This window comes from Neoarius graeffei, chromosome 21 (assembly GCF_027579695.1).
Source record: "Neoarius graeffei isolate fNeoGra1 chromosome 21, fNeoGra1.pri, whole genome shotgun sequence".
Lineage (NCBI taxonomy): Eukaryota > Metazoa > Chordata > Actinopteri > Siluriformes > Ariidae > Neoarius > Neoarius graeffei.
This window is the reverse complement of record NC_083589.1, coordinates 36,538,790-36,682,968: the sequence shown is the minus strand read 5'-3', so window position 1 is coordinate 36,682,968 and position 144,179 is coordinate 36,538,790. Positions and strand designations below refer to the sequence as shown.

Sequence of the window (144,179 nt, the reverse complement as noted above, 5' to 3'; positions counted from 1 at the left end):
TGTCTGTCATTCATTTGTTATACCAGATAGTTGATGTGGATTATTCAGGCTTATTCGCTGACGTTATGGTAAATCGTGAAATCATTACACAAACGTGGTTGACATGAAGATTTACAAACATGATCATAAGCATTTAAAATCCATGTCGCGGGTGTGGTTGCTTGCTGTCACCTTTCCTTGGCTCAGTTGAATATTCGAAAGGGCTCTGCATCTATGCATTACGTTCACGTTCCAGTTCAGTCATGATGCATGGAATTCTTGCAGAGGTTACTAGAATCAGAGAAAATGGCAAGGGCTGTCCTTCCTTCCCATGGAAGCAAAAACAATACAGAGACACAAGCGAAGCAAACTTGCCATGTTGTAGCCATTAGCCGTGCTGATCGCAGCAGGGCTTCCTTGCAGAAAGTTCGGGTTTCTTAGCTGAATTACTGCATTAATATCCGACCAATGTCACAAACGTAGCCTATTTATGTAAAAAAGAGCTTTCTTGTGAGCCATCCCCTGTCCTACTCCATTCATGCTCACGACACACTAGCTACTTCTGATGAAAGCCATGCAGCTCACTGAAACTAACTCTGACTATGACATTTTGATAAGCACAATAAGTTAATCTGGGAGAAGTTGACAGTCTTTCAACTATTTGTGTGGCACATATTAGAATTTTTAGCCAGTCCTTGCAAGTTTGTAAGCCTGTTGTGCATGACAACGTTTACATCACTGTTATAAACACTGTCTACAAGATAACTACCATTAACGTAAGCTAGCTACCAAATTTGCTTGTCGACCCGCTTGGTATTTATGAGTGTGTACATTCTCACTTACCAGTGTCTTGTTTTTTTCTGTCTTCCTCTTCCCTTTTCTTCTTTCTCTTCTGGCTCCCTGAGGGGTAATTTTGCTTCATATTTGATTGTTTTTTTGCCGTGGAGCTCTGCAACCACTTGACTGGACGGAGATGGGCATTGAGGGGTTGACAACAGACTGTCATTACACTTTTCGGCCAAAGCATGTAGGGAGGCGCTGTTGTGCATTAGGGGGCCCCCCTTGGAACTAGGGTATTTCAACAAGTGTCATTAGGTGCTGCCGTGCTCAAAAAGTTGTCATTGCTATTGAATACATAACCAGTCGTTCGGCAGCGGGGGCCCTTCGAGGGCTGGGGCCCTAGGCAATTGCCAAGTCTGTCTACCTTGTTGCAACGGGTCTGTCTGTAACCTTGGGCTTGCTAGTTAGGGATCTAAATCTACATCCAGATTTATGTAAAGCTGCTTTGTGGCAATGTTCTTTGTTTAATGCGCTGTACAAATAAAATCGAATGGATCTGCCTTGCTAAAATCCAAGTGCCATTCGTGTAGAAATCTACAGCATTTAGAATAAAGCACCAAAACTATCAAAACAGTCACCTAGATGGTATTAACATATACAGTGGGGTCCAAAAGTCTGAGGCCACTCGTGAAAATCATTTTGTTTTGCAGTTCTAAATTAATACAGTTTTTCATTACGAGTAATATTACTGACGACAACTTGATGAAAAGTAGAATCTTTGAAATATGTACATGAATTTCAGTTTCTTAGTATTTGCAATGTCCCCTTTTTTTCTTTAATGACCGTGTGCACCAGAGGTGGACAGTAACGAAGTACATTTATTTGAGTACTGTACTTAAGTACACTTTTTGAGTATCTGTACTTTTTATATTTTTTGGAAACTTATGACTTTAACTTCACTACATTTGAAAGGCAAATATCGTACTTTTTACTCCACTACATTTCTATCAAGGTCCTCGTTACTCGTTACTATGAAGCAGCTTTGAAAGTGGATGTTTTTTTTTTTTCTTTTCTAAAACGTGATTGTTTTTTTGCAGGTGATACTGAGACAGCCGATCAGTAATCACTAGGGTCACGTCATGTCCACAGACTGTATAAAATCAAGATCAGTGATTTTCTCAGCAGCGTTATTTGAACACGTTCAGCTGATGGCAGAATGGAAAGAGGCGGTTCTTCCCAGGAATGCACACACCTACCTGTACAACTATACCTAGAACCCATGTTTCAGTTTTCTGAAAGGAATAAAGAGTTGTTTCATTTTAAATGTTTGCTTTGTTTGTCTAAAACAAACCACATCACGGCCTACAAAAACTCACCGTCCAACCTGTAGAAGCATACGGAGGTATGTAAACGTTTTATTCCAAGAGAAAGCTTGCAGTGAAGTTGTCTGTGCGTTTAGAGCTAGCGATAACATTACAATGGCTATGCAGTCTGGTTAGTCAAATGACTTTCTATGGATTTTCCCGCCAAGGTGCCATCACCTTGTCCACGGCTAACGTTAACACATAGCTAGTTAACTTGGATGCTGTTAGTTAGCATGTAAAAATGGAGTTACGCTAACATGAATATCGTTAACTTATCTGAAATCCTTTCAGAAATAGGTTTTAGCATAATCTTGCCAAATAAACAGAATGTAGAAATCTTTCTTTTCTAGTAGCGTTAGCTACCCAATATGATTTCGAGTTTGAAAAGAGTTTGCTAGCATGTCAGGTGCAGTTTCACTGATGAGCTAACTTAATGTTAAACCACCATGATGGCACAGCATGTGTTCATTTTGTGAATTCACATTTCTGTCCTTGGTAGCGGCGTTAGGTTTTGTAAGCGTTGAGGCAATAATACAACAATGTGTTGACAGAAAATGTACTTTTAATACTTAAGTATTTGTAAAAGTAAGTACTTCAGTATTTAAGTAAAAATTTGACTGGACAACTTTCACTTGTATCAGAGTAACATTTTACCAGTGGGATCTGTACTTTCACTTAAGTAATGAAGTTGGGTACTTTGTCCACCTCTGGTGTGCACTCAATTGAACCTTATGATCCATTTTAGATCAAATCCATCCACATGTCATCTGAAAACATGCTTAAATAGAAGTGATTAAGCATGAGGACGTTCTGACCTTTTGTACAAAGCAACTGACATAGTCAATATAAAAAATATAGTGGTTAGCACTGTCACCTCACAGCAAGAAGGTCCGGGTTCGAGCCCCGTGGCCGGTGAGGGCCTTTCTGTGCGGAGTTTGCATGTTCTCCCCGTGTCCACGTGGGTTTCCTCCAGGTGTTCCGGTTTCCCCCACAGTCCAAAGACATACAGGTTAGGCTAACTGCTGGCTCTAAATTGACTGTAGGTGTGAATGGTTATTTGTCTCTATGTGTCAGCCCTGCGATAACCTGGCAACTTGTCCAGGGTGTACCCCACCTTTCACCTGTAGTCAGCTGGGATAGGCTCCAGCTTGCCTGCGACCCTGTAGAACAGGATAACCCCGATTCCAAAAAAGTTGGGACAAAGTACAAATTGTAAATAAAAACGGAATGCAGTAAATTACAAATGTCAAAAACTGATATTGTATTCACAATAGAACATAGACAACATATCAAATGTCGAAAGTGAGACATTTTGAAATTTCATGCCAAATATTGGCTCATTTGAAATTTCATGACAGCAACACATCTCAAAAGTCGGGACAGGGGCAATAAGAGGCTGGAAAAGTTAAAGGTACAAAAAAGAAACAGCTGGAGGACCAAATTGCAACTCATTAGGTCAATTGGCAATAGGTCATTAACATGACTGGGTATAAAAAGAGCATCTTGGAGTGGCAGCAGCTCTCAGAAGTAAAGATGGGAAGAGGATCACCAATCCCCCTAATTCTGCGCTGACAAATAGTGGAGCAATATCAGAAAGGAGTTCAACAGTGTAAAATTGCAAAGAGTTTGAACATATCATCATCTACAGTGCATAATATCATCAAAAGATTCAGAGAATCTGGAAGAATCTCTGTGTGTAAGGGTCAAGACTGGAAAACCATACTGGGTGCCCATGATCTTCGGGCCCTTAGACGGCACTGCATCACATACAGGCATGCTTCTGTATTGGAATTCACAAAATGGGCTCAGGAATATTTCCAGAGAACATTATCTGTGAACACAATTCACCGTGCCATCCGCCGTTGCCAGCTAAAACTCTATAGTTCAAAGAAGAAGCCGTATCTAAACATGATCCAGAAGCGCAGACATCTTCTCTGGGCCAAGGCTCATTTAAAATGGACTGTGGCAAAGTGGAAAACTGTTCTGTGGTCAAACGAATCAAAATTTGAAGTTCTTTATGGAAATCAGGGACGCCGTGTCTCATCTCATCTCATTATCTCTAGCCGCTTTATCCTTCTACATGGTCGCAGGCAAGCTGGAGCCTATCCCAGCTGACTACGGGCAAAAGGCGGGGTACACCCTGGACAAGTCACCAGGTCATCACAGGGCTGACACATAGACACAGACAACCATTCACACTCACATTCATACCTACGGTCAATTTAGAGCCACCAGTTAACCTAACCTGCATGTCTTTGGACTGTGGGGGAAACCGGAGCACCCGGAGGAAACCCACGCGGACACGGGGAGAACATGCAAACTCCACACAGAAAGGCCCTCACCAGCCCCGGGGCTCGAACCCAGGACCTTCTTGCTGTGAGGCGACAGCGCTAACCACTACACCACCATGCCGCCCTGGGACGCTGTGTCATTCGGACTAAAGAGGAGAAGGACGACTCAAGTTGTTATCAGCGCTCAGCACAGAAGCCTGCATCTCTGATGGTATGGGGTTGCATTAGTGCGTGTGGCATGGGCAGCTTACACATCTGGAAAGACACCATCAATGCTGAAAGGTATATCCAGGTTCTAGAGCAACATATGCTCCCATCCAGACGACGTCTCTTTCAGGGAAGACCTTGCATTTTCCAACATGACAATGCCAAACCACATACTGCATCAATTACAGCATCATGGCTGCGTAGAAGAAGGGTCCGGGTACTGAACTGGCCAGCCTGCAGTCCAGATCTTTCACCCATAGAAAACATTTGGCGCATCATAAAATGGAAGATATGACAAAAAAGACCTAAGACAGTTGAGCAACTAGAATCCTACATTAGACAAGAATGGGTTAACATTCCTATCCCTAAACTTGAGCAACTTGTCTCCTCAGTCCCCAGACGTTTACAGACTGTTGTAAAGAGAAAAGGGGATGTCTCACAGTGGGAAACATGGCCATGTCCCAACTTTTTTGAGATGTGTTGTTGTCATGAAATTTAAAATCACCTAATTTTTCTCTTTAAATGATACATTTTCTCAGTTTGAACATTTGATATGTCATCCATGTTCTATTCTGAATAAAATATGGAATTTTGAAACTTCCACATCATTGCATTCCGTTTTTATTTACAATTTGTACTTTGTCCCAACTTTTTTGGAATCGGGGTTTTGTGTGTGTGTGTGTGTATATATATATAATGTGCATGCAGTGCCTAAAAGCAGAGCTCCCGATGAGTGAGTGTATGGTCAAAATATTTACAAGGGCAAGTGCACAAAATCAACCTGAATAGAATAATAATATTCAAGCATATGAATCATCAAATTGTGAAGTGTAGCATATTTTGTGTCAGTATATTGCTGCATTGTCTTGTGACAATGATACCAATGATGAGAGATGCATCACCGTTACGAGTACATACCGTACAGTGGTGCTTGAAAGTTTGTGAACCCTTTAGAATTTTCTATATTTCTGCATAAATATGACCTAAAACAACAACAGATTTTCACACAAGTCCTAAAAGTAGATAAAGAGAACCCAGTTAAACAAATGAGACAAAAATATTATACTTGGTCATTTATTTATTGAAGAAAATGATCCAATATTATGTATCTGTGAGTGGCAAAAGTATGTGAACCTGTGTGAGCAGACACGAACTGTTCAAGGAACATTACAAGCATCGATGGAAGCTAAATGAGTATGTATAACAATAACGAGGACATACTATAAATATTAATAACTGTATTGTAATTTAATTATTCCGAAACCAGAAAAATCTGTATTTGATGAGTGAGGACAGCAGCTTTGTTTAGCTATCGGAGTGGAAATTAGCAGCTGTCTAAGCATACCACTGCACTCGGTTGCGCATGATGTTCCCTTTTCAACTTAAACATCTGTTGATTAGAACCAAATAGTCCCTCTTCTTGTACATTTAGACAAAACCTCATTAAAACCACATAGGCGTCAGCCATGTGCACCCGTGCAGTAGGCATGGTGGGTAAACAGAGCTCGTGCTCATTAGTGATTGACAATGAGATGGGCTAACATCAACAATGTTGAAAAGAGGAGGATTTATTCCCTCCGAGAGCAGAATACAGTTAATGAAAGTGATGAGCTATTGACAGAATGTTAAAACAGAAAAAAAGATTCTTCAGTGTGGGCGTGGTCGAGGCAGACAAGGCAACGAAGGGTGAAGGAGTAGAGATTTGGTCTGGCTAGCCATCTATCAATCTTGCTGTTGATAAAGAGAGAACAAAAAAAAGACTATTACTGTAATGCCCTGGCAGCTACATTGTATTTTATAGCCATTGTTAATTCCCATATTTAAAATCGCAGGGTGTTTCTTTTCCTCAGAGAAGACTGGAATACTAATGGCTGTTTGGTCCAGGCCAGTAGCCAGCTGTGAACAGAAAGGTGGTGAACTTTCCTCTGCAGGACACATAAGACAAGTACACATACATCAAAAGACATGAGTCTCACAGGAATGTGAAGTGTATGAGAGGACATCAAGCAGAAACATGAGAGCCGCTGCCAAGCAGTTCCCAGAGAAGCTGATGCACATAAGGGAATTAAACTGACAGGCTCCCAGGGAGAATACGCTTTTTCACTGTGTAGACGTTTACAACTGCTCATGGGGGAAACACAAAGGCAAGGCTGTGTCATTCAGAAATGCTAATCACACAGCTCCGGGTCTCAATGCAGAAAGGCAGTTAAAAGCACCCAAACTGTCAGTGGGTAATGGTGCACCTCGCTGGGCTACACAATACTGGCTAGCTAACTTGTATATTCATCCATCCATTATCTGTAGCCGCTTATCCTGTTCTACAAGGTTGCAGGCAAGCTGGAGCCTATCCCAGCTGACTACAGGCGAAAGGCGGGGTACACCCTGGACAAGTCGCCAGGTCATCGCAGGGCTGACACATGGAGACACACAACCATTCACACTCACATTCACACCTACGGTCAATTTAGAGTCACCAGTTAACCTAACCTGCATGTCTTTGGACTGTGGGGGAAACCGGAGCACCCGGTTTCTCCACACAGAAAGGCCCTCACCGGCCCCTGGGCTCAAACCAGGACCTTCTTGCTGTGAGGCGACAGTGCTAACCACTACACCACTGTGCCGCCCCTTGTATATTCACTTAGATCATTTTCTTTCTTCATCATTGTTATTAGCAAATACAATTCAACATCACTGAGTGGGTGTGTCTTCAAGATCATCAGTGTCTTTGAATTCATTATAAAGGCATTTGAGTAGGAGGTCATTTATTACCTCGCCTGAGACGGGGTCCAACAGGGTACGAGGTATTGTTTTCGGTGGGGTCACTTTCTTTCTTTCTTTCTTTCTTTCTTTCTTTGTTTTTTTATTAATGATGTTACGGGAAAATGGCTGGACCAATCTTCATGAATCTTTCAGGATAGATGGGCATTGGTCTCAAATAGAACCTCCAACATTTTGGGGGTCATCCGGTCAAGGTTTTTGTGGCTACTGCTTGATGTAGAGGTGGTTGCCAGTATGTCATCATGCTGTAAGAATGTAAGAGTGTAACAATTGTGCAGTACGGTGTGTTCTGATTGGCTGAGAGCAGTACGGTGTGTTCTGACTGGCTGAGAGCAGCAGAGAATTAGAATCAAAACCATGTTTATTGGCCAAGTATGTTCTCACACAAGGTCAAAATCATTTTTTCGCGATATCTTCCTTCATATTCATCATTAGTGCTACCAGGTGAGGTTTGGTTTGCCTGGCAACACTTGTATTCATACTGTATATGTGCATGCATTTTCAATGGTTTTGTCAGCCAGATTTTTTTTACGTCTTATAATTAACAATAACTGTTTTAGTATAAATACACGGCGGCACGGTGGTGTAGTGGTTAGCGCTGTCGCCTCACAGCAAGAAGGTCCTGGGTTCGAGCCCCGGGGGCCGGCGAGGGCCTTTCTGTGTGGAGTTTGCATGTTCTCCCCGTGTCCACGTGGGTTTCCTCCGGGTGCTCCGGTTTCCCCCACAGTCCAAAGACATGCAGGTTAGGTTAACTGGTGACTCTAAATTGAGCGTAGGTGTGAGTGTGAATGGTTGTCTGTGTCTATGTGTCAGCCCTGTGATGACCTGGCGACTTGTCCAGGGTGTACCCCGCCTTTCGCCCGTAGTCAGCTGGGATAGGCTCCAGCTTGCCTGCGACCCTGTAGAAGGATAAAGCGGCTACAGATAATGAGATGAGATGAGTATAAATACACAGGTGGTTATTAAAAAAAATTGCATTAAAATAATTTATTTCAAACTTCAAAACCAGCATGCAAATGTGATAAAGGCGTGGCGCAGACTCGTGTCACTTATCTATGCCGAGTTGCATAAAATACTTTGTTTTGAAATAGATAAAATAAATCACAATTCCACCTTACCTTTGAATAGCTTTAGACTAAACTTCGTAGCATCTTTTGTGATTTTAGGAACAAAATTTTCTTTCATAATGTGCAATTCTTCCTTGCTTATGGTGACAAAGCGATTGGCCACCATTTTGCAGAGTCGCTTGAGGTGGTTATCGAGAAATAATCCGAATTTCTCGACCAATCAGTGTGTGATTTTTTTTTTCTATCATTACCTGTGTATTTATACTAAAGGACAGATAGTTCAAACTATTTCAGCTTTTCCTAAAAAGTGTACCCTACATTTTAGTGAAAAATAAGTTTTAGAGAATTATTTGTGATTTTTTTTTTTTGAAACACAGTGTAACAGCACCACTAGCGGTCGTACAACAAAACACACAGAATGATATGAACTGAAGCTGTGGGCTAACTGTAACAAGCCCACTGCTGTTGGCAGAGATTCTCTCTACTCTAAGTTCATGCAGCCAATCATGACCGTCATGTCATGTGCGCGCCCCCACCCCCCCAAATTTTGAGCTCCAATGGACTTGTATTTTAACCCTTTTTGGTGACATTCCTGTAATACGTCACCAATAGGAATGTTCCGGACTCAGTCGCAGGTGTAATGAATGTGACGAAGTGGATTATTTACTGTATCATTATTTTTCCATTAAAATATGTTTGTAGGAGAAGCTGAGAGTTGATAGACTGAGCACATGTTGTCTAATCAAAGTACAAATTGCGTAAAAGGACGGGTGACAAAACCATAAGTTTAGTGTTTTATTGGTTTAAACGAAAGGGTTACAGCTTTTCTGTGTACTGTGTTTGTTATTCATATGAAACAGTTCAGATTCAACTGCCAAAAGATATATAAAAACTTTTAAATTATGTATTAGTGATATATATTATTCACTGTTATCCCCCCCACACACTGCATGCAGTATCTATGCCAAGGAGGACTGAAGCTGTTCTTGCAGCTCATGGTGGCCCAACACTTTAACACACTTTGATATTACTATTTTTTCTTTAATTTGTATATTTTAATAATATTTATGTAACTTTTTATGTCATTTTAATGTCAATCTGGATTAACATTAAAAGCTTATTAACAGCTTCTTGGCCCAACTGCTTCATGGGGAAGCCATGGCCTAGTGGTTAGAGAAGCAGCTTTGTGACCAGGAGGTTGCTGGTTCAATTCCCTGGACCAGCAGGAATGGCTGAAGTACCCTTGAGCAAGGCACCTAACTGCTACCCAGGCTGCTCTGGCTATGTTGTACATCACTCTGGAGAAGAGCATCTGCTAAATGCCAGTAATGTAATAGAACTCCTGGGACTATTTCATTGACTCTCATGGAAACCTTTACAGCATGTAATCAAGCACTGACTTCTGGTTTAAAACCAGAAATAAATGCAAAATGATAATTATATATTTGTGCAACTGCGAAGAAATTTATACTGGAAAGAGTCTAAATACGCTAGTCACTTCAGACTTGTGTGAAATTAAATGTTTCATGTTAATTAGACTGCTCCACTTGTTTTATAGCCAAGAAATATATTTCCATCCTGGTAGAGTCTGTTTAAGAAAATCTTATGTAATTGTAACATAAATATCTTGCAAATATTCCTCATGAAGACATGTGAGACTAAGATACTGCAGATAATTCTAGAAAATAGTTTTATTAAAAGTGGTGAGGCAAAATTCTGAGAACTGATCATGTGTAGAAATCGGGCATGAGGAACATTTAAAGATATTTATATGTCCTGGTCTCAGAGATTTTCATCAAGAGACCATAATAATAATAATAATAATAATAATAAGTTGGCTATGCTGCTACAGTATATTTATTGTTCACTTCAGCTGAAAATTCATCACTACGCTATAGTGGATCAGTGGATAAAGTAAGACTTTCAGAGCAAAAATGGCACGTAATAAGCTCCTTTGTATGAGGAACGTGTTAAAGATGAGCTGGACTTTGAGAATATATTACCATGCAATTAACATGAGGGTCAGGACATTGGGGAATGTTCTCCGGCATAATTGAGATTTGGAATGACTGGTATTAATTGTGTCCAGATCCTGCTCCAACAGGCTGCCTGTGAGTGGTCCAAAAGGACTGGAAGACAGACAGGTAGACATGTCCATCACACTGTATGAGGTCCACAGGAGAGTGCTGGTCTGGCATTACATCACAATAACCTCTGTGCTTTATTCCACACCATATGAAACTTCGATGACATGCTTGTTATCAAATAATCATGATAAAAAGTTAATTGACCAAATAGACGGAGTCACTCAGACTCAGAAACCTGTTGTCTGATTGGTATGGTGGTGTGCGCGCTGCCCTGATATATATTCTGTGCACAGTAGAGTTATGACTCTGGGTCGTGTCCCTGTGCTAGTGTGCTGCTTCTAACATAAAATATGAGCTCTTCATGAAGTGTCAGATGTCTGATGTGACCTGTTAATGTTGTAGCCAGGTCACCTCAACTCATACTATGACGTGACTCATCACTCAACATTTTGTCGGCAGTCTGGATTCCTGGAGATATTAGGCACTGGAGTCCACTTTCTTTTCCTTCCTTCACCACAGCGGTTTGTACTTACATCTACTGTCTCTGTACTTTCTTTCACGATGCTTCCTTCTCTCTCTCTCACTCACTCACTCACTCACTTGCTCTCTTGCTTTTTCGATCTCGCCATGCTGGCCACTGACACACACTCCTGAACATTTACAAACCACCCTGTCAGAAGCAGCAGAGGAGGGAGGTCTGCCAATGTCACTGTCTACCAGAGCGACTAAAAATACCCTCTCTTCATCACAGACCGTCTGATTGGGCTCATCAAACAGCCCAACATCTGTTCCTCCCCAGAGAATCAGACGAACAGTGCCTGCGTAAAGAATGGCGCAGTGAGACAGTGGACTTTCAGCACAACTCCACAGGGATCCATTAACTCCGTCACACACTGTTGCTGCCTTGATTTCCAAACTATCCATCTTTTGAGTTTGGTGCTTCTTCAGGGCCAGATCAAGAGGCAAACATGGCATAACACAGTCTCTAAACAAATGGATTATTTTGGCTTTCTACTCTAGCACACTGGATTTGAGATTGTGGCTACAGCATGAAAACACAGAACCTCAGCTTTAATTCCAGGGTATTAGTATTACAGTATATACTCTATATGGTATGTAAGAATCGCAAAACTTTTTTATAAAGTTCATATCAGGAACAAAGGCAAGTCATTATCTGTTCAGTTCTTGGCTCTCTGTGTTGTTGCTTCACTAGTTTATACCCCGATGAGTAATGGGTAATGAATTAATGCTGGCATATATTTTATCATCTCATCTGGCCCACTGATGACAGAGATGAACTCTTTTTTTTGTATCTGAATGCCAGAACGCAGCCACAACCCAAGTGTGAAGACATCACGTCCCAGAGCAGAGCTTCGAGCTGGGCCACTTTGAGCCAAAAATTGAAACGCCATCAAGTGCTGGTCACATTTGTCACTTTTGGTCCAGATTCCAATTGCCATTGAAGACGCATTTGTTGACTTGAAATTCTGCCACTTTTGGCCCACAATACTCTCACCACAATGTTCCGGGTTCGACTCTCACAGCCGACGGGGTCCTTTCCGTGTGGAGTTTGCATGTCCTCCCCGTGTCTGTGTGGGTTTCCTCCGGGTGCTCTGGTTTCCTCCCATAGTCCAAAGACATGCAGATGAGGTAAAATACCCAGCCACTGAGGTTACACAAGCCAGTGTATACTTGGTGCTGGTCGAAAGAAGAAGAATAAAACTCTCATCATAATGTTCCTTGAACCTAAAGCTGTACAGCCTTTCAGATTTTTCATAAAATTAATTTTCCCTGACACGCAATTATTTTTGTTTAGTGAACCGAAAGCTGGGGCCGGCATGGTGGTGTGGTGGTTAGCGCTGTCGCCTCACAGCAAGAAGGTCCGGGTTCGAGCCCCGTGGCTGGCGAGGGCCTTTCTGTGTGGAGTTTGCATGTTCTCCCCGTGTCCACGTGGGTTTCCTCCGGGTGCTCCGGTTTCCCCCACAGTCCAAAGACATGCAGGTTAGGTTAACTGGTGACTCTAAATTGACCGTAGGTGTGAATGTGAGTGTGAATGGTTGTCTGTGTCTATGTGTCAGCCCTGTGATGACCTGGCGACTTGTCCAGGGTGTACCCCGCCTTTCGCCCATAGTCAGCTGGGATAGGCTCCAGCTTGCCTGCGACCCTGTAGAACAGGATAAAGCGACTACAGGTAATGAGATGAGATGAGAACCGAAAGCTACTGAATTCGAATCACAGACTAACATTTTTATTTTATTTTATTTTTTTATGGAACAATTAATGAATTTAGGGCCACGTGGCCTTAAATTCGCTGCTATTTTTTCCTGCTTCACCATGACTCAAAACAAGATATTACATCATGCATCACATGGTGGGCTTTCCTCATTCGTGTAAGGCATTGTGGGATACAAATTTGAAACAGGAGAGAAAAATGGAGGACGTGAGTGTGCGAATGAAACGTGAAAGACCGACTACAATAACGGAAAGCAAGAAGAAAAGACGTTGCGAAGGAAAGGAAACGCAGGACCAAACTAATAAATACTGCGGTCAGCGAGCACCTTGGTGTGATCAGCTGTTCGTTTAGTGACAGAATGATGTAACTGTCAGTGCACGGTCAAGGTAAACCTGCACATGCGCACACGGACTTCCTCCGTCTGCTTGACTGCGCAAAGCGAGTGATTTCATGCACATTATTTGCTCGGGAATCCCTTCAAATTAAATAACTTCCCAGCCACAGAATGGCCTGATGTTTTTTGAAGATATTACAGAAATAAACATATATCACAATGACTAAATTTCAGAGGGAACTAAATTTCACCGATTTTATGAAATCAAAAGGCCGTCTAGCTTGAAAAAAAGTCTAGAAATGATTGTGTGTCATTTTATCTGCAGGCTCTTGCTAGTGCATAATAATGAGTGAATTCGCAAATAAAACATTCATCTATATAATAAGCAGCAAAGTTTGTTTGTTTGCTTTTATCCCCCAGGTCACCAGACTACTGAACTCCAAATCCAAACTCTAAATGTCTATTTATAACTTGAACATTTCCTAATTCCCCAGGTCACTTTATCCTATTGTCAGGGGCGGATCTAGAAAAATATTTATGGGGTGGCAAGAGGGGGGCAGGAATTTTTGAGGGGTGGCAACGTATTACAGACGTATATATACTGAATTTAATCACAGTTATCACAGTTTGATGACAAATAGTATGTACACACTACAAAAGGGCACGGGCTGCCATTTACAAACTCATACAGACAAACTTAACTTCATGCTTTTATTGTTCACGAAGAACACACATTCTCAGATGAGGTCTATACCGTTTCTGGACAGTTTTATACTGTATATGCAAAAGAACAGACACTAAAAAACAGCAACAATAACAACACTGCTTCAAGTTCAGCATGATTTAAACCATTTACACCAGTGTCACATTTTATAGTTTTTTTTCTCACGCTTTGTAAAGGCTCACCAGTGAGCATAACATGAACTTGTCATGCCTACAACAGCTGAATGCAGTGATTTCCATGTTGCTCAGCAAAACGCTTCACAAGTTTATCAAGATCTAATGCTTTTGTGCGCTTTGATTCAATGCTGAGTACAGCCAAACTTGATAGTCTCTTTTCTGTCATAGTCGACCGCAAATAAGTCTTTGTAAGTAATTTTACAATGTTTTCCTTGATAGACGTTGAATCAATATTAACTTTTGTGGCCGACTTTACACAAAACTAATGTCAGACCTAGCTAACATTACATGTATAGTTAGCTAAATAACCTTCTCCAACCTGATTTTTATCCTCTCAAAATCAGCATCGCAACTATGCTAGCACTGTTCATTCATTATAATTTCATTTCTTGATAGATAGTTAATCAGCTTTTACCTCTTTCCTCCCGTGTCTCCTTTCCTCGCGACTCCTGGCTCCCTCGCTTCGCGCCTCTCAATTTTCCAAAACAACCAATCTCTAGCGTTATCTCGTGCTGCATTCGCCGCAGTCGGACATTTGAAATTCGCGCACGTAAATGTCAAATTGGCCGTAATTTTTCTTTGAATTCGTCGCTGCCAACTGGGGTGGCAGCAGGGTTGGCAAGGCTTTCTTTTAGGGTGGCATTTGCCACCCTATGCCACCCCGGTAGATCTGCCCATGCCTATTGTACTTTATAATATTTTGCTGCTGCATAATTTAATTTAATGCACTTCATATTTAATTCTGTGCTGAGCCAAATTGCAATGGAATTTCGTTCAGTGTACACTTGTTGCATACTGAATGAGAGTAAAGGTTGTCCAAGTTTGTTTGTTTGTTTGTTTGTCTTGAGCTAACGTCACCATTTCTTGACGGATTTTCACCAAATTTGGCGAGTAGGTCTGGGGATGACCCGGAATTTTGCAGATATAAACAAAATTCATGTACGGGCCCCAGGGAGGTCTCGGGGGGGGCATAACATCCATCCACCCCCTCCCTTAATGCTTTTCACATTACATTTATTAACACAAACCCTCGACAGAGCTTCACTAAACTTGACATGTAGGTACAGGAGATGGCCACAATTTGGCAGAACTCAGAAATTCCATATTTGGGCCCCAGGGGATCCCCGGTGGGCCTTTGGGTGGTGGATGTTTGGATTTTTGTTTGTCTTGGGTTAACATCACCATTTCTCGACGGATCTTCAACAAATTTGACATGGCAGTCTGGGGGCAACCCAGAATTTTCCAAGACCCAGGCAATGCCAGGTAACCTGCTAGTGTGGATATAAGGAGTGAAAATGAATCAATCAGAAACAGAACCAAAATCTGAGTTGAGTTCAGATGAAGTCAGCTTTGGTAAATGACAAGAACGTGATCTGGCAGACCATGAAAGAGCATGGTATTTTAAAAAAAACAGAGAGAGAGAGAGAGAGAGCAGTAATTTCAAGTGCAAAGTTTTGTCAAACTGAGTAGGAAAACTATCGATATAGATGTGTCCGTCTTCTCATCTTATCTTCTTAATACATGGAATAGAGTTTGCTGAAAAAAAATTGCAGGAATATCCTGTGAAGTTTTTTGGATAGATAGATGATCTAAAGAATTAATAAATGACGTGCTGTTCATATCGTCTTATTTGTGAATGGATCAGCCTGCCTCTTCACCTGCAGCAGGACACTGACCTCAAGCACACAGCAGCTCCACAGTGAGGGAGTTTTTCAGAGACATGGCCTGTTATGAACTATTCTGATATTGTAAAGTCAAAATGGTGATATTTGATTTTTTTTTCCCCAAGCAATTTCATCTTGACATTCACACACCATTAATGCAATGGGAGAAAGCGAGACAATTGTAGTGATCATACTTTCAGGTAGGAAGTAATTTCTGCCTCTTTTATTTCTAGATAATAGACGACAGATCCTTCATTAAGGAAGAGAGATTTTTTTTAAGCAGGAGCCCTCTGTGCAGTAATTGGAATTAGTCCCCTCTCTCTCTCTCTCACTTTCTAAATAGTGTAGTCGATGGAGATTAAAGACTTTCACATATTTTATCATGTTTACCATGTCACACTCTGATGTTTGTCTCATGGTAAGATCTCAAAGGTAGCTAGAGTTCAGTTTAAAGCGTTAAATTGAAATGTTTGAGGGTGCAGTGAGGGAGAAAACTGAATCCTCACTGATGTATTCTCCAAGGGACTCCTACACACTATTGCATTATATCTTCCGTGTCATGTCTTTGACCTTGAAGTCCACATTGCCAGTCGTGCTTTACTGAGATCTCAGGGAGCTCAGATATGTCATCATCTGCTCACTGTCCAACGCCGAGATCTTTCCTTGTGAGCTATGGATTTGTCCCTGAGCTGATGATATCATCTGTGTTCAGTAAAGTTGTGAGAGAACTTCTGCACCTAGGTAGGACTCAATAATCGAGCAAAATAAAGAAGCAATCATTTGTGATGTGGTTGTTCTAGGGAAGGAAGGACGATGCTTACGTATCATGCAAATGTCTCCGTTGTTAAATAACATAAAGCTTTTGCATGCCTGGAGTAAGCAACGCTGTGCACTGGAGATAAAGTGGCAAAGTAAGCCTTCATAATGCACAATAACACCAAACCAGTTTGAAATTGGAAGTCGTTTAAACTGTAGCTCTAGTCTAAATAAAAGCCTGATTATATATTCCATAGAGCCTTTTAAAATGCTGCTGCTGTTGCGTTGCATAATAAAACAATGCAGCACTTTCTGAAGGGTCAGTCTTGCCTTGGTGAGCCTTTATTTAAACCTCCAAGTTGTGCGTTCTCGCTTGGCAACAGTGACACCTGGTGGTGGTGTTAGGAAGTGCAGTCTGAGATGTTATTCCAGCTATGACGTGTGTGTTTCCAATTAGTGCTCTTACTGTACAGTGACCAAAAGGGTGCTGATATACACTGAGTTCAGTACTGTGAAACAGTCTTAGACACAGTATTTTTAGTACAAGTGTTATCCATATTTATTTTATGAATTCTGCAGTATTGAATCAGTACGACAGCATTTCAGATTTTCAAACATTACTGTTCTAAAAATGATTTGTATTTGAAAAATGTTTATTTGTCAGTAAAAAAAAAAGTAGTGTATTACACAAGAGGCACTTTTTAGACAGAATATATCATGAAGGCTGCTGGGTTTTGATGCAAAAACTAAGACATCATAAAGTCTCCCGAAGAACTGTGTCTGGTTCTGTAAGATCTCATCTCATCTCATTCTCTCTAGCCGCTTTATCCTGTTCTACAGGGTCGCAGGCAAGCTGGAGCCTATCCCAGCTGACTACAGGCGAAAGGCGGGGTACACCCTGCACAAGTCGCCAGGTCATCACAGGGCTGACACATAGACACAGACAACCATTCACACTCACATTCACACCTACGCTCAATTTAGAGTCACCAGTTAACCTAACCTGCATGTCTTTGGACTGTGGGGGAAACCGGAGCACCCGGAGGAAACCCACGTGGACACGGGGAGAACATGCAAACTCCACACAGAAAGGCCCTCGCCAGCCACGGGGCTCGAACCCAGGACCTTCTTGCTGTGAGGCGATAGCGCTAACCACTACACCACCGTGCCACCCGGTTCTGTAAGATACTCAGTAAAACTTACAGCTCATTTCCTTATAAACCTGCACTTAATTGTACCTGAGACTACAATTAAAGTGTCGTCAGATCAAATATTGCCTTTCTTTATAATGTAATCGATGGAAATTAGACTTTCATATATTTTTATGTTTACCACATCACACTCTGATGTTTGTCTCATGGTAAGATCTCAAAGTTGGATTAATATGCAAAATATATATATACTATAATGTATAAAGATATACATTATAGTATTTTTCTTTTAAGTTATTATTATTATTTTTTACTTTGCAGCATTTCTTTGCATGTGCCCAACCTCAGACTTTTGTACTGTACAAACACAACAAACTGTAATTATGGTTGAATGCTAAACTTTGCACACCCTTAGCACAAAGCGAAGAAGAAAAAGAAATATATAAAGAACAAGATGTTTAGACTGATTTCCTGTGTACACGTTGCAGTTATTTACAATCTTTGTGTTCTTAATACTGCTCCTGCATTTCCAGTTCATTCAGTACCCTCATAATGGCTGTATTTTATAGTCAGTCTCTGCAAGAGCTCTCGAAGATCAACATCAACTTGCAAAGCCCCCTCTAGTAAGCTGGAGAAAGTCTTCAATTCGTATGCTTCATCCTGCATACACAAGTAGAAAGGTAAGAAAATACCTATTCTATATGTAACCTGATATACATTATATTATAAAGAAATAATAGTTAGAGAAACCATCAGGGCGGCACGGTGGTGTAGTGGTTAGCGCTGTCGCCTCACAGCAAGAAGGTCCTGGGTTCGAGCCCAGTAGCCAATGAGGGCCTTTCTGTGCGGAGTTTGCATGTTCTCCCCGTGTCCGCGTGGGTTTCCTCCGGGTGCTCCGGTTTCCCCCACAGTCCAAAGACATGCAGGTTAGGTTAACTGGTGACTCTAAATTGACCGTAGGTGTGAATGTGAGTGTGAATGGTTGTCTGTGTCTATGTGTCAGCCCTGTGATGACCTGGCGACTTGTCCAGGGTGTACCCCGCCTCTCACCCATAGTTAGCTGGGATAGGCTCCAGCTTGCCTGCGACCCTGTAGAACAGGATAAGTGGCTACGGGTAATGGATGGATGGAAACCGTCTGGACATGCTGCTGTCTGAGTGCACTAATAAATGTAAACGATGCTGCTGGAAACATGAGGGTTGTACTGTTTTAAAATGGAAATGCATCAAAACCTATTGAAGTCCTCCCAAGGGTTTTTGCACATGTGCATTCCATGTGCACAGCTATAAATTCATGCTTCCTCATATATTTTAATGCTGGTGGCACTTCCTGATAAGGTCACAGTAATAAAGTAAATAAAATCGCACAAATTCCTTGCCATATTGTTTTATGAAGCTCTATAAAAGCTGGACAGCTTGATTTTAAAAAGGTACGAAAGAAGATGACTCATACACTGTCAGAAATAGGGGTACAGTAGGAGTTCATTTCTGTCCCCCAAGGTACAATCTACACTAATGTACCCCCTAGGGCTCATTATTAGACTAAAAGGTCTAATGTACAAAGGGTCAAAAAGGTACGTACATGTTCCCAAGCAGTATATAAAGGGTAAAAATCAGTACTTTAGAAGGTACTGCCTCAGTTACAAGCCATTATACCACTAAAGGTGCAATAATGTGCTTTATTTTCTAAGAGTGTCGATGAATAAAGTGTTTCATGAGACTTGAAGTATACTTGAGGCGTAATGCTGACTAAGGGCAATGAGAGGCTTTGAATAAGTAGGATAGGGCCTAAATAGCATCAACGTAGACACAAGTATTATTATTATTATTATGTTAAAGATGTGTGAATGAAAACCTTTCCAAACACTCTCAAAGTAGCCACCGTTTACCTTGATGACGCTTTTCACACTATTGGCATTATCTTAACCAGCTTCATGAGGGAGTCACCTGGAATGTGTTTCAATTAACAGGTGCCTCGTCAAAAGTTCTCATCTCATTATCTCTAGCCGCTTTATCCTGTTCTACAGGGTCGCAGGCAAGCTGGAGCCTATCCCAGCTGACTACGGGTGAAAGGCGGGGTACACCCTGGACAAGTCGCCAGGTCATCACAGGGCTGACACATAGACACAGACAACCATTCACACTCACATTCACACCTACGCTCAATTTAGAGTCACCAGTTAACCTAACCTGCATGTCTTTGGACTGTGGGGGAAACCGGAGCACCCGGAGGAAACCCACGCGGACACGGGGAGAACATGCAAACTCCACACAGAAAGGCCCTCGCCGGCCACGGGGCTCGAACCCGGACCTTCTTGCTGTGAGGCGACAGCGCTAACCACTACACCACCGTGCCGCCCTCGTCAAAAGTTAATTAGTGCAATTTCTTATCTTTCTTAATGTGTTTGGGATCAAACAGTAAATAATAAAAAATACAGTAAATAGCCCTATTCCACAACTGTAATAATCCATATTATGTCAAGAAGCGCTCAAGTAAAGAGAAACAACATCCATCATTACTTTAAGACATGAAGTGACTTTTAATTAATAAAAATGAAGAAAAACCACTGAATTAGGTGTGTCCAAACTTTTGATTGGTACTGTATATATTCAGCACCTTTTAGGTATCAATGCCCGCCAAATCTATAAAACATGTTGGTGATTAAATTGTTGAACAGTTGTTCATTCATTATTAGAAGTAGGCCTATATCTGTTATAGCTACTTCCAACTCTCAAAAACTCGAAATAAAATCAGCCAGATAGTGCATGTGACTTCCCACACAGACGCAGGACCCTGGCGCTATGAACAGCAATGTTTGTTTTGTATTTATTTATTTATTTTTGGTTAATTATACAGTATGCCTGGCTCGCTGTTGTGTGGCAGGATCCACCTACGTTTAACTGTAACACTTTGGAGGTTATAGTCTTAGCAGATAAAATGTGAAACAGTGAGACGTTTTTTTTTTTTTTTTTAATTTTCTTTTTCCAAACAGAAACTGTTTGTGGGTGTAAGGGTGTGTGAGGGATCCGTCTTCCACATCCTGACACGGTAACGCCACACTCTTTACTGGCTTCTTTTACATCTATAATTCCCTTTATAGTCTGGCTCTTTCCCATCTTTGTGACCTTTTCCATTCTACTAAGGCCATCATAGATCCTCTTAGATCTTCATCTTAAGCCTTGTTTGCTATCCGTCCATCTAATCCCGGTAGTCTCGGAGATCAAGCCTTTTCTTTGATAGCACCATGACTCAGACATTCATTTCCTCTAACGATTTGACAGTCCCACACACTATCTTTGGAAATCATTTAATCTGTTTTATCAGGACTTGGTTACTGTGTCATGCCTTGCTTAGTTCTCATCAATTACAAAAATGTTTTTTGGGTGATTTAATTTTGAAAATGATTTTAACATTCTTAATGATGGATAATTTGTGCTCTTAAGACTAAAAGTGTCTCTGAGGATTTTACGCAGCGTAACAATATAATCATCAGAATCCTGGAAACACTGTGTGCGCAAGATGAATACACACTCCAGCATACTTTAAGAAGGACCCAGAGGAAACCCACATGAACACAAACCCAAGTGTAACTCCACACACAGTAACCCAAGCTTAATTTATTTATTTTCACACACCCTGTAGGCCAATTGGCCTGTCATTTGCCAGCCTCTTAAGAGGCTGTCTGTGTCTGTCGTGAGCACACTTCATCTACCACTGGCTTCCTAGGCCTCTCACAGCTTCACCAGACAAACAACCATCCTCCCTCTCTCTCTCTCACACACACACACACACACACACACACACACACACACACACACACACACACACACGCGAACCTTCTTACTGTGAGGTGCTAACCACTACACCACTGTGCCACCCCAGCTTAATATTATGGTATAATACAGTGTCTTGCAAAAGTATTCATCCCCCTTGGTGTTTGTCCTGTTTTGTCGCATTACAAGCTGGAATTAAAATGGATTTTTGGAGGGTTAGCACCATTTGATTTACACAACATGCCTACCACTTTAAAGGTGCAAATTGTTGTTTTATTGTGACACAAACAATAATTAAGATGAAAAAAACCCCAGAAATCTGGAGTGTACATAAGTATTCACCCCCTTTCACATCTCGTCTCGTCTTCTTCCGCTTTATCCGGGACCGGGTCGCGGAGGCAGCAGTCTAAGCAGGGAAGCCCAAACTTCCCTTTCCCCAGACACCTCGGCCAGCTCCTCGGGAAGAACACCGAGGCGTTCCCAGGCCAGCCGAGAGACATAGTCCCTCCAGCGTGTCCTTGAACTGCCACCTTATTGTGGTGGAGGGGTTTGTGTGCTTGAATGATCCTAGGAGCTATGTTGTCGGGGGCATTATGCCCCTGTCAGGGTTTCCCAAAGCAGACAGGTCCTAGGTGACAGGCCAGACTAAGAGCAGTTCACCAAAACCCCTATGGAGAGAAATCCGAGGACCGTGACGTCGCCCGGGATGACGCAGCCGGGGCCCCACCCTGGAGCCAGGCCCGGGGTTGGGGCTCGTATGCGAGCGCTTGGTGGCCGGGCCTTTGCCCATGGGGCCCGGCCGGGCTCAGCCCGAAGAGCTGACGTGGGCCCGACCTCCTGTGGGTTCACCACCCACAGAGGTAGCAGTAGGGGACTGGTGCAATGTGGATTGGGTGGCCCCTTTCACATGAAACCTCTAAATAAGAGCTGGTCCAACCAATTCACTTCATAAGTCACATAATTAGTTGATTAAGATCCACCTGTGTGCAATCAAAGTGTCACATGATCTGTTATATATGATGTCTGTATAAATCAACCTGTTCTGGAAGGACCCTGACCCTACAACACTACTAAGCAAGCAACATGAAAGCCAAGCAGCACTCCAAACAGGTCAGAGACAAACTTGTGGAGAAGTATAGATCAGGGTTGGGTTATAAAAAATATCCCAAACTTTGAATATCGCATGGCGCACCATTAAATCCATTATAGCAAAATGGAAAGAATATGGCACCACTACAAACCTGACAAGAGAAGGCCGCCCACCAAAACTTACAGACCGGGCAAGGAGGGCATTAATCAGAGATGCAACAAAGACACCAAAGATAACACTGAAGGAGCTGCAAAGATCCACAGTGGAGATGGGAGTATCTGTCCATAGGACCACTTTAAGCCGTACACACCACAGAGCAGGGCTTTATGGAAGAGTGGCCAGAAAAAGCCATTGCTTAAAGAAAAAAAAAAAGAAAACACTTTTGGAGTTTGTCCAACAGCATGTGACAGACTCCCCAAAACACATGGAAGAACTTTTTGGCCATCATTAGAAATGCCATGTGTGGTGCAAAACCATCACCCTGAGAACACCATTCCTACAGTGAAGCATGGTGGTGGCAGCATCATGCTGTGGGGATGTTTTTCATCTGCAGAGACAGGAAAGCTGGTCAGGACTGAAGGAAAGATGGATGGCACTAAATACAGGGCAATTCTGGAGGAAAACCCGTTTAAGTCAGCCAGAGTTTTGAGACTGGGACGAAGGTTTGTGTTCCAGCAGGACAATGACCCTAAACATACTGCTAAAGCTACACTGGAGTGGTTGAAAGGGAAAAATTTAAATGTCTTGGAATGGCCTAATCAAAGCCCAGACCTCAATCCAACTGAGAATCTGTGGCATAACTTGAAGATTGCTGTACACCAACACAACCCCTCTAACTTGAAGGAATTGGAGCAGTTTTGCCTTGAGGAATGGGCAAAAATCCCAGTGGCTAGATGTGCTAAGCTAATAGAGACATACCCCAAGAGACTTGCAGCTGTAATTGCAGCAAAATGTGGCTCTATAAAGTATTGACATGGGGGGGGGTGAATACCTATGCACACTCCAGATTTGTTTTTTTCATCTTAATTATTGTTTGTGTCACAATAAAACAACAATTTGCACCTTTAAAGTGGTAGGCATATTGTGTAAATCAAATGGTACTAACCCCCCAAATCCATTTTAATTCCAGCTTGTAATGCGACAGAACAGGACAAACACCAAGGAGGATGAATACTTTTGCAAGACACTGTAATAGCTTTGATTTGCTTACTTTTTTCTTGGTCACGGCATCATAAATAATCGCTGAAATAATATTTAATAGTGTTAATCTTTATAAATGGTCTTATTATTCTGAAGTAATAGAAAATAGTCAAACAAACAAATAAATAAACACCTACTATTACTAATAATAATAATAATAATAATAATAATACAACTAGAAAAGCACTCGGAGAGTGCAGACCTCCGCCAAGAATCCTTTAAAAAAAATTCCGGGATCCAGAAGGTGATCCGGATCACCGGCAAAATTTAATGGATTGTTACTTGTGCCCAGTCACACCTCTGGAAAAAATTTCAGAGCAATCCGTTCATAACTTTTTTCTGTAATGTTGCTAACAGACAAACCAACGCTACTGAAAGCATAACCTCCTTGGTGGAGGTAATAATAAGAAAACTCTTCTAGGAGCAAGTGTCAGACTTTTGTCAGTTGATTTTACAGTGTCTGAGGGACATCTAGTGTCTGAGAAATGAACACAGCTGCACCAGAGAATTTAAACTCAATGGCAAATGCTGGAAAATGTTTATTTTAATATTTTAGATAATCTACAGATCAATTCAGTTTCCGTTCTGATTACTGCGACTGCTACACAATATTGTTCTTAAGAAACCGCTGATACTCTTATGTAGATAATGTGCGAATGTGACATTTCTGTTGTTTTCTTTGTTTTTGTGTTATTTTTGTTTTGTTTTACTTGAAATGATTCTAATCTAGTCACCATACAGAGTGACAGTCACTAATTTATGACTATCTTGGGAGGACCTCTAGTGGCAGCAGCTGGGAGGGCATGAATGCACAGTAAAGTGTTATTGTAAGTTTGACATGGAAAGATGAATGAAACATTTCAGACTGTTTATTAGACATTATTTAATAGCTAAATTCAGATCCAAACCTTATCCTAATCATCATCACATGGAAAAGCTGGATAATTCAGTGTAGCTGGAGTGTCTGGGGGGAAAAGAAAAAAAAAAATATATATATATATATATATATATATATATATATATATATATATATATATATATATATATATATATATCCAGGACAGGAGTCTGAGTGCAGACTGGTGTAATAACTAGTGCACGATAGCCAGCTAGTTACTGTGACTTACCATGAAATCCAAAAATAAGTCTTGGAAAAGCCATACAATCTGCCAACTCTTTTCAGGGTAAAGTAGCTAAAGCATTGCATTACATTACATTAATGGCGTTTAGCAGATACTCTTATCCAGAGCGATGTACAACATACCCAGAGCAGCCCAGGGAACAGTTGGAGGTTAGGTGCCTTGCTCAAGGGCAATCAGTCAAATCCTTCCCATGCCATGTGGCACATAGAGCAGCACCGATCTCTGTTTCCGTAGCCCTCGGCCTCTCACATAGCTAGGGTTACAGTGGGGGGGCTAGTCCTCTGGTAACAGCGAGAGTTTGACTCTCCCACTTGCATCTGTATTGCAGCGTGCCTTGCCAGATGGCAGTAGGTACCATTTTTATGATGTTCTTTGGTATGACCCGACTGAGAGTAGAACTCACGATCTCCCAATCGAGAGGCGGACACGCTAACCACTAGGCCAACTCGCAGTACTTTGCTCAAGGGCACTTCTTCCAAAAAAAAAAAAAACACACCAATATTATTACAAAGGATTGTAGCTTAAAACACCAATATTACATTTTAAGTTGACTGCTCATCAGCTGGGGGTGGCACAGTGGTGTAATGGTTAGCACTGTCGCCTCACAGCAAGAAGATTCTGTGTTTGAGCCCAGTAGCTAGTGGGGGCCTTTTTGTGTAGAGTTTGCATGTTCTCCCCGTGTCTGCATGGGTTTCCTCCGGGTGCTCCGGTTTCCCCCACAGTCCAAAGACATGCAGGTTAGGCTAATTGGTGGCTCTAAATTGACCGTAGGTGTGAATGTGAGTGTGAATGGTTGTTTGTCTCGGGTGTACCCCAGCTCTCGCTCATAGTCAGCTGGGATAGGCTCCAGCTTGCCTGCCACCCTGCACAAGATAAGCGCTTACGGATAATGGATGGATACTTATCAGATTTTCATGGGTGAGATATGTTTTAACACTTAAGTGTTAAGATTTAACACTTAAATCCATCAGCAGCTTCATACCGTACATCACACCAGGAAAACTATGACCGTGAGAGAGGATTCAGGTCTATTTTAAAAACAAGAAAACTGAAAAATTGATTCAGATTGCTGCACTGGTATGGCAAGCTTCTCATATGCCTATAGACATTCAGTAACATATAGGCAGTGATTTTATGGTTTAAAAAAAAAACTTTAACAGGGGTCACATAGTTGTTGTTTTTTTTTGGGGGGGGGGGGGGAATTTGGGCTTACTCTTGGAGCAAAAACACAACTGAGACATTTAAGGTGACTTGCAGTAAGTAGCACTGGCCAAATAGTGTAATTTCATGTTCATATACAATAGTGGAATATGTTGCATATACACAGATTCATAAAATTGATTCGATCTTTTACTATACAAATTCATTTCCATGGCAAGACATCCAATCAGATGGACAGAATGAGGTAAAAAATTATAATCATAATAAAAAAGGTCAATTGCTGCTGTTCATCTCATCTCATTATCTCTAGCCGCTTTATCCTTTTACAGGGTCGCAGGCAAGCTGGAGCCTATCCCAGCTGACTATGGGCGAAAGGCGGGGTACACCCTGGACAAGTCGCCAGGTCATCACAGGGCTGACACAGACACAGACAACCATTCACACTCACATTCACGGTCAATTTAGAGTCACCAGTTAACCTAACCTGCATGTCTTTGGACTGTGGGGGAAACCCACGCGGACACGGGGAGAACATGCAAACTCCACACAGAAAGGCCCTCGCCGGCCCCGGGGCTCGAACCCAGGACCTTCTTGCTGTGAGGCGACAGCGCTAACCACTACACCACCGTGCCGCCCCTGCTGCTGTTCAGTTTATTGAAAAACAAAAAAACAGATACATCTACCCCAATCAAGTATAAGGCCCTAATTTTCATTTTTCTTCTTTCTCTTGTCCTTTTTGGATTTATTTTGTACTACTACTTCTGTCTGCTCTTCCTGTTGTTCTCTCCACTTCCTCTTCTTTCTCTTTTTATCCAAAACCTCGGCATCTGTGAGGTCACCTGCTTTATCATCTTCGTTAGCTGAATCTGTAGGTGAGTGAGTAGGCGTTTCTTTGTTTTTCCTTTTCTTCTTTCTCTTTGTAGAAAGGGCCACTAGATCTCCAGCTGTGTCTTGTTTTGCTGCTGGGACACAGCACTCCTCCACTGAGGAATGGAGCAAGCATGCTCAAAAAGTCGCTAGAAGTCACTAGGTGATGTCACAGACTAATTTTCATGCTAGGTATTCATCATGATTAGTGGCATATCCAATTGTAAATAAGGGTATGTGAAGAATGAAGATGTTCACTTAGAATATCATAGAAAAGAGTTTTATCAGAATAGAAAATACGGTTATAGATTATCGTTTATTTCTTAAATATTTTTTTTTCTTATAGAAAGAAGTCTTTGTTCGTGGTCCATGAACAAAACTTGTGCATTTACAGGATACTAAATTTCCTATCAAGAATGCAAACAAAAAGAGGCAGTGATGGTGAATAGCTGTGAAGGAAAACATTTACTAGTTTTTAGTACTTATAAAATGTTTTTTTCAGTTTGTCAGATTCAATGCCCAAACTAATGATCACATCATCAGTTTTTCTTTGGCTAATCAGACACAAAGTACGCCACCACTCTTACCAGAGCGGTTGAGGGTTAGGTGCCTTGCTCAAAGGCACTTAAGCAAATCCTGTTAGTCTAGTGAATTGAACCAGCAACCTTTTGGTCCCAAAGCTGTTTCTCTAACCATTAGGCCATGGCTTCCCTGGAAAATGTGTAATATCTCCAAAATGAGAGTTTAAAACAAAGAGGTGAGAAAGTGGTACAAACAGTGATCACTGATTGTCTGTGAAGATTCTCAGTCATCCAGGTCATAGTAAACTGTGGGTGGTAAAAAGAGCAACTGGACTTGCTTGAAGATTCTTGAAGACGTTTCACCTCTCATCCGAAAGGCTTCTTCAGTTCTGTCTGACTAATAGGGAGTATCAGGTATTTATCCTCTCATGGATGAAAAGCAATCCTAAGGTGTCATTGAGTCATCCTGTTGGTGTGGGTCACTGGGGGCTGGGTGTGAACGGCCTAGAGGGTCATTGGGGTGATCAATGGATTGTTGCATTCAGTTGTCTGGGAAGTGTGCCAAGGACTGCATTGTAGGTGGCTGGATTCAGGTGAATCCGATACAATTGTTTAGGCCTGGCGTCCACACAGCACCGGCATTTTGGGTGCCCCAAAACGCAATCTTTTGAGAACGGGTTCCAGAGTGGAAAGATCTGGCAACGTTGCCGTTGCGAAGTCGTCTGGATGAGTAGAACGGATTTGTTTACGATGACGTCAGAACCACATGACTGTGAGTGCTTCACGCCGGGTAGAAGTGTAACGAACTCGATGCGAGTTGTCAACAAATCCTATAACTTGGTTCATGAAACGCGCTTACAAAATATTTTCACTGTGAATATTTATTGTGTAATGGTGCAAAGTGAGAGAGAGAGAGAGAGAGAGAGAATAGCCCTTAGGGCAGAGTCAATCCCGCCAGCAAAAATAGGGAAAAAAAGGAGCGATCTCACCTCTTCAGATGTTGGTTTAAGTCCTACAATACATTCCTCAAAAAGGGCGTAGAAGAACAAATTAATCCATCAACGTGTAGCATTCAATTTATTCCAGACCATTAAAGACGCCGCCTTCCGCATAGAATCATGCGTCATCCTCGCCGCCATATTGGATGGGTCAAAGCGGAGAATAAAGATGCCTCATTCATGTGCTGCGTTTAACTGTACCAACAGGTTTACCGTCCAAACAAGATCACATGGGATTACCTTTCACAGGTGAGACTGGAAAAATACTTTTCATTGTATTTGGTCATTATAATGTAATTTTACGAACAGATTTTTCTGAGTTTGTAGCTAATATGAAGTCTCGCGCATAATAGTTTATGCGCATGCGTCCTTACTTCTTCTATTGTTCTGGTGTCTCCGAAGGGACCGTCTTACAGCGCCCCTAGAGGTGTGGCATGTGTATTGCATCGTTTTCAGCAAGCGTTGCGTTGCCATATGGACCTGATATTTTACTGATCGTTGCCCATTTGGACGCGATATTTTTTTAAATAACATCTCATTGCCGTTGTCGTGTGGATGTAGCCTTAGACCCCCACCTCTGTTCAGTGATGGCCATTCCAGGTCAACAAAAATGGCTTCTTTAACTCCTCGCTCATACCAACGATCCTCTCTGGCTAAAATGCGTACGTTGCAATCCTGAAATGAGTGTCCTTTGTTGTTAAGATGAAGATAGACAGCGGAGTCCTGACCTGAGGAACTGGCTCTCCTGTGTTGAGCCATGCGCCTGTGAAGCGGTTGTTTTGTTTCCCCAATATACGAGTCCGTGCATTCCTCACTGCACTGAATTGCATACACTATGTTGTCCTGTTTATGTCTGGCTATTCTGTCTGGTGGACCAGTTTCTGCTTCAGGGTGTTACTGGGTCTGAAATGTACCGGAATGTTGTGTTTGTAGAAGATCCTCCTGAGTTTCTCAGATAGACCAGAAATGTAGGGAATGACAACGTTCTTGCGTTTGTTCCTGTTATCCTCCTTGTCCGTTATGTTCCTTTTTCTGCTCTTGAAAAAAGCCCAGTTGGGATACCCGCAGTCCTGAAGTGCTTTCTTGATGTGATTCTGCTCCTTCTCCTTCAAGACTCCTTACTGGATAGAATGAACCTCACCACAGACCAGATTTGCACCCTGCTTGACCTCTGCCTGACTACCACTTATTTCCAGTTTAATGAACGTTTCTACAAACAGAAGCATGGATGCGCCATAGGCTCACCGGTGTCCCCTATAGTGTCCAATCTATACATGGAGGAAGTGGAACCTAAAGCTTTGACCACTTTTTCAGGAGTTGCTCCCAGCCACTGGTTTAGATATGTGGATGACACTTGGGTTAAAATCAAAACCCATGAGGTGGAAGCCTTCTCTAAACACATCAATGCAGTGGATATCAACATCAATTTCACTCGGGAGGACATCAGTGGAAATAATCTAGCCTTCTTGGATTGTGATGTACACATTAGACAAGACAGAAGCCTTAGCATCGAGGTCTACTGGAAACCCACACACACAGACCAGTACCTACTCTTCGACTCACATCACCCACTGGAACACAAATTGGGGGTTATTAGGACCTTGCAACACAGGGCTCAGAACATTCCTACAACGGTAGAGGGAAAGGGGAAGGAGCAGAATCACATCAAGGAAGCACTTCAGAACTGCGGGTACATTTCAGACCCAGTAACACCCTGAAGCAGAAACTGGTCCACCCTAAGGACAGAATAGCCAGACACAAACAGGACAACGTACTGTATGCAATTCAGTGCAGTGAGGAATGCACGGACTCGTATATTGGGGAAACAAAACAACTGCTTCACAGGCGCATGGCTCAACACAGGAGAGCCAGTTCCTCAGGCCAGGACTCTGCTGTCTACCTTCATCTTAACAACAAAGGACACTCATTTCAGGATTGCAATGTACGCATTTTAGCCAGATAGGATCGTTGGTATGAGCGAGAATGAATTTGAATTTATTAAATTTATAGAGTGCATAATTTATAAAAATATTCTTATGCGCTTTACAAGATATAAAAGGATTTAAAAAAAACCCTAAAATCCGATTTACATGTAAATAATATTCTTTAAATTAAAAAGTCTTTAATTTAGATTTAAAAATGTTCACGTCACCTGAATTCCTTATATCAAGGGGAAGGCTATTCCACACTTTTGGGCCAGCAACCGCAAAAGATCTATCACCAAATATTTTACACTTGGTTCGAGGAACAATGAGATGTTGTTGTCTATCACTCCGCAGTTCATAGCAGTTAGCTTGCTTCCTTTCCAAAATTCCACATAGGTAGGATGGAGCAGAGCCTTGAAGAGCTTTGAAAACAATCAGTGCGATCTTGAACTTGATCCGTGAAACCACAGGGAGCCAGTGGAGTTGGAAGAGCGCTGGGGTTATGTGGGCGTACCGTGGGAGAAGACAAGTCACTCATGCTGCAGCATTTAGGACATGCTGTAAGCGGTTAAGTTGGTATTGAGAGATGCCGTAGAGCAGAGAATTGCAGTAGTTGAGATGAAACATCACGAAAGCATAAACAAGGGTCTTGGTGGCATCTTGGGAAAGAAACTTCCTTATCTGCCTTATCTTATAAAGCCCGAAAAAGGCTTTACTGCAGACTTTACCAATGTGCAAGTCCATGGACATGTGCGAGTCAAACCACACCCCGAGGTTGCATACAGAAGAGACTGGCTTAATCTTGGAGGCACCGACATGCACAAAGTCAATGTTAACTTTCTCGAGTTGTTGACGGGAACCAATAATAAGAAACTCAGTTTTACCATCGTTGAGCATCAACATGTTATGGCTCATCCAAGCGTGAACGTCAGCAATACATTCCTCCATGGCCCGGATGGCTTGATCTTGGGCAAGTGACGACGTGGGACGAAACGAAAAATAAAGCTGAGTGTCGTCTGCATATCCTTGAATGGAAGGCAGGTGATTTTTCACAACATGAAACAACCGAGAAGCATACATAATAAATAACAAAGGACCCAAACGGTTTCCCTGAGGAACTCCACTAAGGAGAGAAAAGTCCCTAGACTGATCCTTATTGATGGTCACACGTTGCTTCCTCCCGCTAAGAAATGATTTGATCCAAGAAAGGGCAAAGTCATTAATACCAAAGTCACTCTCTAGCAGATCAGACAAGAGCCTGTGGTTGACAGTGTCAAACGCTGCACTTGGATCTAACAAAACGAGTAAAGTGACTTCCTGCCTGTCCATGCTGAGAAATATATCGTTCTGCACTTTGAGCAAAGCTGTTTCAGTGGAGTGGTGCTCATGGTAAGATGACTGGTTACTAGGCAGGGGCGCATATTTGAAGCAATGGTCAAGAACCTGAGGGATTACAACCTTCTCAGCAATCTTAGATACAAAGGGTAGATTGCTGACCGGCCGGAAGTTACTATGTACAAGTTCGAGACCAAGCTTCTTTAGCAATGTGTAGGTGCAATTAGTAAATAAGTGATCAATCTCATTAAATCAGTCTCATTAAATAATACCTTTAATTTTGATGCTTAATAATAAATTATCAAACAGCTAAATTATGGTATATTCCAAATTATTATGATCACTTACCATATTACACAACCTATATGCACCTTGGAATCCTTTGAGATTGAGTCACTTCAAAAATATCGGAACAGCAAATAAACACGCACAGTTTCAATAATAATGGAATTTATTATGACAAAGATAAAAATGAAAAATAACATTTGAAATCTTCAGCAAACAGTGAGGTATGTATATATATGTGTGTGTGTGTGTGTGTGTGTGTGTGTTTGTGTGTGTACTGTATATTGAAAGGAAATTAAACATGAAACATGTAGTGTATGTGTATTAAAAGGAAATTAAACAAACATGAAACATGTAGTGTGTGTGTAAAGCCTTCTGGCCTACAACGAAGGAGTTAGCTTTGAATGCTGGCTAGGTGTGTGTATGTGTGGGGGAGTTGACCACGTGTTTCTAAGTAAAATAAGGGAGTTAGCTTTGGTTGCTAAGACAAAAGAATTAGCTTTGGTTGCTAAGACAAAAGAATTAGCTTTGTGTTGCTAGCTAAGGCAAAGGAAGGCTAGCTAGCATGTGTTTGTGTGTGAGAGGCCTGGTGACCACGTGTTTCTAAGTAAAACAAGAGAGTTAGCTTTGGTTGCTAGCTAAGGTGTGTTATGAGGCCTATGGCCTAGCAAAAAAAAGGCTAGCGTGGGATGCTAACTGAGGTGTGTTTGACCACGTGGTGAGGCCTTACAGTCTTAGAGACAATACAGTTAGCTCTGTATGCTAATGAGACAGAAGAATTAGCCGTAGCAGCTAACCCACTAGCTTTATAACATTACCAAATTCACTGAAATCTTGATGAGGTCAAAATATGTGTAAATAATGAAATTAAAGTGTTAGAAAGAAAAAGGGGGCATGCAAAACCTATCTATTAAACAATTGAGAGATCAAAAATAGAACAATGATAGAAACACACAATCAGTGTGCACACTTAAACAGTTCCTGAGTTTAAATTCACACTAAGTAAATAAACTAATTCCTAAGACTAGTCCTTTTGCCCAAAATGCCAAATCTTACTTAGTGTCTTGCCTCTACGCAAAATTATGAAGAGATGTTCCGAGACTTTTGGAGTTTCACCGTTGTGGAGCACGTGAGTCGCTTCCGTGAAAGCAGAGGATTTCTTGGTCCGACGTGCGATCGCTTGTGATGAAAACAAAGTCTCTGATCAGACAATATGTACACGCTTTAATTAGAAGGATCGGGTCGCTTCTAACATTAATTAACTGCTTGGGCTGCAGTCCGTCCGTACGTATAATGAATAACTGAAAACCGGTTGTAACTCAAGCTGAGTTTAAAATCGCGCGATCCGAGAATCTACCGTGGCCTGAGGTGAAAGGAAAGCACGAAACTCTGATTCTTGAAGAAAAGAGAAGACGTCTTTATCTGGTTTGCTCGGTCAGAGCAAATCTCTCTGTGTCCAGACAGCTTGAAGTCCAAGATGGAAAGAGGGAGAGCGGAAACGTGTTCAGTTACTTATGGCTTCATGGAGGATGTGACGTTGGTGATCCCGCCCCGGCGTGACGCAGGTCAATGCGGAAACTGGTGATGGGAGTTGTAGTCCTAAAAGACAATACAGGCGGTACCTACAAATGGTATAATGAGTGCGATCTTCCAACGTTCAGGAACAAGACCGCTAGCCAAAGATGAGTTTATCATCCTTGTTATGATAGGGGCGAGCACATCAAGACATTTCTTCAACAGCCATGTGGGAATTGGATCTAGCTCACAGCAAGCATTCGAAGATGAAGAAATTACATTACGTACCACAGCTTCAGACACAGGCGAAAACTGTGATAAAGTCTCTTGAGGAGATGGAATAGAAAAGATGGGTTCAGGAGCTAAACAGCTGGCAACGCTTTCTCTGATAAGAGCAACTTTCTGACAAAAAAACTCCATGAATTCATCGGCAAGTTGGCGTGGATCGTCATGAGGAGGTCATGGGAACACGGTTATCAGTGATTGGTCACTGGGGTGGGGGGACCATGTGATCAGTGATTGGTCGGAAGTGCAACATAGTCACGTATTACACACTGACATTGAGTTACACAAGCCTGCTTTCTAAACTCGTATAACAGCAGCTGTGATGTGAGGTGGAGAAATGTATAGAGTTAAAAACGGTCACTAATGTCTCCTCAAAAAGTCATTAGATTTGTTGCTCGGTTCTTTTTTGAATTAAAGTCACAAAAGGGGTCTAAAAAAAATCACCAAGTATAACGACAAAGTCTCTAAGTTGGCAACAGTGCTAATTAAGAGTTGTGTAGGAGTACATCCTGCCACCCAGACATCACTGAGTATAATGTGTGATTAAAACCCCCATAATTACTCCTTTCCTCTGTTTCGCTGTTTCCGAAATCACAATTTATGTTGTTGGGTTTTTTTTTTGAGGGCTTCTTTGGCCAGACATTTTCTTGTGGTCAAGTGGCAACATGCATGACAGTGGACTGAGCCAGTTGATAGAGGGATTAAATGGATAATTGAAACTTATTTTTTTAAGCGTTAAATGATTTTGCTGTTTTGCTTAAATTGTATTTCAACTGTAAATGCTGTTACTGTTGCAGTGTAGTTGAATCAAAATGCTTCCATGGAGACACCAATATGTATTGGATCTACTCAAGTGTATTAAGGGACGTGATCAGCTATCAGGATAAATAGAAATGAAGTACGGAAACAGGCGACACTATAATATTAATTCAGGGAATCTTACTGTATGTGCCAGTTCACACTGACAGTACCTTACTGAGTTTACAGTTATTTAAATAGATTTTATAAACTACAATGTCATGTTATTTTGTTAATTAACTTGTGCAATATGGCAATGAGCCTAGATAAGAGAGAGACTGGAATTTAAAAACAAATAAGCTCAGACCGCATCCTTTAAATCTTATTTACTTCATTACAAAATGTACACCACATTATGATTTTATAACAGATGCACAATTATTTTTAAAAACAAAAAATGTGGTTCTAATGTTACTGCATTGCACTGAATATAAACCCCTTTTACTTATCTTTAGTTATCATTTTTACTCCAGCAACATAAATAGCATAATAATTCACACATCTCGACAATATAAATTTCCATTTCTTCAGTACATTGTGTTAATATTATAAAAATATTTAGCAAACATTTGCACACAATGAAAACAAATTATACCAGTTTGTTTATATATATATATATATATATATATATATATATATATATATATATATATATATATATATATTATCACACCAGTGTTAAGCACAGAAATGGAGACACAGTGACAACTAGTGACCATCCACTGATGGATTTCGCCTCCGTTCTCATATCCCTGTGGGTTCAAACTGAGGCACGACATGAATTTAAATCACACCTTCCTGTAAACATCTGTTTTACACAGACCATGGCTAATAACAATAAAAAGAATGAATGAGAAAGAGAAAACAAACAAAAATTATTTGGCAAAACTAGTGTTCAGACAATACAATCTGTGCTTGTTTAGTGCAAGTGCAAGACGACTCGGACCAGAAATGTCCAATCAGAAAAAGCTGATTATTGACTACAAAGAGTCGTGTTGAAAACTTTGGGACGTTTATAAGGACTCACCTTATGGACACTTTATGTAGCTAAAGCAACTACAAGTGCGCAGAAAATGAACCAAGCTTCCATCTGAGCATGTAGAGGGTTAAAGGTCTTCAGCATGGGTCTCTGGCAGTGCTGGGATTTAAACTTATAACCTTCTGATCGCTGGCGTCGATTGAGCAAGTTTCAGATTACTGTACATTCAATACCATATGGCTGACGTCAGCGAGAAGAATAATCAGTAGCAAAAGAAGTGTAAAATAATTCTCCGATGAAAACACGTTAGTCAACAACATCACTTGTGACATTTGCTCAAGCTGAGTGTTTGCATTTCAACACACAGGCTCGAACGATCACAATCACACAACTCTTCATGACTCATTCATTCTGGCACTTTGCTATTATGACCATATGTGACCGACTCTATCATTGTGAGTCACTGTAACCCAGAAGCACATTTTAATACATTTGGCATAAAAACATCTCAACTTTATGCTCATGGAAATATTATTGTTTTCTCCATATGAGTGATTCCACGCTTATGGGTACTGAAATGGGGACATGAACTTATTCACCTAAAACCATTTCTTTTTTTACCATCAGGTCACAAAACGTAATCTTTAATGAATGATATGTTAAAAGATAACTTTAATTTTCTGAGATGTAATAAAAACATATTTATATGCCAAAGTCAAGCCTATGAGTTCCAAAATGATGTCTGTTCCATTACTTCTGTTACGATTGTCTATCTCGCGTCTGTTACAGATTAATTACAATCTAGCTATATACCATGTTAATCTTATTGAAAGAATGTGTATGTTTATTCTACTACACATGTTTATTAATTATATTTGCTAAAACATCACCTTCCTATGTTTCAAAAAGTAATTCTACATTGTTAAAATTGAGAATATATATGTCCACAACACTTCTGTTACGTTCTGACTTTGGCATATAAATATGTTTTTATTACATCTCAGAAAATTAAAGTGATCTTTTAACATATCATTCATTAAAGATTACATGTTTTGTGACCTGATGGTAAAAAAAAGAAATGGTTTTAGGTGAATTTTTAAAAATAAGTTAATGTCCCCATTTCAGTACCCATAAGCGTGGAATCACTCATATAATAAACTATTCATTCATTCATCTTCAGTAACCTTAAAGGCCTGGTCGCACAATACCGAGAACTATAACAACAACTACACTGGTGCTTGAAAGTTTATGAACACTTTAGGATTTTCTATATTTCTGCATAAATATGACCTAAAACATCATCAGATTTTCACACAAGTCCTAAAAGTAGATAAAGAGAACCCAGTTAAACAAATGAAATGAAAAATATTATACTTGGTCATTTATTTATTGAGGAAAATGATCCAATATTACATATCTGTGAGTGGCAAAAGTATGTGAACCTCTAGGATTAGCAGTTAATTGAAAGGTGAAATTAGAGTCAGGTGTTTTCAATCAATGGGACGACAATCAGGTGTGAGTGGGCGCCCTGTTTTATTTAAAGAACAGGGATCTATCAAAGTCTGATCATCACAACACATGTTTGTGGAAGTGTATCATGGCACGAACAAAGGAGATTTCTGAGGACCTCAGAAAAAGCGCTGTTGATGCTCATCAGGCGGGAAAAGGTTACAAAACCATCTCTAAAGAGTTTGGACTCCACCAATCCACAGTCAGACAGATTGTGTACAAATGGAGGAAATTCAAGACCATTGTTACCCTCCCCAGGAGTGGTCGACCAACAAAGATCACTCCAAGAGCAAGGCGTGTAATAGTCGGCGAGGTCACAAAGGACCCCGGGGTAACTTCTAAGCAACTGAAGGCCTCTCTCACATTGGCTAATGTTAATGTTCATGAGTCCACCATCAGGAGAATACTGAACAGCAATGGTGTGCATGGCAGGGCGAGAAAGCCACTGCTATCCAAAAAGAACATTGCTGCTCGTCTGCAGTTTGCTAAAGATCACGTGGACAAGCCAGAAGGCTATTGGAAAAATGTTTTGTGGACAGATGAGACCAAAATAGAAATTTTTGGTTTAAATGAGAGGCGTTATGTTTGGAGAAAGGAAAACACTGCATTCCAGCATAAGAACCTTATCCCATCTGTGAAACATGGTGGTGGTAGTATCATGGTTTGGGCCTGTTTTGCTGCATCTGGGCCAGGACGACTTGCCATCATTGATGGAACAATGAATTCTGAATTATACCAGTGAATTCTAAAGGAAAATGTCAGGACATCTGTCCATGAACTGAATCTCAAGAGAAGGTGGGTCATGCAGCAAGACAACGACCCTAAGCACACAAGTCGTTCTACCAAAGAATGGTTAAAGAAGAATAAAGTTAACGTTTTGGAATGGCCAAGTCAAAGTCCTGACCTTAATCCAATTGAAATGTTGTGGAAGGACCTGAAGCGAGCAGTTCATGTGAGGAAACCCACCAACATCCCAGAGTTGAAGCTGTTCTGTACGGAGGAATGGGCTAAAATTCCTCCAAGCCGGTGTGCAGGACTGATCAACAGTTACCGCAAATGTTTATTTGCAGTTATTGCTGCACAAGGGGGTCACACCAGATACTGAAAGCAAATGTTCACATACTTTTGCCACTCACAGATATGTAATATTGGATCATTTTCCTCAATAAATAAATGACCAAGTATAATATTTTTGTCTCATTTGTTTAACTGGGTTCTCTTTATCTACTTTAAGGACTTGTGTGAAAATCTGATGATGTTTTAGGTCATATTTATGCAGAAATATAGAAAAATTCTAAAGGGTTCACAAACTTTCAAGCACCATTGTATAATGATAACTATAAATAAATGGGTCCCCTGCAGTTTGTTGTTGGTTGTCACACCAGGGGTGGGTTTCCCAAAAGCCTCTTAATGCTAACAGCATCTTAACTAAAAGAGAGAGTTTTCATTGTGCTGCTTGCTCTACCATTTAATGATGATCTTTGTGCTGCGATGCTTTTGGGAAACTCAGGGCAGCCCGATAACGATACCTATTGCCTGGATCTGATCCGATAAAACATTTGACCAATCAGGTCATTGTTTACATGTAACATTCTCTGAGTGCATGCTTTTTTTAAAAAAAAATTATTATTATTTTTTTTTTAACCTGGGCATCTTTGCTGCAGGCGGCACGGTGGTGTAGTGGTTAGCGCTGTCGCCTCACAGCAAGAAGGTCCGGGTTCGAGCCCCGTGGCTGGCGAGGGCCTTTCTGTGCGGAGTTTGCATGTCGTCCGCGTGGGTTTCCTCCGGGTGCTCCGGTTTCCCCCACAGTCCAAAGACATGCAGGTTAGGTTAACTGGTGACTCTAAATTGACCGTAGGTGTGAATGTGAGTGTGAATGGTTGTCTGTGTCTATGTGTCAGCCCTGTGATGACCTGGCGACTTGTCCAGGGTGTACCCCGCCTTTCGCCCGTAGTCAGCTGGGATAGGCTCCAGCTTGCCTGCGACCCTGTAGAACAGGATAAAGCGGCTAGAGATAATGAGAGGAGAGGAGATCTTTGTTGCATCGTGAAGTCATGGAATACAGATTCACGGAAAATAAGAAATATAATCCAAAGCATGGATTGTTTATTCATGGATATGTGATATTTTCCATGAAATATCAATCATAAATTAATAAACATGTAAATACAAGTAAGATATTTTCATTATGAACTTCAGCAGTCCAAACATTGAGTTGTTTTGGACTTCTGAGTTTTTTTTTTTTTAAATCTGTGATGCATCATCCGTATGAAATTGGTAACCAATCTGTAATATACTGAAACGTCTGTGACCAATCTGTAAATTATTAGCATCCGTATTAAAATCCGTAACCACTCATTTTTTTTCGCAGTCCAGTTTCCATTAAATCATGCGCTCTGATTGGCTCGCAAGCGGTCCGGAATCCTACGATCCGGACCCTGGTTATGGACCTTTGTCGACTCGCTCGTTCACAACAACAACAAACATAGTAGCAATTTTTTGTCAACATTTATTTTCGCATTTCTCAGTATAATAGCATTAATTTTACAGCATGGATAGCGATAATGACAGTGTTCACAGCGAAACGGAGTTTCACTACCCTGATGAAGACGAAATAAAAGAAAACATTTCAGGAGAAAGCCGAAAACGAGCTTGTAGCAGGTTTGTTCTAAATATGGTTTCCCTTTCGGGCGCTCTCATTTTCTGTTAGAATTTGGTAAAGAAAAAAAAAAAATTATTTACCAGCTTAAGGTCGGTCCATATCGTGAAATACTGTGACCTCGGCCTTGAAAATACTGACCTCAGACAAGAGGCTTCGGTCAGTATTTTCAAGACCTCGGTCACGGTATTTCACGATACGGACCTCCCAGCTGGTAAATAATATATATATATGTATTTTGCATCCTTTTTTATTCTATTTCCGTAATCTGTGACCTATCTGTATTTTGTCAACCACCGGGGTGTGTCCATGTGCTGTTTTGAAGTCCAAGCTGTACAGTGTGACTCGGAATAATGTGCTACTTGGAAAAACTTCCTGACTATTCCTAAGTTGCATGCATTTATTTCCCTGAGTGACAGGACCAAGCGATATTATAGTTGGGATTATAGTTGTGGTGTGACTGCTCCAGACTGGAACTAAATCCAGGCAGAGGTATAAGTCATAATTGTAGTTATAAGTATAGTTATCGGTGTTGTGGGACCAGGCCCTTATCCTGGTCACAGTCTCCGCCCTCACACACACACACACGGACTGGAGGAAATTTAGAGTAGCCAGTCCACCTCCCTCCATGTTTTTGGTATTTGGGAGAAAACCAGAGAACCCAGAGGAAATCTATGCAGACACTCAGAGAACTCAGAGAAACTGGCTCAGGATCAAACCTGGACGTCTCAAGCTATGAGGTTTGAACGTGTGCGGTCTTACAGTTCAAGGATTAAATCGAGCATAAGGAGATACTAGCGCTTGCCTGTGAGTGAAACACTGTTATTCATCATTGATATCGAGAGGAATGGTACTTTTCAGTCTGAACCTTTCAGTGCCCACAGCTGTGCATTCTTTGCTGCAACCTGTAATCAAAGGAGAGGAGGAGGACGAGAAAGAGACAAATACTCACGATCATCTGGAGATAAATACGTACAGCATTCGAAAAGGTAGAAAATGCCTCATCGCATATCTGAAGGTCAATCAATATTTGTTTGGATTTCATAACAATATTGATGCAGTACGAGTGCTGAGACTTTCTCTGAGTGCCCACAACAGCCTTCAAGAAAGCTTTTGATGTAGACTGTAGTCTCTGTTTAAAAAGCCTGTTGAAAATTCAGACTCAAAACGACAGAAGGCATCACATAACATATGCCAGTGGTTCGTTGAGCTGTTGTTCGTTTCTCGTTCAGTGTCTGCCATTGCTGTTCCTCACTGTAAACTGATCTGTCAATCATCTGAAAAAAACAGGCTGCTCAGATGAATTCCTCATACTCACTGTTCCGTGGCTGAAAATGCAGCCAGGGAGCTCAACATATTGTATTTCACGATGGTTTTGTGAATCCAGACCTCGCCCTGAACTAAAGAGTGGAAGTGTGAAACAGTGGAGAACTCCGAGATCTCAGGCTGGAGTTCTGAGCGGCTTCGGCTTTGTTAGCGCGCCCCCTAAAGACAGGGATGGGTACTGAATAGTCGGAAGGAGACAAGGAGGTGATGGTGTCTGTGTCGTCTGGGGAAGTTTTTCCTTGCCACCGTCGCCACGGGCTTGCTCATTGGGGATAGATTAGGGATAAAATTGGCTCATGTCTTGGGTCATTCAGATTCTGTAAAGCTGCTTTGGGACAATGTCTATTGTTAAAAGCGCTATACAAACAAACAAACTTGACTTGTGTGCAGAAACGCCTCACTACTGGAGAACGACAGAGATGGGAATTTACTTATTTACTAAGATATTAGAGATTCATGTGCGGTAGGTATTTCTCTTATTATTATAATAACTATTCAGTTAATATAACTCTATAACTCCATTGACAACATCGTTATTAGTCGAGTTTTCAGCATCTTTAGAGAAACTACAGCTTAGCTTTAATAAGATCTCGATCCAGATTTTCCATCTGTAGTTACAAAACTACATTATTTTGTAAACTACAAAACATTATTACTTTTAATGACTACTATTGGTACTTTGCATAGGGTGATTTTAATACTTGTGTCTACACATTGTAGAGTTATTCTTCGATACATGATGCAACTCCTCTAAACAGCTTAGATGATGTTTGAATGTGCTACGATTAAAGACAGCTGTTCGGTGCTGTTTCGATAAAATAATTGCGATGACTTTCTTTCGAGCAGATCCGATCCAATTCGATCATTTGATTAGTCAGTAACTGAAATATCGTTCATTTTATTAGCTATTATCAAAATAAATAACTATGAAGAAAGGCAGTTAATACACGTCACATTTGAAAGTACACCGTTTCCCGACAGTGCTGTGCAGCAGGAGTAATCCGATTTTGCTTCAAAGCCACCTGTAGCACACTGTTAATCAGTGATGGGTTAAATGTGCTTGCGCGAGTGTGTTTGTGCTTGCAGCGTAACGATGTAAAGGAACACAAACGGGCTTCATCAGTCATCTGTGAGCATGTTAGTGGCCATCGTGCATGCTCTCCTGACAGGCAGTACAAAGCAAAGCCTTGACAAATAAACACACAATCAAGTGTTGAGAATCACAGGTACCACAGAGGTCTATATGCAGGTCTACACTCTGCTCCTCAGCGAGTGTGTCATTTAGGCAGGCGAGGAGGTCCGGCCCCCCCTGAGCCGTCAGTGTGAAAATCTCTCCACAGGAATGTGTTGCTGTTTGCTCTCAACCATCACATTGAGATCATCTAGCCACAGCCAACCTAACTGATCAGTTCCAGCCTGCTCAATCAGACAGCAACGAGACAGGAGAGAGAGAGAGAGAGAGAGAGAGACAGAGAGAGAGAAGTGGACGTTTCTCTGGAGGGTTCATGATGCGCTAGGTCTCGTGGCAGCCTGTGGTCACAATCTTCATGTACTGAGTGAAGATCGCCTCGAACGCCTCGTCTCTGTGGATCATGGCACCGAACACCAACGGCTGGAAGACGGAACACACATGTGAACCAAGGCTGAGGGAATCATTTTAAGCATCATTTTATAGCCCTCTGCTATCTGACAGGTGAACGGAAACTGAAATGAAAACACCGACAAGACTTCCCCTTCCAAATAAGCTGAGTTACAAACTCAACTCTGTCAGTTGAAACTATACGTCTCTAAAGGGCATGAGCAGTTCACCTTTAGGTCGGGGCAGGGCTAATTTTGAGGCCTGAAAAATCTAAAGAGAAGCTTAAAGGAACAGTCCACCGTACTTCCATAATGAAATATGCTCTTATCTGAATTGAGACGAGCTGCTCCGTACCTCTCCGAGCTTTGCGCGACCTCCCAGTCAGTCAGACGTGCTGTCACTCCTGTTAGCAATGTAGCTAGGCTCAGCATGGCCAATGGTATTTTTTGGGGCTGTAGTTAGATGCGACCAAACTCTTCCGCGTTTTTCCTGTTTACATAGGTTTATATGACCAGTGACATGAAACAAGTTCAGTTACACAAATTGAAACGTAGCGATTTTCTATGCTATGGAAAGTCCGCACTATAATGACAGGCGTACTAACACCTTCTGCGTGCTTCGACAGCGCATTGATATCTGAGCTCCGTATCAATGCGCTGCCGAAGCGCGCAGAAGATGTTAGTACGCCTGTCATTATAGTGCGGACTTTCCATAGCATAGAAAATTGCTACGTTTCAATTTGTATAACTGAACTTGTTTCATATCACTGGTCATATAAACCTATGTAAACAGGAAAAACGCGGAAGAGTTTGGTCGCATCTAACTACAGCCCCAAAAAATACCATTGGCCATACTGAGCCTAGCTACATTGCTAACAGGAGTGACAGCGCGTCTGACTGCGTCTGACTGACTGGGAGGTCGCGCAAAGCTTGGACAGGTACGGAGCAGCTCGTCTCAATTCAGATAAGAGCATATTTCATTATGGAAGTACGGTGGACTGTTCCTTTAAAAATAAGAAACTAGACAAATTTACTGGATGTCAATGTCGCGAGTTAGAGTTCTTCGAAGGTATCTCTAAAATTTCACAAGTATAACAAGACGCTTTTAAACTTCACATTTAACCGATTCATCTGAGAACAAATCATAACGCTGCACAGTTCTGTGCTTTACCTCCTCTAACACTCCTGATTCAACCCATTACTTAATTCTTCACTGAAGGTGAAGTGAATATCAGCGAATAATAACCAAGACAAAGTCGAATCGGCTATAATCCATGTACAGTGGTGCTTGAAAGTTTGTGAACCCTTTAGAATTTTCTATATTTCTGCATAAATATAACCTAAAACAACATCAGATTTTCACACAAGTCCTAAAAGTAGATAAAGAGAACCCAGTTAAACAAATGAGACAAAAATATTATACTTAGTCATTTATTTATTGAGGAAAATGATCCAATATTACATATCTGTGAGTGGCAAAAGTATGTGAACCTTTGCTTTCAGTATCTGGTGTGACCCCCTTGTGCAGCAATAGCTGCAACTAAATGTTTCCGGTAACTGTTGATCAGTCCTGCACACCGGCTTGGAGGAATTTTAGCCCATTCCTCCGTACAGAACAGCTTCAACTCTGGGATGTTGATGGGTTTCCTCACATGAACGGCTCGCTTCAGGTCCTTCCACAACATTTCGATTGGATTAAGGTCAGGACTTTGACTTGGCCATTCCAAAACATTAACTTTATTCTTCTTTAACCATTCTTTGGTAGAACGACTTGTGTGCTTAGGGTCGTTGTCTTGCTGCATGACCCACCTTCTCTTGAGATTCAGTTCATGGACAGATGTCCTGACATTTTCCTTTAGAATTCGCTGGTATAATTCAGAATTCATTGTTCCATCAATGATGGGAAGCCGTCCTCTCCCAGATGCAGCAAAACAGGCCCAAACCATGATACTACCACCACCATGTTTCACAGATGGGATAAGGTTCTTATGCTGGAATGCAGGGTTTTCCTTTCTCCAAATATAACACTTCTCATTTAAACCAAAAAGTTCTATTTTGGTCTCATCCATCCACAAAACATTTTTCCAATAGCCTTCTGGCTTGTCCACGTGATCTTTAGCAAACTGCAGATGAGCAGCAATGTTCTTTTCAGAGAGCAGTGGCTTTCTCCTTGCAACTCTGCCATGCACACCATTGTTGTTCAGTGTTCTCCTGATGGTGGACTCATGAACATTAGCCAATGTGAGAGAGGCCTTCAGTTGCTTAGAAGTTACCCTGGGGTCCTCGCCGACTATTACACGCCTTGCTCTTGGAGTGATCTTTGTTGGTCGACCACTCCTGGGGAGGGTAACAATGGTCTTGAATTTCCTCCATTTGTACACAATCTGTCTGACTGTGGATTGGTGGAGTCCAAACTCTTTAGAGATGGTTTTGTAACCTTTTCCAGCCTGATGAGCTGGAAATGCTTTTTCTGAGGTCCTCAGAAATCTTTTGTTCGTGCCATGATACACTTCCACAAACATGTGTTGTGAAGATCAGACTTTGATAGATCCCTGTTCTTTAAATAAAACAGGGTGCCCACTCACACCTGATTGTCGTCCCATTGATTGAAAACACCTGACTCTAATTTCACATTCAAATGAACTGCTAATCCTAGAGGTTCACATACTTTTGCCACTCACAGATATGTAATATTGGATCATTTTCCTCAATAAATAAATGACCAAGTATAATATTTTTGTCTCATTTGTTTAACTGGGTTCTCTTTATCTACTTTTAGGACTTGTGTGAAAATCTGATGATGTTTTGGGTCATATTTATGCAGAAATACAGAAAATTCTAAAGGGTTCACAAACTTTCAAGCGCCACTGTATGACGAGATTGAGTGGAATAACTGTTGTTATATCCGCATTCACTGGATTTTGAGAAACAGAGCATTATTTTTATCAAATTCGATAAGTAAAAACTTTCTAAAACGTCTGACAAAATCATTTCCGCTTAGGATGTAAACAAACCAGCGAAATGACAGTACCATTTTGTGAAAAGTGCTATAATAATAAATAATAACAATAATTTTTGAAAAATAAAAAAGGTATGTTCTTACCATCAAATACTTTTATTCCATATTTAGTTGTTTTTTTTTTTTTTTTTTGCATTTTTTTTAGGGGGTTTTGGTTTCAAGTAGAGTTTTTATCTCATCCTCAGTTGGTTCAGCAACACGCTCCACCATTGTTTTTCTTCTTCTTTAGGGTTTTTTTTGGCGGTTGGCAAGCCAACTTAAAGGTGCATTACCGCCACCAACCGGGCTGGAGTGTGGAAAAGCCGATATTGGGGAAAAAACCTATATTCTTTTAGCTATTTCTGTTTCTTTTAAATACTTGATAACAAAGTGAGATATCTGACTTGATGCACTCCACCATTTTGTTTTTCTCTACTCACGGTATATGAGCTGATATCCTAGTCGTAGAGTAGCCAATCAGAGGGTGCGATTGCTCATATCCAGTGAATGTGGATAGAATAATCATCAATATTCACTGAGCCTGAGGCGGATAACTGTTTTCGTATAAATGCACAGGTGATATTTAAAAAAAATTAAAGTCTTATTAAAATATTTTTTATTTCAAACTTCAAAAGTGGCATGCAAATATAATAACGGCACGACGGCGCAACGCAGACTTGTCACTTATCTATGCCGAGTCATATAAAATGCTGTTTTGAAACAGATAAAATAAATCCCAGTTCCAGCTTACCTTTGAATAGTATTAGACCAAACTTCATAGCATCTTTAGTGCTTTTAGGAACAGCATTTTTTTTTTTTCATAATTTGTAATTCTTCCTCACTTATGGTGACAGAGCTATTGGCCAACATTTTGCTGAGTCGCTCGAGGTGATTATCGAGAAATAATCAGAATTTCTCGACCAATCAGTGCACAAATTTCTTTAAATCACCTCTGTATTTATACTAAATACTAAAGCCTGTTATCTGAAAAAAGTCATATCACACATATATCCTTTTCCTAAGTAAAAGCCATTGCTTACCTTCTGTGTTGAGGGTGTGGCAATAGAGATTCCCATTCCTGACCCAGGTAAAACAGACAAGACCTTATACTACAGAAAACAGAAATTTAGGGAAAAAAATGGTCAAACTCACATTCACAGCCTCACATCTGAACTGAGAATGCGAATATACAGTATGTAAGACCTTGTTTACACTTGGTTTTAAATTATGTCTTGGGCGAATGGATCGCAAATGGACAGCGCTAAATACAAGTATACTGTACACAACCACCAAGACACGTTCACTCACACCACCTGCTGAAGTGGTCTGGGATGCATTTGACCACAAATCTTTTGTAGTGTAAACACTAATGTGTCTTGATGCATCCTTGATAAAGACATAACAGGAAAATACGTCATCAGTGCAGGACGTGGTGGCTGTTTCGGTGAAAGCACGCCAATGTTCGGAAAAAATGAGCAGGAGCCCTGATGTACCTGGCTGGAATGCAAGAAAATAATGACGTAACGTTGTAGGTTTAACGTTTTTAACATAACTGTACACAGGGCCCTTTGACCTTCTAATAGAGGTGATATATGCACTAACAAAGTCTGAACACAAGCGGTCAGCTGGACACCAGTGTAAATGGTGATGTGTCTCGGCTGTCCACTTGCGATCCGATCATCCAAGACACATTTTTTTTTTTTAAAAGATATTTTTTGGGCTTTTTTCACCTTTATTGGATAGGACAGTGTAGAGACAGGAAACGAGCAGGAGAGAGAGAGACGGGGAGGGACCGGGAAATGACCTCGGGCCGGACCCGAACCCGGGTCCCCGGTGCGGCGCCCCATCCACCTGAGCCACGACGCCCCCATCCAAGACACATTTTAAAACCAAGTGTAAACGGCCTAAATGTCCTCGGTTACCTTTTGGATATCTGTGACGTCCACAAGCTTGATGACTTTGTTCTTTTTGGAGGAGCCTGATCTGGAACTGGAGCTCTCAAAACACAAGTAGCTGAGGAGGAAATATTGCATTAAAGATAGAACTCTCAGGTTCGGAGCAGTAATCAGTAGGAATGCACCAAATATAACCCCTTAGGATAGGTAGTTATTACTGTTAATACCAAGAAGAATGAGGTAATTTTATTGAAACAAACAAACAGTACCAGTTAAAAGTTTGGACACACTTTCTAATTCAATGGGTTTTCTTCATTTTTATGAATTAAAAGTCATGTCATGTCTTAAAGTAATGACGGATGTCGTTTCTCTTTACTTAGCTGAGCGGTTCTTGACATAATATGGATTACTACATTTGTGGAATAGGGCTATTTACTGTATTTTTATTAATTACTATTTAATGTTTGACCTCAAACGCATTAAGAAGATAAGAAATTGCACTAATTAACTTGTGACGAGGCACCTGTTAACTGAAAAAGCATTCATGAAGCTGGTTAAGATAACGGATACCGGACTTACAGTGGTGCTTGAAAGTTTGTGAACCCTTTAGAATTTTCTATATTTCTGCATAAATATGACCTAAAACATCATCAGATTTTCACACAAGTCCTAAAAGTACATAAAGAGAACCCAGTTAAACTAATGAGACAAAAATATTACACTTGATCATTTATTTATTGAGGAAAATGGTCCAATATTACATATCTGTGAGTGGCAAAAGTATGTGAACCTCTAGGATTAGCAGTTAATTTGAAGGTGAAATTAGAGTCAGGTGTTTTCAATCAATGGGATGACAATCAGGTGTGAGTGGGCACCCTGTTTTATTTAAAGAACAGGGATCTATCAAAGTCTGATCTTCACAACACGTTTGTGGAAGTGTATCATGGCACGAACAAAGGAGATTTCTGAGGACCTCAGAAAAAGCGTTGTTGATGCTCATCAGGCTGGAAAAGGTTACAAAACCATCTCTAAAGAGTTTGGACTCCACCAATCCACAGTCAGACAGATTGTGTACAAATGGAGGAAATTCAAGACCATTGTTACCCTCCCCAGGAGTGGTCGACCAACAAAGATCACTCCAAGAGCAAGGTGTGTAATAGTCGGCGAGGTCACAAAGGACCCCAGGGTAACTTCTAAGCAACTGAAGACCTCTCTCACATTGGCTAATGTTCATGAGTCCACCATCAGGAGAACACTGAACAACAATGGTGTGCATGGCAGGGTTGCAAGGAGAAAGCCACTGCTCTCCAAAAAGAACATTGCTGCTCATCTGCAGTTTGCTAAAGATCACGTGGACAAGCCAGAAGGCTATTGGAAAAATGTTTTGTGGACGAATGAGACCAGAATATAACTTTTTGGTTTAAATGAGAAGCGTTATGTTTGGAGAAAGCAAAAAACACTGCATTCTAGCATAAGAACCTTATTCCATCTGTGAAACATGGTGGTGGTAGTATCATGGTTTGGGCCTGTTTTGCTGCATCTGGGAGAGGACTGCTTCCCATCATTGATGGAACAATGAATTCAGAATTATACCAGCGAATTCTAAAGGAAAATGTCAGGACATCTGTCCATGAACTGAATCTCAAGAGAAGGTGGGTCATGCAGCAAGACAACGACCCTAAGCACACAAGTCGTTCTACCAAAGAATGGTTAAAGAAGAATAAAGTTAATGTTTTGGAATGGCCAAGTCAAAGTCCTGACCATAATCCAATCAAAATATTGTGGAAGGACCTGAAGCGAGCAGTTCATGTGAGGAAACCCACCAACATCCCAGAGTTGAAGCTATTCTGTACGGAGGAATGGGCTAAAATTCCTCCAAGCCGGTGTACAGGACTGATCAACAGTTACCGGAAATGTTTAGTTGCAGTTATTACTGCACAAGGTGGTCACACCAGATATTGAAAGTAAAAGTTCACATACTTTTGCTACTCACAGATATGTAATATTGGATCGTTTTCCTCAATAAATAAATGACCAAGTATAATATTTTTGTCTCATTTGTGTAACTGGGTTCTCTTTATCTACTTTTAGGACTTGTGCGAACATCTGATGATGTTTTAGGTCATATTTATGCAGAAATATAGAAAGTTCTAAAGGTTTCACAAACTTTCAAGCACCACTGTATATAGCGCTGGAATCATCCTTTCTTACAGCTGAATTACGAAGGACACAGCTCAACATGGCCGAGTTGAAGACATACAAAGGCGCCGCTGGCAGCCACCATACTACTCATGCTCAGATATTCACACCTATGGGGAATTCAGAGTGGCTAGTTAATCTAACTGCATGTCTTTGGACTGTTGGGGAAACCGGAGCACCCGGAGGAAACCCACGCAGACACAGGGAGAACATGCAAACTCCACACAGAAAGGCCCCCGTTGGCTACTGGGCTCGAACCCAGGACCTTCTTGCTGTGAAGCGACAGTGCTAAACCGTCATCAAGGTAAACGGTGGCTACTTTGAAGAATCTAAAATATGAAACGTATTTTGCTTTTAACACTTTTTTTAAACACATAATTCCATATCTGTTCCAAATGTTATTTCATAGTTTCAACATCTTCAGTATTGTTCTACAATGTAGAAAATAGTCCAAAAAACCTATGAATGAGGAGGGGTGTACAAACTTCTCACTGGTACTGTAGATACAAGTGAAAATTTCAATTGTAAACACTTGTATTTACGCAATGTATTTACATCATATAGTAAATATTTAATATATTTGGGGGGGGGGGGGGGGTTAATGAGGAAAGTCTTCTTACTTTTCAGTAACGTAGAGCAGACCGTTGCGAATGTAGTCAGTGGGCATTTTCCGGTCCCGATTGATCAAACAACACCTCCATCCGTTCTCACACACTGTGTAATCACAAACACTGACAATTATTTCAAATAACAGGTATAGAGTGGAAACAGAATTGGCAATCCTTTTCTTTAGCGTACCAGGGAGAGGCCTTTCTATCTCTGGCAAGTTGAAGATCTCATAGAAGGCTCCTCTCTTGGTGGTGTGTGAGCGGCTACTGTCGTCCTCTCTGCTCATTCCTGAGGGAATGGTTGCTAAGCTACTCCGCGACACCACCGGTGGGATCTGTGCACAAACCCCCCCCCACAAAGAATTCAACCCCAGAAACAGAAATGGCATTTTATTTTGCATCCACAGCGTCCTCTGTATTATTATTTTTTTAATTGTAACCATGCTGCACAAAACAAGTCTCCTGAAAAATGCTTGACGTTTTTGCACAGACTCTTTATCAAGAAGACATAGTTCTGAATGTTAATGTGTTTAGTAATTGGGTGAATTCATGTGGGTGAGACGTGTGTTCCAGTCAGTGTAGCACACTACCGTTCACCCAGTAGATGTACGCTACAGTCAAGTCCAAAATTACTGGCACCCTTCAAGAGAATATGCAAAAGTGACTGTACAATATGGATATTACAGACACTGATTAACATTTTCACTTAAACAAATGGAAGAACTTCAGACCTTTACCATTCTCACGAGAACTTCTTTTTCTTTTTTTCCAATCTTGGTAGAAGAGGTACAATCCTGTTATTCACTTCGAGAGAGGACAATAATTTGGAAATGTATCGATCAGAAACAGAAATATGCAGTGTCTCTGTGTTTAAGCTATAAATATACCTCACTGCAAATGTTATTCAGTTTATATATTCATATATTAATGAAGGGTGCCGATAATTATGGAGTTGATTCATATGAGTGTTAGTCAGTATGCTGATGATTTAACACTAATTATTGGATTGAGGTCAGTGGTTATGCCTTTCACTGCTACACAGCACACAATCAGGCTCTCTACTCTATTCAATTTCTATTCTCTCTCTAAAATCTAAAGGGGCATTTCCTACATGAGAAAAGGAATATAATAAGCCTAGTCAACTCTATACATGTCTAATAGGACATGTAAATCTAAGGTCAACATTTCACTAGTTATAGGTAATAACAGATACTTGAACGATTCCCTCTGTGCAGTATTACAGGGATATATTTTCTGGATAAGGAGTCACTCCAAAGCAGTGTTGTAGTCGAGTCACTAAACCTCGAGTCCGAGTCCAGTCTCGAGTCCCCAGTGTTCAAGCTTGAGTCATTAAAAGAAATTTCGAGTCGAGTCCGAGAACAAGACTCCAACCGCACCATTTGATGGTGGCTGTTTTAGCACCATTAACATTAGTTTGTTCCTGAATATGGCGTATGAACAGGTGAATGTGCTTCTCTTTGTCAGGGAGTGTGAAGTATTCTGTCAGAGATGGTTGGGAGACGGATGTGGGTCAGTCCATGAAATGATGTTACTTTTCATTGGTCCGGGTTTACATAATCATTTCATCTTTAATTTCCATGATTTAAAGAAATATTTAGCAGATTATCCATAAATATTGTTTGAATAAATAAAAAAATGAAGTTTTCTTCTGAAATAAAGAAATGTGAAACATTTTCTTCCCCTGTGACTGGACACGGATGACACGTTTTTTGAGACATGGAATATTTGCTGACTTTGAGCTTAAGTAAACCTTCATTACTTTCTGAGAATTTCAATAAAATTAGGTTCATGGTACTTGCAATTTAGTTTTACACTCACATAATAAAGTTAAGAAGGTTCTATAAACTATTTAGCTTCGAATTCATCCACTAAAAATAGGTTGTGAACGTAACATTGTGGTGTCCTGCCGTGTTACGTTAGAAACCAGGCTTATAAAAAATGATAAAACGAGTTGAAATCATGATTGATGTTTTTAATATAAAGAAGAATATACTATAAAACGATGTAGGTAGAAAGAAATTTAAACAAACGGCAATAAAAGAAATTATCGATGTTTTTTCTCACATCCTAACTTAGCGTCCACTCACTTCCTGGTTCGTTCACAACCTGCGAGACCTATTTACTCAATCTAGGTCAGCTGAACTGACGCGAGATAACTTCTCGCGGGATCTCACACACCACAACACGTGCTCTAGAGAAGTGCAGATATAAGTGTGACTAAGTAAAGTAATGAATTCAATAATCTCATTTACCCCATATAGGATGAAACTGTTTCCTGTTAATGACTGTTGTTATTGTTCAAATCTTAGAGATTTTATGAAGTTTGTGAAATACCGTATTGGCCCGAATATAAGACGACCCTGAATGTAAGACGACCCCCCCTTTTCCAAGTTCATCTTTGGGGAAGAAGTTTTTTGAAGACCAAATGTTCATTCATATAAAGCGTATTTATTTCAAAATTCTGTTTAAAATTAGAGGCTTTTGTTTTTCACGTTTAAATAGAGGTCATTTCAGTCTCATTTCCGTGAACACTTTTCATAGAAGTAAAAAAAGAGGCTAAACTGCAGGCTACTAGACAAGCCAAATTAAAACATTTAAATTGCATTAATTCAACAAATTTGTCAGGTTTAGATTGAAAGTTCATAAACTTCAGAATGTCAATGCATTAACTTCCCATAGCCTACGGGCATATGGAATAAATTTGCAGAACAGTGCAAATGCTTTAAACAATGCATTAAACAATACATTAAGGTTTACAATAATAAACAACTGAAACTATGGAAAAGGTAGTTTGCTAAATTACAGCTACTCAGCACAGAGATCCTCAGCCTCACTTTGCTCACTCTCACTGTCCTCACTTTCACTTTCGTTTTTGGCGGCATTTTGTCTAGTCCGCGAATTTAAGACGACCCCCCTTTTTAAGAGCTATTTTTTACAACAAAAACACCGTCTTATATTCGAGCCAATACGGTACTGGTATTTCATATTTTCAGTGTTTATGATGTTGAACTAATATTTCTAATGAATTCTTATTCAGTGTTAATGTTTAAAGTAAGCAAATAAAAGCAAAAAATTGATTTTATCAATATTTTTCCTTTATTTTTAAAAGCTTGTTCGTGTCCTTGTTACATTAGCAACCGGGTAAATATTTATGGATTTTATCATACATTGTAGAGCAGGAGTTATCTTAACAACTATGTTATATTTTCTTATATGGTCAATGCTTCATGGAAATAAAAGTTGTTTTCAGTTGTAAATTGTTTTAAGTGACTCCCTCTATGTCACATTTTGGTAACCCCATTTCATGGACTGACCCATGTAAGTGCAGAAGGTGTGTTTATTAATACAAGTGAAGACGGTAAACAATCCAGAACAGCAGGCAAAATCATAAAACAGTGAAACAGGCAACAGGTCGAGCGAGGCACAAACAGGCTATCGTAGACTCGGCAGAATCAGAGACGAGAAACAGGGATCAGGAAACCAAACAAGAAAATAAGGCTCTGTAATGTGTCAGCAATGCAACTCAATACTTCGCAAAGTAAGTGTGTTTTCACAATTTTTATATAGGCATGCTTATTGCGCCTTAATCCTGTGCAGGTGCGAGTCGTTTATGGCGCACGCGAGAGTCCGCTTGGTGCACGCGCCAAGGTGTGCAGGTGTGACACTCTTGCACAAAATTAGTACAAAAATGAATGTAGATATAAATATCTTATGCCAAATTATTATGGCATGTTACAAAAAATAAAGAAAAAAATCGGAGTCCTCGTCTCCAATTTACGAGTCCAAATGCAGTTAATGCACGAGTCCAAGTCTGAGTCCAAGTCATCAGTGATCGAGTCCAAGTCAAGTCACGAGTCCTTAAAATTAGCGCACGAGTCGGACTCGAGTATTAAAAGCCTGCTCCAAAGTATAAAACAAATGCCTTTAAATTCAGGTTCAGAAAATTCACTTCATTATTACACATTCTGTCAATAAAATGTCAGTCAGAAAAACAGTCACTGTAAACAGGGAAACAAACCGTTATGATGTGCACCATCACCATCCAGCCAATCAGAACTAGGCAGCTTCTGTACTCGCCAGGTTGCAAAGTTTAATACTGAACCCTTGTATTTAACAATTTAGCACCAATTAAAGGTAATATGTTGCATCCAAAAAAAAAAAAAACTGTTCAAAATATATTAACACAAAACAGAAGAAAAGTGTTAATCAGGTAAATATAAAGGAAACGCTTCAAAAGATCTGTTTACATCTCTATGCATTAGAGTGTGAATATGCAGTGAATATCGAATATGAAACTACATTTACTGCTGTAATAATGTGTCATTTTGAGAAACTTTCTGATCAATCAAAGATTCCACGATTTTTTCACGATTATTCTTCCAGTTGGTTCTTAAGAATATTTTGCAAGTTACTGAACAGAGCAACAAAACTAATTCCCCTTTTGATGAAAAGACAGCTCAACAAGGAAATATAATCTCATAGAAAAATAGAACACTTAAAGCTTGGGCCAAAGTAATTTTTCATGCAAAATTTAACAAAGTGCACTTCCCAACAAAATGTTCACAATTATTTCTATAATGAAAACAATTAAGCATGGATACCAGATTTAAAAAAGTTAAATAAAAATCAGCTACATCGCTTCTACTACAGTGTCTTGCAAAAGTATTCATCCCCCTTGGTGTTTGTCCTGTTTTGCCGCATTACAAGCTGGAATTAAAATGGATTTTTGGGGGGTTAGCACTATTTGATTTACACAACATGTCTACCACTTGCAAAAAAGTTGTTTTATTCTGACACAAACAAAAATTAAGATTAAAATTTGAGGAAAAAAAAAAAAAAGAGAGAGACTTGCAGCTGTAATTGCAGTAAAAGGTGGCTCTACAAAGTCCTGACTTGGGGGGGATACTTACGCACACTCCAGATTTCTGTTTTTTTTTTTCATTTTAATTATTGTTTATATCACAATAAAACAACAATTTGCACCTTTAAAGTGGTAGGCATGTTGTGTAAATCAAATGGTACTAAATCCGCCCAAAATCCATTTTAATTCCAGCTTGTAATGCGACAAAACAGGACAAACACCAAGGGGGATGAATACTTTTGCAAGACACTGTAATGTCTTCAGTATGTAAAAGTGCAATAAATGAAAAGGTGATTGGTAGGAAAGTGAGTATTTAATTATGTTTAAATACTGAATGTGTTAGCTGAGCTGGTTTACGCTTTTATGTAACTTTTTTAAAATAAGCGATTTGTGATTTGTTTTGGGATTGTTGTTTTTTTGTACTTCTCTCAGTATTTGTATACAGATTAGGAATGGCGGTTGTCTGAAAAATATTTGCTACACAGTAAATCATAACGAGATTTGACTACTTGGAGAAGTCGCTTAAACCCCTCGCTTTAGACTGCGTTCATGGTTGTTCTATCCTTGGCCAGGAAAAATTCATATATCTTTCCGGCACCTGCTTGTTTTCTCTTAAGAAGTACGCTGTTCACATTTGAAGTTGTTGTGTTTATTCAAGTGCTGTTTCAGGTTGTGATGCTGTTCACATGTGCTCACTGTGTTACAGCGGTGCTTGAAAGTTTGTGAACACTTTAGAATTTTCTATATTTCTGCATAAATATGACCTAAAACATCATCAGATTTTCACACAAGTCCTAAAAGTAGATAAAGAGAACCCAGTTACACAGATGAGACAAAAATATTATACTTGGTCATTTATTTATTGAGAAAAATGATCCAATATTACATATCTGTGAGTGGCAAAAGTATGTGAACCTCTAGGATTAGCAGTTAATTTGAAGGTGAAATTCGAGTCAGGTGTTTTCAATCAATGGGACGACAATCAGGTGTGAGTGGGCACCCTGTTTTATTTAAAGAACAGGGATCTATCAAAGTCTGATCTTCACAACACATGTTTGTGGAAGTGTATCATGGCACGAACAAAGGAGATTTCTGAGGATCTCAGAAAAAGCGTTGTTGATGCTTATCAGGCTGGAAAAGGTTACAAAACCATCTCTAAAGAGTTTGGACTCCACCAATCCACAGTCAGACAGATTGTGTACAAATGGAGGAAATTCAAGACCATTGTTACCCTCCCCAGGAGTGGTCGACCAACAAAGATCACTCCAAGAGCAAGGCGTGTAATAGTCGGCGAGGTCACAAAGGACCCCAGGGTAACTTCTAAGCAACTGAAGGCCTCTCTCACATTGGCTAATGTTAATGTTCATGAGTCCACCATCAGGAGAACACTGAACAACAATGGTGTGCATGGCAGCGTTGCAAGGAGAAAGCCACTGCTCTCCAAAAAGAACATTGCTGCTCGTCTGCAGTTTGCTGAAGATCACGTGGACAAGCCAGAAAACTATTGGAAAAATGTTTTGTGGACGAATGAGACCAAAATAGAACTTTTTGGTTTAAATGAGAAGCGTTATGTTTGGAGAAAGGAAAACACTGTATTCCAGCATAAGAACCTTATCCCATCTGTGAAACATGGTGGTGGTAGTATCATGGTTTGGGCCTGTTTTGCTGCATCTGGGCCAGGACAACTTGCCATCATTGATGGAACAATGAATTCTGAATTATACCAGTGAATTCTAAAGGAAAATGTCAGGACATCTGTCCATGAACTGAATCTCAAGAGAAGGTGGGTCATGCAGCAAGACAGCGACCCTAAGCACACAAGTCGTTCAATCAAAGAATGTTTAAAGAAGAATAAAGTTAATGTTTTGGAATGGCCAAGTCAAAGTCCTGACCTTAATCCAATCGAAATGTTGTGGAAAGACCTGAAGCGAGCAGTTCATGTGAGGAAACCCACCAACATCCCAGAGTTGAAGCTGTTCTGTACGGAGGAACGGGCTAAAATTCCTCCAAGCCGGTGTGCAGGACTGATCAACAGTTACCGGAAACGTTTAGTTGCAGTTATTGCTGCACAAGGGGGTCACACCAGATACTGAAAGCAAAGGTTCACATACTTTTGCCACAGATGTGTAATATTGGATCATTTTCCTCAATAAATAAATGACCAAGTATAATATTTTTGTCTCATTTTTTAAACTGGGTTCTCTTTATCTACTTTTAGGACTTGTGTGAAACTCTGATGTTGTTTTAGGTCATATTTATGCAGAAATATAGAAAATTCTAAGGGGTTCACAAACTTTCAAGCACCACTGTATATGGATTTTGGATGCTTTCTTGGTCAAACAAATTTTTCGTGTTTCCTTGACGTGCCAAATGTTCCTCTGCATATTTTGCAAACGACTGCAATGCTGCTACATAAACTGAGGAGAAAACGTAAGCTAACGAACTGCCTACTCTTGGTTGTTCTGGGTTTGTTCGTGTTGTCCGTCAGCTACACTACTGAACAGAGTAATGTCTGGTTCATAAAACAACTTGAGGTGCAATGTCTGAGCACTTTCATCGCAGCTGACAAAATGTGTGTAGTATCAAGGTATAGTAGTATGCACGATCTCTCTGTAAAAACAAATCCTGGAGGTCATCTTAATCATTCACGTTCTATCGCCAACCTCTTCGATTGGTTTCAGGTTTTCAGTTGGTATAAACAGGAATCAGCAAATTTAATACTTTCCCTTCTGTCATATTCATTTGCACATGCATTCACTGTTGAATAAATCTATTTGCATTGGCTCTGCCATATATTTCACACTTTCAGCTAGAAACGCATATTGATTAAGACAAACATGCAAAGCCGATGTTATTTTGCTCATTTGAAAGACACAATCTTCCATTTCATTTTCTGTAAAGGATGTTATCAGGCTTGCACGTGCCCCTAACATTTAAAAAAAAAAAAAAAGACTGAGAAAGTGTTTACAATTAGGCTAATGCAAAGTTTATACTAAAAAACGGTCTTGCAGTCTCGAAAATTCTAGCACATACCTACATATGAGCTTCATATACAGGAGGCTGTCTGTGAAAATGGACCCAAAATGCCTTGGATATTATGAAGTAACTTTGAATCATGAAATGTAGCAAAACTGTAATATTATACGTTTGTTTTTAAAAGACCAACGATGAATAGAAGCTGATAATGAGGCATTGTGATCCATTTGTGCACAAACACCAATCATGACACAAGGTGTGTGTCCATTTAAAACACATTCGCTCGCACAGACAGGTAAAAAGGAAGGTGATCTTGTGGTATCACACACGCACGCACACGCACGCACGCACTAGCAAGGTCACACCAGCATCCCTACCTTCTCACACCCAGACAGCTGAGAGAGAGAGAGAGAAAGAGAGAGCACAGAAGAGTAGTGTGACACACAAACTCAGAGCTACACCGCAGGATGGAGGATACAGTCAGTGTCTCTTCATGATGATCTCACACACACACACACACACACACTCATTCATTTATTAACTGTAGCATTTAAAGTCACCCAAACATATTTGGAAGATATTCTACCTGCACTATTAATGCCAAAAATTGGTGTGTGGTGACTGTTTATGAATTTATGAATATTTTTACAAGAATTTCATCATAATTTTCTTTAATGCTGACTTTGACTTTAACTAGATTCCTGTTTCAGCATTCTCCAGTGTGCAGTACTTTAGAAGTGTTACAAAGCAAACAGGATCGTGATAGTTACTGTTACTCCGAAAAACAGAGTACACACTTTTTTTATTCTCAGAACGGAGTGTGAGGTTTTGGGGCTCATACCCGTCTGGACATGGTGGCGTTGCTGCGCTCTTTAAGCTGGGGGTCCGTGGGCAGGTTATTCCACACGATGTGCGGTGTGTCATACTTGTCCCTCAGCTTGGGACAGCTCTTAAACAGGAAGTCGATGATGAAGAATTTGATGCCTGCATACAGCCCTGTCAGAGGAAACCGTGTATATATCGACTTATCAAATGCTTACATGACTGTGTGTGTGAACAGTATGAAGGAAGGAGGGAGAAAGAGAATGTGTATGTACTTACCCAGAATAAAGCCCATGAGTTTGTAGGGCAGGACGCAGGAGGAGATAAAGGCCACCCACAAACCAATGTACAGCTTCTGAGTGATCTCAGGCTGCACCCACATGAACAGACTGCAACACACACACACACACACATCACCCACAGAAAAACTTCATATCCTTCCTATTTCCACAAGCATGCGAAGGCTGAAAATGTTGCAGATGTATGTTTTTCTGTAACATTCTTAAAAATATGCCACAGAGATGAATTAACATAATGTGACCCGATATTCTCTGCATGACAATTTTGTAATTTATTCCTCTCGTACTGTGTAATTTCATCTTGTAAACACATTTACGAGACAACAGAGAAATAAGACTGAAATGATATCCTGTGCATGCATATTAATAATTCTCTGTAACAGAAACGGCCTTTAAACACTAAAAGATGTGCTCTTTGGTGACAACTAAAACCCAACCGTTGCTACACCCAGCCTGTTATTCCCCTTGTACCCCTTCCTTCAATAAGGAGAACCTCCGCTTCCCTGCTTTACTCCCAAAAACATTCTGGTGACTGCTTTACAGTTTAACTCTTCATTGTACAAGTTTTTAGTTAATAAAAAAAAAAAGGGAATAAAATATGATGAGTAATTCTAAAATGGTAAACAGTAGTGCAGTGTTGTGTACACTGTCATAACAGTAACTACCTACTGGAAGGCCGTATCATCATGTGTACCTGTTACTTACTTTTTGATTTTCTCCAAAACGTCTGCCATCTTTCCAAAAAGATTCTGTGAAAATCCAAACCACATGAGGAATGAGCATATGGGAACTGTCATTGTGCTTTCAGGTGAAAACACATTTAGCTTCAAGTGCACTCAAAAATATCTGTTCAAAAGTTATTCCACAATTACTTATAATAATAATAATGACGGCGTAGCTCACTCCGGCCCCGTCTAGTCCAGAAGGAACGATCTAAAGTGGGCCACCTTGCACAATACATGTTGCAAGCTATATACACTATATACAATCTATATATAGAAGCTATATACACCCTAGGAATACCGACCTATTTGCCAGAAAGAATCCAAAACGGCGAGGAATTGACCGAGAAGAAGTGATTTTTGTTGAACTGCTCATTAAGGCTTAATTAGTCCATAACTTCATTAACCCCTTCAATGCCCTTGGACGAATCACGTATGTCATGAAATCTTTTACTGCTGTGCCTTATGACGTACACTACTCATCATAAACACCTCCTTTTATGTACCTTACATGGTACGTTACCATGAGTTGGCCTAGTGGTTAGTGTGTCCGCCTCTTGATTGGGAGATTGCAAGTTCTATTCACAGTCAGGTCATACCAAAGACCATCATAAAAATGGTACCCAGTTACTTGGAATGCATAGACCCTTAGTGTACACTGTGTTTTCAAGTACTAGTAATTCATTGTTATGGACAGGTTCTCATTGACAAGACCCATTGTCTTGTTTTTTTTTTAATGTTTTTGATTACTAAAGTTATTTTTACTCTACAACAGTGTTTTTTGTGATTTTTCTATACAAATATTAAAAATATAAAGTTCTAGGGGCATCGTGGATAAGGCACCATACCATAAATCCGGGGACCCGGGTTCAATTCCGACCTGAGGTCATTTCCCGATCCCTCCCCGTCTCTCTCTCTTGCTCATTTCCTGTCTCTACACTGTCCTATTCAATAAAGGTGAAAAAGCCCCCCAAAAATCTTTATATATATATTTTTAAAATTCTGAACAAGTTAGAGAAAGATTATCAAAATATCCCAATTTTGACCTACTGACCCGGCACATTACAATTAATTATGGGTGGCAGCCAAGGGGTTAATAATTGTAATTAAGCAAATCTGGGTAGAAGTTATATGCACCCTGGGTACCCCTACCTTCATACCAGAAAGAATCAAATCAGTAAAGAATTGAGGGAGAAGAAGCAATTTGTGTGGAAACTGCTCGTTAGGGCTTAATTACTCCATATCTTCATTATTAACTGCAATTATGCAAATTTGGGTAGAAGCTATATGCACCCCAGGCAGACCCACCTTCCTGCCAAAAAAAATAAAAATCAGTGAAGAATTGAGAGAGAGGAAGTGATTTTTGTGAAATGTAGACGACACTGAATGGACGACGGACCACACATGATGGCATAAGCTCATCGCCTGTCGGCCGGATGAGATTATAATAATAATTAATAAATTAAGGTACGGCGGCACGGTGGTGTAGTGGTTAGCGCTGTCGCCTCACAGCAAGAAGGTCCGGGTTCGAGCCCCGGGGCCGGCGAGGGCCTTTCTGTGCGGAGTTTGCATGTTCTCCCCGTGTCCGCGTGGGTTTCCTCCGGGTGCTCCGGTTTCCCCCACAGTCCAAAGACATGCAGGTTAGGTTAACTGGTGACTCTAAATTGACCGTAGGTGTGAATGTGAGTGTGAATGGTTGTCTGTGTCTATGTGTCAGCCCTGTGATGACCTGGCCACTTGTCCAGGGTGTACCCCGCCTTTCGCCCGTAGTCAGCTGGGATAGGCTCCAGCTTGCCCGCGACCCTGTAGAAGGATAAAGCGGCTAGAGATAATGAGATGAGATGAAATTAAGGTACCTGTGCTTTTTGTGCAACATCAAGGACTAACTGAAACTTTTCAGAGACAGTCAAGTCTTCTTTTGGAGGTTCCTAAAGACAGAAAGAGACAGCAATGAAAAAAAGGTAGAATACACACACACACACGCACGCAAACAGAAAGCATTAGCAGGCCAGAAAATCAGGAAATGACAGAAGCCAAACCTACCACAGGTTCAAAAACTTCAGGCACAATACTCCACTGAATCCTCCATCCTCTGGAAAAAACAGAAACGGCAGACTTTTAAGCTACTTAAAAGTCTTTAACACACTCCTGCTGTACATCAGACATGCTATTCCTTTTCCTTCTAACTCCTCCACACACACACACACACACACACACACACACACACACACAGTCTGCTTGAGCTTCAATTCCACGCTGCACATAGAAAACAGTCCATATACTGTTCCGTATAACTGGTACAGTAAAAGGTGACGTGAATGAGTTTGGTGCAGTGAGACTGAGAGAGTGTTAATGCTTTACCTTGCAATGAGGTAATTCAAGGATAACCTCAGAATGGCTAAAAACAGGAACATAGGAATGGCCCAGCCATACCATGCAGCATTCATGTAGACCTACGGACAACAACACACAAATACATACATACATATACAAAACGCATATATAATACCAAAAGCACTGTGCAATCTGTGCAATGTAAAAAATTCTTTATCCTTATGAGTCACCACAGAGAAACGTCAAAAAATTAAATGACTCTCAAGGTCTTACTGCTGCACGTTATTGAGCAGTATTATAGAGAGATTAAAGGATTCTGAATCCTTCACTTGGAGTTAAAATCATAGTGTATATGCAGAGCTGCAGTGGCAGTGTCCATGTGTTTATGGTAAAAGATCGAGAGTCAAGTAATTTACTGTTTATGTAAAACACTGTGATCTCACCAAAATGCTAACACTAATACAGTGACTGTGTGGTTATTACAGACAGAAAGACAGATTGACAGACAGATCAATAAATAGAAAGACACAGAATCTTCGTGTCCATGTCTGTAGCCTGGCAGTACTGACATGCTGGAACTGCTGCTGTCTTTATTAAAGAAAATTTAATTTTCAAATATAAAAAAGGAGAACAATAAATAGACAGAGTGATGGATGGATGGATGGATGGATGGATGGAGACACACAAACAGATGCAATATGTGGACAGATTATACTGACAACCTCGACAGACAGATATACAGACAAGCAAACATATAAACATACATACAGTATGAGTCAAAAGTTTGTACACTCCTACTCATTCGTAGGTTTTTCTGTATTTTGACTATTTTCTACATTGTAGACCGAGTGCTCTGAGAGCACAGTTTCCCCCGCTGGCAACTAGGCCATAACTCTGGTAAAATGTGACGGAATTGAATAGAATTGTAATATGTGTATTACTGACATATAACAAAGAATCCTGTCAGGTTTCGTGAAATTCCTCTAAAAATTGTGAGAGGAGTTGATTTCAGAAGGTGAGCACCCTTCCTGGGATGGACAGACGGACATTGCTACGACATAATCAGCCTCTGGGCCTTTCGGCCAGCGGAGGATAATAAAAATTGTGAAGGAAGTTGATGTCAGAAAGCAAGCACACCTTGATGAAATTGCCAAAGTACAAGTTTGTTAATAATCAAGGGCATAACTCTGGTAAAATTTGCCCAAATTAAACAAAATTTCAGTATGCGTATAACTGTCATATAACAAAGGCTTTTGCCAAGTTAGGTAAAATTCCTCCACAAATTGTGAGAGGAGTTGATTACAGAAGAACTTACACCCTCATGAAATTGCCAAAGTACAAGTTATTTAATCATAGCTCAAAAATTTTCACAAATGAAATTAAATCGCAATATGTGTATTGCCATCATACAACCCCGATTCCAAAAAAGTTGGGACAAAGTACAAATTGTAAATAAAAACGGAATGCAATAATTTACAAATCTCAAAAACTGATATTGTATTCACAATAGAACATAGACAACATATCAAATGTCAAAAGTGAAACGTTTTGAAATTTCATGCCAAATATTGGCTCATTTGAAATTTCATGACAGCAACACATCTCAAAAAAGTTGGGACAGGGGCAATAAGAGGCTGGAAAAGTTAAAGGTACAAAAAAGGAACAGCTGGAGGACCACATTGCAACTCATTAGGTCAACTGGCAATAGGTCATTAACATGACTGGGTACAAGAAGAGTATCTTGGAGTGGCAGCGGCTCTCAGAAGCAAAGATGGGAAGAGGATCACCAATCCCCCTAATTCTGCGCCGACAAATAGTGGAGCAATATCAGAAAGGAGTTTGACAGTGTAAAATTGCAAAGAGTTTGAATATATCATCATCTACAGTGCATACTATCATCAAAAGATTCAGAGAACCTGGAAGAATCTCTGTGCGTAAGGGTCAAGGCCAGAAAACCATACTGGGTGCCCGTGATCTTCAGGCCCTTAGACGGCACTGCATCACATACAGGCATGCTTCTGTATTGGAAATCACAAAATGGGCTCAGGAATATTTCCAGAGAACATTATCTGTGAACACAATTCACCGTGCCATCCGCCGTTGCCAGCTAAAACTCTATAGTTCAAAGAAGAAGCCGTATCTAAACATGATCCAGAAGCGCAGACGTCTTCTCTGGGCCAAGGCTCATTTAAAATGGACTGTGGCAAAGTGGAAAACTGTTCTGTGGTCAGACGAATCAAAATTTGAAGTTCATTATGGAAATCAGGGACGCCGTGTCATTCGGACTAAAGAGGAAAAGGACGGCCCAAGTTGTCATCAGCGCTCAGTTCAGAAGCCTGCATCTCTGATGGTATGGGGTTGCATTAGTGCGTGTGGCATGGGCAGCTTACACATCTGGAAAGACACCATCAATGCTGAAAGGTATATCCAGGTTCTAGAGCAACATATGCTCCCATCCAGACGACGTCTCTTTCAGGGAAGACCTTGCATTTTCCAACATGACAATGCCAAACCACATACTGCATCAATTACAGCATCATGGCTGCATAGAAGAAGGATCCAGGTACTGAACTGGCCAGCCTGCAGTCCAGATCTTTCACCCATAGAAAACATTTGGCGCATCATAAAACGGAAGATACGACAAAAAAAGACCTAAGACAGTTGAGCAACTAGATTCCTACATTAGACAAGAATGGGTTAACATTCCTATCCCTAAACTTGAGCAACTTGTCTCCTCAGTCCCCAGACGTTTACAGACTGTTGTAAAGAGAAAAGGGGATGTCTCACAGTGGTAAACATGGCCTTGTCCCAACTTTTTTGAGATGTGTTGTTGTCATGAAATTTAAAAATCACCTAATTTTTCTCTTTAAATGATACATTTTCTCAGTTTAAACATTTGATATGTCATCTATGTTCTATTCTGAATAAAATATGGAATTTTGAAACTTCCACATCATTGCATTCCGTTTTTATTTACAATTTGTACTTTGTCCAAACTTTTTTGGAATCAGGCTTGTATAACAAGGCCTTTTGCCAAGCTTCGAGAAATTCATCCAAAAATTGTGAGAGGAGTTGATGTCAGAAGGCAAGCACACCTTCATGAAATTGTCAAATTATAATTTTGTTAATCAAGGGCTGTAACTCTGGTAAAATGTGACCGAATTTAATGAAATTACAATACACGTACTACCGACAAATAACAAAGAATCCTGCCAAGTTTCATGAAATTCCTCCAAAAATTGTGAGAGGAGTTGATTTCAGAAGGTGAGCACCCTTCCTGGGATGGACGGACGGATGGACATCACCACGACATAACCCCCCTTCAGGCCTTTTGGCCAGCAGGGGATAACGAAACGGAGACATCAAAACTATACAATAACATATGGAACAGATATGGAATTATGTGGTAAACAAAAAAAGTGTTAAAAAATGTTTCATATTTTAGATTTTTCAAAGTGTCCAGCATTTACCTTAATGATGCTTTATACACTACTGGCATTATCTTAACCAGCTTCATGAGGTAGTCACCTGGAACGCTTTTAAATTAACAGGTGCCTCGTCAAAAGTTAATTAGTGGGTTAATTTCTTGCCTTCTTAATGTGTTTGAGACCAAACAGTAAATAGTAATTAATAAAAATACAGTAAATAGTCCAATTCCACAACTGTAGTAATCCATATTATGTCAAGAACCGCTCAACTAAGTAAAGAGAAATGATATCCATCATTACTTTAAGACATGACGTGACTTTTAATTAATAAAAATAAAGAAAAGACATTGAATTAGAAGGTGTGTCCAAACTTTTGACTAGTACTGTATATAGACAGAGAGACAGATAGAGAGAGGAAAGCTCAGTACTCACAATAAAGGCAATGGCTGACGTGTACACTGAGTGCCAGTTGGATAAGGCTGACAGGTTCCTCAAGAAGTTAGTTACAGGTCTGGCACCTCGCTCTTCATACATCACACACACACACACACACACACACCCTTTTTAGAATTATAATACATACATTACACACTTTCACAAACTATTTGAAAAGAAGGAAAGCATCATGACATAAGGCGTAAAAATGACTCACTAAGTCGCCTCATATTTTCTGTTAACCTGAAAGAGAGAAGAACATTGGTCACATGGGTTTTGTCGATTTCTACTCAGACACAAAGTTCATTATTAATGATTTCTGTCTGAAGATTATAGTGTAAGCCTGCTTGTAACTCAAAAGGTGGTGAGGTTGAACATTCTAACAAGCTCCTCAATTAAATCTTAGTGGTTTAAATGAAATGTGATGTCAAATTCACGCCATTCCAACAAATTGTGCAGACATAAAGAGCTGTTTAACAAAAAAGACCAAAGAGACGAATGATTTAAAATGATGAAACAGAACATGTAGAGGAGCTTCTGCGTTCATCAAGGTGTTCACTCTGCTCTACCTCTTAGCACTGAGCGGCTCCTCCGGCTCCACTGTGTTCTCCTCCGGCTGGAAACGGAAGTCTTCGATGTAAACCCCAAACCGGTCGTAGAGCCACTTCTGCAGGCGAGACCACAGTGTCTCTTTTTGTTGCTTCTCTGAACAGAGAGAGAGAGAGAGAGAGAGAGAGAGAGAGAGAGAGAGAATAACTGACTCGCCTAACTCTATTAACCTAATTTACTCCTCTGTATGTGTGTGCGCAAGACTAGCTCTCCTGCTCCACATTCTACTCCCCAAATACAAAAGGGCTCCTCTGGCCTAGATAAGACTCCACTACAAATTTATATCACAGTCTGAAATATCAGGCTCTGATGCTCCTTTTAGATGAAGAGAGCCTTTTATATGAAAAAGCCCAGTTTTACACACAGACAACACATCAGAGAGATGATAAACGTTATCCCACCCGTCATGCTGTAGATCTGTAGTACAGATTTAAGTATTTGAACCTTTTTTTTTAAGTTGCCTTAGTACATACACAAGACAACTGTGTTTATTCTATCCACATTCACTGGATATGAGCAATCATGCATTCTGATTGGCTAATCTACTACTAGGATATCAGCTCATACAGTGGTGCTTGAAAGTTTGTGAACCCTTTAGAATTATCTATATTTCTGCATAAATATGACCTAAAACTTCATCAGATTTTCACACAAGTCCTAAAAGTGGATAAAGAGAACCCAGTTAAACAAATGAGACAAAAATATTATACTTGGTCATTGATTTATTGAGGAAAATGATCCAATATTACATATCTGTGAGTGGCAAAAGTATGTGAACCTCTAGGATTAGCAGTTAATTTGAAGGTGAAATTAAAGTCAGGTGTTTTCAATCAATGGGATGACAATCAGGTGTGAGTGGGCACCCTGTTTTATTTAAAGAACAGGGATCTATCAAAGTCTGATCTTCACAACACATGTTTGTGGAAGTGTATCATGGCACGAACAAAGGAGATTTCTGAGGACCTCAGAAAAAGCAGTGTTGACGCTCATCAGGCTGGAAAAGGTTACAAAACCATCTCTAAAGAATTTGGACTCCACCAATCCACAGTCAGACAGATTGTGTACAAATGGAGGAAATTCAAGACCATCGTTACCCTCCCCAGGAGTGGTCGACCAACAAAGATGACTCCAAGAGCAAGGCGTGTAATAGCCGGTGAGGTCACAAAGGACCCCAGGGTAACTTCTAAGCAACTGAAGGCCTCTCTCACATTGGCTAATGTTAATGTTCATGAGTCCACCATCAGGAGAACACTGAACAACAATGGTGTGCATGGCAGGGTTGCAAGGAGAAAGCCACTGCTCTCCAAAAAGAACATTGCTGCTTGTCTGCAGTTTGCTAAAGATCACGTGGACAAGCCACAAGGCTATTAGAAAAATGTTTTGTGGACGAATGAGACCAAAATAGAACTTTTTGGTTTAAATGAGAAGCGTTATGTTTGGAGAAAGGAAAACACTGCATTCCAGCATAAGAACCTTATCCCATCTGTGAAACATGGTGGTGGTAGTATCATCGTTTGGGCCTGTTTTGCTGCATCTGGGCCAGGACGGCTTGCCATCATTGATGGAACAATGAATTCTGAATTATACCAGCGAATTCTAAAGGAAAATGTCAGGACATCTGTCCATGAACTGAATCTCAAGAGAAGGTGGGTCATGCAGCAAGACAACGACCCTAAGCACACAAGTCATTCTACCAAAGAATGGTTAAAGAAGAATAAAGTTAATGTTTTAGAATGGCCAAGTCAAAGTCCTGACCTTAATCCAATCGAAATGTTGTGGAAGGACCTGAAGCGAGCAGTTCATGTGAGGAAACCCACCAACATCCCAGAGTTGAAGCTGTTCTGTACGGAGGAATGGGCTAAAATTCCTCCAAGCCGGTGTGCAGGACTGATCAACAGTTACCGGAAACGTTTAGTTGCAGTTATTGCTGCACAAGGGGGTCACACCAGATACTGAAAGCAAAGGTTCACATACTTTTGCCACTCACAGATATGTAATACTGGATCATTTTCCTCAATAAATAAATGACCAAGTATAATATTTTTGTCTCATTTGTTTAACTGGGTTCTCTTTATCTACTTTTAGGACTTGTGTGAAAATCTGATGATGTTTTAGGTCATATTTATGCAGAAACATAGAAAAATTCTATGAAAATTCATAGAAAATTCTAAAGGGTTCACAAACTTTCAAGCACCACTGTATACTGTGAGTTGAGAAAAACAAAACGGCGGCGCGTGTTGCTGAACCAACCGAGGACAAAATAAAAACTCTACTCGAAAACAAAACCCCAAAAAATAAAAAAAAGCAACAAAATATGGAATGAAAGTATTTGATGGTCAGAACATATCTTTTTTTATTTTTCAAGAATTATTATTATTATAGCATTTTTCACAAATTGCTACTATGCATGTATGCAACTTGTCCCGTCTGCTAAGCGGAAATGATTTTGTCGGACGTTTTGTATAAAGTTTTTATTCATCAAATTTGAAAAAAAAAATTTGCTCTGTTTTTTAAAATCCAGTGAATGTGGATAGAATGAAACAGTTATTCCACTCAATCTTGTCGTACACGGCTTATAGCCAAATCAGCTCATGTACAACTCAATTTAATGGAATAACTTAAATATTTAATGCTTTATACTTTCTTACCGTAACCTGCACGTGGTTGTTTACCTGTGCCATTTGCGGAGGGTGACTGTTGTTTACGGGACATCTGGGGAGGAGAGTCTTCTAACCTGATACAGGAAAAAAATCAAGAGAAAATGTGAAATAACTACTCAATACTTTATTCATGAACAAATCACCATACTGTGCTAAATGTGTTCCTTGTCTATCCCTTATCTTTAAAATCTTATTACATCCCAAAGCCACTGATATTTTAACTTGATTTAAATATCAGTGTTGTCAGCAATGTTTTTGTGAAAAAGAATTAAGTGAGTCAACGTAAAAGTATTTCTTTCGTATAACTGACGAAAGAAGAACAGGTGTTCGTGGACTCAGACTATACAACAGGCTTGCACAGACAGTACTTCAGCATTTGACTGTTGGAGAATGCTGCTATGTCTGTGAGGAATCCAGGATCAACAGGAGGGAGGCGATAACAGCTATTTTTAAATCCCAATGAGTGGAAGCAAGGCTTGTTGAGCCCACTATGGAGAGTTCTGCCCTGGGGGCAATAGCAACATACACTAACTTGACCCATTACAGATCACAGCAGGGCTGAGAAAGTCAACCGGGGCCAAAACCGAGCCTTAGACTGATGTTTTATTCCCTGTAAAACAGTGAATCTTGTCCTTCATTTTATCTACACAGCATGTGTAGTATATGAAATAATGCAGACTGGGCCAAAATAGATATTTTTTTAAAAAATAAGCTGTAATTCACTTAAAAACATCAGACACGTGTGTTTGTTTGTTAAAATGTAGCTGAATGAAAAGTAATGATTCCTTAAGACAGTATAGTGAACCAGTTTTGGTGATAAACTTTTTAAAGGGAGCAGAAAGTATGTGTCCAGTTTTAATCTGTGCTTTTAGGGCAAAGATTCAGTGACTAAAATCACAATCATTTGTTTAATATATATTATTTACCAGCTGGGAGGTCCGTATCATGAAATACTATGACCGAGGCCTTGAAAATACTGACTGAGGCCTCTGGGCTGAGGTCAGTATTTTCAAGGCCGAGGTCACGGTATTTCACGATACGGACCGACCTTAAGCTGGTAAATAATATATTTATTTTTCTTTACCAAATTCTAACAGAAAATGAAAGCACCCGAAAGGGAAACCACATTTAGAACAAACCTGATTCAGACAGTGCTGGATACTTCTCTGGAAAGACGTGAGCGAGGACGGCTCGTACACGTCACCATTTTTCTCTGTTGCGGATGTGAAAAAGTTGCACAGCAACATGTTTAGTTCTTCGCCAGGTACATCTTCCACCTTTCGACCTTCATTTAGGTTTCGACAGAACTTCCCAAAGACACTGAGGTCATAGGTCGTCTTTTTTGTTGTATTTTCTGCCCTTTGCTCCTCAATAAACTGCTGGATTTGCTCGGTGTTAGCAACAGTTACAGGTTTTCGGCTTTCTCCTGAAATGTTTTCTTTTATTTCGTCTTCATCAGGGTAGTAAAACTCGCTTTCGCTGTGAACACTGTCATTATTGCTATCCATGCTGTAAAATTAATACTATTATACTGAGAAATGCGAAAATAAATGTTGACAAAAAATTGCTACTACGTTTGTTGTTGTTGTTGTGAACGAGCGAGTCGCCAAAGGTCCGTAACCGGGGTCCGGATCGTAGGATTCCAGACCGCTCGCAAGCCAATCAGAGCGCACGATTTGATGGAAACCGGACCGCGAAACAAATAATGTCAATTATTGATCATAATGTACCAATGAAGCTAAAACTAACAGAATAATTGAAGATAAAACAGTTTTTTCCCTGTAAAGCGATCTTGGGATAATGAAAGGCACTATAGAAATTTAACTTATTATTATTATTATTATTATAAAGCAGCCGCTTTGTTGACCTTGCACATTATCTCTCATCTCATTATCTCTAGCCGCTTTATCCTGTTCTACAGGGTCGCAGGCAAGCTGGAGCCTATCCCAGCTGACTACGGGCGAAAGGCGGGGTACACCCTGGACAAGTCGCCAGGTCATCACAGGGCTGACACATAGACACAGACAACCACTCACACTCACGGTCAATTTAGAGTCACCAGTTAACCTAACCTGCATGTCTTTGGACTGTGGGGGAAACCGGAGCACCCGGAGGAAACCCACGCGGACACGGGGAGAACATGCAAACTCCACACAGAAAGGCCCTCGCCAGCCGCGGGGCTCGAACCCGGACCTTCTTGCTGTGAGGCGACAGCGCTAACCACTACACCACCGTGCCGCCCACCTTGCACATTATTAGCCAGCTTATTATTTAAGGTCATAATTTAATGAACCAGATGTGATTTAATATCAGCCAATGCTTAGTTACAAATCACAAATATCACAAGTCTAAAACACGCTATAATTCTTTAATCTTAAAATTAAAATACCATTAAAGGAAGCATGGCATTTTGATTGATGATTATCAGATCGATATTGATGATCATGCACAATATGGCCAGGAACAGTGACTAAAAAGAAGAGCTTTGATTTCATGCAATTAATTATGCATGTGAATATACCTGTGCATATTTGAGCTCTGTGCTCACCTGGCTTTTAGCACATCGTTCATCTTTTGCTCCAAATCCACTCTCCTGCAGCGCTCCCTCTCCAGCTCCTGCTTGAGCGTCTCCACATTGGTCTCCTCTCGCAGCTTCCTCAGCTCCTCCTCTGTAGACATAACACAAATCACACTCGCACTACACTTACGAAACATAAGTAGAGGAAAGTGCATTGTCCCTTCCTGTTTTATAAGAATAATGGTGATGAGGAGAAAGTAAAGGACGTCTCAGTTCAACTGTGTGTAATCGTTCTTTCTTTTCCCCGCTGAGAAGATAACAGGTCCACGTGACACACTCCATAGCCTGCCTCAACTCTCTCCTTCTATTCAATCATCAAGCTATTCAGCATAAATATCAGCTGATCCACTGCCTTTCCTCCAGCTGTACTGAAGGTCATAAATATTTTAGTGCTAAAACTCGTGCCTTTCAGCCAAAGGTAAACCAGAATGAAAGCCTTCTATCTGTAGACCGCACTCCCCATAGAGAGTCTCATTAGCGGAAGTGTTTGAAGGGAATTTTGGACTGTAGGGGGTCTGCAATTGTGAGCTTAAGCGAGATGAGAGCTGCAGCACTCCCGTTCAGCTTCGCAAAACTCCACATTCATGCACCGCTCCGACAACACGTTATGCAGTCTTAGAAAAATTTGGGCTACATTCAGTGGGTGAGATTGCTCGATTTAGGAAGACTGCACAACCTGGACCTCTTCAGATATTTCAAGATATTTCCATCAAACACTGTGGCAAATCATGCAATGGTGTGAAGAATGCTATCTGTGGACTGGAGAGAAGAATTTAGAACCTTGAAGCCTTCAGAGACTGTGAACAAATATAAGCGCAGAATGACTCAGTCATCATGACCTGGTTTTCAGGGAAAATGCAGGCAGATCATGCACAATCAATAGATGGAGAGTTAAATACACCCAGTGCAGTATATCAGTGCATCTGAAAATGCATTACTGCTTCTAATCCATCCGACTGAACCCCAGCAACTCCACCACCATCAGCTCTCCAACACAAATTCAGTCCTGTTTCTTTCATTGATTATACAAGCACTGGAACTATGGCACCAGAAAACTGCAATAGATGGGACTTGGGGATGGTCCTAGTAGCACCATTCAAACAAACAATCAAACAAACAAACAAATTCGAAGCGGCTATACCTGTACAGGGTATTTTTATGACACAAACTCAGCCTTGTCGATGTTATTATAAGCCTAATATTGGGCAGAAATCCTTTGGGAATCAAAGTCAAAATTATGGTATTGTAACAACAGCTTTTTTTTTTTTTTGCTTGTACAGGTGAGAATTCAATTACGTTAAACATTTTTTTACTGTGTTCATAGCATCCATATAATTTTTGATTAATCATATTTTATCAACCATTAGTTGAAATTACATTTTGTTTCATAAAAAAGCAAAGTTGTTACAGGGGACATAAATTAATAGTTACTTTATCACTAGTCATTTTCTAAGTAAGACAATATGCTGGTTAACTAAACAGCCAATCCGATAATAAGATAGTTAACCAACAACCAATCAGATAATGAGCTGGTTAACTAAACAGCCAATCAAATAAGCTGGTTAACCAAACAGCCAATCAGTTAATAAGATAACCAAACAACCAATCAGATAATAAGATAGTTAACCAACAACCAATCAGATAATAAGGTAGTTAACCAACAACCAATCAGATAATAAGATTGGTTGTTGGTTAACTACCTTATTATCTGATTGGTTGTTGGTTAATTATCAGATAATGAGCTGGTTAACCAACAATCTATCAGATAATAAGTTGGTTAACTAAACAGCCAATCAGATAATAAGATAGTTAACCAACAACCAATCAGATAATAAGATAGTTAACCAACAACCAATCAGATAATAAGATAGTTAACCAACAACCAATCAGATAATAAGATAATTAACCAACAACCAATCAGATAATAAGCTAGTTAACTAAACAGCCAATCAGATAATAAGCTGGTTAACTAAACAGCCAATCAGATAATAAGATAGTTAACCAAACAACCAATCAGAAAATAAGATAGTTAACCAACAACCAATGAGATAATAAGCTGGTTAACCAACAACCAATCAGAAAATGAGCTCAGTAACCAAACAGCTATTCAGATAAGCTGCTTAACCAACAAATATTTTTCATTCAAAAAAAGAAGACCCCCCCGAGCTCTAATCTGGGGCCAACACCTGGTTCCCACACATAGCTGTTTGTGTGTTGTTAATATCTGTGTGTTCAGAATGTAAGACAATTGATCGTGATTGTGCGAGTCTCCACACGCTGCCGTGCTCAACATCCACTCAAGCTGAATCTGTGCCGAAATATACCGGGACTCCTCAGATTTCATCCGCTGCCAACTGCATTCTGCAGGCTAAATGCCTAACTAAATTATTCATTTGTTTGTCTGTCTCTTATTTGCTCCTTCTTTCTGCTGCCTGGAAGTCATGTTCAGACGGAATGGTGTGGAAACAGACGCTGATAAACAACTCCATCACACTGAAGAGTTCCCTGAAGCCCTCAGCGCACACAGTGACTGGGCCATGGGTCAGCTTTTTCCATCAATAAGCCTACACACACACACACACACACACACACACACACACACTGACATGACACATATTAACAAAACATGCTTCTCATAATATCGAAGCAAATGCTGATGAATATGAGGGAACCCCTAAGGACAATGCTGAAAATTATTTTAACAGTAAATGAGGTCCAAGTACAGAACACACACACAAACAAAAAAACAAAACAAAAAACATCTAAGCTAACTCTTTAATGGCTTTCCTTGGTGTTCTGCCTACCACTTGTTGTGTGAGACCCACTCGCTGCTGGAAGTCATAATGACATACATGTAAATGATGTGAATAATCTGGAGCAGCACAGCATATTGGAGTATTTTTAAACACATCACTAGCACTGTGCATGGACAAGCATAGGTACACAAAGTACAAACCCTCTCACGGCATATGCAAATAACACGTACACTACTTCTTGTGCAGAAAATAAGCCGGGAATAGATGTGTGTGGAGTCGCTACATAATTCACACATGCCTCATTTTGCATCCATCTTCTAATTATGCTGTATGGAAAGATGGAGTAGAAGATTAATACAGCACACACACATGTACCTCATCACCACCTGTTAGACCTCATCAAAGATTCATCCATGCTCTCTCTCTCTCTCTCTCCGCCCCCCTCCCCAATCATTTCTATCCTATTAAGTCATTCTTTACAGCTATATCTATTTTGCCCTCCCGGTCCTTTTTCAGAGACTCTTCACACTAACTCGAAATGACTTTTGTCACTAATGGGCTAAATGTACCAGGGTAGTATGCCTCATTGCTTTTTATTAGAAATACAGAGTAAAGCTGGGCAATATAATCATTTACACACATGTTCAATTCTCAAATCTGATTGGTCGGAAGGTGTTTCATTTCCTAGAACGGCGCGGCTCAGACAACAGTTCCGGCTGCAAAGAAAATCACGTTTATATTAATATGCTCATTCTAATATATTATCATTTCTGCAGTAGCGACTTACACAGGGACTTGTATGATGCCACATACCTACATGCCACATAAGTTGACTTTTTATGTGTAATTGTTCATATTGTCAAGTTTTTGCCTTTTTCGAAGGCTTTGTAACACTTAAAGTTGTTCCTTAAGTTTTCCTTCATGGGAAAGTTTTCAGGATAGAAATCTTTGTGGTTTCTCTGTAACATGACAAGCTGTATTATTATTATTATTATTATTATTATTATTATTATTAAAGAGAGAAATAAGTGATAATGTGAGCTAACTTTTTTCATGGATATTCCACAACAATAAAAATAACTATAATTATTCTATCCACATTCACTGGATATGAGCAATCGTACGCTCTGATTGACTACTCTACTACTAGGATATCAGCTCATATATGGTGAGTAGAGAAAAACAAAATGGCAGCGCATGTTGCTGAACCAACCGAGGACGAAATAAAAACTCTACTCGAAAACAAAACCCCAAAAAAATAAAAAAAAGCAACAAAATATGGAATAAAAGTATTTGATGGTAAGAACATATCTTTTTATTTTTAAAGAATTATTATTATTATTATAGCATTTTTCACAAATTGCTCCTGCCATTTCGTCAGTTTGTTAACATTCTTCATTTTTAAGCATTAAAATTAATTGATTTTATTTAGACTGGTTCAAAAGCTCAAAATAGTTTGAAAATTACAGAACTGAAATGTCCAAGGAAGAATTAAATAAATGTCTAAAGCTATTCTATACTTCGGCACGACAGCAAGATGGCGCTTTCTACAAAAAAGCAACACTAAAGTCAATCTGGGCAGTCATTGATAAGTTTTTAAGAAATCTGCTTAAGCAGAAATGATTGTCGGACGATTTGTATGAAGTTTTTATTTATTGAATTTGCAAAAAATAAAAATGCTCTGTTTCTCAAAATCCAGTGAATATGGATATAATAAAACAGTTATTCCACTCAATCTCGTCGCACAGCTTATAGCCGACTCGATTTCGTGGAATAATTGTTAAATAGATAAAAAGTATGACGTCATTCATTCTTTAATATATACAAAATTGTTAACATTGGCTAAACTCTGCAGTATAAGACGAATTCCTGCTATTGGGAACTTTCTTCCCACTGACCAACTTCATTGCTAACATCTACCATCATTTTTTTTCATACTTTTCTCTGTTATTGACGCCTGAAGTGCCACCTGCTGAGCTCTTCCAATGATGCCATCCTTAGATGAAGAACCCATCTAAATCATGGTACTGAGCTCGTTAGCACCCTACTGACTGAATGCGCCTGCTGGTCCACAATCAACAACAATCATTTATATAAAGATTAACTTTTCTTATTTAGCTTCTGGATGCGTATCTATTTCAAGTGTTGTACTGAACGAAGCAAAAGCTCATTTCCAGCTGTCTTGCTTACATAATGAACTTCTGTGAAGTAACAGCTTGCTGTGCTCTTAAAGCTGTTCAGACTTGGTAAGGATGGTTTTCAAGATAGCAAAACAAAACAAAACAAAACTCTGTGATGATAAATATAGCTTTTAAATATTAGAGCTAGCATGGCTGAAAGTTTTAAAGAAAGCACATTTTGACAGGTTTCTGGCTTTCCTCATAAAACACTCTTTTTTTAAAATCTTCAATTCTTCATCATTTTCTTCTCATTATTATTATTTTAATATGACGTTTTAGAAAGTATGTTCATTCATTTATACAAAATAACCTACTATTTTACAACAAGAAGTACTTTATTATATTAGCATGTGTGTGTGCGCATGTTCGAGCACGTGTGTGTAGTGCCAGCCACTAAGTTGTGCATCTTAAGAAGCTTAGCCGTATCTAATCTAACCATGCCATAGACAGCAGGTAAACCTATTAAGGCCAGAGTGGAATGCAGGAAAGGGATAACAAGTTAAAGGGGACACAGCCTGAGGATAGTACGGCATGACAGCTCTCTCTCTGTGTGTGTGTGTGTGTGTGTGTGTGTGTGTGTGTGTGTGTGTGTGTGTGTGTGTAATTAATATTGATTATGTCTGTCTGGTCAGTTAGCATTACATCCGAGGCATGCTGACATGCTCAAGTCACGTGCCTATCACTCACAACATTTGTGTCATGCAGTGGTCATGTGCCTGAAAAATCCCAATACAGGAAGTTTACGTTATTATAGAACCAACATTCATGATCCTACTGAAAACATAACGTGATGCCATTACCGTACATCATATAAATAAAAATGAGATAAATTTAAAAATAACACATTTAAGTATCGATTTCTTGCACAAAGTTCATTTTACGTTATATATCTTATCTATATAAAATAAACCACAAACAGTGCAACTTGAGCTGGATTTAAAAAAAAAAATCCCCTGAACATGGCATTAGAATTTATTTATATATTTGTTTATCATTCTAACGATCTGTTTCACTCCCAAAAGTACGCTTTTTAAGGATTACTCTGGGTCACTCTCTGTTCTTCCACTTCCCTGTTCTGACATTACATACAGTATATTCATTCATCGAACAGCTGACGTCCAAGCAGAAATCCCCAACGCCAATACTGAAATTCATTATTACAACAGCACAGAAAGAAATCAGTAGCCCATACTTCACCAAAAAGCACAAGCTGTTCACATAAAAATAACTCCAAGGCTCTATTACAGCTCACTTCAGCTTGTAGTGATGTTTCTGTAGACGTAGATGTAGATGGACACTTACTAAGGCTGAGGTTGCTCTTATTAATCTTGATTTTGTCAGCTGAGTTTCTGAGGTGCTCCTGATCTGGGTCTACGGCATCCATCTTGATCCTTATTTATCTGGAACCCAAACTTAGTATCGGATCTATCGTCAATCCACAGGGGCAAAAATCTCCTCGTGAGATAGTCCACATTACACTTTGATAAGGTCGAGGAACTAACAGAGACCTGGGGCACTCCGAATCATGCAGGGTGGCTCTGAGAGTAGAGATTTGGGCTCGAACAAAGGCTCTATTAATAGCTGTTAGTGCTGTGAGGACTTTGTTCACATTCTACACAGTCTTTTCCACAACATTAAGCAAAGCTTTGAAAATCACACCACCAGCAGCTGTAACTGGAATCAACACTAGTCTGTTGATCCCCATTCAGAGCTGATGATTTTTAGCTCATTTGGCCATAAGGCTGATGAGCTATTGATAAGGTCGAGGAACTGACAGAGACCTGGGGCACTCCGAATCATGCAGGGTGGCTCTGAGAGTAGAGATGTGGATTCTATTCAGAGCAGATGATTTTTAACTCATCTGGCCATAAGGCTGATGAGCTATTGCCATGGTGTAGTGTCCATCATCCGTAGTCCATCCGTCCGTCGTCCACAATTCAGTTAAATCGTATCTCCTCTGTCAGTTCTTCACGGATTTCCGTTCCGATTGTTTTGTTTGAAAGAACTCATTACTCCTCACAAAACTTAGTCGTTAGTTTTGTGAGGAGTAATCGTTAACAAGTTAGTAATTGTGGCAGCGGGGGCGTGGTCAAGTGGCGGTCTGTGACCGGAGGGCGGAGTCAGGGAAGGTAAGTGGCAGAATCACTGCACCTGAGGTTAATTAATGTGTTTGTGTGTCTTCCCCAGTGACCGCGCCCTATTTAAGGGGAGAGAGCGAGAGCAGAGGGAGCTCTCTCCCCAACCAGACGACTGGAGTGTGTGCATGCGTGTGTGGCTGAGAGAGTGAAATTGACACTGAAAAGTGAGAATGAAAGAATTTTGTGAACTCAGTTCTAGCCTGCCGTCCCTCTGTGCTCCACCCACCCATACGAACTGCTACAGTCGTCACAGACCGACGCTTGACCACACCCCCGCTGCCACAGTAATTAAGCCAAATTAACAAATTTTCCAGGCCTTTCACTAGAATTTTATATCCTCTCTCATCCGATTCCAGTTCTGATTGATGTTTTGGGTAGATCTTCCTTTGAGAAACAAAACTTGTTTGTTGATTTTCCTGTTGGAAACAATTTGTCATGGAGGTTGGTCCTCTCTCACATTGTCACATTTCAGTTGTGTTTGATATTTTGGTAGTCATGGCTGTTTTGATGGCAGGCCAGATGAGCTACTACATCCTTGAAGTTCTGGTCGTTAGTTAGCGGCCAACAATAAATGATCAAGATCCAGTCGGAATCATTTCTTTTCAGCATTTGCAAGCAGTGAGTTTCAGAAAGCTGCTCTGTGCTAAGCAGGAACATAATCATCTGCTTATTATAATGAGAATGTTGTCCTTTTGCCCTCAGACAACGTCTGCAGCATGAGCAATGCAGCAAAACTGACAAAAGGTTAAACGGAACAAATTTCACCAACACAGCACAAATATAGGGCTGTGAAGATTTGCTGGCACGTTAGCAGCTGTAAAGACCTGATAAGATAATTAAATTACAGACTTTCAACAAACAGATGAAAATGGTTTAGATAGCAGTTGCAAAAGATCTGACTCAAAGACTCTTCTGGAGTCATTCGTCTTAACTTGATAAGTATGATGAGATCTAGTGCTTGAAAAAACCTCAGTCAATCATGTCTTTAAATCTTACCTGGTTTGGGTAACAATTTCATTACAGCTTACAGCATGATTTACTGCTCTTTAAAACAGATGACTTGAATCGCACACTCAGGTATATGAGATTTTTTTTTAACTCGGAGAAGAAGACAGTACAATTTGTTGTTCATTTGTAATTAACTATAGTTTGTTTTTAAATCAGCAAATAACAGTTAGCATTTCAAACCACGAAACTGATTCAAGATAGAAAATAGGTTACTGGTTACAACGTTAGAGACACGCTAGACATGTGCAACTTACACTCTTCTTAGACATCCTGTACCAAAACCACTTCCTGCTTCAAATCAGTTTCTGATATAAGCAGTCATGACTTCATATACTCAGTAGAGTGCAAATCTAAAGTGCTATGTTCGCAAAAAAAAAAAAAGTGCAACGTTTCAATCGTTTACCTAAAAGTGTAACACTACCAAAAGCCTGGCTTTGCCTATACCTACACCGATGTTTTTGTTTCCTTGACTGTTAATATTTTTAGACAGTTAATTAACGAATCATAAATATTACTCAAAAGTGACAGCTGGATATAGTAATTAAGAAGCTATAATTGAATTTATCTAATCTACTGTATCATTAGCTTGACAAATAAAATATTTTATTTGGGCCTTTCTGTGTAGAGTTTGCATGTTCTCCCCGTGTCCGCGTGGGTTTCCTCCGGGTGCTCCGGTTTCCCCCACAGTCCAAAGACATGCAGGTTAGGTTAACTGGTGACTCTAAATTGACCGTAGGTGTGAATGTGAGTGTGAATGGTCGTCTGTGTCTCTTGCATACAGAAATCTCTGTATGCAAGAGACAAGGCTGAAAACTGACACTAGATGCCTGTGATCTTCAGGCCCTCAGGTGACACTGCATTAAAAGCAGACACGTGTCTGTTATGGAAATCACTGTATGGGCTCAGGAACACTTCAGAAAACCATCATCTGTGAAAACACTTCATTACTGCGTCCACAAATGCAAGTTAAAACCAGATATAAACAATATCCAGAAACACCGCCACCTTCTCTGGGCCCGAGCTCTTTTATGATGGACTGAGGCGAAGTGGAAAATTGTCCCGAGGTCTGACGAATCAAAAACAGAAATTCTTTATAGAAATCATGGACACCATGTTCTCCAGGCTAAAGAGGAGAGGGACCATCTGGCTTATCAGTGCACAGTTCAAAAGCCAGCATCTGTGATGGTATGAGGGTGCATTAGTGCACATGACATGGGTTGCTTGTACATCTGGGAAGGCATCATTAATGCTGAATGATATATACTGTACACGTTTCAAAGCAATATGCTGCCATCCAGACAAAATATTTTTCAGGGAAGGCTTTCCTTCTTTCAGCAAGACAATGCCAAACCGCTTTCTGCACATATTAAAACTGCATGGCTCTGTAGTAAAAGAGTCCCGGTGCTAAACTGGCCTGCCTGCAGTCCAGACCTGTCTCCCATTTAAAGCATTTGGCTCATTATGAAGTGCAAAATAAGACAAAAGAGACCCCGAACTGTTGAGTAACTGAAATTGTATATCAGGCAAGAATGGGACAACATTTCTCTTTCAAAACTGCAGTAATTGGTCTCCTCAGTTCCTAAACATTACAGTGTTGTTAAAAGTAGAGGTGATGCAACACAGGGGTAAACATGCCCCTGTCCCAACTTTTTTGAAACATGTTGCTGACATCAAATTCAAAATGAGCATTCTCATTCTCATTATCTCTAGCTGCTTTATCCTTCTACAGGGTCGCAGGCAAGCTGGAGCCTATCCCAGCTGACTACAGGCGAAAGGCAGGGTACACCCTGGACAAGTCGCCAGGTCATCACAGGGCTGACACATAGACACAGACAACCATTCACACTCACACCTACGGTCAATTTAGAGTCACCAGTTAACCTAACCTGCATGTCTTTGGACTGTGGGGGAAACCGGAGCACCCAGAGGAAACCCACGCGGACACGGGGAGAACATGCAAACTCCACACAGAAAGGCCCTCGCCGGCCCTGGGGCTCGAACCCAGGACCTTCTTGCTGTGAGGCGACAGCGCTAACCACTACACTACCGTGCTGCCCAAAATGAGCATATATTAAGTTAAAAAAATAAAATAAAATACAATTTCTCAGTTTCAACATTTGACATGTTGTCTTTGTACTATTTTCAAGGAAATACAGGGTTTCCATTATTTGCAAATGATCACATTCTGTTTTTATTGACAGTTTACACAGTGTCCCAACTGTTTTGGAATTGGGGTTGTAAATAATCCACCTGCTTTGCATTCATTACACCCACAATGGTATTTCACATTCACAATCATTGCTGATGTTTTATGCATGTGTCAGGGAAGCAAGGTGAAAAATATCATCCCAAATGGAGATCAAACCTACCGGGTGTTTTCACTCTGTGTAATCAACCAACTCGACTGTCCCTGACAAGTTTTCATTAATCTATAGTCTGGGCTAGGAAGAAATCAGCCCCAGCCTCTTCTTCACACCATTCTGTGTATTTTTTTTTAATAACCACTGGAAGTACTGTTGGCAGCACAGTGGTGTACTGGTTAGCACTGTTGCCTCACAGTAAGAAGGTTCTGGGTTTGGGCCCAGCGGCCGGCGAGGGCCTTTCTGTGTGGAGTTTGCATGTTCTCAACCATGTCTGTGTGGGTTTCCGCTGGGTGCTCCGGTTTCCCCAACAGTCCAAAGACATGCAGGTTAGGCTAATTGGTGGCTCTAAATTGACCGTAGGTGTGAATGTGAGTGTGAATGGTTGTTTGTCTCTATGTGTCAGCCCTGCAATGACCTGGCGACTTGTCCAGGGTGTACCCCGCCTCTTGCCCTTAGTCAGCTGGGATAGGCTCCAGCTTGCCTGCGACCCTGTAGAACAGGATAAGTGGCTACAGATAATGGATGGATGGATGGATGGATGGATGGAAGTACTGTTGCACTTGGTTCCATAAGAGGCATTTATTAATAGAAATTAATCTGACATGGATATCAGATACACTGTACAGCCAAAAGTACGTATTTTAAGACATAAGCATCACACATACATGTGCTTTTTGAACATTACATTCCAGATTTAGTTTCCCTTTTCTGTTAGAATAACCTCCACTCTTCTGGGAAGGCTTTCCACTAGACTTAGGAGCGTTGCTGTGGGAATTTGTGTTCATTCAACTAATTAGTGAGGTCAGGCACTGATATTGGGTGAGGAGACCTGAGATCCAGTCAGCGTTCCAGTTCATCCCAAAGATGTTCAGTGGGGTTGAGGTCTGAGCTCTGTGCAGGACACATGGAATTCTTCCAGTCCAACCTTGGTGAACCATGTCTTCGTGGAGCTTGCTTTGTGCACAGAGGCATTGTCATGCTGGAAAAGGTTTGGGCCGCTTAGTTCCAGTGAAATGAAATCTTAATGCTACAGAATACACAGGCATTTTATACAATTGTGTGCTTCCATCTTTGTGGCAACAGTTTTGTTAAGGAGCATATATGGCTGTGATGGTCAGGTGTCCACATACTTTTGGCCATATAGTGTATATTATATTGATGTCGTTGAAAGACAGACCATTTATGAATAACAGTATAGTTTATGGTACTAGTTTATCAGTAACCACTCACAATCTCGGCACCAGGCTTGACAACACGAGGATGTGACCAATAAAGCAGGACACATTGTTGCATATGAAATCAGAAACTACTATTAGACCACACTTGTGTGATGATTTTCAGTAATCATTAGCAAGCTTCTCTACATTGTGAGTCTTCAGAGTCATAGCGGGTGTGCGGTCATTCTGCTGGAACTGTGAAGACACAACGTGCCAGCTCTCACAGCAGTGCCCACCTCATCCCTGACAAACACACACAGTCGTAGGTCTATGAGACTGCGCCAGCATTTCAACCCAGCAATGAGGCATATAAAGTGGAGCTCCTGTGGCTGTCCTCCTGCCTACAAAGTGCTACTGTTGCATGGTAACCTGCTTGAAAGAACAGAGAAGAAGAAAGCGGGGGAGCTGCAAATAAAGAAACAGTCCTTCACAGTTTGCCAGGCAAATAATGCACAGGATATTCCAGAGGAAGTGGTGTGTAGAACGCAGCACTCATGGATGTCTATTACAAGACAGAGCAGGCGAAGCCAGCAGGTTGGACAAGAGCTAGCCATGGGCGAGGGTTTAGCGTTATCTTCATTAGCGAGTGAGAAGAAAAGGCACGAGTTGCTAGTGCTGTCACTTAGAAAGTATACAACCCAAGTATTCAAGAAGTAGGGGCCTTGCTTTTTAATGACTTTCAGACAGGTGGGATTTGAACTCACAACCTTCCAATCACTAGAACAGAATTCATTAGCTTCTGAAGCTCAACTGCTGAGCTATCACTGCCCACACAGGCAAATATAGATCTGGTCTCCCACACACAGCATCACATTTAGCTAGAAAATGAGAAAAGCACACTGCCAGCTTGTGACATAAGAAAACCTCCTGTCACTGTGTGACTAGTTTCAAATCAACTCAATGTACAGTCTATGCCAGAAAGGTAAAAGGGTTCAGTACATGGATGTGTGATCATTCTTTCACTTCTCTGATTCACTTCATTATATTTGATTCACCCCCCAAGAGCACTTTCTACACATGATACGTGGACTGGAATTAGTGTACATGAAGGTAACGTCAATCCAAGGGCGGTTTGTTTTCCTTTAGAAACATTAGCACTCAAACACTAACTTCCTAATGAGACACAGAGAGAGAGAGAGAGAGAGAGATGCCAATTCTGTTCTGGTCTTTGAGTCAGCGCTCTTATGGAAACACTGAAATGCTTTATGTTTTATAATCGTGATTAATGGTGATATTGTTCTAATCAGCAAAATATACTTTGTCTCCTGAACTTAGTAATACCCTTAAATAAATTCACTACAGTTTACTATGCTTTATCATGGTACTTCATACCAGTGCTTCTCAAAGCAGGGTTCATAAAGCATAACCTGGGGTGGTGCTGGTGGTGTTGGCGGGGTATCAGCTTCAAATCTGATTGAGTTCTTATAGATATTAGCTTGTTTAATTGGTCAACTGAATAAAAACTTTGAGAACTGATCGTAACTATGGTTATCAATCTTTGACTGATGATGGTACCATGTTTTTACTCTAGTGTATCATGATAAATGTTTTTGTTACATGTTCAACCATGATACTACCACGAATCACATTGCATCTCTTTTTATTTACATTTTACACAGTCTCCCAACGTTTTTGGAAACGGGGTTGTAATTTACTACAATAAATTTTCAATACAAATGATATTACTGACAACAACTGGAGTGAACAGTAGAATCTGTGAAATATTTACATGAATTAAAAGAGAGTTTCTTCGTATTTGGGACGTCCTCTTTTTACTTTAATGACAGTGTGCACTCGAGCTGGTGTGGACTCCAACCTTATGATCCATTTTAGATCAACTCTGTCAGAGTGTCATCTGAATAATCAATAGAAGAGATTAGGCATTCAATAGAAGAGATTAGGCATGAGGAAAATCTGACCTTTTGTACAAAGCAGTTAACATGGTCAATATCGCAAATTTGCTTACATTTATATCAAAGTCCCTGCAATGCCAGCACCTGGTCTTCCCAGGCAGTCTACTGTCCAAGTACTAACCAGGTCCTGAAGGCGCATTGGGCAGCACCAATCTCCATTTCTATCACCCTCGGCCTCTCGCTTGTTACACAGCTAGGGTTACAGTGGTAACGGCGAGAGTTTGACTCCCAGCTAGGGTTACAGTGGGGGGCTAGTCCTCTGGTAACCGTGAGAGTTTGACTCCCAGCTAGGGTTACAGTGGGGGGCTAGTCCTCTGGTAACCGTGAGAGTTTGACTCCCAGCTAGGGTTACAGTGGGGGGGCTAGTCCTCTGGTAACAGTGAGTTTGACTCCCAGCTAGGGTTACAGGGGGGGGGGGGGGGGGGGGGCTAATCCTCTGGTAACCGTGAGAGTTTGATTTCCAGCTAGGGTTACAGTTGGGGGACTAGTCCTCTGGTAACCGTGAGAGTTTGACTCCCAGCTAGGGTTACAGCTGGGGGGCTAGTCCTCTGGTAACCGTGAGAGTTTGACTCCCAGCTAGGGTTACAGTTGGGGGGCTAGTCCTCTGGTAACCGCGAGAGTTTGACTCCCAACTAGGGTTACAGCTGGGGGGCTAGTCCTCTGGTAACCGTGAGAGTTTGACTCCCAGCTAGGGTTACAGTTGGGGGACTAGTCCTCTGGTAACCGTGAGAGTTTGACTCCCAGCTAGGGTTACAGCTGGGGGGCTAGTCCTCTGGTAACCGTGAGAGTTTGACTCCCAGCTAGGGTTACAGTTGGGGGACTAGTCCTCTGGTAACCGTGAGAGTTTGACTCCCAGCTAGGGTTACAGCTGGGGGGCTAGTCCTCTGGTAACCGTGAGAGTTTGACTCCCAGCTAGGGTTACAGTTGGGGGGCTAGTCCTCTGGTAACCGCGAGAGTTTGACTCCCAACTAGGGTTACAGTGGGGGGCTAGTCCTCTGGTAACCGCAAGAGTTTGACTCCCAGCTAGGGTTACAGTGGGGGACTAGTCCTCTGGTAACCGCGAGAGTTTGACTCCCAGCTAGGGTTACAGTGGGGGTTAGTCCTCTGGTAACTGCAAGAGTTTGACTCCCTACTCACATCTGTATTATGGCATGCCTCACTAGATGGCAGGAGGTAACATTTTTATAATGGTATGACCCAGTTGAGAGGCGGAAACGCTAACCACTAGGCCAATCTGTGGTCTTACATGTATATAGGGACCTAGACATTTCTTGATAGCACTGGCTTGACCACTTTATTAACATTTGCTAACACCACTGATGAATGCTACACCGGCTGGAAGGTTATTTCATTGGTGTGCTAACGGCACCGACTTGTGGTTAAGCTCACGTTGGCCTTCGAGAAGGCCGAGGGCGATTAAATTTTTGGTCCCTCCAACTATAAATCAAAATCTGACTGGTTAATTCATCTGTCACTTCCTACATAAATATACACTGCCATGGCCTTCTGTCCCGGCAATGAAGTCCTAACCAGTGAGTGAGCAGCTCAAAACTCTTCTCAGCCTAGAGACAACAAACAAAAAAATCTCATTGGATAACTCGATTTTACTGTTTTAAGGACAGTAACCCTTTCATTTCTGATGCAAATCTGAAAGAAATTGAATGAAAGAAATTAAATATAAAACATTTGAAATGCTGATATGTCTGGGCCTTCTCTGAAGACCTAGAAGACCCTGACGGTTCCCCTCTGGTATTAGTAGTAAGGGTAGTAGTAGTAAAATTATGATAGACATACCATAGATAGAGCTGTGGTTTACAAAAAAAGCTATTTTTTTAAACCAAAAAGAAGCAAACCATGATTTGTTTAAACATGGTTAAAGTTTATAAGAACAATCTCTAAAGCTCCAATCTAGATCATACATATCCTATCTGCTGCAGGTCTTCTCTTGCTGAAATGAAAGACAGCTGGAAGAAGATTACAGTGTGTGTATGTGTGGGGGGAGATATTTGTAAGAAGAGGAGGCTCTGGCTTTGGATACACTAATCACATTACTAACTTCTTACTGACATAGCACCATGACAAAGCAAGACAGCACACACACACAGTCTCAGTGATGTCACATTCTTGCCATCCTGACACACAAACTACACTTTGTCAAGCGTCACTAAAAGTACAGCGTAGCCAGTGGTCCTGCTCAGATAGTGTGAACGCACCAGACAGGCAGGTCAAACGTGAGAAGGTCACTCCTTCAACTTTTATTTGATGGTGTCCACATGGACACCCACCCTATAAACTTGTTGTAACATGACTCATACTATCTGAGACCTGATCTCCCAGGCATGTCGGAGAGCTGTGGGGTATTTGAGGAAGCAGTATGCATCAGAGAGATCCTGCAAAGTGAACTTTAAGGATGGGTTATTTGTGAAACATGTTGGAGAAGTGCATTAACATTACAGGAATTTAGCAGACATTCTTGTCCAGAGCAACGTACAACAAGATCCTGACATACCCACAGCAGCAGGCAGCAGTTGGGGGTTAGGTGCCTTGCTCAAGGGCACTTCAGCCATTCTTGCTGGTCCAGGGACTTGAACCTATGACCTTGTGGTCCCAAATCAGCTTCCCTAACCTTTAAGCCATGGCTTCCCCATGGAATTGGGTTTATCATCTTAAAATAAGACGAACTTATATTAAGAGCTATACGAGATACAAAAATAGATTTGTTTCATAAGTTCTCTCTGTATACAGTCTCTTGCTATGGTAACAGTGAAGAGCTGCGCACCTCAAACCTGGCTTGTGTTACACGACTTTTCAGTCAGTCAGCTCCTGTGTGCACATTTAAGGGGCAGTTGGAATTGATGTTACTGATACAGAAAATTGAGAAGCATGATGGAGGCACAGAATTTCATTTCTTGCCTCCTGATTGAGTTTCATGTCAGTCCTGCCAACGAGTACATCAAATGTTTGATTTTTTTTTTCTACCCGATTCCAAATGTAGTGCATGCTAAATAGTGTATGCAGGTCAATGATGCAAAACTTACCTTCATTAACTCATCAATGGTTAATGAAAAGTGAGAGTAGAATACCAGGTCAATTTATGACATCTTTATTGACATGGGTTAGAGCAATGGCAATGGTGAACTGGTACTGACAGAATAACGATGGCTGGATTTTATTCCTGACAGTAAAGCTTTTTGTTTGTTAATCTGATTAACGGTTTATTGTGAAACTAAGTCTTTAGCAAATACGTCAGAGAAAGCAACAGCAATGAGTTAAAAATGACGTACTTCCGACAGCAAATAAGATTTTACACTAGAGATGGCGCCAATCCAATACCCAGTATAAGTGTTGGACACATGCAAGGAAAAAAATGGTGGAACGGATGTCAGTAAACATATTTTGGGTATCAAATGACAAAAATTGGAATTGGGTTTGGAGAAGAAAGCATTTTTGGAACTGAAATGTTTACAGATAAGAGACAACTGGATTCTTTTGTTAGGATATAGTTTATTATATCTATACTTGAATATCCATCCATTCATTATCTATACCCCATATCTGTTAGGGTTGCAGGTGAGCTGGAGCCAATCCCAGCTGACTTTGGGCAAGAGGCAGGGTACATCCTGGGCAGGTTGCCAATCTGTCACAAGTCCAACGCAAAGACGAATTCACATTCACACTTAGAGGCAATTTAGAGAAGCCAGTTGATCTAATCCACATGTCTTTGGACTGTGGGAGGAAACCGGAGAACCTGGAGGAAACCCACACAGGCACAAGGACAGCATTCAAACTCCACACAGAAAGGCCCTGGTTGGCTGCGAGTTTCAAACCCAGAAATGTTCCTGTGAGGTAACAGTGCTAACCCCTGAACCACCATTCAGCTCACTCTCTCAATCTCTCCAAAATAATCATTACTGTATGCTGGGGAGAAAGCAGGAGTCAGCATGTGTCTGAGGGTAATGGGGAATCCCAAGATAAACAAGTGCACGTCTCCTGAACGCAAGTAACCTCCTGTCAGCGTTAAATGGGTCAGTGCTATATTTGTGCTGTTAACACCAGGCTAAGTGGAGTCAAAAGAGACTTAAACATAAGCACACATGCAAGCTTAATATACAGTGCCCTCCACAATTATTGGTGCCCCTTGAAAAGATGAGTAAAAGGGGTTAGAAAAAAATCCACCTTTTGTTGAAGTCGCGTCATCACACACTGAAAAAAATGAGAAAAATCCAACCTTTCATTGAAATAAATTTATTCAGAAAAAAACAAATCCCTCATCAATAAATAATTATTTTCAACAAAAACACGTGCTACTATTATTGGCACCCCTGGAAATGACAGTGAACACAATGCAACTGAAGCATGTTTCCAATTTAAATTGTACATGTTTGAGTTGATTGGAGTGTGTAGGAACTTTCAAGCTGTAATCCACGACTTCCTGATTAACTGGGGTATAAATATGAGGTGACAGAGAGGCAAAATTCCTTTAGTCATCCATGAACATGGGAAAGATGAGAGAAAACACAAACCAAATGAGGGAGAAGTGTGTTGACCTTCATAAGTCAGAGAATGGCTATAAAAAATAGTTACTCGCCTGAATGTGTCCATTAGGGCAATAATAAAAAGTAGACACCAACTGGAACTGTTACAGACTTGCCTGGAAGAGGATCCAAGTTTATTTTGTCCCCATGTACAGTGAGGAGGAGGTCAGAGAGGCAAAAAAAATCCCCAAGGATCTCTGCTAGTGAATTACAAGAAAAAATAAAATTTGGGGGTTTCCAAGTCTCCAAAACCACCATCAGATGCCACCTCCATGCCAACAGATTATATGGAAGGTCTGCAAGAAAAAAGCCTTTTCTGTCAGTTAACCACAAACATCTTTGACTGGAACCGTGTTCTCTGGTCTGATGGAACAAAAATGGAGCTTTTTGGCAATAAACACTCAAGGTGGGTTTGGTGTAAAAAGAAGGATGGCTTTAATGAAAATAACCTGATCCTAACTGTAAAATATGGTGGAGGTTCTGTGATGTTTTGGGGCTGTTTTTTTCTCCAAAGGCCCTGGAAACCTTGTTAGGGTACATGGCATCATGGACTCCATGAAATACCAGGACATTTTAAATCAAAATCTGGGCAGGAAACTAAAACTGGGTCGTCATTGGATCTTCCAGCAGGACAATGATGTGAATCATTTGTCCAAATCAACACAAAAATGGTTCATTGAGCACAGAATCAAGTTTGTACCATGGCCATCTCAGTCTCCTGACCTGAACCCCAGCGAAAACCTGTGGGGTGAGCTGAAGAGGAGAGAGCACAAGAGAGGGTCGAGGACCCTGGAGATATTGTGTACAGAGGAATGGTCTCAGATGCCCTGCTCTGTATCTCCAACCTTATAAAATGCTATCGGAAAATACTAAGTGCTGTTTTACTGGCAACGGGAGGTTGTACAAGGTATTAAATGCAGGGGTGCCAATAATAATGTCACGTGTTTTTCATCTCATCTCATTATCTCTAGCCGCTTCATCCCTCTACAGGGTCGCAGGCAAGCTGGAGCCTATCCCAGCTGACTACGGGCGAAAGGCGGGGTACACCCTGGACAAGTCGCCAGGTCATCACAGGGCTGACACATAGACACAGACAACCATTCACACTCACATTCACACCTACGCTCAATTTAGAGTCACCAGTTAACCTAACCTGCATGTCTTTGGACTGTGGGGGAAACCGGAGCACCCGGAGGAAACCCACGCGGACACGGGGAGAACATGCAAACTCCGCACAGAAAGGCCCTCGCCGGCCCCGGGGCTCGAACCCAGGACCTTCTTGCTGTGAGGCGACAGCGCTAACCACTACACCACCGTGCCGCCCCACGTGTTTTTGTTGAAAATAATTATTTCTTGATGAGGGATTTTTTTTCTCTGAATAAATTTATTTCAATTAAGGGATGGATTTTTCTAATTTTTTCAGCGTGAGATGAAGCGACGTCACCAAAAGGTGGATTTTTTTCTAGCCCTTTTTACTAATCTTTACAAGGGGTGCCAATATTTCTCTTAGGCCCCTGTGAGTCACTGATAATGATAACGTTCTACTTTACTATATCTAACAGCATACAGTCAGTGAAGCAACTTGTCACCTACCAGTACAAACATCATCTAATGAGATGATCAATCCATCTAATTCTCTCTTTCACACACATACACAATTATAACTCACTCGACACATCCAAATAAACGTATAGCTCCTTTACTCACGTTAACACATTAGCTTAACGCATTTCCAGAAGAATCAAAGAGACCAATATGATCTTTTATTCTCCAGCGCTGTTGAATGTTGATTAATGTCCATAACAGCACATCACAGATAGTAGCTCTGGCTACAAGTTTATATTCATTCACTTGTTCTAGTATGTTACAGTTTCTATAGTAACAATCTTATGAATTTTAATATTGTGAAATTTTCTGTAAAGAGGTATAGTATTGTTGGAAGGCATCTCCAGTGTCAGCGCTCGTAACCTGTGGCAGCTACAGGAAAGCCTTCAGGACAAAGGACTTCATGCTTTCTGATTTCTTGCGGTGATTTTTTTGGGGTAATGGTTGTTTATAGCTGCTATAATGCAAGTGATAACAGGAACTAACTACTTTTGCAAACATTCCACAACTGTAAGTGTACAACGTGCCATTCTTTGATAAATGCAAAATTGTTAGTGTTGGCAAACTGCTGTGGTATACGAGGAATACAACACATTGGGACGTGCTGTTATTGGAAAATTATTACACGGTTTTGTTGAATATTCAATTCTGATTAGTCAATTATGGCATTCTATGGTATGTTATTTTTGAATAGACCATTAACAGACTGTTGCTATGGACACAGTTCTGATCATTGGTCTTCCAAGTTTATCATATCAATCCGCAGAAAGAAGTCCAGTTAATTTTGTTGTTTTAATAGTCAAATGAATGGCAGCTCATTCGCATCACCCTGTGCCAAGAAAAGTTACTCCTTCACAAAACAACATGGAAGATTTTTTTGGATATTAATTTTAAAGGTCAGTTTAGCGTGAAGTATAACGCTAAGTCGGCAAATCTTAAGACAGCTGCAGAGTTTTTTTATTTAATTATTGCAGAATGCTGGGCACTACGAGTTGGCCTAGTGGTTAGCGTGTCCACCTCTCGATCGGGAGATCGCAAGTTCTACTCGCGGTCGGGTCATACCAAAGACCATCATAAAAATGGTACCGTCTGGCGAGGCACGCTGCAATACTGATGCGAGTGGGGAGTCAAACTCTTGCGGTTACCAGAGGGCTAGCCCCCCGCTGTAACCCTAACTATGTAATAGGCGAGAGGCAGAGGGCTATGGAAACGGAGATCTGCGCCACATGGCGTGGGAAGGACTTTGATATTTGATTGAAGAATGATTTGATTTCATTATTGCAAAATAAATAACTTCAGGGTGATTCAAGACCTGCATCACATTGTTGGAGTTTATTTCACAATAATGACCAGCTCGCTGTACATTATCCCTTACATAGTCAGCTTTGGGGTGGTATCAGTTTCTCCACTTTACACTGGTCTGAATCACTTACTTACTTACTCTTTCAGGACTAAAGTCTCTTGAGCTCTTGTTGACGTTTCTGTAGCAGGTAGATTTTTTTACAGGATCAGGTTGCTAACCCTATACCCAACCCTCCTCCTTTCTCAGCTGGGCTTGGGACCGGCCATGACTGAATGATGTGAATCACATCACCCCATTATTGATTATTTTCATGTAACATCACACTCTATTGGGTTTTATTACTTATAAATGATATATGTACATGTATAAGATTCCTTCAAGCAGACCAAGCTCCCAACTTCCTCAGAACTAAAGAATCAGTGAATCACACCCAGTGTTGTAGTTGAGTCACTAAACCTTGAGTCCGAGTCCAGTCTCGAGTCCCCAGTGTTCAAGTCCGAGTCAAGTCCAAGTCATTAAAAAAATTGAGTCGAGTCCACTATTGATCCGAGCCGAGTCCGAGAACAAGACTCCAACCGCACCATTTGACGGTGGTTGTTTTAGCGCCATTAACATTAGTTTGTTCCTGAACATGCTGTATGAACAGGTGAATTCGCTTCTCTTTGTCAGGGAGTGTGAAGTTTTCTGTCAGAGATGGTTGGGAGACGGATGCAAGTGCAGAAGGTGTGATGTATTAATACTAGTGAAGACAGTAAACAATCCAGAACGGCAGGCAAAATCGCAAAACAGTGAAACAGGCAACAGGTCGAGCGAAGCACAAACAGGCTATCGTAGACTCGGCAGAATCAAAGACGAGAAACAGGAAATCAAACAAGGAAATAAGGCTCGGTAATGTTTCAGCAATGCAACTCAATACTTCGCAAAGTACAGGGTGTTTCACAAAATTTGATATCATTCTGGGATATTTACATCTGGCGGCACGGTGGTGTAGTGGTTAGCGCTGTCGCCTCACAGCAAGAAGGTCCTGGGTTCGAGCCCCGTGGCCGGCGAGGGCCTTTCTGTGTGGAGTTTGCATGTTCTCCCCGTGTCCGCGTGGGTTTCCTCCGGGTGCTCCGGTTTCCCCCACAGTCCAAAGACATGCAGGTTAGGTTAACTGGTGACTCTAAATTGAGCGTAGGTGTGAATGTGAGTGTGAATGGTTGTCTGTATCTATGTGTCAGCCCTGTGATGACCTGGCGACTTGTCCAGGGTGTACCCCGCCTTTCGCCCGTAGTCAGCTGGGATAGGCTCCAGCTTGCCTGCGACCCTGTAGAAGGATAAAGCGGCTAGAGATAATGAGATGAGAATGAGATATTTACATCTCAAATAATATCATTTTTTGAAACACCCTGTGTGTTTTCACAGTTTTTATATTGGCGCGCTGATTGCGCCTTAATCTTGTGCGGGTGCAAGTCGTTTATGGCACGCGTGTGAGAGTCCACTTGGCACACACACACTGTCCGGAGCACACCAGAGAGTCGATCTGATGCACGCGCCAAGGGGCGCAGGTGTGACACTCTTGCACGAAATTAGTACAAAAATTAATGTAGATATAAATATCTTATGCCAAATTATTATGGCATGTTACAAAAAATAAAGAAAAAAAAAAACAGAGTCCTCATCTCCAGTTTACAAGACCGAATGCAGTTAGTGCACGAGTCTGAGTCATCAGTGTTCGAGTCCAAGTCGAGTCACGAGTCCTTAAAATTAGGGCACGAGTCGGACTCGAGTACTACAAGCCTGATCACGCCATGACCATGAATCAATTAAATTACATCAATGAAATCAATAATGAATCAATTAAAAAGACAGTAAACTTGTGGACTGTATTTTACACTTCTACTAAAAAAAAAAAAATTTGTAAAGAATTTGACTGCATTTAGTATTATCATATTTAGCGAATATTTAGCTAATTGTGGGGAAGCCATGGCTTAATGGTTAGGGAAGCAGCTTCAGGATCTGGTTTGATTCCCTGGACCAGTAGGAATGGCTGACGTGCCCTTGAGCAAGGCACTTAACCCCTAACTGCTCTCCAGACTGCTCTGGGTATGTTGTACGTCGCTCTGGATAAGAGCGCCTGCTAAATATCAGTAATGTAATGTAATGTAATGTAATGTAATGTAAAGAACCTCAGGTAATAAAAGCTTGATTAGGCTGGTTAAAACACCATCAGGAACACACATCCGATGAGAACTGCTTTGCACTGAAGCTACGAGGCTAACGTAGATAATACATACTGTAGTGGAAGTATGACTCAGTCATATTCACTCAAAGTTGTTCAGCATCACAGACAGATGTTTCGGATACTGTATAACATGATGGTATCTACAAAAATTGAGCAAATGTACTTCGCACAACTAAAAAGAGTAACGATGTTCTTGTTCAGCACATGGTCTAGTTTCACTAGACACATCAGACTCAGGTGGGGATTCGGCCTGAAGGCAAAACGCTGCATTCGAACTGATTTGAATGGTGATGCATGTCCGATTCGATTTGTGCATTTAACTTTGTTCAAAACAGAGATGCTGTTCTATGTTATGAAGCAGTTTACGTTCACTGAGCCAAACGCTCTTTGAGGTGAGATGTGATTCAGACACAGACAGTTTTCTGGATGCTGAACTGGCGGTTATAAGTGTTTCACATCTCTCAACTTAGCCCCAATAGTCGCCCCCCTCCCCCAACACAGGAAGCCTCGTCTCTCTATCAGTACTCACGCAGGAAGTGCTTCTCCAGTAAAGCAATCTCTAGATGACCTTTAACCTCGTTGAGACGTTCAGAGTCGCTCCTCAGGTCCTGCACGGCGGCCATGTTGAGAGCTCCTGATCCAGCCTGTCCAACACACATACACACATGTGGTTACAGTCTAATCACTCTTTCCCCACATTCACACGCGCGCACACACACACACACACACACACACACACACACACACACACACACACACACACAGGTTAAGGATAGATGCAAAGCACCCAAAACATGTGGAATACACACAGAGCACGTGCGGCTGGTGAACAGGGAGCCACCTTACTAAAATCCACACCTTTCTGTTTCCTACTCTGCCCTGAAAATGCAAAGCGCAGTGTCAAACGGAGGGTAGGAACTCCCAGCGTCCAGCAGCGTGTGATTCAGAGAGCAGCGTATACTCTCGCTCTGACTCTATGCGCAAGCAGACGGCTGGTGGGGGCGAGAAAGTAGACGAGGGAAAGCATGAATGCGTGAATGGCAGGGTATCTCTTTAAGAGGCCACTGCGACTGACTGTGGGTTTGCTCTTCTCTCTGTCTCTCTCTCTCTCTCTCTCACACACACACACACACACACACACACACACACACAAAAATACAGCACCCTGTCCTTGAATACACACGATACACACAATGCGGCAGGTCTTGGTCCAAAAACACACACACACACACACACACACTGATGGTACAAAGCAGGGGAATCCCATAGTAGGCTGAGGTGTAGACAAAAAAGGTGACCGAGTGTGTGTTTCTCTGTGTGTGTGTAATATAGTGCGCACTACGCTGATATACAGGGAGCATGCTACAGTAATGTAGTGCGCACTACGCTGATATACAGGGAGCATGCTACAGTAATGTAGTGCGCACTACGCTGATATACAGGGAGCATGCTACAGTAATGTAGTGCGCACTACGCTGATATACAGGGAGCATGCTACAGTAATGTAGTGCGCACTACGCTGATATACAGGGAGCATGCTACAGTAATGTAGTGCGCACTACGCTGATATACAGGGAGCATGCTACAGTAATGTAGTGCGCACTACGCTGATAGAGGGCACATGTGAAAGAGAGCAGGGTTGTGGTCTGAGTCATCGCTCTCCTCCATTTGTTGTCTCAACGGTGGGATGCTGCTGCTCAGAAAACGTCTTATGAGCCTGTCACATCTTTGCCAGAAATACACTAACACCCACTCACACACCATGATGCCTGGAAAATCCAGTGCCGAGCTGGTGCCAGGATGCCCACCTGCCATGTATGTGAAAGACTTAGAGGAAAACAGAGCCTGGGTGTTGAAACAGATTTTACACACATATGCCCATATTTACACATACACACACATTCATCTCCAGATCGTCATCTCCATTATGTCCGGCTATCCACAGGCAGAACAAAAAAGTACAAAATGGCAATGAAATACATCAGGAATAAAACACAACATGACATAAGTCCCTGTGAAGGAGCTGTTACTATAATAAAAATGTATTAGAGCAAGCTCAATAACAAACCTTATTTAGGCTGCAGGTATGTTACAGCTGGAACTACTGTCAGAGCTGTATTTTTTACAGGCCAACACACTGTACATTTTATCAGTTACATTTAATGTTGTGCAATGTCCAAAATACACGCTATTTCCTGTTATCACTTACATTATAACAGCTATAAACAGTCATTCCCTCACTAGCCTCTTTTTTCTCTTTCCTGAAGGCAATAAGACAAAAAAAATAAATGTTACAGTAAACCACTATAAAGCCCTTTATCAAAGCGTTTTCCATGTCAGAAAAGTTACAGCTTTACCTCTGACTGTTACAAAGCACTCACACTGGAGGCTCCTTCCAAAAATGCTAAATAAACATCTCACAGAAAACTTGCCATCATATTAGTAATTACAGGTTCTCTGTAAGCTGCGAACAGAGAAATGAGTAGCCGGAGTACTGTCAGAGCTGCTGTAGTAGAAAATTAATCAACACCTTCTGGCTAATCAAAATCAAAAATAAATCAACAGTACTATAGTATAAAGGAACAATATCGAAATATTCAAACTAACAGTACTATCTTTCCGTCTGTCAAACTAATAGTACTGCCTATCTTTCCGTCTGTCTGTCAAACTAATAGTACTGTCTGTCTAACTAAGAGTACTGTCTGTCTGTCTGTCAAACTAAGAGTACTGTCTGTCTAACTAATAGTACTGTCTGTCTGTCAAACTAATAGTACTGCCTATCTTTCCATCTGTCTGTCTGTCTCTGTCTGTCTGTCTTTCAAACTAATAGTAATGTCTGTCTGTCTGCCTGCCTGCCAAACTAATAGTACCATCTGTCTGTCTGTCAAACTAATAGTACTGTCTGTCTGTCTGTCTGTCTGTCAAACTAATAGTACTGTCTGTCTGTCAAACTAATAGTACTGTCTGTCTGTCAAACTAATAGTAGTCTGTCTGTCTGTCTGTCTGTCTGTCAAACTAATAGTACTATCTGTCTGTCTGTCAAACTAATAGTACTGTCTGTCTGTCAAATTAATAGTATTGTCTGTCTGTCAAACTAATAGTATTGTCTGTGTCTGTCAAACTAATAGTACTGCCTATCCTTCCATCTGTCTGTCTGTCTGTCTGTCAAACTAATAGTACTATCTGTCTGTCAAACTAATAGTACTGCCTATCTTTCTGTCTGTCTGTCTCTCTGTCTGTCTTTCAAACTAATAGTACTGTCTCTGTCTGTCTGTCTGTCTGCCTGCCTGTCAAACTAATAGTACTTTCCATCTGTCTGTCAAGCTAATAGTACTGTCTGTCTGTGAAACTAATAGATCTGTCTGTCTGTCTGCCTGTCTGTCAAACTGATAGTACTGTCTGTCTGTCTAACTAAGACTACTGTCTGTCTGTCTGTTTGTCAAACTAAGAGTACTGTCTGTCTGTCAAACTAAGAGTACTGTCTGTCTGTCTGTTTGTCAAACTAAGAGTACTGTCTGTCTGTCAAACTAAGAGTACTGTCTGTCTGTCTGTCAAACTAATAGTACTGCCTATCCTTCCGTCTGTCTGTCTGTCAAATTAATAGTACTGTCTGTCTTTCTGTCTATCAAACTAATAGTACCGTCTGTCAAACTAAGAGTACTGTCTGTCTGTCTATCTGTCTGTCAAACTAATAGTACTGTCTGTCTATTTATCTATCTATCAAACTAATAGCACTGTCTGTCTGTCTGCCTATCAAACTAATAGTATTTATCTACGTATAAGTCAGGGGCGATTTCTCAGAGACAACAAGGGAAGCCGAGCTTCCCCTAAAATTCTCTCCCCAAACTGCGGCATCTACGACGTTGAATTCTCATTAAAACAATAACTTGCATAACATAATATATGCCCAAGATTGTATTTACGTTCATAACTATCCTGTAACTTATTTGAGTGATGTCTGATGAACTTGCAGTTCGCTACGAGAATCACCTTTGCTGCCAGGCTGTAACCAGCATTGCCAGATACTGCTGACGTTTTCCAGCCAAAATATGTTAAAAACCCGCTAAAATGCACTTAAAACAGCCCAATCTGGCAACACTGGCTGTAACCTTTCTTATTTCAATGGGCTCTATGGCTGGCAGCTGGGTATCCGTTGCAGTCTATGAGAGGGCTCTGAACAGCCAATTTCGGCTAGTTGTTATTGGTTAAAATCGACAAAATCGTCACTTCCAGGGAAGCCGGGCTTCTCTGGGACTAAACGAGACAGTGGGAGGGACAAGAAGCCGGGCTGATGAAGGATTATTGGAGGTAGTGTTTAAAAGACATGAGGAGGGCGGGCTCTGTACTTCGGCGTCGGCGAGGAACACGGAAGTATGATCAGTCAGTCCCCAGCGGATGTCGAGAAAGTGTAGTCGTGTGCCAAAGCGCTGTCCGAATTTCTTTTCATATAAACGTTTCTTCTCATTGATGTCTCTGTACATTACTCTGTAAATAAATGTAAATATTACTCGTTGTGCTCCGTTAACTTTCATCCATTCTATCAGTTTGATCATTCGCGAATTCACTCGTTTATTTCATTTGTAGTTCAATCTGGTTGTAGGCTAGCTTGAGCCTTATTGGGATCTGCAGTGCTAGCTGCTAACAGAAATTGGTGAAGTCTCTGGAAAGCACAACCAGCTGGTATGACAGGGTCACAGACCATTTTCTGGAAAAGGAGCGGAGGGCAGAATTTGTGTATAAATAGTGTGCATCATATAATGTTCATGAATCTGAAGTATGTATATTGTTCAGTAATGTTAAGAGAATGGTGGGCTCTGTGTTATAGGTTATACCTGGGTATAATATTCAAGGTTCTGTGTGTTGCATAGCCTACCTGGTTATGAATTTCCAGACTGTGTTGCAGAAGATGTTCAAGGATGTGTTGCACAGCTGGGTGTTGTGTTAAAGACTCTGTGTTGCATATCAGGGTATGATGTTCAAGGCTCTTCGTTGAATAGCCAGTGATTTTTGGATGTTTGATATTTTTGATTAAGGATATGAGGCACTAGCCTGGCAAGCCAGACTATAACATGAAATGTACAAGCAAAAATACTTTCTGCCACTAGGTAGGGTTGTCTAGTTCACTATGCTAATGGGGCACACCTTTCTATGCTTTGATATCCGGCCTACAGGTTTTACGATGAATGCGTAAAATGGGCTTCCCCTGTTTTAAAAACCAGCAACCGCCACTGGTATAAGTTAAGCTGATAGATAAAGACTGAGGCAGTGGTAGTGTCAGTTGTAAGACGTGTACTGGACACAGTGTACTATAAGTACTAATTGTCATAGAAAAGACTAATCACTTTCCACTTAGATCTGTCCAAATATATATCTGATGTGATCAGGGCTTTGAACCAGAATTTATTTTTCCTATTGGTTCGTTCCGAACAGAAACGGAATTTTAACGTTTCCGGTTTTGGGTTTCACCATTAAATAGACGTTCCCGAACCGGTTAGAACAAAAAAATTTAGTTCCCGGAACGGTTAATTACATTCCCTGTCAGCTGTTTAACAAATGGCTATAAAATTATGTCTCTGTCTCATCCAGCTTAAGCCAAATGTAGGCTAATTCTATTACAACCTTCATTAAATAAGACAAGAAATAATTCAAAACAATTATTATTTCAAATGTTGGCGATTTGGATTCTCAGTATGTCTTCCCATCTACACAAACAGAAAAAGTGCCAAAAATGAAAGAGAATTCGTTTAGTGTGTTACCAAAGGCTAGTCAGGCCCTATAGAGGGCTACCGCATGACGTCACCGCGCCGCGAGATTTTGTTAGGCGCCATATTGGAAGACCAAGTACACATCTATGCAAGTACATACATACATAAAACAAACTACACCTGAAATGTAGCCAGGGCCGGTTCTGCCCTAATCTGGACCCGGGTGCAACATCGCGCAACCCCCCCCTCCCAAAAAACACCAGTCTAAATCAGGACAACCATCACATAACTATAACTATAAACATTTTATATCAACTATTTTAACTAAATGGGCTATAATAAATAAGCCTGCAGGCAGCCACGGCGGGCTGCCTCAGAAAAGTAACCATTCAATGACACAACTGAAAGCCTGCAGCCACGGCGGACTGCCTCAGAAAAGTAACCATTTGTCCTACCTTAAAACTCGTTTTGCATTTTCTGCCTCCTTTTTTGTATTTTCGACCCTCCGTTTATTTTCTTTCCTTTTCTGAAAACCCGATTTGTGTCCAGACATTTTGTTCTGCTACCAACGAACTAACTCGTCAGGTCTCGTCTCTCGAGCCCGCGATGATTCCCGTGGGAAGGGCAACAACTGATACATTTTTACAAACAGCCAATAAACAGCCAATAGGGAGGTTGCAACGTTCAGGCTCTTCTTTGTTCAGACACTCAGTAATGCACTTACTCACATAATAATATCACATGGAGAAGTGATAGTAGTCCACCTTCCCGCTCTCTCCATTCAGTCAGCGAACGTCACACAGGAAGTGAACCCCAGCGGGTCATAGAAACTTGCGCAGGAGGAGAATGGCTTTTTTATTTGTAGGCTACGGAAACTTTGAGGAACGAAATAAAAACCGGTATTAACCGGTTACCATTATTTTTAATAAGCGTTTCTGTTCCGGAACATAAAAAATAATAAAGTTTCTGGTTTCGTTTCTGTTCCATGTGAAATAGGAAAAGTTCCCGGTTTTCGTTTTCGTTCCTTGAACTGGTTCAAAGCCCTGGATGTGATATCAATCTAACAATAACTTCTGAGAATATTTCTGCTATTACTGGTATTTCTATAACACAGGCCGACTCTTCCATTACTGCAAGTAATTAATCATTATGTATTTTCCTTTGTTAAGTATTTTTTGTCGACTTTAATGTGTATAAATGTATACACTGATCAGACATAACAGTAAAACTACTTGCCTAATATTGTGTAGGTCCCCCTTGTGACCCATCAAGGCATGGACTCCACAAGACCTCTGAAGGTGTGCTGTGGTATCTGGCACCAAGACATTAGCAGCAGATCCTTTACGTCCTATAAGTTGTGATGTGGGTCCCCATAGATCAGACTTGTTTGTCCAGCACATGCTTGATCGGATTGAGATCTGGGGAATTTGGAGGCCAAGTCAACACCTTGAACTTTTTGTCATGTTCCTCAAACCATTGCTGAACAATTTTTGCAGTGTGGCAGGGAGCATTATCCTGCTGAAAGAGCCCACTGCCATTAGGGAATACCACTGCCATGAAGGATTGAACTTGGTCTGCAACAACTTGGTCTGTTTAGGTAGGTGGTATGTGTCAAAGTAACATCCACATGGATACCAGGACCCAAGGTTTCTCAGCAGAACACTGCCCAGAGCATCACACTTTCTCCACTGGCTTGCTTTCTTCCCATAGTACATCCTGGTGCCATCTCTTCTCCAGGTAAGTGACACACATGCACCCGGCCGTCCACATGATGTAAAAGAAAATGTGATTCATCAGACCAGGACACCTTCTTTCGTTACTCCATGGTCCAGTTATGATGCTCAAGTGGCCATTGTAGGTGCTTTCAGTGGTGGACAGGGGTCAGCATGGGCACTCTGACTGGTCTGAGGCTACACAGCCCCATAAACAGCAAACTATGATGCACTGTGTGTTCTGACACCTTTCTATCATAGACAGCATTAACTTTTTCAGCAAAATTGTGCTGCAGTAACTCTTCTGTGGGATCAGACCAGACAGACTAACTTTCGCCCCACATAGGCACCAATGAGCCTTAGGTGTCCCTGACCCTGTCACTGGTTGTCCTTCCGTGGACCACTTTTGGTAGTTGCTAGGAATTCTACACCCTGCTAGACCGGCTATTTTGGAGATGCTCAGACCCAGTCGTCTAGCCATCACAATTTGGCCCTTGTCAAAATTACTCAGATCCTTACGTTTGCCCATTTTTCCTGCTTCCAACTCATCAACTTCGAGAACTGACTGTTCTCTTGCTGCCTAATATACCCCACCCCTTGACAGGTGCCATTGTAATGAGAGAATCAATGCTATTAACTTCACCTGTCAGTGGTTTTAATGTAATGGCTGATCAGTGTATAAATCGTACAACAGTGCATAAATTTTTACACCCTAAGGTTATTTTCTTCAGTTATACGTTGACCAAAGTCTCAAACTGGATTGGACTGACCTAAAAATATCATGGTTAGAGCGCTGAGCCCAAGCCCTGTTATCTCAGAGAGATGATAAAAGGGCTATGGAAAGATAATAAGAGGGCTATTGTTGAATGTGGAACTTACAGGAATTGGCAAGAGCATGTGCTACTCATTCAAATGATATGCATATTGTCCTGTCCTGCTGACTCTTGTTTGACTTCTCACATGAAAGAGGAAGTAACATGGGCCTTGAGAAATTTACGATGAAAAAAATATCAAATTAAAAAATAAAAAAATAAATCAAATCATAGATATTCAATGACTCAGTGTTTTAAACTACCCCTAAATTCACAGTCAGGCATTTTTAAACACAATATTTGAGCGTTTATAGTTTGTTTTAAATTGTCTCAAATTAGAAAATGTAAAACTGTAAATTGAGATATGAAGATGTATAATATTTTGCACATTTATTGCCGTTCTGTGCTTGTTAGTTCTGTGGAATCATGTTTCTACTGTACACACTTGAACTTTCTTCAGCTTTACCCCAAATCCCTTCACAAAAGCAGATAAATGACTCCAAGTTAAGTCACAACTGAAATGAAATGAAATGAGTACTGCAGTCATAATCATTTCACCCACTACACTATTATAAATAGCTCTACAAATGACTGTCAGCCCTCCAACCGCAGCCAAATGAGAGAAATTAAAACGTGACCACAGCAACATAATGAGACTGAAACATATGGACCCATTTGAAGTTCCATTTAATTCTTTTTCCTTAAAGGAAAGATGCTATGGTTTGAGAAGTGACATGTAGGGGCATCAGAACCCAATGTTTTTCTGTAGTTACACTGGAATATGATGTTTCCTAGCCTTTCTTCTTGCTCTTTTCCAAACAAACAGGTTGAAACAGGGGGTACAGGGTTCTGCTCTGTAGCCACTGTAGAGCCACTTAGGGTTGAAGCCTTACTCAATTACATACAGTAGCGGTCAAAGGAAGGGCAGGTGAGAATATAGTCTCCGGATAGCAGACCAGCATCTCTGGAGTTAAACAGCAAGGCACTGTTCCTGCAGTGATGCTGACACGGTTCATACATGCGTGAAATATATTTTAAAAAAATAAAGGCGGTACGGTGGCGTAGTGGTTAGCACTGTCACCTCACAGCAAGAAGGTTTTGGGTTCGAGCCCAGTGGCCAATGGGGGCCTTTCTATGTGGAGTTTGCATGTTCTCCCCGTGTCTGTGTGGGTTTCCTTCAGGTGCTCCGGTTTCCCCCACAGTCCAAAGACATTCAGGTTAGGTTAACATGAGGCAGCTATAGGCCTGAAGGTTGGGCTGAAGTGCCCTTGAGCAAGGCACCTAACCCCCAACTGCTCCCTGGGCGTTGTAGCATAGCTGCCCACTGCTCTGGGTATGTGTGTTTGTTCATTGCTCACTTGTGTGTGCGCATGTGCGTGTTCACTGCTTCAGATGGGTTAAATGCAGAACAGGAATTTCACTGTGTGCCTGAGTGCATGTGCAATAAATAAATAAAGGCTTCTTCTTCTTCTTTACTTTATAACAACAGCATTTCAATCATTTACAATAAAACGATATACTTTTACTGACACTAAGATATAGAACAAAAACACCTCCGCAACTGATAAAATGACATTCATGTTTGTAGAAGAACTTCTCACATTCGCTTATTTGCTTCAGCTGATCTAATTATTATCCAAATTGAGACAAAGTCTTACATTTAAACAACAAACAATGTAGAAGCTATAACTAAACAAATAAATCAAATTATTTCAATATTATTTTTTGGTTGTGTGTGATTCCTACAATATCATTTTGCAGAACTTCTGAATGTATCTTTTATATGTACAGGTTTTTTTCCCCTTTTTTTAATAATTACATCACACCAGACACTTTCACTCTAACCCACATTAGACGATCGCATTAGATCACCACACATTTCAGCTCAAAGGGTCAAAAACTATTTTAAACTGCAATGTGGTTTTACAGGAGGCAGCTCTGTGGAAAAAAAAGAAAAGAAACCGAAAACAACACTGGAAGAAATAGAGCAGGGAGCAATCGGTTCCTCCTCCACAGAGAACTTTCACACAAACACCCACTCTCTGTCCACCACCCATGAGAAGAGAAGAGAAGAGAAGAGAAGAGAAGAGAAGAGAAGAGAAGAGAAGAGAAGAGAGAGGAGAGGAGAGATGAGAGGAGAAGAGATGAGAGGAGAGAAGAGAAGAAAAGAGATGAAAGAAGAGAGAAGAGATGAGAGGAGAGAAGAGAAGAAAGGAGAAGAGAAGAGGAGAGATGAGAGGAGAAGAAGAGAAGAGAAGAGAGGAGAAGAGATGAGAGGAGAAGAGAAAAGAAAAGAGAGGAGGAGAGGAGAGATGAGAGGAGAAGAGAGGAGAGGAGAGGAGAGGAGAGGAGAGGAGAGGAGAGGAGAAGAGAAGAAAAGAGATGAGAGAAGAGAAGAGAGGAGAAGAGAAGAGAGGAGAAGAGAGGAAAAGAGAAGAAAAGAGATGAGAGAAGAAGAGAAGAGATGAGAGGAGAAGGAGATGAGAAGAGAAGAAAAGAGATGAGAGGAGAGGAGAAGAGAAGGAGATGAGAGGAGAGGAGAGGAGAGGAGAGGAGAGGAGAGGAGAGGAGAGGAGAAGAGATTAGAGGAGAGGAGAGGAGAGGAGAGGAGAGGAGAAGAGAAGATTAGAAGAGATGAGGGGGAAAGCTAAATAGAATACTCAAGACTGAAAGAGAGAGAGAGAGAGAGAGAGAGAGAGAGAGAGAGAGAGAGAACAGAAAAGGAGAATGGAATGGAAGGAAAAAAGAGAAAAAACATGAGGAACAGAGCAAAACAAACAAAACATAAATCAATACAAAAGATTTAAGATTAAAGAATAAATAAAGAAGTTGAACCGAGAAATAAAGAAATAGCAAAAGTGCAAGGTCAGCTGGCACTGTGGAAGATAAGAAAGAGAAAGTGTCCTCACATGGCGCTTACACAACATGATGACTAATCTAATATGTTTCATCATGGGAAATGCTTCAGAAATAAACAGAACACAAAAGGACACACTCCATGTGGATCACATTACACAGATGCAGGGTTTAATCTCTTAAAAGTCCCAGAACATCTCCAAGATAAATCACGTTTCAGCACAGGCTTCATCTATTATCCATAAAGTACGACTAGGTAATTAATCAAGAATAGTTAGACTATGGAGCAATTACATTTGGAGTCTCTCTGGCCGTGAGCTCATCTCTGTCTATTGATGGAGACGCCAGGCTTGGTCATGGTGGCGTGTTTAATCTATTGGATCTTCCCTCAGTGCAAAGTCAACAGGAAGCGGACTGAATAAACAGGAAGGCAAGGGCGTCAAGCAAGCTCTTGGCTGAATGTCCATCAACACCAGACCATCTATCCATCTCTCAGGGCTGAATTTGCTCAATTAATACAACACCACATGCCAGGCACCGGGCAGTTTACCAAACAACACCTGCCTCTGTGTTTAGTAGAAACGAGACACTTGTTGTTGATATCGAGTGCATTCTGCCCACTGTCCCACTCAGTTATGACTCAAAGAATCACATTTCCAATGCAGCAAAAAAAACAAGCGACAGATTCCTTTAACAAAATTAATCTACTGCTAGTAGTCTGGTGCTGTTAGTTAGGTAAGACGTTTTACATAACGCACCATCTAATAAACCTCAGACATACAAAATAAGTGGTAACAAAGACCGTGTCAGACCGTGACCTTGGCCATGTCTAGTAATTGAGACTGTTTCTGACTGCTTCTTTCATCCAGACAGACATAGAGACAAAATCATTCCAAAAATAACAAGTAAACAAAAATTCACGGGAGAATATTAAAACCGTTATTTGAATGGCCTCACAATGCGTCAGCTGTATTTAAGTTTGGTAAAGCTAGCCGAGTTTTAGTTTTGAATAAGACATAAAAGCTGGATTTGAGTTAAGTAAGGTAATTGAATTTGAGTTAGATAAGGGTAAGGATAAGTGAATTGAAATTGAGTGTGTGTTTTCTATGGCTAACCAGGTTTGAGGGGAAGCCATGGCCTAATGGTTAGAGAAGTAGCTCTGGGGCCAAATGGTCACCGGTTTGATTCCCTGGACCAGCAGGAATGGCTGAAGTGCCCTTGAGTAAGGCACCTAACCCCCAACTACAGTGCCTTGCAAAAGTATTCACACCCCTTGAACTTTTTCACATTTTTCCACCTTACAACCACAAACTTAAAAGTTTTTTTTTATTGAGATTTTATGTGATAGACCAACACAGAGTAGCACATAATTGTGAAGTGAAACGAAAATGATAAATGGTCTTCAAAATTTTAAACAAATAAAAATCTGAAAACTGTGGTGTGCATTAGTATTCAGCCCCCCTGCGTCAATACTTTGTCGAGCCACCTTTTGCTGCAATTACAGCTGCAAGTCTTTTGTGGTATGTCTCTACCAGCTTTGCACATCTAGACACTGAAATTTTTGCCCATTCTTCTTTGCAAAATAGCTCAAGCTCAGCCAGATTGGATGGAGAGCGTCTGTGAACAGCAATTTTCAAGTCTTGCCACAGATGCTCAATGGGATTTAGGTCTGGACTTTGACTGGGCCATTCTAACACATGAATATTCTTTGATCTAAACCATTCCATTGTAGCTCTGGCTGTATGTTTAGGGTCATTGTCTTGCTGGAAGGTGAATCTCCTTCCCAGTCTCAAGTCTTTTGCAGCCTCCAACAGGTTTTCTTCCAGGATTGCCCTGTATTTAGCTCCATCCATCTTCCCATCAACTCTGACCAGCTTCCCTGTCCCTGCTGAAGAAAAGCATCCCCATAGCATGATGCTGCCATCACCATGTTTCACAGTGGGGATGGTGTGTGCAGGGTGATGAGCAGTGTTAGTTTTCCGCCACACATAGCGCTTTGCATTTAGGCCAAAAAGTTCAACTTTGGTCTCATCTGACCAAAGCAGCTTCTTCCACATGTTTGCTGTGTCCCCTACATGGCTTCTGGCAAACTGCAAATGGGACTTCTTACGCCTGTCTTTCAACAATGGCTTTCTTCTTGCCACTCTTCCAAAAAGGCCAGATTTGTGGAGTGTACGACTTAGTTGTCCTGTGCACAGATTCTCCCACCTGAGCTGTGGATTTCTGCAGCTCCTCCAGAGTGATCATGGGCCTCTTGGCTGCTTCTCTGACCAGTGCTCTCCTTGCTCGCTCTGTCAGTTTAGGTGGACGGCCATGTCTTGGTAGGTTTGCAGTTGTGCCATACTTTTTCCATTTTTGAATGATGGATTGAACAGTGCTTCTTGAGATGTTCAGAGCTTGGGATTTTTTTTTATAACCTAATCCTGCTTTAAACTTCTCCAGAACTTTATCCCTGACCTGTCTGGTGAGTTATTTGGGCTTCATGATGCTGTTTGTTCTTCAGTGTTCTCTAACTAACCACTGAGGCCTTCACAGAACAAGTGTATTTATGCTGAGAGTAAATTACACACAGTAGGACTCTATTAACTAATTAGATGACTTCTGAAGGCAATTGATTGCACTGGATTGTATTTAGAGGTATCAGAGTACAGGGGGCTGAATACTAATGCACACCACAGTTTTCAGATTTTTATTTGCTTAAAATTTTGAAGACCATTTATCATTTTCGTTTCACTTCACAGTTATGTGCTACTCTGTGTTGGTCTATCACATAAAATCTCAATAAAAAACTTTTAAGTTTGTGGTTGTAAGGTGGAAAAATGTGAAAAAGTTCAAGGGGTATGAATACTTTTGCAAGGCACTGTAGTTGCTCCCCAGGCTACCCTGAGTATGTTGTATATTGCTCTGAGTGAATGCCATTAATGTAATGTAATGAGTGATGGCAACTTGGGTTTGAGTTACAGTAGCTAAGGCTAACCAAATTTAAACTGAGTAAAGTTAACCGTTTTCTGGTTAGGTAAGGCTAACCAGATTTGAGTGACAGCTTATTTGATTTGAGTTACAGTAAAGTTAACTGAAATTAATTTGGCTTAACTAAGTCATCTGTTTTGGTTAACAGGGTTTGAGTGGTCACTAATTGAGTTACATTACTGGCATTTAGCAGACGCTCTTATCCAGAGGGACGTACAAAATACCCAGAGCAGCTTGGGGGTTAGGTGCCTTGCTCAAGGGCACTTCATCCATTCTTACTGGTCCAGGGAATCAAACCAGTGACCTTGTGGTCCCAAAGCTGCTCTTCTAACCATTAGGCCATGGCTTTCCCAGCTACAGAAGGCCATTCTAAATGAACTGAAATTGTGTGACACTAACTCGATTTGAAAAAATGTTTAATCTGAGTTAGGTAAGACTAACCGAATAAGCCCATCTACATCTGAATTATAAATGGATTCAAAGGCTATCTGTATTCGAGTTTAGTATGATCAACTTACTGGTTCTTTCAGCTCTTCTGGGTCTCGTAAGGAAAGCCGAGGCTTCATCAGAATGTCCTCGATGCCTTCGTTATCCGAGGCTGTCGGTGACTCAGCCAGATCCAGGAACTCATCACGCTTCGACCCTCGGAACCTTATTTTGTCCAGCCTCTTTAGCATGTTCAACACAGCCAGCTTAGGCTTTATCTTAACATGGTGTACGCCAACTCTGCAAAAAGAAAACAGATAAAAAAAAAATAACTAAAGAACTCTTTCACGTTCACACCATGCACCTCACATCCAATGTGACAATAAGAGATTATAATGTTGTGCTACCTTGCCATCCAAAACAGTGATGTTTTACTGTAGTGTGGCACTGGCACTGCTACTTGGAAATGTAACACGAACTGTACCAGGATTTCACTGGTACGTAGATTGACAAAGCTACAAATTTTCATATCCACATAAAAGTAACATGACTCATTTCACCATGATCCTCTCTGCTTGCTTAAATGACATCAAAATATGGATGCAGCACAACTTTCTGAAACCCATCTATTTAAAAACAGTGGTTACAAAGTCACTGGGATTGGGACAATCATCCATTAGTAAAATAATTAAACTAAACTGTTTAAGCCTAGCTACAGGCAACAATCTAGTATCTCCTGCCTCCGGTTCAGAACTCTGAATCATATTTTGATACCCAGCTCTCATTTCAACTGCATATTAATAACTTAAGCAAAAATCAAACTTTTCATCTTTACAATATTGCTGAAATTATACCATTTTTAACATTGTTTATGTTCTTGCTTCTTTTTTTCCTTTTTTTCGGGCACTTTGGGTTAAATAAATAAATCTCATCTCATTATCTCTAGCCGCTTTATCCTGTTCTACAGGGTCGCAGGCAAGCTGGAGCCTATCCCAGCTGACTATGGGCGAAAGGCGGGGTACACCCTGGACAAGTCGCCAGGTCATCACAGGGCTGACACATAGACACAGACAACCATTCACACTCACATTCACACCTACGGTCAATTTAGAGTCACCAGTTAACCTAACCTGCATGTCTTTGGACTGTGGGGGAAACCAGAGCACCCGGAGGAAACCCACGCGGACACGGGGAGAACATGCAAACTCCGCACAGAAAGGCCCTCGCCGGCCCCGGGGCTCGAACCCAGGACCTTCTTGCTGTGAGGCGACAGCGCTAACCACTACACCACCGTGCCGCCCTAAATAAATAAATAAATAAATAAATAAATTTTATTATTCTGTCTGTTGCCATCCCCACAGCTGAGGGTCAGCGATCCACGAAGCTATCAACTAGCTTCCCTGAATTCTCTTGGGCAGTTATGGCACACCAGAGGGACCCAAACCCTCATCTGGTGGCAGGTACACATTCACACCCATGGGCAATTTAGAGTAGCCAATCGACCTAATCCACATGTCTTTGGACTGTGGAAGGAAACCGACACAAGGAAAACATGCAAACTCCACACAAAGAAGAAACCTTTATTTGTCACATGCACACTTCAAGCACAGTGAAATTCATCCTCTGCATTTAACCCATCTGAAGCAGTGAACACACACACACACACATCCAGAGCAGTGGGCAGCCAGACACAGCACCCAGGGAGCAGTCAGGGGTCAGGTACCTTGCTCAAGGGCACCTCAGCACCTCAAGGGCTGCCCCACGTCAACCTAACTGCATGTCTTTGGATTGTGGGGGAAACCAGAGCACCTGGAGGAAACCCACGCAAACACAGGGAGAACATGCAAACTCACAGGCCCTTGCCGGCCGCTGGGTTCGAACCCGGAACCTTCTTGCTGTGAGGTGACTGTGCTAACCACTACACCACCATGCCACCAATTTTATTATTATTATTATTATTATTATTATTATTATTAAGAACTGCTGTAAGAGGTGACCCAATTCCCCTGCCATGACTAAGCTCTGTGGAGGTGTTGGTGAGTGATGAAAGTGAGAGACAGGATCAGTCTGTGACTCATCAGACAGAGTCAACAGGAGAAAGCAAAGCTCACATCCACATAATGACAAAGTATTGGCATGGCTACACACAGGAAGCACACTTCAGTGCAGCTAATTTGGAACAATTCCTAGTTTTGCCATTTCTATACCAATCCTTCACATGGAGCGTCATGTCATAGAACACATTGTGTGAAAGAGCACCTATAAAACAACAACTGGCATGATGCCAGAAAGAAGCACGTGTTATTACTGCAAAATAAAATTTCTGCATTGAATGCATTGTGCACTGTTTTCCCGCCATCTTGGTTTGGGTCTCAATAGTCAAATTTTTGGTCTGGATCCCAACTGATATAGTCTCAGTCTGGGTCTCACTCTGAAATAAGTCTTGGTGTGGGTCTCAAGCTGAGCTAAATCGCTATGTGGGTTTCACACTGGTCTGAGACATCATCTGAGTGGTAATCTTGTCGGAGTCTTTATCTGGGTGGTAATATGGTATTAGTCTTGGTCTGGGTAGTAATCTGGTCTGAGTCTTGGGCTGGTTGGTAATCTAGTCTGAGGCTTGGTGGCAATCTGGTTTGAGGCTTGGTCTGGGTGGTAATCTGGTCTGAAGCTTGGTGGTATTTTGGTCTGATTCTTGGTCTGGGTGGTAATCTGGTCTGAGTTTTGGTCTGGGTGGTATTCTGGTCTGAGTCTTGGACTGTGTGGTACAGTAATATGGTTTTAGTCTTGGTGGTAATCTGGTTTTAGTCTTGATCTGAGTCTCTATACTCAGAGTCTCGTTCTGGGAGCCAGTCATACAGCAAACTTCCTAGTTTTGTCATTTTCATACTGATTCTTCATATGTAGTGACATGAGAAAACTGTACATTAGGGTTGGGCGGTATCCAAATTTTGATACCTTTAAACTGTCTGTGTTTTCCCGGGGTATACGGTATTACCGAGAAAAAAATAATATTTTGTTTCGGCCTACTGTGTAACGTGCGCCTATGCCTCAAAGGTACTATTTAAAAGCAGCATAGCGAATTGTGTGCATTGTGGTATGGATTAAGCAGCAAAGCGAATTTTGTGCATTGATGAATGGATTAAGAGATATTTCAAAGCATCACGAAACTCTTCCTTCATCTTGAAAATAGCATTCAACTGTCGTTTACACATGTCTGCGTTGAAACGCCATTTGGAGCACTATTTCACCTACTCCATCAAAAAAAAAGTACACGATGACCAGGATCATACCCTTTCAAGCATGGGAAATAAAAAAAAGAAAAAGAATCAACCAACACCCAAGTCCGTTTAGACTGCGCGATAAACCATATTCTTCAGCGCAAATGAGGCGAACCTAATTCAAATGCGTGATAGCTGCACAAGGCAAAATCATATGGGCCCACGTCATGCCATGGCGGGGAAATTAATCATCAAATGGCCTTACCTTGCTTAAAACGTTGTCTTGATCACATAACTCCTTACAATTATTCCACTTAAATCCATACGGTTTAACACACCCAACAAAGATAGCAAGCGCATTGCTAATTCCCACCAGAAACCTAACAGTTTACGCTACGATGTTTTCTTCCGTTTCTTCAGTAGATGACATTTCAAACGTTTATTACCCACATCCCAAATGTCATACGTTATATTATTTTACCTTGTTGTTACTCATGTAACCTACTCAAAACACAACTCATTGGAGAGATCTTGTGGAAGTGGAGTACCCCAGGCTATGGTGTGCCTTAGGGGACATATTAGATTTTTCGTTTGGTTTGAAACCAAAATACTGCCACACTGCCGATGTTGTATTTTTTTTTGCCACTAACTCGTTATCTTGACTTGCCATCTTTCAACCGCGGTCTCAGTCTCTATTTTTTTTTTTAGATAGGACAGTATAGAGAGACAGGAAACGAGCAGGGGAGAGAGAGACGGGATCGGGAAATAACCTCGGGTCGGAATCGAACCCGGGTCCCCAGATTTATGGTACGGTGCCTTAGCCATCTAAGCCATGACACCCCCGGTCTCAGTCTCTTGCGAAGCTTTCTGTCAGACTCTAAATGTCACGCAGGGTTGCCATGGTAACAACAAACAACCCTGCACGCGATGAGAACTTCTTTAGGAAATTGATAGAATTAGTGAAAATACGATCACACAGTTATTTGGGATGATCTTCAATTTATTATTTTATATTATGACCTCATGTACTCCATATTTTAGATATTATATATTTTTTTTAAATGACGGTAATGAGACCGATACCGTTGGTACTTTTGGATACCTCGGGATACCTTCTTACCGTAATACCGCCCAACCCTACTGTACATATCACACTTCACACAAAGAACCTCTACAAAACCAGCAAATCACTGATATTTTATACCAAAGGTAAGCACTGGTCACTCGTGCAGAATAAAATGACCAGATCTGACATATTATGCACTTTCATACAGTCTTCTTGTTCTGGGTCTCAATACTTTGAATCCTTATCTGGGTACAAGTACTCAGGGTTATGGAATGGATTTCAATAGTCTCATAGTCTTGACCTCAATCTCAATCGAAGCCTTTACATTTTACTTAATTGGTTGGGGCTATTATACAACATTCCAAATGATACATGACACAGTTGAACAATCTTAGGGGACTTACTCACGAGTGGCTTGGCAAGGCAGGGATTTAAAAACATTGTGACCTTTCTATGAGTAGCCCTAACCACTAAGCCATCACTGTCTTTCAGACTCTTGATCTGCACTGCACCAAAACCCCAAGAATCTGAAAATATCTTTTTAAATTCTTGCAAGAATCTGGAGCATATCTGGAGAGTTTATTGACTAACACCATCACAGACATGATCTCAACATACATACTGTATTATTTGAGCTGAAAGGAAGTCCCTGCTATGCCTCCTGCTATGGGATTTTTTTTTATGGGATTTCCATGATTGGAGAATACCCAACATGAATTTCATCACAAATGGGTTATGGTTTGAAATATCTGAGCAAACCCAATTCTGGATTCTCGGGGTATTTTGCACAGTGCTGGGTCTCAGTCCTCCGAGTCTTCTCATTACTCAATATCTTGGCTGAGGTTTGAATATGTCTTGATCTGGGTTCCAACAATCAAGGTCTTGGTCTGGGTTTCAGTATTCAGAGTCTTGATCAGAGTCTCAATAAAAGTCTTGATGTGGGTCTCAACTGTCTTGGTCAGAGGACCAGTTCTCAGCATCTTGGTGTGGGCATGGCTTCGAATTTCAGTCATACATACTCTACATAGAATCTGCAGTAAGATAGCATTCGATATATCAATTTTATCCAGGCTTGTAGTACTCGGGTCCAGGACTTGGACTCAAGTCCAAATCGTGCCCTAATTTTAAGGACCCATGACTTGACTTGGACTTGAGCACTGATGGCTCGGACTTGGACTCATGCATTAACTGCTTTCAGACTCGCAAATTGGAGACAAGGACTTGGATTTTTTCTTTATTTTTGCAACACGCCATAATAATTTGGCACAAGATATTTATATCTACATTAATTTTTATACTAATTTGGTGCAAGAGAATGCACATTCAGGGCGGCACGGTGGTGTAGTGGTTAGCGCTGTTTTCTTTGCGGAGTTTGTATGTTCTCCCCGTGTCCGCGTGGGTTTCCTCCAGGTGCTCCGGTTTCCCCCACAGTCCAAAGACATGCAGGTTAGGTTAACTGGTGACTCTAAATTGAGCGTAGGTGTGAATGTGAGTGTGAATGGTTGTCTGTGTCTATGTGTCAGCCCTGTGATGACCTGGCAACTTGTCCAGGGTGTACCCCACCTTTCGCCCGTAGTCAGCTGGGATAGGCTCCAGCTTGCCTGCGACCCTGTAGAACAGGATAAAGCGGCTACAGATAATGAGATGAGATGAGAATGCACATTCACCTGTTCATACGTCATGTTCAGGAACAAACTAACGTTAATGGCGCTAAAATGCCTGGAGAGAACGCCCCTAGGATTGTCCGCTTTGTTTATACAGACTTCTTGTGCAGTAGGAAAAAATGCCCTGCTATGTGTTCCATATGTAGAAGAAGAACTATCGAGGAGACGACAGGGACAACCTCGAACTTCAATAATCATTTGGCGAGACTCCACCCAGAGAAGTAAGTGACACGCTATGTTCATTTCTCTGTTGATAGTGGGCGGGGCTTGCGGACCGATGAACTCGCTAGTGTTAACCCTCTCTCATGTTATTTGCCCTGTTGATAGTGGGCGGGGCTTGCCGAGCGATGAACAAGCTTTTTATCTGTAGCCTATTAACTAAAATGGGGCAGTCGAGCAGTAACTTCAGTCTGACACAGTAGCAGAGACAGTTTCACATAAAGGCAGCAACAACCACCATCAAATGGTGCAGTTGGAGTCTTGTTCTCGGACTCGACTCAGATCAATAGTGGACTCGACTCGGACTCGACTTGAAATTTTCTTTAATGACTTGGACTTGAACACTGGGGACTTGAGACTGGACTCGGACTTGAGGTTTGGTGACTCGAATACAACACTGGTTTTATCCTATATATTGAAGTGTGGAAAAATCCCATAGCAGGAGACACGTGGACTTCCTTTCAGCCTGAATAATACAGTATACAAGTTAAGATCATATCTGTGATGGTGCTGCATTAATAAAAAGAAAGCCAACACACCTACTAATTGTATAACCACATATTATAAGACGTGAATTTTGATGTTAAGTTTAGAAACCAGCAGGGCTTTGAACCAGAATTTTTTTTCCTATTGGTTCGTTCCGAACAGAAACGGAATTTTAACGTTTCCGGTTTTGGGTTCCACCATTAAATAGACGTTCCCGAACCGGTTAGAACAAAAAAATTTCGTTCCCGGAACGGTTAATTACGTTCCCTGTCAGCTGTTTAACAAATGGCTATAAAATTATGTCTCTGTCTCATCCAGCTTAAGCCAAATGTAGGCTAATTCTATTACAACCTTCATTAAATAAGACAAGAAATAATTCAAAACAATTATTATTTCAAATGTTGGCGATTTGGATTCTCAGTATGTCTTCCCATCTACACAAACAGAAAAAGTGCCAAAAATGAAAGAGAATTCGTTTAGTGTGTTACCAAAGGCTAGTCAGGCCCTATAGAGGGCTACCGCATGACGTCACCGCGCCGCGAGATTTTGTTAGGCGCCATATTGGAAGACCAAGTACACATCTATACAAGTACATACATACATAAAACAAACTACACCTGAAATGTAGCCAGGGCCGGTTCTGCCCTAATCTGGACCGGGGTGCAACATCGTGCAACCCCCCCCCCCAAAAAAAACCCAGTCTAAATCAGGACAACCATCACATAACTATAACTATAAACATTTTATATCAACTATTTTAACTAAATGGGCTATAATAAATAAGCCTGCAGGCAGCCACGGCGGGCTGCCTCAGAAAAGTAACCATTCAGTGACACAACTGAAAGCCTGCAGTCACGGCGGACTGCCTCAGAAAAGTAACCATTTGTCCTACCTTAAAACTCGTTTTGCATTTTCTGCCTCCTTTTTTGTATTTTCGACCCTCCGTTTATTTTCTTTCCTTTTCTGAAAACCCGATTTGTGTCCAGACATTCTGTTCTGCTATCAACGAACTAACTCGTCAGGTCTCGTCTCTCGAGCCCGCGATGATTCCCGTGGGAAGGGCAACAACTGATACATTTTTACAAACAGCCAATAAACAGCCAATAGGGAGGTTGCATCGTTCAGGCTCTTCTTTGCTTAGACGCTCAGTAATTCACTTATTATCACATGGAGACGTGATAGCAGTCCACCTTCCCGCTCTCTCCATTCAGTCAGCGAACGTCACACAGGAAGTGAACCCCAGCGGGTCATAGAAACTTGCGCAGGAGAAGAATGACTTTTTTATTTGTAGGCTACGGAAACTTTGAGGAACGAAATAAAAACCGGTATTAACCGGTTACCATTATTTTTAATAAGCGTTTCTGTTCCGGAACATAAAAAATAATAAAGTTTCTGGTTTCGTTTCTGTTCCATGTGAAATAGAAAAAGTTCCTGGTTTTCGTTTTCGTTCCTTGAACCGGTTCAAAGCCCTGGAAACCAGCTCCATATTTGTGCTAGAGTTTTTTGTTCTTCCAAACAGATAAAAGGAAGCAACAGATGGGGCACAGATCAGCAGAGCAAGGTCCGACAGGTTGTTGGATATGTTGAATATTATGCTGTGCTTTGAGAACTGACAAAGTTCTGCAGAGCTGCTTTTATTTTATTTTGTGTTTACGTGACACATTCTTATGTCTTGTTATACTGGTTGCAATGTGGTTCACATAAACTAGGTTACCTTAGACCACAGGACACTTTTTGTGTAGGCTTGGCATGACATCTGCCAACCACAAAAGCGTGCAGAGCCCCGCCCACCCAGCAACTTTTCATCTGCACAGCTCAAAAGCCACATTTCGAGAATGTTCTCATCTATGCTTGGTATAATAAACACGGTATTAATATAAGCTATCACATCACCCAACATGTTTAAAAATTCAAATTGTGTTCAATTCTGAGAATACAAATGTCTTGCTAAGACGTGTATGAAATAAATCAATTAATAAATAACATCTTTTTTTGTTATTAATACAAGTTTTCACCATTACTGTGGCTGTTACTATGGTAACTGTCACTAGATAGAGCTATTCACTGTACAAGCAAATAAAAAAATATATATATCTCCGCTCATAATTCTCAGTGCTTTTACAGTCAACACTAAACTAAACCCAGCCCGTAATCTCACAATGAATTAAATTTGTTTTTAACTCCTTTCAGTGCGCCCTGCACATCTCAGCCTTGTTGAGCAAAACCTTGTTGGTGTTGACAGAACTGGCACACAAAGATGTTCTCCAGGTGCTGCTGCTCCTTTCCAGAGAACCTTTCACTATAGTGAGTTTACACACACACACACACGAGCGTAAGAGCACTTCACACTCCATTATCGTGAAAGGGAATAATTACATTTCACTGCCAGTACAACTTCCTGTGGAAGCGAGAGGAGAATGCTTGGACAGAATTGAAGACGAAATGCTCCAACTCCTCCTGCTTACCAGATCTCAAGTTCATAACGGCCACAATGTCTACCAGCTCTCAGCAAGGTCTTCACATTGACAGCAGTGTATACATTAGGGCTGGGTATCACCAGATACCTCACGATACGATACTATGGCGATATTTTGCCCACGATAACGATAATATCACGGTACAGCGATTCTGCGATAATCAATATATTGCAAGAAATTTCAACCACATCACGATATCTGTGTCACTGAAGAAAATCAGAATTTATTGACCACTGTAAAATTACATTTCACATACATAACTACACACTCTTGCCAGACATATATTTGTCTCTATTCTACTGCTGGCAAAACCAAGAGTTGCTTCACTACAACATACAGAAAATTCCCATTTCTGTGCTAGTATTATCAACTTTTCTGTAAGCATGGACACATCAGTGCTGCTTAACAAGCAGAATCAAATTGTTTTATGAAAACTTAAAACTTGCACTGCAGACTGCACATACATTTCAGTGCTAACACTAATATCAATTTGTTCTTTGTAAACTTGAGAACATATACCGGAGAACATTTAACTTGTGCTTATTTTGCAGGAACAACACACTGTCTGAAACACATTGAAAAGTGCAGTGGGCATCTTAATTGGAGCATCTTAATTTAATTGGAGTGAAACAGGTTTTGCAAAGTGCATTCTCTTTGTCCGGCTCACTGTTTTTTTTCTCCTTTCCTTTGGAATCCAAAGTGCCTCCAAACATCTGCCTTAAAGTTCGGCGGCGTCTCTAGGTTTATGTTAACAGCCATGCTTGCCTGTTTTTTTTTTCCTCACTGCAACCGCCGGGGAAAAAAGAGAAGACGAAGAGTGCCTTGCAGTGAGGTAGCGGCACAGTGACACCTCGCGGAGCGGAGGTGCGGAAGTCATACTGGATTTACAACCCGTCTGAAACATGATTTTATTATTTGAAAAAATATCGATATTCAAATTTTGAGTATCGATATTGAATCGGAAGACAAAGTATCGCGATATATCGCCGTATTGATATTTTTGCACACCCCTAGTATACAGAGTTAGAATGTGCAGTCTACTGGCACGGCTATCAGGTCACAAACTGCACGCCTCAGTGCTTCAGTGATGAGAAGAACATTTCCCCCATTCATGATCTAATCAGGTGGTACTACAGATGCTTTGTGTTTGTGGCCCCATTTTCACATTACAGTCTTTTGTTTGCCAATAATTTATGTAAACTGGACCTGGCAAAGCACAAGAAAGCACGAGCCAAGCATTGCAAAAGAAGGCTATGTTAAAAAAAAAAAAAAAAACCTATGGAACCATATTGCTGCCACACCAGAAAAAGAAAAACCGGAACAGTATCACGTTATAACGTGAAAATTTCACTGCAACAGCAAGATGTTTTCACGTTTTAACAAGATATTTTTATATTATCATGACATACATACTTATCACATTATAACAAGAAACTTTTCTTGTTATAACAATATACTACGTATTTTAATATCAGTGGCAAACTGTTACTATTAGAGCTGGGACTTGAGCTCAGCTAAAACTTAGCCAGACACACCAAAAAAAGCAACAGGGCAAAGGATTAACATCAGGCTGCCAGGTAGCTCCGTTGTGTGTCACTGTCGATGTTGATTTTAAAAGTAACTCTGTAAATTACACAGGGAAATGAATACTTAAGTCTGAGTGAAAAATACTGTGTGTGTGGAAGAAGAGTCTGGAGACAGAAATCTTAGTTTCTCGGTCGTTAGCCTGTGCTACTTGCTCTCGATAGCACTGGCTTGACCACTTTATCAGCATTTGCTAACACTACTGATGAACGCTACACCGGCTGGAAGGTGACTACACTGCTGCACGGACGGCGCCGACTTGCAGTTAAGCTCACATCGACCTTTGAGAAGGCCGAGGGTGATACATTTTTGTTCCCTCCCATTATAAATCAAAATCTGACTGGTTAATTCATCTGTCACTTCCTACATAAATATACACTGCCATGGCCTTCTGTCCCGGCAATGAAGTCCTAATCAACGAGTGAGCAGCTCGAAACTCTTCTCAGCCTAGACACAAACAGAAACATCTCATTGGATAACTCGATTTTAATATTTTCAGGACAGTAACCCTTTCATTTCTGATGCAAATTTGATAAGAATTGAAGCCAAATTAGAATTAGAAGAGAATAATTATAATATTATAAAATAAATTAAAGAATAAAAGAAATTAAATATAATATTTGAAATGCTGATATGTTTGGGTCTTCCCTGAAAGCCTAGAAGGCCCTAACAGTTCCCATGTGCTTATTACGATGTGACACGTTTCATGTCAAAACGTGAGAACGTATATGGTAGAACATGAGGCCTTTCATGTTCTAAAGAGAGAAACTGGTCTCAGGCAGAAGTAGAACTTAATCAAATTGTGGAAATGAGCCATATTCCTTAGTTTATCTGTTCTCCACACACCGTTTCCTCATTCAAACATGAGTTTCATGTTAAAGCCTAACAATATAAATGATCTTGTTATAAAGTGAAATGTTTTATGTTATAACAAGATATCATGTTAGTACAGGTAATCATATGGGGCCGAGTAAAATTATGGATTAATTTGACGAGTGATTTCGAAGTTTTGAAAATCTTTGAAATCACGAGTGAAATTGATCCCTAATTTTACGAGGAACCATACGATTACTTGTTTATAATATATAGGGCCAAATTCATACTTCGGAAGCCATTCAAGTTCACAACATTTGTCATTTCACGTTTTCTGAACCAATCAGGGCGCAAGACTGTCTTGCACGTTTGAATCAGTTTCTAAAGCGTCTTTCATCATGACACGGCGACACAACACGAGGATTTTGAAAGCAGTTTACAAAATTTTATTGGAACTTCTTTACAAAAGCCATTTTGTTTACAAAATTTGCTAATTTTGTAACCGTAACCAAGCAATGAACTAGCCAATAGCATTTCAGAAATACAACTCCATGTTAAGGTAAAAAGCCCTCCTTGATTGACCAATCAGAATTGAGTAATTTGGCCCTATGTATTATAATAATGTGAAACAGTTTGTTATAACGGGCAGCACGGTGGTGTAGTGGTTAGCGCTGTCGCCTCACAGCAAGAAGGTCCGGGTTCGAGCCCCGTGGCCGGCGAGGGCCTTTCTGTGCGGAGTTTGCATGTTCTCCCCGTGTCCGCGTGGGTTTCCTCCGGGTGCTCCGGTTTCCCCCACAGTCCAAAGACATGCAGGTTAGGTTAACTGATGACTCTAAATTGGCCATAGGTGTGAATGTGAGTGTGAATGGTTGTGTGTCTATGTGTCAGCCCTGTGATGACCTGGCGACTTGTCCAGGGTGTACCCCGCCTCTCGCCCGTAGTCAGCTGGGATAGGCTCCAGCTTGCCTGCGACCCTGTAGAACAGGATAAAGCGGCTAGAGATAATGAGATGAGATTGTTATAACAAAAATTTATCACGTCATAACAAGAGAAATAGTCGTTTCTGGTTATAATCTGATTAGCTTGTATGTTGCAATAATATGAAAATATCTTGTTATAACATGTAAAACATCTTGTTATAACAATAAATATTTCACATTAGAACATGATACTGATCTGTGTTTCTTTTTCTGGCGCGGCAGAAATACACTTCCATAGAAAACAGATTGTTGTTCTTGAATTTTTTTCTTTCCTTTTCTGGTAATATTATACACACATACTATGAGTCCAGATTTTATAAACGAACAATTGCAGTAGCCTACCAAAGCTTATACCACAGCACTGATGAATTCTCAAATCTGATTGGTCAGAATAAATATACAATCAAAAGTTTGGACACACTTTCTGATTCGATGTTTTTTCTTTATTTTTTATTAATTAAAAGTCACGTCATGTCTGAAAGCAATAATGGATGTTGTTTCTCTTTAATTAGTTCTTGACATAATATGGATTACTACAGTTGTGGAATCGGGATATTTTATTATTTGTATTTTTATTATTTACTGTTTGATGGGTCGTAATGCATTAAGAAGGCAATAAATTGCACTAATTAACTTTTGACGAGGCGCCTGTTAATTGAAAAGCATTCCAGGTGACGACCTCATGAAGCTGGTTAAGATAATGCCAAAGCGTCATCAAGGTAAACGCTGGCTACTTTGAAGAATCTAAAATATGAAACAGATTTTTTGTTTTGTTTTTTAACACTTTTTTATTTCCTACATGATTCCATATATGTTCCATGTGTTATTTCATAGTTCTGATGTCTTTGGTTTTGACTCAGCAACTTATGATGCCTACAAGACGACATCTTTTCCAGGGACATTTCAACAAGACCAGGCAAAACCACATTCTGCACACATTACAAAGGCGTGGCTGTGGAAGAAGAGGGTGCCTGTCCCCTCTGTCCTCCATAGAGAATGTGTGGAGAATTTTCATCTCATCTCATCATCTGTAGCCGCTTTATCCTGCTCTGCAGGGTCGCAGGCAAGCTGGAGCCTATCCCAGCTGACTACGGGCGAAAGGCGGGGTACACCCTGGACAAGTCGCCAGGTCATCACAGGGCTGACACACAGACACAGACAACCATTCACACTCACATTCACACCTACGGTCAATTTAGAGTCACCAGTTAACCTAACCTGCATGTCTTTGGACTGTGGGGGAAACCAGAGCACCCGGAGGAAACCCACGCGGACAACATGCAAACTCCGCACAGAAAGGCCCTCGCCGACCACGGGGTTCGAACCCAGGACCTTCTTGCTGTGAGGCGACAGCGCTAACCACTACACCACCGTGCCGCCCCTGTGGAGAATTTTGAAACTAAAAATACGATCACAATGACACCGTACTGCTGCACACCTTTAGACCTGTTTGCAGGAAGAATGGGACAAAATAACACCTGAAACACTTCAACAGTTGGTGTCTTTAGTCCCTAATCATCTTTTCAGTGTTGTGAGAAGGAATGGCAACATTATAAAGTAGTAAATGCTTTATCGTCCCAACTTTTTTTTTTTTTTAAGTGTGCTGTAAGAATCAAAATTGAAATGTGTTTATTTTGAAAAAAAAATACAACACTAAAATATCAAATAATGTGCTGTTGTATTGTTTTGAGTGCAATACAGGTCCAGGATTATTTACAAATCATTGTTTTCGGTTTTAATTTCAATTTCAACATACCGTCACAACTTTCTTCTGATTTGGAGTTGTAGCAAGAAAGAACATGATGTCAGCAAGAACTGGTGGAGGTGAAGAAAAACACGACACACTGTGAATGTGTTAGTACTGCCGCTCAGCAGTGAGATCACTAATGAGCTTAGTAAAAAGCTGTAAAACTTTGGCTGTGCAACCACACAGCTAGTAACGCTCCTTATTTCCAGGTGAAAAAGTGTGAAAACAATGTTGGCAAAAAGTCCCGGCTTAAATGATGTGTAAACTGTTTCCTGACAGAACGTGTCCTCGAACAGAGTAGATCAGAGCGGACTATACCAGCTCAAGGCTTCTCTTCAAGTCAGAAATAAAACTAAATCTGGCCTCATTCAGTACTTTGGCTGATCGCAGTGAGCAAATAGGGGCCTTAATGTGCTTCTAATGCCCTATTTATGTATTCGTGTGCTACTAATGTATTGTAATGCATTTATTATTCATTTATTACATCAGGTGATATTAAGGCGCAGTTTTGGACCCAATGCTTATTTTTCCTGCAATAATCTACAGTATTTGACAATTCTGTTGTGAAAAATTAGAAATAATGTTAAAACGAACTAAAGGCAGGAGCCTGTAAAGACCCAGGAATGAATGGAGGTGAAAACAGACAGAACTGACCCTGACCTGATCAACATCTCAACTCAGATCTAATACTACACTTAATAACTACAATTCATCAGTGCTTTTATGATCAGGGTCAGTGATAATGCATATATGCAGGATTATTACCAGAGAAAGAACACATAAGAAACCAGATTCACATTTTGGATGGTCTCAGATGGTGATGGATGAATCGCGGATGAATCGATTCTTCTTGAACGACTCTTTCAGGCGACCGAGTGAATCGATCCACAAGTTTCAAGATTTGTTTATATAATGATTGTCCAGTGTCCTGCCATGTTTGATTTGTAGATGTATGTTACTGATAAGTAACCAGGGTTAATAATAATAATCATCATCATCATTATTATTATCCATCCATCCATCCATCCATCCATTATCTCTAGCCCCTTTATCCTGTTCTACAGGGTCGCAGACAAGCTGGAGCCTATCCCATCTGACTACGGGTGAAAGGCGGGGTACACCCTGGACAAGTCGCCAGGTCATCACAGGGCTGACACATAGACACAGACAACCATTCACACTCACATTCACACCTACGCTCAATTTAGAGTCACCAGTTAACCTAACCTGCATGTCTTTGGACTGTGGGGGAAACCGGAGCACCCTGAGGAAACCCACACGGACACGGGGAGAACATGCAAACTCCGCACAGAAAGGAGCGGCCCTTGCTGGCTGCTGGGATCGAACCCAGAACCTTCTTGCTTTGAGGTAACAGTGCTAACCACTACACCACTGTGCCGCCCCATCCAACCATCTCATTATCTCTAGCCACTTTATCCTGTTCTACAGGGTCGCAGGCAAGCTGGAGCCTATCCCAGCTGACTACGGGCAAAAGGCGGGGTACACCCTGGACAAGTCGCCAGGTCATCACAGGACTGACACATAGACACAGACAACCATTCACACTCACATTCACACCTACGGTCAATTTAGAGTCACCAGTTAACCTAATCTGCATGTCTTTGGACTGTGGGGGAAACCGGCGCAAACTCCACACAGAAAGGCCCTCACCGGCCACAGGGCTCGAACCCGGACCTTCTTGCTCTGAGGTCCTTATTATTATTGTTATCACTTACAACCCTGGTTATTTATAAATAACATACATCTACAAATCAAACGTAGCAGGACAATTATTATTATATGAAAGTCATAAAAATAAACAAATCTTGAAACTTGTTTTTATCATCATCACAAAAGGTATTCAATACCACAAAAAATGTTGTTTTCTTTGCTCAAAGTGAAAACAATTTTCACTCAGTCTACATAATAATATTTTGGTCGCCTCTACAAGGAGTCGGTTCATTTGACTCGGTTCAGAAGAGTCGGTTCAGAAGAGTCGGTTCATTACAGTGATTCAGAATGTCCATCTGCTGCTGTAGTGTGAGAGGATAGAGAGTAAATCTCTTACCCAGCTCTGGAATCGGAGCGAAGTTTCATTAACGCGGAGGTCTGTGTCGGATGAAAAGCCGTCCTTGTGCACCTGCTATAAATGTCAGACAGGAGGCGGTAATCTCAGGCCGCTGTTGGAGCTCCGGCTGGCCAGCGCGCGCTCGGTCAGAAGCGCCGTGTATTCCGTCACAGCGGATGAGGCAGTGAGCCGGAGAGCGCGCGCGTGTCCGCCTCCTGTTGATTTAACCATCGCTCGAGCTGGAGCAGGACATGACGTCACACTCACACGAGTGTCTTAAAGGGGCCGCATGTCACTTCATTCACTCCAAGACTTTTGCATTTTACATTCTCATCTCATCTCATCTCATCTCATCTCATTATCTGTAGCCGCTTTATCCTGTTCTACAGGGTCGCAGGCAAGCTGGAGCCTATCCCAGCTGACTACGGGCGAAAGGCGGGGTACACCCTGGACAAGTCGCCAAGTCATCACAGGGCCGACACATATGCCACTTTTCCACTACAAACGCGGCTGAGTCGGGCTGAGCCGTGCCGTGCTGAGTCGGGCTGAGCGGGGCTGTTGGAGTTGCATTTCGACTACAACCGCGCTGAACCGTGCTGGCTGGAAGTGGGTGGACACATTGGGTGGAGTTAGCGAAAGTGGGTGGACGTCAGGTGATGTCGTTAAGCAGCGCAAACAGTGACATCAGTGAGCTTTTAAGCGGTAGTCTCACGACCCGAATAGTAAACAATAGACATGGAGTCGTTAGTGTTGCTGGTCTTGGTGCTGTGGCTTGTTGTCACCGACAACGCGGACAGATACTGGCAAGAGCGTATAGATGAGGCGAGGCGCATAAGGCTTCAGAAATTCTCGTAATTCGTAATTCTTCTCCTTCCGGGTTTACGGTGTTTACAGATCCCAGCGCGCTCGCGGGGCGTGTGTGGGCATGTGAGGACACTCCTCCTCACCAATCAGTGCACAGGGGAGTGTCTGCTCACGCCCCCAGCCTCACTCGGCTCGCTTCAGCCCCACTCCAAAACGGTGCGAGTTTTAGGGGCTAAGCAGGGCTGAAGCGAGCTGAGTCGTGCTGGTTTTTGGTAGTCGAAACGCGAGCCGTGTCGGGCTGAAATGAGCTGAAGTGAGCTGAAAAAGGGTAGTGGAAAAGGGCCATTAGACACAGACAACCATTCACACTCACATTCACACCTACGCTCAATTTAGAGTCACCAGTTAGCCTAACCTGCATGTCTTTGGACTGTGGGGGAAACCGGAGCACCCGGAGGAAACCCACACGGACACGGGGAGAACATGCAAACTCCGCACAGAAAGGCCCTCGTCGGCCGCGGGGCTCGAACCCGAACCTTCTTGCTGTGAAGCGACAGCGCTAACCACTACACCACCGTGCCGCCACATTTTACATTTAAGGCAGTTAATGGAACGTATGCACTGGAACCATGGCCGTAGCCAGCTATGAGGCCACCGAGGTCCGGACCTCGGTCATTTTTAAGAGCTGAAAATACAGCTCATCTCATCATCTCTAGCCGCTTTATCCTGTTCTACAGGGTCGCACGCAAGCCAGAGCATTTTTTAAGGATTTTCCACTAGGAGACCAACTGGTCTGGGCAATACAATCACAGGCCCCAGAGTCTATGCGGCTGCACCGCTGCAGCATATTCTGTGATGCAAAATGGTTCACCAATCACCATACAGACAAACACACTACAGTGACTACACAGCTATCAAGAGCAATTACCAAGCACAAATGTTATGTCAAAGACACTCAAAGTTACACAGTAATGACATCGGATTCTGACATCAGCCATCTCAGTAACCAAATTTTAGTTTTGTTTTTCTTAACCAACATGATCTTGTGTGTATATCTTATAACATAGATCTTTGTTTTCCTTGTTAAATGTATACTTACATGGTACTTGGTTAATTAATTGCAACTGATTGAACCAAATGATAAGACATAACTTGGTTTAAAATTTGGTCTCCCAGTGAAGCTGGTTTGGCATTGACTAGGAGACCAAATCTGGCCTCCCAGTAACTATGTTAAAAGGGCGAAAGGCGGGGTACACCCTGGACAAGTTGCCAGGTCATCACAGGGCTGACACATAGACACAGACAACCATTCACACTCATATTCACACCTACGGTCAATTTAGAGTCACCAGTTAACCTAATCTGCATGTCTTTGGGGGTTAAAACCGGAGCAAACCCACGCGGACAACATGCAAACTCTGCACAGAAAGGCCCTCGCCAGCCACAGGGCTTGAACCCGGACCTTCTTGCTGTGAGGCGACAGTGCTAACCACTACACCACCTGGCTAAATATTCAACTAGATAAAAAAATAAAGAATAATATTAAAACATCTCCGTAAAAAGTGCATTGTTAATTATGTTAAACGTTGATTCTGTCTTCTGTGTCTGTTTCGTGCGCGCGGCTCTGAGACCAAGAACACAAAAACAAATGAGTGCGCGACTCACAAGGGCCAAATTGTGATGGCTAGATGACTGGGTCTGAGCATCTTCAAAATGGCACATCTTGTGGGGTGTTCCTGGTATGAAGTGGTTCAAATCCAAGTTCTTGCCACACCATGTGGCGCATAGGGCGCCGCCAATCTCCGTAGCCCTCGGCCTTTCATATAGCTAGGGTTACAGCGGGGGGCTGGTCAAGAGTTTGACTCCCCACTCACATCTGTATTGCAGCGTGCCTTGCCAGATGGCAGTAGGTACCATTTTTATGATGGTCTTTGGTATGACCCGACCGTGAGTAGAACTCACAATCTCCCAATCGAGAGGCGGAGACGCTAACCACTAGGCCAACTCACGGTTATGCAGTGGTTAATTCCTACCAAAAGTGGTCCAAGGAAGGATAACCAGTGAACCAGTGATGCTGATGTCTCACTGATGCATATGGGGAATGAAGGCAAACCCGTCTGGCCCGATCCAACAGAAGAGCTACTGGAGCACAAACTGCTGAAAAAATTAATGATAGCTAGGACAGAAAGGGGGTGGCACGGCACGGTAGTGTAGTTGGTTAGCACTGTTGCTTCACAGCAAGAAGGTCCTGGGTTTGAGCGCCGTGGCCGGCGAGGGCCTTTCTGTGTGGAGTTTGCATGTTCTCCCCATGTCTGTGTGGGTTTCCTCCAGGTGCTCCAGTTTCCCCCACAGTCCAAAGACATGCAGGTGAGGTTAATTGGTGGCTCTAAATTGACTGTAGGTGTGAGTGTGAATGGTCGACTGTGTCTATGTGTCAGCCCTGTGATAACCTGGCAACTTGTCCAGGGTGTACCCCACTTCTCGCCCATAGTCAGCTAGGATAAGCTCCAGCTTGCCTACGACCCTGTAGAACAGGATAAGTGGCTACAGATAATGGGTGGATAGTACAGAAAGGTATCCAAACACACAGTGCATCACAGCTTGCTGCATATGGGGCTGTATAACCACTGACACAGGCCACAGTGTCCACGCTGACCTCTGTCCACCACCCAGCATGTATTCCTAAATGTTTAGTGTTCCTGGGATAGGCTCCAGATTCTTCACGGCCCTGACTCGGATAAAGCAGTTACTGAAAGGGCACTCGGTAGAGTGAATACCTCCGCCAAACCACATACTTGGATTTGCAGCATAATCTAATCAATTGTTCCTTGGCCCATGGCCCACTTTTTCTCAAAATTTCATCAAAATCCGTTCACTACTGTTTTGAGTTACATTAGGAAAAGTCAAATAAACAAACAAACAAGCAGAGGGGAAAACATAACCTCCTCCAACAAAGTTGGCAGAGGTAATGAATGAATAAATTTCAATACACTGCCTATCATTATATAATCACTGTCATATAGTCCTGGGTATGACTTTAAACTGCAATTGGTGGTGAATCCCAGGTCCGGGAGGATTTAAGTATTGAGGAAAGTGGAATTACCCCTTAATCACCTTTGCTTCCAAGTCTGCTATGACCCAGAGTGGTAGCACCTGCCTGGGTTCCAGCTATGGGTTAAATAGTATATCACCAATAAGGCGCTCTCAGCAGGGCGCTTTTCGGTGCAGTGTGACAAATGAACCCAACAGGGTCAATGGCACACCACCTGATGGCATGTGGAAGAGCCACTCAAATGGCCAATGGATGGCATCACTCGGCAAGTCAGTTGTCACTGCAGGGCAACTTCCATACCCGTCAGGTCTGTGGCACTTTTGTGCACATCAGGTCTAGAGGTCCAGAGAGACAACACGATGGGGGCACAACATCGTTTGTCTTGCCTTACTGTGCAAGGTGCTTCATTAGGAGAGGAGCTCTGGTGCAGGCCTCGTGGCCCATCTGCATTTCTGGCAATCCTAATGAAGCAGTCATCATCGCTAGCGATGACCAGCCGACAATCACTGCCATTTTGCTGAAATGCTGAGTGTTCCATCTCATGTCATACTGGGAATTTACTTGGTTTGCACTAAAATCTTTTGAATTTTCAAAAAAAGCAGCTGCAACAAAATTGAATGAATGCCACTATCAAATAGGTTGTTAAAATAACTACATAGATGTAATATTTTCTTAATCTTGTCTTCTAAAGACTTATCCTAATGTAAAACATCTCTTTGATAGTTACTTCATCCAATAATAGTAAGTTGTAACCATTGCAGAATAGTGCCATCTATCAGTGTTCATTCCAGCAACTCCAAAGAACATAGCATTACTTTTTGTGACCCTTCACCAAAACTCTTCTGAGCTGTTTGTTCAGAAGCAGCCTCTGTCCTAAAGAATCCTCCTGATGAAATGGCATTTAGGGAATTGCAGACATACCATCCTGCAAGAAGCAGACGGCATGAAAACACCTCGAGGCAACTGAAAGCTCAGAAGTTAAAACTGGATATCCATAGCAGTGCACAAGAAAGCATCCACAAGGGTCCCTACAAGGAGAACTCTAGGGAATACACCGTTAGTATGGCATTTTGATTGTGAAGGTATAAGACACAAGCCAAATGAACGTCTAATTTGAATTGAACTGAATAGACTTGAACGTATTCCATATAATTGTATTGCATATTACATATTGTATTCGCATATAAAGCTATTTTAGAGAGAGTTAGTGGTGTTTTTTTCCTGATTTGTTTTGAAAATCCAATCCACCTGCTGATAGAGTTTAACTTAAAGCCTAACTGATGTGGATATAGAAACTGATGAAAATCCAGCTTGGTTTGAGCAGCTACCAAAAATACAGCCTGAGCTGGTGAAGCTGTAAGACAATGTTTTATAGCTGGTGAGTACTTTTCCAGCTTCCTTATTATTTGAATAAATTAATGAATGAGATTTTCTAATTGCATTACTGTTGTGTTAGTTTCATAAAAAGAACCTGTCTACAATGTAGCATTAGTAGTGGCAATTCAGAAACTGTTTCCTTTCTACTCAACTGGTAAAGATGTTCTACCAATATGACCAGTTTGACCTGTGGTTTGGCAACTCTTAGCTGGTCAGTCTGAGCTGGATTTTTTCAGCAGCGAAGAAAAAAACGTCCTGAATTCCACATGAATTCAGTATTGATACCTAAGGGTTTCTCCAACCAGATAGTTCAGTTTTGCTTTCTCTGCAGCTGTTTCAGTAGTATTTCATATTTTGATGTGTAAAATATGAACTGTCAGATGTGCCCAGGAGGCAGTCAAAATATGAGAAAAATGCTGTCTGATGAATATAAACACAACACATTTACATTCTCTGGTAACTTTATCAATGTTACAGATGGTTCCTATAAATGTTTTAAAATGTGAAGACATTTAACCATGTACATATTTGGTCCTGTGTTGGTGATCTGTCTTGTAAACGCTTTATTAAAGGTAGACTGCCTTTCAGATTTTTCAAGTGTAGGTCATAAAAAGAATTTTCCCTGACACACAATTATTTTTGTTTAGTGTACCGAAAGCTACTGAATTTGAATTCCAGACTTCCTTTTTTATTCATTTTTTTAAGAGAACAATTAATTAATTTAGGGTCATGTGGCCCTAAATTCTCTGCTATTTTTTCCTATTTCACCATGATGCAATACAAGATACTACATCATGCATCACGTGGTGGGTTTTCCCCATTCACGCAAGGCATTGTGGGATACAAATTTGAAACAGGAGAGAAAAATGGAGGACGTGAGTGTGCGAATGAAACGTGGAAGATCAACTACAGTAATGGAAAGTAAGAAGAAAAGAAAACTCAGGACCAAACTAATAAATATCGGCAGTCAGCGAGCACCTCGGTGTGATCAGCTGTTCGTTTAGTGACAGAATGATGTGACTGTCAGTGCACGGTCAATGTAAACCTGTAGATGGCAGTAATGCAACCGTGTGGATGCCAGCTGCCGTAAAACCCAAAAGAAGAAGAAAAAGAAGGTAAACCTGCGCATGCGCAAATGGACTTCCTCTGTCTGCTTGACTGCATGAAGTGAGTGATTTCATGCACATTATTTGCTTGGGAATCCCCTCAAATTAAATAACTTTCCAGCCACAGAACGGCCTGATATTTTTTGAGATATTACAGAAATAAACACATATCACAATGACCAAATTTCAGAGGGAACTAAATTTTACCAATTTTATGAAATCGAAAGGCCGTCTAGCTTTAAAGTGCATATTCTGGACCAATTTCGTGTTTTTTTATATGAAAGAATGTCCCTTTACACACTCATCCAGAAGGGTAATTTTGCACAAGGCCATCTGTCTACAGCAGAAAAAAATAAAATAACAAAACACATCTGGAAAAATCCCAAGGGAGTCTGGAGCCAGATTCGTGACGTCACCTGCGGAAGCACCAGCAGGCTGCGCGAGCTTTGCACGGTTTCAGTGCACAGCCTGTGTAGACCAAGCGCTCCCATTTCTCTCTCGTTGTCCGGTCTTTTGGAAAATGATGAGTACTAATCCCATCAAGATTGGTGTTGCTACACCCTCCTACGATACATCTGTTAACCATTTTAATAATTACGTGATAACGTTGAAGACATTTGCAGAAAACCACCAGGTCGTTTTCTCATAAACAAACCAGCGCTGACGTAGGATTCAGAGGGAGGCGTCCCGCACGCGACGTCACGAAAATCAGTGTTTGCCGGGAAATCCAAATGCCAAGTTTTTCAGATGCGGACCAATTCGCCTCAAATGGCTTGATTTCAACTGAATTTTTCTGGTATTGCGCAAGGTAAAAAAATTGCAACGAGTGCAGAATGTTACAGATATTTGACCAAAGTTTAATATAAAATAGGAGAATTACATTGATCTTGCTCCTGAATTTACCCGTGATATGCAACTTTAAAAGGTGCAATGTGTAAGAATTGGCCACGTGGTGAATTTGCACTCAACACTCCAAATAAAAAGGGGGCAGTATATCACCAGAAAGTTAGGGTGTCCATTCATATCATAAGAAAGAAGTAAATACACAGTCCCTCCTCCACTTTGCCCCCAAATGTGCTACTACCACTCTCAAAGAATTATCACTCACTGAATACACTGTAAAGCTATTTTTAATTGATCCATTACTGGGTTCATACAATCTAACATTAGAGTCATCAGTTATTTTTTAAAAAGCCAGCAGTCTAACTAATAGCAGGGCAGGAATACACAAAATCTGACCAAACTGCTGAAACTTAGAGCCAGTTAAGATAACACTGCTATCTCATAATCTTCACGTGTGCCATCAGCCTATAGTTTATGCTATAGCTTGCTTAGCTCAGTCTTTAGCAAGAAAACAGCCATAGCAACTTGCTCATCAGTAGTACATGAGAGCACTAAGGCTCACGACACAGTAAATAAGTAACCTTTTTTAAAATGAATAATGTACCTGATTAAACACACTGCCTATGATTCAGTAAAATAACCACATAGCTGAAGGTTTTTAAATGATATGTTTCGTTTAGTAATTGAGCCAAAAAGAGTAGTGCCACCTTACCTTTACGAGAATGTGCTCTCACAGTTGCCGGCTTGTGAATTACAGTGGTGCTTGAAAGTTTGTGAACACTTTAGAATTTTCTATATTTCTGCATAAATATGACCTAAAACATCATCAGATTTTCACACAAGTCCTAAAAGTAGATAAAGAGAACCCAGTTAAACAAATGAGACAAAAATATTATACTTGGCCATTTATTTATTGAGGAAAATGATCCAATATTACATATCTGTGAGTGGCAAAATTATGTGAACCTTTGCTTTCAGTATCTGGTGTGACCCCCTTGTGCAGCAATAACTGCAACTAAACGTTTGCGGTAACTGTTGATCAGTCCTGCACACCGGCTTGGAGGAATTTTAGCCCATTCCTCCGTACAGAACAGCTTCAACTCTGGGATTTTGGTGGGTTTCCTCGCATACATATCTGTGAGTGGCAAAAGTATGTGAACCTCTAGGATTAGCAGTTAATTTGAAGGTGAAATTAGAGTCAGGTGTTTTCAATCAATGGGACGACAATCAGGTGTGAATGGGCACCCTGTTTTATTTAAAGAACAGGGATCTATCAAAGTCTGAGCTTCACAACACATGTTTGTGGAAGTGTATCATGGCACGAACAAAGGAGATTTCTGAGGACCTCAGAAAAAGCGTTGTTGATGCTCATCAGGCTGGAAAAGGTTACAAAACCATCTCTAGAGAGTTTGGACTCCACCAATCCACAGTCAGACAGATTTTGTACAAATGGAGGAAATTCAAGACCATTGTTACCCTCCTCAGGAGTGGTCGACCAACAAAGAGCAAGGCGTGTAATAGTCGGCCAGGTCACAAAGGACCCCAGGGTAACTTCTAAGCAACTGAAGGCCTCTCTCACATTGGCTAATGTTCATGAGTCCACCATCAGGAGAACACTGAACAACAATGGTGTGCATGGCAGGGTTGCAAGGAGAAAGCCACTGCTCTCTAAGGCCAAGTTTACATTAGACCGTATCTGTCTCGTTTTCTTCACGGATGCACTGTCCGTTTACATTAAACCACCTGGAAACGCCAGGAAACGGGAATCCGCCAGGGTCCACGTATTCAATCCAGATCGTGTCTGGTCCGGTGCTGTGTAAACATTGAGAATACGCGGATACGCTGTGCTGAGCTCTAGCTGGCGTCGTCATTGGACAACGTCACTGTGACATCCACCTTCCTGATTCGCTGGCGTTGGTCATGTGACGCGACTGCTGAAAAACGGCGCGGACTTCCGCCTTGTATCACCTTTCATTAAAGAGTATAAAAGTATGAAAATACTGCAAATACTGATGCAAATACTGCCCATTGTGTAGTTATGATTGTCTTTAGGCTTGCCATCCTTCCACTTGCAAGTGGTAAGTGATATGCACTGAGATCACACACACAGCGGCTCAGTCCCAAATCACTGCTCGTGCACTCCACTCGCGCGCTCTGTGAGCTGCGCAGGGCCGGAGTGCGCACCCTCCAGAGGGCACTCGCTGTTCAGGGCGGAGTGATTTGGAGCGCAGGATGCCTGCGGAGCCAAGCGTATCCGTGTATTGGTGTTGCTGTGTGCACGCGAATCGTGTATTGGTGTTGCTGTGTGCACGCTAATCGTTTTAAAAATGTTAATCTGATGATCCGCTGATACGGTCTAATGTAAACCCCACCTAAAAAGAACATTGCTGCTTGTCTGCAGTTTGCTAAAGATCATGTGGACAAGCCAGAAGGCTATTGGAAAAATGTTTTGTGCCCACATGAGAACAAAATAGAACTTTTTGGTTTAAATGAGAAGTGTTATGTTTGGAGAAAGGAAAACCCTGCATTCCAGCATAAGAACCTTATCCCATCTGTGAAACATGTTGGTGGTAGTATCATGGTTTGGGCCTGTTTTGCTGCATCTGGGGCAGGACGGCTTGCCATCATTGATGGAACAATGAATTCTGAATTATACCAGCGAGTTCTAAAGGAAAATGTCAGGACATCTGTCCATGAACTGAATCTCAAGAGAAGGTGGGTCATGAAGCAAGACAACGACCCTAAGCACACAAGTCGTTCTACCAAAGAATGGTTAAAGAAGAATAAAGTTAATGTTTTGGAATGGCCAAGTCAAAGTCCTGACCTTAATCCAATCGAAATGTTGTGGAAGGACCTAAAGCGAGCAGTTCATGTGAGGAAACCCACCAACATCCCAGAGTTGAAGCTGTTCTGTACGGAGGAATGGGCTAAAATTCCTCCAAGCCGGTGTGCAGGACTGATCAACAGTTACCGGAAACGTTTAGTTGCAGTTATTGCTGCACAAGGGGGTCACACCAGATACTGAAAGCAAAGGTTTACATACTTTTGCCACTCACAGATATGTAATATTGGATCATTTTCCTCAATAAATAAATGGCCAAGTATAATATTTTTGTCTCATTTGTTTAACTGGGTTCTCTTTATCTACTTTTAGGACTTGTGTGAAAATCTGATGATGTTTTAGGTCATATTTATGCAGAAATATAGAAAATTCTATAGGGTTCACAAACTTTCAAGCACCACTGTAGCAGATCTTTAACATCTTCAGCAGATCTGCAACTGAAACTCGTGCAAAGTGTATGCACACAACATTTAATATTCAGGTATGTGAGTAGAGGCTCTGGAACGCAGCTTTTCAGTGTTTAGTGTTCGACACTGTAATTCAATTTCTCCTGGTAGGGTCCATTTTCTTTCTCTTTCCCCTACTCCAGAAATACAACATACCAACGCACAAAATGGGAACTGCAAATCTATGTTTTGGTGCCTGGATTCCAGGAGTTTCTGCGGATTGCAGTGACCAATTTGCTTCAATTTTCTTTGGTTTTCTTCAGTCTGAGCTACAAGGCTAAATTGCATGTAGTATACCAGTGATGCGTGACTTCTTCTCCTCTCATTTTGGACTGAGGGCAGACCTTGAGTGACAGACCTACAGGGCAGACCTACAGGGCAGACCTACAGTGACTCACTATCACCTTTTGAGGTACAAAGTGTTATTATGAGTCGTATATTCTCAGGGCTAGCTGGTTAACATGCTACCTTCAGTAGATATCTTTGCAACAAAAGATATTGCTGTCTTTGACGTAATGTCAAAGCTACTAGTTCTTCACATTCTACTAATAATTCGAGAATTTTTTAATGTTTTAACTTAAAATTCTTACCCTTTAATAGTAGGAAGAAGTTCTTAAAGGAATGTCATTTATACAGTGTACTGGACCCTACTAAATAGCCTTTAATAGCCTTTAGCTTAAATGATTTAACATTTTAACTTTTGAGGACGTTCAGAGGACAGGTTTAGGATATAATTTAATTTGCTAAGGGGTTGGTGATGAGCCTGTTAAAGTGCATATTCTGGACCAATTTCGTGTTTTTTTATATGGAAGTATGTCCCTTTACACACTCATCCAGAAGGGTAATTTTGCACAAGGCCATCTGTCTACAGCAGAAAAAAATAAAATAACAAAACACATCTGGAAAAATCCCAAGGGAGTCTGGAGCCAGATTCGTGACGTCACCTGCGGAAGCGCCAGCAGGCTGCGCAAGCTTTGCACGGTTTCAGTGCACAGCCTGTGTAGACCAAGCGCTCCCATTTCTCTCTCATTGTCCGGTCTTTTGGAAAACGATGAGCACTAATCCCATCAAGATTGGTGTTGCTACACCCTCCTACGATACATCTGTTAACCATTTTAATAATTACGTGATAACGTTGAAGAAATTTGCAGAAAACCACCAGGTCGTTTTCTCATAAACAAACCAGCGCTGACGTAGGATTCAGAGGGAGGCGTCCCGCACGCGACGTCACCAAAATCAATGTTTGCCGGGAAATCCAAATGGCAAGTTTTTTCAGAGACGGACCAATTCGCCTCAAATGGCTTGACTTCAACTGAATTTTTCTGGTATTGCGCAAGGTAAAAAAATTGCAGCGAGTGCAGAATGTTACAGATATTTGACCAAAGTTTAATATAAAATAGGAGAATTACATTGATCTTGCTCCTGAATTTACCTGTGACATGCACTTTAAAGCAAAGAAATTTCATTCTACATTATAACCAGATGGTGGCACCCAAAGCTTATTTCCCACACCAAAAACAAAAAAACAAAAAACCTTAGTACATTCCTTGAGAAAGTAATTTGTGTAGGAAACTTTTTTTTTTTCCCAAGAAAGAATGCAATGCAAACAAGAGTACTCACAACATTTGAAAGGGCATCTTCAGGGGTACATGTTACAAAATAAAAAACAATTACATTTTTATTAAATATAAAATAATATTTAAGGCCACACAGCTTCCACGTTTTATGCTTTGAAATGGTCTAGATATACCACAATATTGGTCTCTTTTTAAATAGAAATTAGTAACTCAGTCCAGGAAGTTTTCACCACAGGACTAACCAAAATAAATGCTGTATAGGTTCAGGTCTCGCACACCACCTGTCTGGGGTGAGAGCATTTCCACTCAGAGCATCAACAACAATGACATGTTCAGGGCAGAAAACCTTCCTGCCTTCAGTTTCTTTGTTAGACTCTGATGGAGCTGTAGATAATGTGGGTGTCTCCCAGGTGCAGCACACCTCCCACACCTAAATAACTGAAAGCACTTGTTCTCCTATGTCAGCTTCACCTACTGTAGCTCTGAGACGCTGCACTGCTTCCAGTAACCACAAGACTGAAAAATAACAGTGCATACACACCAAAGAGAAGGCCACCGGGGCCAACAGACATTCAGCCATCTTAAATCCACCTTGGCAGTGTTGGCCCAGAGATGGCAGAGTTGGTATGAAAAGTGCTCCTTTGCCAATGTTGGCCCAGTTTTGTAAAAGGAGGAACAATATAACCACCCAAAATAGACAATTACGCTAATATCAGTTTACTGTTTGGGTCAGGTACAAGGTTTGTGTTTCAGGCTGTTGTCTAACACAGGTCAGAGGAATCAGGATGTTTGGAGGAGGTTGTACAAGTATAATTACAGGTATGAAAATACTTTATCTAACATTTCTTTCACATAAAGAGAGAGATGATATACACATGCATGCATTTAAAAAAAAATCCCTTCTGAATTTTTAGCAAGTAGGACAATTTTATTTTGAAAATTACAAATCAGCTACAAATGGTGTCTGAAAACAAGCCTATATTTGTACAAGACATGGAACTGCATTTTTTTTTAAAGGTCCCATGGCATGGTGGTTTGTTGATGCTTTAAACGGGCTCGTGGAGGTTTCTGGATGTTATATCTGCAGCCTTTCTCGAAATGAACCCTCGGTACGTAGATATAGCCTCCTGGGAGAAAGCCCCATTTCAGCGCTTTTCCCAGTGCGTCGTTTTGCTAATGAGAAGCAGGAGGCGGGGAAGGGTAGACGGTGGGGGCGTGCCATGGGGGGAGGGGGAGGGGCTGCCGTCTGCCTCCCAAGCCGGCCGAGAGTGCTCCTCGTCGGGCACGGCCAGGCGGGCGAATGCCCTGGTCCGTCCGCCCTGTCTAAAAAAATGGTACAACTCGAGCCCATGTACCTGGCTAACTGCAGGAAGCGGTTAGCTGCACAGCTAATGTAGCCATTGCTAGGCTAACGCACCGATTTTAAAACACGGCAAAACGACCAGTTATACACTTACTTGTTCGGTGTTTGTTGCTGATGCGGCAGGGATGCTTGGCACGGACCCAGGCTTCAGTGACAGTTGATGTGCAAAACCTGCCCTACTGTCCCAAGTTGCGGAAACATTCATCAGGAAAATGCTTCTGACAAACATACACCGTCTTAGGTAGACTCGACGGCGTATTATTGAAGTAAATAAAATTAAGCCACTGCGTCTTCAGGGGCTCTCCCGTCGGCAGTAAAAACAGACTCCTTTCTGTGTTGTCACATCCATGTACAGCACAATTTCCATGTTGTGTCTTCTATGGGCTCCTCACTACAAAATGTAGTCATGTGTTCTGCGCATGCGCAGTAGGCTTCGTGCATGCGCAGTAGGCTTGGTAGGACAAACAGCAACTTTTGAGTTGGGCGGGCAATCCATACAGTGGGTGGGAATCCAGAGGGGGGGGCGTGGGGATCATCTCCCTTGCTGACGTAGGCAAGGGAAGAGTTTATCAACGCGCCGTTTTGACGCGCCATTCTCAAATGTTGGGCATAGTTTGGTTTACACATTATGAAATTTCTAGCCACTGGGGTGACTTAAGAAGGTCAGAGGAACTCATTTTAACGTTAAAAAACCTCAGAAAGTGAAAATTTCATGCCATGGGACCTTTAATCCTTAAAATATGGATCTATGCTGTAAAATTTAGCACATCGGGTCACTCTAAACAAAGTACTGACATAAAGGTATAGTCTTGTGTTTGGTGTATGCTCTGTTAGCTGTGGAAGCCATGGTTTAATGGTTAGAGAAGCAGCTTTAGGATAAAAAGGTTGCTGGTTCAATTCCCAGGAGTGGCTGAAGTACCCTTGAGCAAGGTACTTAACCCCAAGCTGCTCTGGATAAGAGCATCTGCTAAATGCCATTAATGTGCTGTTTCGATTACCTGATGCTAACCATTTGGAAATTTCAATACAAGACTGTCAGTAAAAATAATTTCTTGTAAGTTCTACCGAGGTACCTTAAATAGCTTTAAAAGTATACGACATTGACACTACAGCGGTACTGATTCACTGACTTTTAGTAAGAGCTCTATCCTGTTCAGGGTTGTGCTGAATCCAGACAGTAGCTATTGAAGAAAAACGAGTGTTTTGATAACTCCATCTCTTCTCATTTCATGCCATGGAGTGGAGAAAGATGTTAGTCATATCCTGTGGGCACTTTCTAGCCTGTTGATTCCTGTAATACTCTGGGCAATATCTTCCTAGATCACCCCCCCACCCCACCCACAATTCTCTCTACACCATTCGAGTGGTAACAGGTACGCAGGCTCCCCCCGCTTTTCAGATGAAGGAAATCTATTGTTACTACGCTGACTGACATCTCTTAAGCCCACTGAAACTCTACCTGCCTGTCTACTCTTACACTGTGGCAGAATGGAGGCCCAAGCCCTGGCCCTCACTGGCATCTCTCCCTCCATCGGCTGATCTGCGTCCTGTGTGTCAGCTTAGGAATGCACCTTTATACCCATTAGCCACAAGGAATCATTATGGAGTTTATGTGCTTGCTGAAATATGGCTGCTTTGTTTTTCACCTCTGATTCTTCCTCAGAACTTTGACCCCTTACTCAGGCTTTCAGTTAGGCTTTTAAGAAGGTGGTAAAAAAAAAAAGTGCCTAATCTAGCTGAGCTGAGCTGAGAGAGAGAGAGAGAGAGAGCGAGAGAGAGAGAGAGAGAGAGAGAGATTAACTAAAAATCTACACCAGGGTGAAGAACACAAGGCTGTATGTAGAAGAGCTGTGCATGAAGCCCGCTTTCCCATGTGGCTCTAGTTATTGAGGCTTTGTGCTATCTGTTACCTCTCAGAATGACTTACAACAGGTGGGTTCAACCCCCTTCAACCCCCTCATACCAAAACGACCAAGCCGAGATTCAGGAGTAACTAAGGAATATGGACATTTCCCAGGTTGGAGAGCGGTCACGGGACATTTGGAGCTGCATTTATAAATTCTGGACATACATAGTGAAGAAGTATCCGCAGGTACCACCAGAGTGTTTAGCAATGGTTCCACTCTCAGAAAAAAAAAAATCTATCTGAGAACAGAATGAATTGTATGTTATGGTAACATACCTACCAGCAGAAGCCATATTGGATTTAAAAAAGCGAATACATGTTTATGCGATCATAAACTAAGAAAATTCATTCATTCATTCATATTCACTATCATCCACATTTCACAAAAATCACTTCCTCTCTTTCAATTCTTCACTGATTTTTATTCTTTTTGGCAGGAAGGTGGGTCTGCCTGGGGTGCATATAGCTTCTACCCAATTTTGCATAATTGCAATTAATAATGAAGATATGGAGTAATTAAGCCCTAACGAGCAGTTTCCACACACATCTCTTCTTCTCCCTCAGTTCTTCACTGATTTTGATTCTTTCTGGCATGAAGATAGGGGTACCTAGGGTGCATATAACTTCTACCCAGATTTGCTTAATCACAATTATTAATGAAGTTATGGACAAATTAAGCCTTAATGAGCAGTTCAACAAAAATCACTTCTTCTCGGTCAATTCCTTGCCGTTTTAGATTCTTTCTGGCAAATAGGTCAGTTTTCCTAGGGTGTATATAGCTTCTATATATAGCTTGTATATAGTGTATATTGCTTGCAACATTTATTGCGCAAGGTGGCCCACTTTAGATCGTTCCTTCTGGACTAGATGGGACCGGAGTGAGCTACGCTGTCATTGATGGTCTCGTCTTCAGTAATTCTGTTCAGGATTGTGGTGGATTCTGGAGTCTCTCCCAGAAACACTATGCACAAGGTGGGGATATTCCTTGAATGGAATGCCTGTTTGTTGGAGGGCACCATTTAAACACTCATTCGCACCTCGAGGCAATTCAGCATAGACAATCCACATACTGGCATTATGCGAGGTAGGAGGAAACCAGAGAACCCAGAAGAAATCCCCCAGAGACTGTAACCCAAGCTCATGATTAAACTGGGGACCCTGGAGCTGTGAGGCAGTAATGCTACACATTGTACAACTCATAAACCTGGAAAATGGTATTTTATTTCTTATAGTTTATCATATTTGTTGCCATGGCGGCACGGTGGTGTAGTGGTTAGTGCTGTCGTCTCACAGCAAGAAGGTCCTGGGTTCGAGCCCCGGGGCCGGCGAGGGCCTTTCTGTGTGGAGTTTGCATGTTCTCCCCGTGTCCGCGTGGGTTTCCTCCGGGTGCTCCGGTTTCCCCCACAGTCCAAAGACATGCAGGTTAGGTTAACTGGTGACTCTAAATTGACCGTAGGTGTGAATGTGAGTGTGAATGGTTGTCTGTGTCTATGTGTCAGCCCTGTGATGACCTGGCGACTTGTCCAAGGTGTACCCCGCCTTTCGCCCGTAGTCAGCTGGGATAGGCTCCAGCTTGCCTGCGACCCTGTAGAAGGATAAAGCGGCTAGAGATAATGAGATGAGATATTTGTTGCCATATGATCTGGTTTGTAAAATTCAGAGTTCACCTGACTGCTGACTTACTCCAGCAATCCAGTTTAGTCGTGAGTCTGTGTATGTGTTTATCGTAGCTGTTGTACATGCGGTCATTATGAAACACCCTCAACTTTGCTTCTAAAGGTGTCTGTTTGTTGAACTAGGTATGCTTTTCCTTTCTCATGCAGTTACCTTTTAGAATATCCCTCTGTTTTCAATAAATACTAATATTATGCTGAGTGCTATTGTGGAGGGAACTGTGGCTAAATGTTTAGAGAAACAGCTTTGAGACCAAAAGGTCACTGGTTCAATTCCCTGGACCAGCAGGACTGGCTGAAATGCCCTTAAACAAGGCACCTACCCCCCCAAAACAAAAAAAAACTGCTTGGGCAAGAGTGGTGGCATACCTTGTGTCTGACTAGCCAAAGAAAAGCTGATGATATGATCATCAATTTGGGTGGTGCCTGACCAAAAAAAACAATATATTTTTCTATATTTAATAAGTTATTTGCTGTACTGTATAAATAAGGTAGCCTATAAAATGCCTACACTTTTATCAAGAAATTTAGATTCTATGAATTAAAAAATTGGAGTCAGCTCTAACCACACATACCCCTTGGTGAATTGGATTTGCATATTGGAACATGATTGGCTGTTGGACTTTCTGATGCAATAGCACTTACCTGTGACATGTTTAGCGCTAGGGGCGCCACGGTGGTTAGCACTGTCGCCTCACTCACTGGGTTCGAGCCCAGCGGCTGGTGAGGGCCTTTCTGTGTGGAGTTTGCATGTTCTCCCCGTGTCCGTGTGGGTTTCCTCCGGGTGCTCCGGTTTTCCCCCCACAGTCCAAAGACATGCAGGTTAGGTTAACTGGTGACTCTAAATTGACTGTAGGTGTGAATGTGAGTGTGAATGGTTGCTTGTCTCTGTGTCAGCCCTGTGATGACCTGGCGACTTGTCCAGGGTGTACCCCGCCTTTCGCCCGTAGTCAGCTGGGATAGGCTCCAGCTTGCCTGCGACTCTGTACAGGATGGATGTTTAGCACTAAATCAGACCCCTCCCCCTGCATTGTTTCTTAAAAGGAAGTATTAAAACTGGAGCAAGGAGAATTTTCGAAATTTTAAATGAATTCCTGTAAAAATAAATTAATCATCAAAGACAAGTTTTATAAGATTTAGCACGAGTTCAACAGTTTGGATTG

General features: G+C 41.3%; 1 protein-coding gene across 4 annotated transcripts; it reads right to left on the bottom strand.

Moving 5' to 3' along the window:
- Positions 1–38,909: 38,909 nt before the first annotated feature.
- gramd4a (GRAM domain containing 4a) lies at positions 38,910–126,246 on the bottom strand. 4 transcript variants are annotated; one of them, XM_060903054.1, is made up of 20 exons: positions 126,028–126,246; positions 109,798–110,005; positions 95,754–95,868; positions 71,953–72,073; positions 69,393–69,478; positions 66,705–66,840; positions 66,353–66,378; positions 66,133–66,224; positions 62,300–62,391; positions 61,982–62,030; positions 61,795–61,866; positions 59,922–59,965; positions 59,197–59,306; positions 58,937–59,091; positions 58,473–58,490; positions 50,428–50,572; positions 50,250–50,343; positions 47,458–47,548; positions 46,576–46,644; positions 38,910–42,571 (listed from the first exon to the last, which is right to left on the bottom strand). In XM_060903054.1, the coding sequence occupies exons 1-20, from the start codon at positions 126,054–126,056 to the stop codon at positions 42,473–42,475; spliced, it is 1,851 nt and encodes a 616-aa protein (XP_060759037.1). In that variant the 5' UTR covers positions 126,057–126,246; the 3' UTR covers positions 38,910–42,472. The 4 variants fall into 4 exon arrangements, with proteins under 4 accessions (XP_060759037.1, XP_060759039.1, XP_060759038.1 ...); XM_060903056.1 differs by having other exon boundaries at positions 69,417–69,478; XM_060903055.1 differs by lacking the exon at positions 58,473–58,490.
- Between the last annotated feature and the right edge of the window lie 17,933 nt (positions 126,247–144,179).

Coding starts and splice junctions, on each gene's coding strand:
- gramd4a (XM_060903054.1), bottom strand. CDS start 126,056: ATGAAACTTCGCTCCGATTCCAGAGCTGG. Junction 66,841..69,392: donor ACAACCACGTGCAGGTTACG/GTAAGAAAGTAT, acceptor CTCTCTGTTCAG/AGAAGCAACAAAAAGAGACA. Junction 66,379..66,704: donor GAGCCGCTCAGTGCTAAGAG/GTAGAGCAGAGT, acceptor TCTCTCTTTCAG/GTTAACAGAAAATATGAGGC.